General features: G+C 40.6%; 6 protein-coding genes across 6 annotated transcripts; 2 read left to right on the forward strand and 4 right to left on the reverse strand.

The window, feature by feature from the left end:
* Nucleotides 1-3,849: 3,849 nt before the first annotated feature.
* gpr18 (G protein-coupled receptor 18) lies at nt 3,850-6,964 on the reverse strand. The gene is made up of 2 exons (XM_037239766.1): nt 6,866-6,964; nt 3,850-5,316 (listed from the first exon to the last, which is right to left on the reverse strand). The coding sequence occupies exon 2, from the start codon at nt 5,299-5,301 to the stop codon at nt 4,318-4,320; it is 984 nt and encodes a 327-aa protein (XP_037095661.1). The 5' UTR covers nt 5,302-5,316; nt 6,866-6,964; the 3' UTR covers nt 3,850-4,317.
* A 3,300-nt stretch (nt 6,965-10,264) lies between these two features.
* gpr183a (G protein-coupled receptor 183a) lies at nt 10,265-14,091 on the reverse strand. The gene is made up of 2 exons (XM_037239765.1): nt 13,921-14,091; nt 10,265-12,203 (listed from the first exon to the last, which is right to left on the reverse strand). Exon 2 carries the CDS (start codon nt 12,186-12,188, stop codon nt 11,073-11,075), a length of 1,116 nt encoding a protein of 371 aa, XP_037095660.1. The 5' UTR covers nt 12,189-12,203; nt 13,921-14,091; the 3' UTR covers nt 10,265-11,072.
* A 4,609-nt stretch (nt 14,092-18,700) lies between these two features.
* si:ch211-184m13.4 (uncharacterized protein LOC798560 homolog) lies at nt 18,701-20,935 on the reverse strand. The gene is made up of 3 exons (XM_037239428.1): nt 20,514-20,935; nt 19,082-19,587; nt 18,701-18,975 (listed from the first exon to the last, which is right to left on the reverse strand). The coding sequence occupies exons 1-3, from the start codon at nt 20,842-20,844 to the stop codon at nt 18,811-18,813; spliced, it is 1,002 nt and encodes a 333-aa protein (XP_037095323.1). The 5' UTR covers nt 20,845-20,935; the 3' UTR covers nt 18,701-18,810.
* A 15,551-nt stretch (nt 20,936-36,486) lies between these two features.
* clybl (citrate lyase beta like) lies at nt 36,487-81,148 on the forward strand. Its single transcript, XM_037239700.1, has 8 exons — nt 36,487-36,560; nt 59,575-59,773; nt 66,516-66,704; nt 71,123-71,224; nt 72,116-72,209; nt 73,814-73,981; nt 78,725-78,849; nt 80,570-81,148. Exons 1-8 carry the CDS (start codon nt 36,517-36,519, stop codon nt 80,663-80,665), a joined length of 1,017 nt encoding a protein of 338 aa, XP_037095595.1. The 5' UTR covers nt 36,487-36,516; the 3' UTR covers nt 80,666-81,148.
* Nucleotides 81,149-93,465: 12,317 nt separating this feature from the next.
* Nucleotides 93,466-96,940, reverse strand: zic5 (zic family member 5 (odd-paired homolog, Drosophila)). Its single transcript, XM_037239808.1, has 2 exons — nt 95,754-96,940; nt 93,466-95,081 (listed from the first exon to the last, which is right to left on the reverse strand). Exons 1-2 carry the CDS (start codon nt 96,823-96,825, stop codon nt 94,609-94,611), a joined length of 1,545 nt encoding a protein of 514 aa, XP_037095703.1. The 5' UTR covers nt 96,826-96,940; the 3' UTR covers nt 93,466-94,608.
* Nucleotides 96,941-99,170: 2,230 nt separating this feature from the next.
* Nucleotides 99,171-106,077, forward strand: zic2a (zic family member 2 (odd-paired homolog, Drosophila), a). The gene is made up of 3 exons (XM_037239771.1): nt 99,171-102,886; nt 104,080-104,243; nt 105,021-106,077. Exons 1-3 carry the CDS (start codon nt 101,899-101,901, stop codon nt 105,213-105,215), a joined length of 1,347 nt encoding a protein of 448 aa, XP_037095666.1. The 5' UTR covers nt 99,171-101,898; the 3' UTR covers nt 105,216-106,077.
* Nucleotides 106,078-123,763: the final 17,686 nt, after the last annotated feature.

Here is a 123,763-nt window from a genome sequence, read left to right on the forward strand (position 1 = left end):
TGTTAAAAGAAAAAAACACATTTAATGACTATACACATAAGCTTGCCGACATTTGGGAAACAAATGCTCCGTCTGCGATCATCACGGTAAACTCTATTAAGCGTCTTCACATGCGTACGCACACACACAAAAACAACAACGATATGATTTGACAATGATTACAAATCCACTTCCCCAGCTGGCAGCCTGGAGCGTCTCCATTTGTCATCGACTATTGTCTCCAATTATATGATTAGCTTTGAACACTCCGCCACGTCGAGAGAGCTCTCGTGCGCTGATTCGCAAACAAAGTCATTACAACGCGTATTCACACATATCAAATAACAAAACAGATGGCCGAGCGCGCTCGTCGCCTGATTTGTTTTCTCCACACGAGTGGTAGGAAAGAAGAAAAAAATACAAGTATTCTGCCTGTGTGTTTTTTTCTTCATCTTAACGTTGAGTGTTTTTAGGCATGTATGAGAAAGCAGCTGGCTGTCGTGTTTGTCAGATCAGCTCTCATGAAAGACAATCTTGTTTCCATTAATTTCTTGACAACTAAGGGACTTGTTGAGGAAGATTTAGAATTACAGTGGCTAAAGCTTCCGGATAATTTATCACAACCATTTGACAGGAAAATTAATTGTTTTAAAATGCCAGTTGCTGCAAGCTGCAAGGCCATTTTAGGGCCCCGGGACATATGGTAAAGACCTTCTGAAATTGCTTTGATATTATTTTTGATATTTTTCTTGGGCTCAATACTCCAAAAGTCACCAAATTCTGGAGATGCATTCATTCTGGTGAAAATGTTGGTTGATGGCTCATAATTATCTTGAAATTGCAGGCCTGGAAACCTGTTTCACTTTCAAACATGTTCTGTTAGTCATGTTTGACCCACAAAACAGATTCAAAAGCCATGCCCCGAAACAGAGTCGGTGTCCTATTTAAATCGATAATGCTCACTAAGCAAAACTTATCTTTGAGATTTTGTACAATTGCTTCTAAATGTTAACCACCTTATAGTATAGTATATACTGGACAGATTAACTAGGCTAAATTGTGAAGGATTTGAGTTTTGGGTCGGGCGTTACGGAAAGTTTGATAACTGACAATAATTCTTATTCAGCGCCACAAGATGAGAGCTCAGGCTTTTTTTTTTCCCCTTCAATTCAACCCTCAAGGTCAGTTTTACTGGGCAACAAAAACTTTAAGAAACTATGCTTGAAAATTGCCAGGAGGTCTGCTATTTTTATTCAGAGAAAATACTGTATTTTAGTGTTATTTTTACCATTTCTTTAAAGAAAAGCTTATCTTAGAGAGTTTGTCTGACTGATACCAAACTTGAGCAACGCACAATCTATTATGGGGTTGATGCTTTATGATCCTCTCTGGCATCATCTTTTAATATCGATACACAATTACAAACCTTTTTATGGGGGGGGGCATCGATTATTTGTGAATTTGACTCAATCCCTATCCCCTGTGAATGTACATATGTCACCGTGAGCATTCGAAACAGGTTGGTGAGGCTAAATTGGTAAGATTTTGAGTTTTGGTCATTACTTGCAGCCGGGGCATAGTAGTGAAGATTTAAGACTTGCCATAAAATGCCACAAGGTCAGCTTGATTAAGTGTGACAAAAACATTTTAGGTGCACCTTACTCGCAGAAACGTATAAATGCAATAACTCTGCTCTTGACGTGCCCTTTCCCCTTCTTCGCGGAAGGTGTTGTGTTCATTATTATTATTCCGACGATTGAATTGAACCTCAACGTTTGCACACCTTAGAAAGATAGAAAAGTTGACTCCCAATATTAATCACATGACTTGACATGAAATTTGGTAGACACGTCCACCATAAGTGGAACTCAAATTAATTGTCAACCTTTGTTGCATCTGCATGGTGTCAAAGTTTGATAATCATTTTGAGGATTTGCCATGGAAAAAGAAAGAGTGCTTGGGCTCATTCATCACAGCTTTCAGGGTTGATGCCGAACAGGTGGGACAGATAGACGATCCTCAGATGTTTCATGTTACCTTTGACCACTTGGTAATAAATCTGCATGTCATTCATCAGGCAGTAAACCTATCATCACATGTTGTGATTGGCCGCACTTCCCTGAATTCTTTGTGTTAAAGATGAATGGCTTGTAGGCTTCCTTTTTATTAAACAATGTAAATCTACCAGAGTGGACATTTTGGAAACCCACTTGAAGTGACTTCACAGTGGTTGTCTTATTAGTTTGCTATTGTATGTTTGTTTTGGAAATGTATCACAAATGATCACGAAAATTAAAATACACGTTTATAGATCTCGTGTGTCCTCACTTAACAAGTGAAGGAATTCTTTCTCTGATTTAAGATAACAGCAACCTCTTTGAAGCTGAGAGTTTTTTTGAGTATTGATTACTTCTCAAGTAATAAATTTGCTCAAAGAATTTATGATAACTTTAATGTTATTATTTTTATTATTACTTTATGTTATTGAGAATGACAAATAGTCACTGATCATGTGATTTCTCAATAATGAGGACATAGATCAACATGTAACACTTTATTTCTATAAATCTCTGTCAATGTTGACATTTTGAAATCATTACCACATTCCTAGGAAATCACACTGTCCCATTTCTGGTGAGCTATTTTTATAATAGGCCCATGGGTTACTCATGTGGTCCTTGTCAGCCCCAAGATCCCCACTGGCACCACTTTGGTGATCCCTGATTGAAAACAATATTCCAATCTTTGACACTTGCTCAGAAATTATGAGTGTGATGTCTTTTTAAACCAACGTGGAGCTATAAGATAAGGCCACTCCTTTGACAGAAACTGGCCAGCTTGTTTTGAAATATTGCATGTCGTAACCGGCATGCGATTGTCGACCAGTCCAGGTAGTAGCCCATGCTTGCCAAAAGTCAACTGGGAAAGGCTCCAGCTCACCCGTGACCCATTTAGTTTGTGAAAGCATTCTAAACCAATAGTCCACTTACCTCCAAATCAGGTTTAAAAAAAAGACATTTGAATCAGAATGGGTGCTTTTTTGGTACACTCACAATATTCAAAATTGATTGGATGAATATTACTCAACAAAACCTGAAAATTGGTCGATAGAGATTTTTTTTTCATTTTATTTTTTTTACCTGATGCAACCACTTCTTCCATTCACCTACAAGGAGTACAATGATTGCATTCCCACATGAAAAGCATCCAATCCAGTTGGCAGTTCTCATGTCGTTGTCTCTTAGCCTCACTGACCTCTCCTGATGATGTTACTGTAAATGCACTTTGAGTGTCTGAATCATTTAACATGCAATCAATAACATGCTTGCTGCAGCATTGTTGTGATGGCCGCGGAGGTTAACAACCTCCATTTGGCGTAGTAAAATAAATACATACATCCACCCTTCCACTTTTTCCAATTGGATATGAAGAAAGTTTTCTTTGTCTTGATGTACAATCCGGTAGATGACAACTATCTGTGCTGTGCTGCCATCACCTGGCTATTATATTTACTACATAAGTCTTGCTGTGACGATGACCAATTTCATATCACTTAATTATTGTCAAATTTAAATCAATTGTCAAAAATGTAAGATCAAAGTTTTTATGAGGTAGTTCGTTAAGTTAATTTTTAAAAAAAAGGGAACCTAAAAGGGAACCTTTTTTTTTTTACAAAAAAAAATGTTTACATTACAAAACAATTTAATACCCATAGTATTCAAAGATGTGCACAGTTTGGGAAGTTTTTGCACTGTTGGTGGTTGTTGTAACAAAAAAGTTGAACCTGTGTCAACAAAGATTATTTATGTTGAACATGCACCCCGGGTGCAGGTGTGAGAAATGGTACACTTTCCAGAGCCTACCCACAGATAAGAAACCAGAAAAATGAATTTATTTATTTTGAAAAGGTCACCTTTCATTTTGTGGACTGAAAGCCCACAGAGCGTATTGAACTTTGTGCTTGCATCACAACAACCATTAGAGTGTCACAAAAAAAATCAGGTATCATTTCATGTATGACGGACACAAGCTTTTAGTCAGGTAATGTTTCTGAACACTTCCTATATTGTTTCAGTCTGTAACTGTTAAAGAAACAACCAGTTATTATGTAAATACAGTAAAATGTCAATTCAGGTTCAAACTGGAAATTGTGCCCATAATTCACTGATTTAAATTGGGGAAACCCAATAAAATGATGTGGCGGGCCGTATCTGGCCCCTGGGCCTTGAGTTTGACACCTGTGATTTAGAGTCTTCATTGAAACTCAGATCTGTGCAGCAGATGTGTTGAATCTTGCTGACTTGTTTGAAAATTCACATTTGGTATTTCATTGTTATTTCAAAGCATGGCGCTCGTCACGTTGCTCATAGATTGCATGCTGCCTGTGCGCATGCTCTTTCTGCGGACGCTTCGCAGGTAGTTACGGTACAGGATCACACTAAAAACCCTATCCTGGAACTGCTTGGAGACAATATAGTAGAGAATGATGTCCCAAACAGTGCTCGTGTTCATGAGGAACGTAGAAACCACGGCCCACGTCCTGAATGCCTCATCTTTGTCCAGCCCTACTAAATGGAGCAACAAGCATACGTGAAACGGCACAAAACACACCAGAATCTGCACGATTAGCGTGATAATGATGCGGATGGACTTCCGTTTCACTTTGGGTTTGAGTTTGGAAGCGTTCCCGCAGAGCAGTTTGTACACGATGACTACGTAGCAACCTATCATAACGCAGATAGGCAAAAGAAAGAAAAATGCCATTCGCGTGAAATTGACCGGATCGTTGTGGTGCAGGTAGACAAAATCTACCGTTTTGAGGCAGGTGGTGAAGTTGCCAATGACATCGGGATCGTCATCTAAGAAGAGCAAGGATGCGGTGCCGGCCAAGGTCATGAGCCAGACCCCGAGGCAGGCCACTACTGTCTTGGTGACGTTCCTCAGCTCCTTACTGTGCTTGGGGTGCACGATGGCTGTGTAGCGATCGGCGCTGATCAGAGCAAAAAGCCACAGAGCGATACATGGGTAGAAGATATTGAAAGTGGCGCAGACACGGCAGAAGAAGTCGGCGAAGGGCCAGAAGTCCCATTGGAGGTAGACCATGCGAAAGGGGAGCATCAGGATGAAAGTGAGGTCCACTAGTGCCACGTTTATCATGTAGATGTTTACGGAGCTTCGCCTCTTGGTGGTCAAGACAAACACCCACAAAGCTGTCGTGTTGACGACCAGTCCAATGATGAAAATGAAGCTGTAGATGACCAGGCCTAATGTACGGTGCTCAACCAAAAGCCACGCCTGGGAAGAGTTTGGAAGCAGTGTCATACTGAAGAGTGTATTCTACAGTGAAAAATAAACACAAAACAATCAGTGAACAATCAGTCAATACTCCCTATATTCAATTGACTAATTAAAAAGTGACTCATAACGTTTTTGTTTGTAATCTCATTCAAATAAGAATAAAAAAGAAAATGCAGTTTCTTTTTTGGTCAGATCAAAACTACATAATGGATAAAAAGTCCAAAGGGTTCAAACTTGATTTTAATATTTGATAGGGAAATAACATGTAAAATATAAAAGGAAAAAGGTTCCTGTTTTAATAAGGACAAAATGCATTTGTTAATATAAAAACATCTTTTGGTTATAAAATGAGTCATTGATTTCATCCCCAAAAAATGAATCGAAATAGCAAACTGAAAATCAAAAACCGAATTGATTTCAGGCTTGAGTGAATTGTAACATCCCTAATATGTAATGTATTGAGTTTACCTAGCTTAAAATATTTGCAATGAGTTTTGGTAAAGCTCAACCAGTTGGCCACGACGTCCGGATCATGTCAACCTGACCCCAAAAAATATTGAGAAAAAACAAATGGACATGTTGTCACGCCGTCCGTGCCAGAGCACGCTCGGCCGGCAACGTCCCTCAGCCACACCCCTCCATTACCGTAATATCTGTCACCTGTTCCCTCATGTATTTAAACCCTGCATGTGTGTTCCTCCTTGTTGGTGTCTACTGTTGTCTCCGATCTGTGTCTGGGCCTAGTGTTCCTGTCCTGCTCGTCCATTTTCCCTCTGGTCTTGTGTGGAGGCTCACGGTCAGATTCTGTTCCGTGTCCGAGTGGACTTCTGTTTGCCTGTCTGCTGTCCGTAAGTCTCTGTCTCTTTGCTTGCCCACTTCCCTTCCCTCCAATAGACCCTGGTCCAAGCTGCATTTGGTCGCCCTGCCCCACTTATTCATGACACGTGTAAATGATCAAATATATATATATATATATATATATATATATATATATATATATATATATATATATATATATATTTGATCATTTACACGTATATATATACGCACACGTATAAAGAGTTACTTCTCTATGTCGATGTATAATGAAGTGGGGGTTTCTGCCCACAAAATACAGGAAGATGTCTTGCTGTGGAACTCCACATGAAACTGAAAGTTATTTAAATGGAAAAAAAAAAATCTTCCACCTCACATCGAAACAGTGCATCATTCACGCTTAAATATAGAACAAAGTAATGACAGTGAGAAGACGTGTATATTTGTATGATAAATTTACAAAAATATTTTCTTGTCTGCATACTGTACAAGTTAAAAAGAATAAATAACTAAAATAAAAGTAGTGTGGTGGCGCAAAATGTGGAAGTGACATTATTTCTCCGGGCCTTCATAAGAAATCATGTGATGGCATCACTGCTACTATCTTCTGTACTGTGCGCTGACAGATATATGAGGTAACACACCATTGCAAAGCCCAAAAGATATTATAATTGTGGGTCAAAAATTCAATTCAATTAATACAAAAAAACACTAAGTAGATCTTATAAAGAATAATAAATGGCACAAATGATCACAAAAAGCTGCAGCTTACCACAACAATCACCCAAATGCTCTGTTGCACCACTGAGCATCCAGCAGCCAATATAAGGAAGCGCAAGTTTAGTGATGTCACATCCTCTGCGTGTACTTTCTCCCTCTGCGGTGTCTGTTGTCACCATCCGCAATTGCCCCCCTTTAAAGAAAATGATGCGCCATAAGAAGCAGGGGCGCTGTGTTTGGCAGGCAGAGCGTTGGCAGATTTAGGGCGAGTTATTGATTGGAAAAGTGGGGTCTGTCACAGCCTATTAGCTCTCGGGGGAGTCATCCGCAGCAGGTTGCCGGCGAGAAGCATCTGCTGCAGCAGAGAAGTAATTAAAAACAGGATGTTCAGGCAGTTGCCATATAAACAAGAAATAAGACGGCTGTAATAGACACTTCAAGCCGGTGCTACAAAATGTTGTTGCTTTGTTTTTTTCTTTTAGCACAGTGGCAACTTAATGAATGCACAGAGTCTACCTGAGGTGAAACTTCAAGGTCAGCCCGTTTAATGCACATTTTAATTGAGAGTAGAGATGGGCAATGGAGGCCTAATAAAGACTGGAGTATCAATAAGCTCCACCTGTTAACGGTCTTGGACAATTTACTCCAATAGATTTTTTTTATTTCTTTAGAATATGAACGGTTTACCTCTCCAGTCGTGTTTCTAACTTGCAATAAAATTGAGATATTCATCTAAGAAGCATGGGCAGCATGGTGGTCGACTGGTTAGCACGTCCACGCGCAGAGGTTGTTGGTTCGAATCCGGCACTGACCTTTCACCGGAATTTGCATGTACTTGTGTGGGTTTTCTCCGGGTACTCCAGTTTCCTCCCACATTCCAAAAACATTAACGTTAGGCTGAATGAGCACTCCAAATTGCCCATAGGCAATTGCCCAAAGCTGTTTGCATAATGGATGGATGGCTATAAGAAACATTTTCACAATCGTGGATAATCGTGCCCACTTGGAAGGCTTCAACCAGTAAGGTTTTACTAAAGCACAGTACACTCGTGCAACAAAAACTGGAAAATGTTTTCTTTTCCACTAAATATTTTTTATTATCTTTAATACTATAACAAATGCTAAATCAGATACTCAATCATGTCTTTTGATTTGCTTATATGCCGTTCATCAGAATATGACAAAGTGACTTTCCCGGTGTGCCGCGCAAGAAAAAACGGGGACCCCTGATCTATAAAACTGTAGGCATATCCTACTTTTTATTGCATAACCCCAGTACTCTGAATAAAATACTGTAGTCTTACTGAAAACAAAAACAAGCTCTCCAAATTGATAGTGTGTTTAGCCAGAGTGGCGCGCCCGACCCAACAAACCACTCATCTGATACCTACGATCATTTTCTTCATTAAAGTGTGCAAAAGTGTTCCGGCGTTGTGAATGAGTATAATGTCTAGACCCCGAATGTAAGATGACCCCCACTTTTTCAGTCTTATTTAGACCAGTAGGGCTTCATACAACAAATTAAAGACAATTTTTGAGGTTACTTCCGCTTTAAGATGCTCACTGATCTGAAGTCTCAAGAGATGCTATAGTGTTATGTTTGTGCTTTTCCCTAAAATGTGAGTTAAATTCGAAACGGTTCAACCTCCGGGGCCACGCAGATGTTCTGCACACAGCTTGTTTTGATGCTGCAGCTTCATTTAAATGCCTACGTACTTTCAATATCCTTGTTATTTATATGGGAGCTCCTCAATCTCATTCCTAATTATCTATCGACTTGTCCCCTCAATGAGTTTTAAAAAGGTCCCAAGCAGATGGTGCTTTGTGTTCACAGCAATATGTTGTTATGACAACAACCTGTCAGCTCTGTTTTTTTTTGTTTTTTTTTTTCTTTTTAAATCCCTTTGATACTTGTCATGTTGTCTTCTTTTACTAAATATTCCACTCCACAAATAAATTGCTGTAGCGGTTTATCATTCTAATACTATTTCCATTATTCCACTATTTCTTTTATTTTAAAAGATGATTGCTTTGACTAACAAGCCACAACAATCACCCAAATGACATGCATGGGTGAAATTTCCTTCATCCTCTGGTATATACTGCTCTCTAGAGGCTCAGTGTAATTACTGCAACGCAACCAGCAAAAACCTGGTTGAATTTTAAAATATATATTACTGTAGCGTCTACAAGGAAGACAAATTTTATTTTTAAAAGTGCATAAATGTATGTATTCATAGAGGTCTAATACATAGTAAATATCATAATTGGGATACTTTGCATCTAATGATGAGATGAGACAAAATGTAAAAAGGAAATCAAACAATTAAGTGAACTATTGTTGAAATATAATGTTTACATTTCAAAATATATGTATCTTAACTTTATCAATTTATATAATTAAATTAATATGTAACTATACAGTAAATCAAATTATATAAATGTAGGTATTTTATTTGTTTAAAGTTAAATATATGTACACGCACACACATATATATATATCAGCTATTCAGGAAAAAAAATAGTATCCAAATGTTTGGACCTTCACCTGCATCTTTAAGTAAGGTTAAGGTTGTCAGTCGTCATTGTAGTGCATACAAACACTCCTTATTTAAATTAATGATTCGAGCTAGCCTTGGCCCCAAAGCGGGTGGAGAGAAGCGGGGTTGCTGATGAAAGAGTAGATCCTGTGCAGACCAACAGGAACAACATTGGGACATCCCTCAGCACTCATCATGGCTGATGTGACCTTGACCGAGGCACGCAACTTTTAAAACTGCCCCTGGAGGGCCCAGCTGTGGCTTCCCAACTCTTGTTTATTGCTCATGACTGACTTAAATTATCACACAATTATGAGTGAGAGACAGCCACAAATATTCATATCAAATCATTTGTGTGTGCGCTTTATACCCTCTTGTAATCCCCAAGGACATCAAAGATGATGCCCAATATACAATTTAGTCACACTTAAGATCAGGGGATGCTTTGAGAATAATTGTCAATTTTTGTCTATGTGAAGCCCTTTGAGACTGCTTGTGATTTAGGGCTATACAAATAAACTTGACTTGACTTGACTTGACACTTGAATGATGTAACATGTTGGGTAATTCAACATCATCATGTGACTCATGCCTTTCTGTCACACATTGTGGATACTTTTAGATCACTTTCAAAACCAGAACAATGTGACAACATTTTGTAATTCTTTGCAGGATAACCAATTACAATTTTGATTTGTACCCAAGTAGAGTGCAAGTAAATAATAATAAAAAAAGAGCTATAGCTACCAAGATCATTTTCTGATTAAAAGAAACCAAGGAGGTTTCTGATTGCAAAAATTACAATTATAAGAGCTTGTAAAGAAAATGTTGATACTGATGTAAATCCCAGATAATGAAAAACACCAAGATCTTGGTCATATTATAAATTGCTCAAAAATCTTTAACTGACACAGGATTGTCATAACTTTATTTCCAAAGTTGTTGAACAGGCTTTTTTCAATTCACAATAGCAAATATACATGAAGAGAGTGTTTTGGCTCTAGCTGCGTGCTAACACCTACAGTAAAATTATGTCATGATAACCACATCCACTCAATTAGAAAGCAACATCTCACTAAATTCACTTCGAAACTATCGAAAGCTGATAGTAATCCCGCATACTCAAAACATTTGTCGTGTCACCCCCCCCCCCAAGCAACTTTCTCTTTAAATCTTCAATATTAGATAATATCTTGGCTTCATATTCCATCTAGTCATATATAGAGCGTGAAATATGTCCAAAGGTTTTCCCCGGTCCGCTTTGTCAATGAAAACATATCACCATCACCAAGATTGTCAATCCTCCGATTTTTACGTCTGTAATGCATCTGATCTCTTCTTCACCATTTTTCTCCAGTCTGTTGCTATGGAATGTACGACATGGACAGCTAATACTGTGTGACGGTGAATAGGATCATATTACGTAAAAATTGCTAATTACAGTTTTAAATGTTCATACTTCTGGAAGTTGCAGCTAAAAATTCAAAAATTAAGTAATACAGGCAAAGAGTTCACAGCCTGAAGTTGGTCGATGCTCGTACAATGTTTACTCGTTGCTGTCATTGCACAATGTTTTCACAGGGATGTTCTTGAGAGGTAAACCATCAAAGTTCTAAGCTGTTCAGAAAACATCTGTTGCCCATGATGACACCTTAAAAACACTCTATCGGACGACTATGGCCTGAAAAGTCTTTGCTTGGATCCCGCCGTTATTCTTGTTTACACGTACAGCTGCGATCTCCTCTCCATCAGACGCTCGTTGGTTGAGCCCAAAGCGGAACCGCTGAGCGGGATCTTGTTGCCTTCAATAATGTCCTTGGAAGAGATTTCGGGTGAAGTTCTGGCAACGCTAGAGATAGATATGCTGACATCCAGCTTCAGCAGCTTCAGGAGTTTCCTCTTGTAACCTTTGCAGGCGAAGAAGTAAACAAAGGGGTCCAAGCAGGCGTTGAGGTTCATCAGACACACCGTGATGTGCAGCGACACCTGAAAAGCGGTGAGGTCGGCGCAGTCCGGGCTGGACACGAGTTTTCGGACCATGTACTGCAGGATGTTGATGTGATAGGGACTGTAGCAGACTACGAAGACCAGGGACACGCAACAGATGACACCAATGGCCTTACGGCTGCGCCCTGACTTTTCGGTCAAGTGGTTGGCCTTCGCCGTGGAGTGGAGTTTGGAGCAAAGGATGGAATAGCACATCAGGATGGTGATTACGGGGATGACGTAACCGAGGAAGACGCCGCCGATTAGGATGGTGGCAATGTGGTCTACCTTCTCAAAATTCGGGTATTCCATACAGGTGATGAAGCCGTCCGGTTCGTCGTTGGTCATTGGCATGCCGAGAAGCGGGAGGGTCTGGGCCAGGACCAACAGCCACACGGCGACACAGATGTAGCGCACGTTGCGAACATTGCGCAGCCGGGAAAAGCGCAGGGGCAGAACGACGGCGATGAAGCGGTCAACGCTCAGGCAGGTCATGAAGTTGACACCCGCATAGGTGTTTATGTAGAAGATGAGGCCTGAGATTTTGCACAGAGCCTCACTCATGGGCCAGTGGAAGCCCAGTGCGTAATATGTGATCCTCACAGGAAGGGACAGCGTGAAGAGGATGTCCGAAATCACCAGGTTGAGCGAATACAAGGTGGTGGAGTTCATCTTTTTCAAGTTGGAGCGGATGACGTGCAGTGCTAAGGCGTTGCCTAGCAGGCCCACCAGGAAGACCACACAGTAGACGAGTGGCATGAAAACACGCGCGTAGCTCCTGTGGGCGTACAGGGTATCGCAAGTGGAGCCGTTGTGGTCATCCATCACAGGAGAAGCGGTGGATCCCATCTTGGGGTTGTGATTCTTTGAAAGTGAAACAGAATAAAACAGTGTTTGTTAAAGGTCAAAAAAAGTCATGTGTTTTACCCTTTGTCTTGGAAAACAAAATGGACCCACATGATCTAAAGATTTTTTTCAAAGAGGAAGTATGCATAATTATTGCTCCTTTCCGTGACTACAGCTGCTTCCGTTAAAGTTTATTTTTGTGACATAACAGTAGACATTGGACTGTAACAATTCGACAAATATGAAGAGGCAACACATCCGTTCTTCCTTTCTCGTAGACTGCTTAGAGTTGCTGGGGATTACTTTGAGCAAGACGTAGAGCACACCCTGAACTGGTTGCCAGTCAAGCAAAGGGAACAAATACACAACCTGTCGCGCTCCCAATCACACCTATGGACCAATCCGAATCTTCAGTAAATCTACCAAGCATTTTTTGGGAATGTGGAGGAGAGCTGGGGTATCTGATAAAAAATGGAACAACAACTCCACACATGAATGCCAAAGTAGAGATTCAAAGCCCATACTTCAGAACACAGAGGCAGATATTAGTGCTTTTCTAGGTTTTGGTGGTAGACATTCTAGTGAAATGTTGTACTTGGTGAAAATAGCTAATCTAATAGTGGCCTTGGAATTCAGCACTCTTGTATTCAAACATTGATTCCTCACTTTCAAAATCCACTGGTGCTCACCGGGTTGATTGCAGATTATTTTATGGAATGTACAGTAACTACTTGTCCATTGTGAAAATCCCCTCTATCGTGGCAATCTGTTTTGTTTTGTTTTGTTTTGTTTTAGGGGAGTTTACAGTATACTCGCATACTGCAATTCCCTTGCGTGTAATAAAGTGAGCCACAGCCACCTCAGCTATTTTTGCACACAAAAGAACAGTAAAACACATAAACAAAATGTCCATACATCTGTGGTGGACCACAGCTTACACCCAGACACTCAAAAACCCACCGATGTCACGTCCCACTCCACCAGGCCTTTTAAAGACACATACAAGATGCAGACAATACATTTATTTTTTTTCTCCTGCATTTTATGCTTTCATTTTTTGTGTTCCAATACATTTGTGTTAAAATGTTAAAGTGTGTTAAAAATGGTAAAAGTTAAAAATGATATTGCGTTAATCACAGATATTCACCTAGGTGAGTCCAGAGCATATTTAATGACCGTTAAATGTATATCCAAATTGAATGCAGTTATAATTTATCATAAAACCAACAATAGATTTTGTATCCATTTCTCATTTTATGTATTTATATAAGAAATACATTCGGTTTTGTTACTTTTTCTTCATTCAATTGGGAAAAAAAAAAAATATATATATATAATTGAATCCAATTATAGCCAAACTAGGTCAGAATATTGAGCAAACTTCGACGTAGCAGCAGAACAAAAAAGATTGCCTTGCACTCGAGGAAGTGAGCTTGCATTCTTGCTGTTTCTTTGTGCTGGCTGGCACATTCAGAGCATTGTAGCATATTTTAAGAGTTCAACTTAACATCTTAACTTTCCAATTGTGAAAGACACCTTTCATGTTTTTTGACAAATCACATTTATTTCCCAAACTTTTAAATTTCTGGCCAAAGTGATGTGAAACTGCCATCAAGTTAATCTGTTCTTTTTTCACAAAACGTATTAAAGTTTGGTCATACCACTAATGTCATTATAGTACCTTCCATAACTGACTATGTAGAATTTAATATCTAAGCAGGAGAAGTGAGCTTACCTCAAAGTTGAGCGGTTTCTTCTTTGGCTCCACCGCACATGGCACCAAACGTAAGACCCAACGAGAGGGCTTCCCTTTCACTTGGCCCTCCTGCGCGCCACATGCATAAAACAAGACGTTTTGATTTGCTGCCAGTGACCATGGTGACAAAATATCCTGTTGTTGCACCCACCCACCCAGCACCACCCCATCCACTACTTCACTACCACCCTCCAACTCCATCCTTACTTGTGCTTACCATAATTAGAACTAATCCTGAAAGTTAGTGAAGAACTAGTGGTTCATTACAATTTGTTTGTGCACTTTGCTTACAGCTGGTTACAGCTGCATCAAATCTGTGCCACGCTACTCAAATCACTACTCAACAATCAAATTCTCTGTGATTTTCAGTTTCAAATCCACTTTAATGATGTGCAAACACTGCAAAGGAAAGATTGAATATTTTGATTGACCAAGATCCATTTTCTCCCCACATATTTAATGCCTCTCTCACAAAAATGTGAGGTTAAATGTTGTGTATTTATCACAAATGAAGACAAAACAAATCTATTCATTTTATGAGTTATCTTTGAAAAAGTAAACTGATTTCAGGTTTTTCCTTTAAAAAGTCACCCATTATGGTACAGTACTTGAGTTTACAGGTTATAGATTAGAAAAAAAAAAAACTATGACTTTGCACAGTATGTATCGAATGATGTAGCCCAGTCAAAATATTTTATTCCACATTGCCAGTTCCACGTTTCCTTTAAAAAAAAGTGTCAGACGGAGCAGTGTGTATGTTTGCCTGTCGACAAGGCATCTGTTACTTAAGCTATTTTCATTTTAAAATTGTGCTAATAATTTTCAAATCTAAAGTTCCAATACTGTTAAGTGTCAAGAATGTCCAAGCAACAAAACACATTGAGACACTTTATTTGGAAACAAAACCAGATTTCACCAAAACACAATATATGGACAAGTTTCAACTGCTTTTAAGCATTAATTTGTATTTTTGATCGAGTATGGACCTGTTGTTTAATAGCTGTGGTTTTCACATCTGTGAATCACTTCCCTTGCAACTGATATTCACCACGCACAAAGGATGTCATTTGTGATGTCCAACTTTAACAGTATACATGCTTGTTGTACTAGGTTCATCTTGTTTTTTCTTTTTCAATTACTTCACTGGTTCTTCTATATCAAACAATTTTCTTAGGTTCATTTACCTGACATGTTTCGGCGGGTGACTCTGATGAAGGCGAAAGAACCCGCCGAAACATGTCAGGTAAATGAACCTAAGAAAATTGTTTGATATAGAAGAACCAGTGAAGTAAGTATACATGCTTTTTGCTGAGAATTACAAATGCTCCCTCAACATCACTCGAGATGATTGAAGTGATAATCAAAGTCAAAGTTTGCTTTATTGTCAATTTCTTCACATGCCAAGACACACAAAGAAATCGAAATTACGTTCCCACTATCCCACGGTGACAAGACATAGTACACAATATACATACAAGTAAACAACACAAAAAAAAGAAAAACAAGAAGGCACAAACAATGAATAAATAAGAGTGATGAATAAATAATAAATAAACAAATAACATAATAAATAAGAGGAGCAAAAATGTGTTAATGTGTCTGTCAAGTCTTGACTTTTTTTGGTACACTTTTTGCAGTGATTTTATTTTTTTTGTACATTGTGTAAGTGCACCAAATATACTTAGTGTGAGTGGGTGTTGTTCTTAAAAACTCTGGATACCATGATGCCATCCGGCCCAAAATCAAGATAATTTGACATGGTACAGTTTGGGAAGTGGGAGGGACTGTTTTGTTAAGTGCTTACAATTGTCGCGGTTGTATTTTCTGTGTTAATGAGCGCAACCGTCGTTTGTTCAAAACAAGTCCGGCGGAGAGGCAGAGGAAGCGCTCTGACTTCCTCATGGCCGAGACGTGTGCTTGTGACTCACTGGGGGCCTCTCCGACGGTCCTACCCCTCGCTGACAGGCCGCGCATGGCCCCGCTGTGCCGCCTGATCTATTTTTACACAACAATGCCCTAGGAAAAGTATGTTCTCACACCGCTTTTCGGATTTTCAACATGCAACAAGTTATGATGCTAGTGATGACAAAGTGAATGGGAGGTCATGCGTCCGAGCATCTCCATCCCATCGTTACGGCGCACATCCTGTTGTGAAAGAGACACATGTCAAAGGAAATGCTCTGTTGAAATATCTCCATTTTAATGCGTCTTTTGTGGTATACATGCGTGTATGTATGTATGTATGTGTATGTGTGTGTATATACTATATATATATATATATATATATATACACTACCGTTCAAAAGTTTGGGGTCACAAAATTGTTTGGGTGACCCCAAACGTTTGAACGGTAGCGTATATATTTATTTAGATAATTATTTATAGATTATATATATAATCTTCTGTGTAAAAAATCTTATAATATATATGTATACTTATATTCATAGATTATATATAATCTTATACAAATATAAGATATAATTTATAATATTTAATTCATAATATTTTATTATAATAATATTTACACTACCGTTCAAAAGTTTGGGGTCACCCAAACAATTTTGTGACCCCAAACTTTTGAACGGTAGTGTATATATATATATATATAGTATGTCATGTTTATCCTGACTGAATGCAGTTAGAGCAAATGTTCATCACAATCTCATCTCATTGTGACAGTTCTTAGTATTAACGACATATGACTGACGTTAGTGAGTGCAATGCACAGATAAACAAGCGTGCCACTGAGCTGATTAGTTCAAGATGCGGTTGATTGCAGTATTTGCACAGGAAGCGACTGTGGCTTGCTCCTTGTTTCGAACAAAACAGCACCTCAAAACTCTCAGATGACAGGTGGGAATTTATCTTAAATCCTTCCAGATTAAATCAAATTGAAGAAACTTTTATTCTATTTGTAGTAGGTTATTATAATAAAAGTAAAGCAGCTAGGGAAATACGCTTCCTTCTTGATCATTGTGCCTTGTTTGTGGTTCAATAAAATGATCATACATGGCATCATCAATTGTACGCTGGTGTGAACACCGGGAGTTTTTCATTTGCAGCTAGCTGGTATGTGTGTGTGACCGTCAATCAACAGCTCCTGCCCAGTGTGTGGCAGGTGCTACTGCTTTGAATGTGAGGATGCTTTTTCATCTAATGAAAAACGGAATCCTCTCCTTAATTGTTTTAAATGTTTTCTTGAGGTATGATGAAGTTTTCTGCGATGTCACTCCTGATGGTAGTTTGAACTTTTGTGCAATTTGTCATAGGAACTATTGGTTGGTTGGTAACAAAGTCGATTGGACGCTATTTTCTGTCCTTTGAATATGGGGGGTCCTGGTTCCGTGTCCGTTAAATCGGGGTTAGTATTATTATAGTATGGTGAGGCAAATGTTCTTCCAATATAGTGGTAGGACATGTCACAGGCATTTGGTTAGTATGATCGTGTGATGCAAGTATATTGTAGTTGAGAAATTTGCTTCACAAATTTGAGTTTTGGGGTTTGAATCTTTCCTGTGTCGACTGTGCATGCTCTCCCAGTGCTTGCGAGAGTATTCCTCTGGCTCTTTGGCTTCCTCTTTTTTTTTCCAAAAACCATCACTCATTGAAGGCTCGTGAATTGTTCCTCGGTGTGAATCGTAGTGCGAATGTTTGTTGTCTGTTAATACAGTATGTGCCCAACAATTAGCTGGCGACCAGTTCAAAATCGCCTGGGATAGATTCCGGCTCACCCACAACCCTATGAAGACAATTGGTACAGAGAATGGATGAATCTGCATGATTGTGCAGTTCCTGTTGGACTTTGAGGCAGTATTTGGGGAAACAATGCCATGCTCTGGCAGTAGAGAGGCGTTACCGCTTTGGTGGATGTTAACGGGCTCAGTGAGCAAGAAGCTTGCACTTACTGCAAGAAGACACAGGAGGACAGCAAAATATCAAATGGCAGGGACTAAAATGTCTGTTGAGAAATAATAGAGGGCATTATCTACATATGCATGTGCAGTCATATGCAAAAGTTTGGGCACCCCTGATCATTTTCAAGATTTTCCTTTATAAATCATTGGTTGTTCGGATCAGCAATTTCAGTTAAATATATTAAGCAGACAAAAACAGTGATATTTGAGAAGCGAAATGAATATGATTTACAGAAAGTGTGCAATCATTACCTAAACAAAAGTAGGCAGGTGCATTGTGCCAACATGTACTCCACACACACGCACTTGTGTGTGAGGGGTGTAGAGGAACGTTAAATAAGGATGTGGCATTGGCATTCTCGTCAAATCCTCCCACGCTCACTTCCAGGAAAGTGTTTCTGTTTTGTGCTTGTGATGTGTTTTAAACAGGTAAAGAAGGTGACTGATGTTGTCAAGTTGAATTTAATTGGCTCAATTTTGTCACAAATGTACTAAAAGCGTCTTTGACAAGTGTTCTGCCAAATATACAGGGAAGGTATTAAAAATATTTAGCAAATATTAGGTTGCACCAAAACAACAGTAGTGATAAAAGCTTGATGGATTACGCCACAGGTGTCAAACTCAAGGCACAGGGGCCGGATACGGCCCGCCACATCATTTTATGTGGCCCGCGAAGACAAATTGTGCATCAAATTTGTGTGTCATTACTAGAATTGCAAATTGTCTTCACTATTATTAAAATCATTTTTTTAAATATTTGACCAGTTTTCACTTGTCAGATTTGAAAATGAGTTATTTGTCAGTTTATTTTGTAGCTTTTACTGTATATAATATGAGGTGCTCATACATTTATTTGGGTTGACAGTCATAATGGCCCTCCGAAAGAAGCTATGACTACAATGCGGCCCGCCAAAAAAATGAGTTTGACACCCCTGGATTACGCTGTGTTGATTTCTCAGCTGTTGCTGCTGGTGTTTTTGGCTCTTTCGGATGAGGTGGCGTTGGAGGAAGGGCACAGGCGGTCCTTAAAGAGGCTCAACATTTCCTTGTGGGTCTTCATGGCGAAGAAGTAGATGATCGGGTCCAAGCAGCAGTTGAAGTTCATGAGCAAGACAGTAATCTGTAACAAGATGATCATTATTTCTATTATTACTAGTGGTGAGTATGTATCGGAAAAACTGATCTTATATCCGTGAAAAAAGATGGCCAATCGGTCGATGTCTTACTTGGGAAGACAACTTAAAGCCCCTCAGCTCCTCACACGAGACCTCATGGTGAATACTTCGGCACATGAACTGCATCACGTTGAGGTGGTACGGGCTGAAGCACACAATGAAGGTGAGCAGGATGAGGAGGATGATGACGTTGGTTCGTTGGTTCTTTCTCGAGGCGGGGTTCTGCTCGGCTGCCGCCCGCAGCTTCAGGTGGACGCTGACGTAGGAGGCCAGGATGGCAGCAAGCGGGCAGCAGAAGGAGATGACACATCCCAAGATCAGGAAATACGGCATCCAAAGGGAGCTATTGTGGTTGAAGTACTCCATGCAGGTCCGTCTGCCCTCGTGATGCTGCAGCATGTCGCGGAACAGCAGAGGAGCAACCTGAGCGGACACTAGAGCCCAAACCAAGCAACAGATCCAGCGGACCATCTTGACCCGACGCAGGCAGTGCAGCCGCTGAGGGTGTACCACAGCCAGATAGCGATCCAGACTGATGCAGGTCATGAAGCCAATACCTGAGGGAAGTAATACTCCATTGTAAACTTTACCAGAAGCAAATTACAAAACTAACCACTTGAGAAAATGAATAATGGAAGATGCAGATTTTATGACGTTTTTTTTTTTTTTCTTTCTCTCTCTGGTAACATATAGTTGCATTTTAAAGTCATAGCTATTCGAGCATAGGTGTCAAACTCAAGGCTCGGGGGCCAGATAGGGCTAGCCATATCATTTTATGTGGCCTTCAAAGTGTCAAGATCTGTCACATTTTGTTTCCTTGTTTTAATGTCATAGTTTTGGTTTGCGTGTCTGTGTGCTCGCCCCTCCCCTCCTGTGCTCACGATCCATGTATTCGCCGTCATCTGCCTCTTGTTACCTGTCATGTATTTAAGTCCTGTCTGCGTGTCACTCCCTGTGGGATTGTTCTCCTCTCTCGTCTGTCGTCGTCTTTCTTGTCTTTATCTTGTCTTTATCTTGTCTTTATCTTGTCTTTATCTTGTCTTTATCTTGTCTTTATCTTGTCTTTCTGTTCAGTTATTCACGTCCCTAGCATCTATAGTTTTGTCTTTTGAGTTCCTTCAATAAACCCTGGTCCAAGCTGCATTTGGTCGCCCAGCTCCATTCCTTCCATGACACAAAGACAAATTGTACATCAACTTCACGTGGCAATACTAAAGTTACAAATTGTCTTCGCTTTTCAAAAATAGATATTGCTAGTAATTTTTGTTACCGATGATCTTTTAAAAATATTTAAACAGTTTTTACTAGTCTCCCGTTTCAAACTTAATTCATCAATTTGTTGATGGTCATAATGGCCCTCCGAAGGAAACTATGCGGCTCGCGACAAAAATTAGTTTGACACCCCTGCATTAGAAGATGTTTTGAATGTTCCGATTCCATATTTATGTTAGAAGCATTTTTTAGCATTGGCCGTCCTGTTTACCTGCATATGTGTTGGTGAAAAAGAGGAGTGTGCTAATCCTGCAGAGTAGGTCACCAAAGGGCCAGTCAAAGCAGCGGATGTAGTAAACGATCCTGCCCGGTAGTGTCAGCGTGAACAGGCAGTCCGACAAGGCCAGGTTGAGCAGATATACAGCGGTAGAGTTTAACTTCTGCCGTCCCTGGCAGATCACCGCCAGGACCAAAACATTGCCGAACAAGCTGAAAATGAAAACCAGAGAGTAGAAAACTGGGACGAGAACCATGGCGGCTTGCTGGTGGACGAGCACATCACAGCTGCTCTGATCACCGATGGTGCCGTTGCCAGCAGCCATGGAGATATAGTGGGAAAAATAGTTTACAATGCGTCAAGCACCACAATTAATTAACATCAACGGACTTCCCCTCATGACATATAGAGTTGTGATACCCGGAAACCCATCTGTGGAGCTCTCGGTTTCCATCGCTGCTTTTTCATGTCACGCATACAACCAACCAGGCTTTTTGATATACCGCAGACTGCAAAAAGACTACACTACATTGCAAGTTTCAATATGTTAGCTAATAAGATATGTGTATTTTATTTTTTCAACTTCACTTCAAGCGGTACAGAAAATGGATGGAAGGACTTTCTAATCTTTATTCTGTCTTTTTAATATGTAGATTTAGTCTGGGAATGATATGATTTTGATACTATTCTACTTTTGTAGGTCACAGCACGAATGTAGGGTCAGACAACCATGATCTAAACTCAAACTGACTAACAATTTGACTGACAACATAAATTCAAAAAACAGGTCAACAAAATCAAATGAGGCTAACAAACTAAATGGAATAAATATTTAAAACAAGTCCAACAAACAACCTAATAAGTCCTTCAAACAAACAAGGTATAACTAGCTAATTTAAAAATTGGAAACATGACTCCAACAAACTAACCGCCATCAAACTAATTGGAACAAAATTGCTATTCGAAACTACACTACACTACACTCCACTGTCAAGCAACTTACCAAAACAAATGAACACCAACTTAAATGAGCCGACAGACAAACTAATAACTTAAAAAGAACAGACAAATAAAAATCTCAGAAACATATGAAGGATTTCAAACTCAACTCATTACTAATCATCACACAAAATGTGACCCAACAAACTTCAACAACCTAAAAAAATATTTCAAAACTAACTAGACACTTAACTCCAATTACAACAAGCTAAATAGACAAGCAAGTAAAAAAAAAAACCCTCAAATGAACAAACTACCACAGTATAAATGCAATGTAGTAGTGGTAGTTGCAGTGTGTGGCTCACACTGTGCCAACCAGTGCATGCACACAGTGTGGCACATGTGCTTGCGAGAGGTTAACTTGAGGTTTCATGTTCACTCAGAAGTGGTGCATAGAACATAAAGGTTTGCTTTTTTTTTAAGAATTTCCATCCAGAGCCGAACATCCTGTGGTGTACCATAGTTTACTAGCGAGTGGAGACATGAACATAGAGCTCAGACTTCTGAGAAAGATTCAAAAGATGTACACTAGATTCATAAAGTGATAACTTTGCGGCGCTGTAGCCTGGTTCAGCTCTCCGAGCTGCATTTCAGCAAGATTTTAATTAGCTGTGGTTGTTGTACAAGAAGTTCAATTGTCCTCCAGGAACTAAACCCTCTCCAGTTGTTTTGAATTTCCATAAGATCCTATTTGATGCAGAACGAAAGAAGAACAAATAGAACTATCTTTCAACCTGGAAAAAATCGTAACTAACCGGAACAAATGAACTTGCCAGCTTAATCCAACAAACTAAATAACCAATCAAACAAATAAATGCTCTCAAACAACATCCTGGTTTCGGACAGAGAAACGTGTCGTCAGGCACTTTAGAGTGCGGACTTCCACTAAGACCAACCGAGTTCAATCCGAATTTGCCCCTCTGTACTCCCCCCCCTAAGCCTCCTGACAAACAAACAAACACAACTTCCCTGAGTTAGCCAATTTGATTACTGTACTACAGCTTGGATGAGTTAAGAAGCCATAAATAGGTGTGATGTAGTATCACGCCCAGCGTTGTCACGGCTAGTGTAATCGAAATAGATGGCCTCTGGACCGGCAAAAGGTCACACACATTGTCAGCAGTCAGGTGTGGTTATCGCTCGACCTTTTGAGGTCACATTCAGGGCAAGATGTCATGGACAAAGATGCATTTAGTCTCATTCATGTTAAGAACAGTGTTAGAGAGAGTTGTGTGCGTGTGTGGTTGTCTTTCTAGGTTGATGAGTGCGTGACGTGAAAGGTCTCAGGAAATTGAAAGTGACGACTCAGCGTGGAACTAGTATGGAAGTCACATCTCAGAAATGTGACCTTTCTCTGCTGGCTAAGGCAGGGGTGGACTTCCAGGGTGGGGGGTGAGGTCAGAAGGGTGATTTGAAGAGAATTATACAATAATAGTCAATGGTGCAACTGTGGCCCTAGACAGGACACCTCCCCAGAGGGTGTATCGTTTTAAGGACACCCTCGTGGTGGAGGTGGACCAGTCTGCTGTGTTGCTGACCCAAACTGGAATTGACTTGTGGTGACCACAACATGTGTGCAGACACCAGCATGGTTCCACAAACGCTGCCTTGGCAAATTTAGACTGTTGTTTTTTTTTTGTTACTAAAGTAGATCGCGTGCGAAGCAATCCTCCCTGTTGCCATATTAAAACAATGTCACTTTGTTTGTGTTGGGGGCAAGGCCATTAAAGTTTGTTAGGAAAACGGATTTTGAATAAGTTACACTAGATTACGCGTATGTAGATCTAGAGACTGTGAATTTAAGATCTCATTTATATTTCTGCCAACAGTGGCTACTGCTGTTATTGTGTGTCATCCACTTAAATAACCAGGCTAAGCAAAGAACTCAAAGCAACTAATTTAAACAAAGCTTCTAACGCAAACAAACAATTGAGGAAACCAGAAAATTTGAAGTAACCCATTTGAGCAAATAGGCTAACTCTACATTTCTCAGTTCTCGCTTTAATGTACACAGATTAATTTATTGGCTAAAATTTATTTTATTCATGTGTATTCAAATATTAAACTGAAGTTTAAAACAAATGGTATGGTGAGACCATAAAAGTGCAATTAAACATGATACCACTAGAGGGTAGGCAAACCCAAGGAATTGCACATAATAAATGGACAGACAGACAGACAGACAGACAGACAGACAGACAGACAGACAGACAGACAGACAGACAGACAGATAGATAGATAGATAGATAGATAGATAGATAGATAGATAGATAGATAGATAGATAGATAGATAGATAGAAGCAAAGTGTAAAAATAAACATAAATAATATTGCTGCATTCAAATTTGGAATATTACTATTCATCCTTTCACTATTCTTTTTTTTTTTAAGTTCAGACTAAAAACAATTTTAAAAAGCGTCAAATAGTGTGTGTGTGTGTGTGTGTGTGTGTGTGTGTGTGTGTGTGTGTGTGTGTGTGTGTGTGTGTGTGTGTGTGTGTGTGTGTGTGTGTGCGCGCGCAGATGCACAAAAGCAGACTGCTGGACATACTGCAGGGCACATTGTCAGGGTGGCCTCATGTGGCTCGTGTCTGGTCTCATCATCACCACACCAGCAGCCCCCCTCCCCTATGGGCAACACTCTCCGACATCTGTACCACCACACTCCCATGTAGACACTGTTCACACTTTGCTTGTCAGCTTCACTGCTAAGCAGCTTTGTGTTATTTTGGGGAAAGACTTCTCCATTCATAATGACTTGTGTCATAGTCTGGACATACAGTAAAGCGTTTGTATTGTGCAGGCAGGTATACGTAATGAAGCTTTTGCCCAGTATTTTTATTTTGCACTCCAAATTTAGGTTGGAAGCCTCGTTTTCAGCTTTGTACATCGGATTTGCGACTTAGCTCGTCACGTTAGGTGATCTACAGTCATTTCACTTGCCTCTGTCTTTCACCGGTTCACGGGTCGGCTACAAGACAGCACCTATCAGGCTTGAGGGGATTAAGTCAAGATCTTTTCAGCAACAACATACCGAAGAAATGGGAAGGAATCTCATTAGGGACAATTTTGAATGTTACCTCGACTTTTGGAGCGTAACACTTCTGATGATCTGTAAATAAAAATCTGTTGATTTTCTCCCAACAGTTTTGTCTTTATCAGAGATCCTGGGAAATATTTTGCTTCAGCGCCATAACAAGAGCGCCTTTTACTCAAAATATAGTGCAGGTAGGATCGTGCCATAACAGTGTGTGCATTTACAAAGCAATTTGGCCTCCTGCAATAATTAGATGACATTAGCGGCAGAATTTGGTGGGATGTAAAAAAATACCCATTAGACAGCGACAGCTGCCTCCAACTGCAACATGGTGAGAAAAGTGTTAAATGTTATATCCCTTGTCCTGGCCTTGCAGACTTCACTCTCACAGGGATCATCCCACCTCTATTACAGCTCTGAGTTTCCCTCTGAAGATGGTCGCTTTGCCCGTATTCTGTATCCGTGCCATTTTTCACACACCAGTGAAATGGAAAAATGAGGACTTTTTTTTTTTCATTCAGTTTTGGCTTACAAAAACAAAAACATGCTCGTCTTTACTAAGGTAATTACGCTGATAACTTGTTATTTTTTGGCTTTTTGTTCCCAAGATTTAGCCAAACAATGGTGGCCCTCGCTTGTATCGTGCATCAATAAACAATCCAGTGAGTTACAATAACTAATATGAATTGCAGGACGCATAGCTCACTGACATTTCAAAAGCAACTTGCGGGCCGGGCTAACTTCTCTAGGGCTGGAGCTCTCTTCATGGTGCTCAGTGCTCGACTAAAGTTGTACCAGTGTCTGGGTGAGCGGATTACTTCAGGAATCCACTAGATCACAGGTGTCAAACTCAAGGCCCGGGGACCAGATACGGCCCGCCACATCATTTTATGTGGCCCCGCAAAGACAAATTGTCCATCAAATTCGTGTGTCATTACTAGAATTGCAAATTGTCTTCACTTTTAATATCTGTTTTTTTTTATATTTGACCAGTTTTTACTCGTCTGATTAGAAAACGAGTTATTTGTCAGTTTGTTTTGTAGCTTTTACTGTATATAATATGAGGTGCTCATACATTTATTTGGGTTGACAGTCATAATGGCCCTCCGAAAGAAGCTATGACCATAATGCGGCCCGCAAAAAAAATGAGTTTGACACCCTGGCACTAGATTATTTCCTTAAAGACCCGTCCCTGATACACCATTATCGGTAGCAATTATTTTGACAACACTATGAGGCCAAACTAATTTGCTTTCAACTTAACGACTGAGCTTGATCAATATTGATTTGTGACTGCCAAATATCCCGCTTGTTCCGTAGGCCGAGCTGCGGCAACTTTTCGGGTCATCTGAAGGCGACGTGCATATTTTGGATGTCATCTAGGCTGTTGTATTATTGTTATATTCACAGGGCATGGACTAATTATTCCAACAGCTTCTTCTCTTTGGTGGGAGGCAGACTGACAGTTGCTGTCATTGAAGTGATCAACGTGTTTCTCGGACTGGGCTGAAGCCGTTTGATTTGATTAAGAATAATTGGTGCCACCGCCACAATGATGTTTGGTAAACCTTTGTGCTATTTTCCACGAGGATGCCCACGAGGAATTTTTCAGCTCCATCTGAAACAGATTGGTGGACCCGCCGCCGTCGTCGTGCCGTTCGCGTCACATCACAGACGTGACTAGCGGATTGTTGTTATCACCTTACTGGGCGTACAGTCTCGCTTATTGTCTTGTTGTCACGTCGCATCAGTGTGAGACTAGCATCATGATGCTAACCTTTCATTAACTAAACTGTGGGCTCTTGTTAGCCATCAAGTCAATGGAGGATGGTCAATTTACCTGTAAGGTTAATTTACCATGTAAGCAAGTTGGGCTCCTTAGGGCATGCTGACAATGATTTCACCATTCTGTTGCAGCTTTATCGCACCCCCTTTGGTTTTAACGTGAATGTTAGTTGCTTTACGATTAGAGTTGTTAGTTCCAGTTAAATGGAACATTTAGCCATACTGGAAATAAAGAAAAATTATATGACAATAGCTCTATTCTTATGAGGAATACAATAAATATTTTGATAGTATCAGAATCTTGTATTTGTTGCTTAACACGGCTTGGTTGTCAAATGACATGTATGGTTAATGAGATGTTGTAAAACAGTTCCCAACATCATGTCTGCTTCACGTATTTAAGCAGACTTACAAAATAGATTGTATATTTGCAACAAAGTTGCAATGTCATTAAAGCATACATTTTCATTGAAGTCACCAAAAATTTAAGTTGGAACTAATTTAGCCACCCAGTTCTCACCTGTCACAGTTATTGCGGTTCAATCTCTGAGGTTGATGGTACTTGGTCTATTGAAATGAAGTACTTTTGCTTCATCTTCCAAGTAAAGTCAATGAGCAGTGAGGTATTTGAGGTTTGCTAAGGGAAACTGGTCATTCTGATGCTGAGGCATGACCAAAGCTTATTTGTATGTGTTTTATCTTGAATTTCCAGTTTAAGTAGGCTTATCGGACGTTTTCTAGCAAACTGCTCAGCGAGGTGTTGGTCGCCTTGAGTTCCAGCATTTAGCAGCAGGTTTTTTTGGACTCCGCCAAATTCTACAAGTGAGTGCGAGGCAGATGTGCGGTGACAGCTCAACGCTCATTAGGCTGAATCAGTGTCACACTATGACAAGCGGCCAACTTGAGGCTTCTCCTGTCACTCGCCGTGCTTATCCATCCAGCCGAGACCAACTCGGACTCGGCCGGACCCAATTTGACACCTTTGGCTTCTGTTCTTTTTCTTGCATAAATATTTGGGATTAAATGCCACTAAACTCCTTCCCTGAAGAGTTTAGCAGTAATGCCACTTTAGAAACAAACAATGTCAATTCTGGCCTTCCTCCAAGCACTGCCTCATAATTCCAGCTGTGGGGTCAGCACCGACCCCTCGGGACACACCATCCTTTGGGCTGAAGTTGTGATATCTATTTCAGTCCGCTGGAGAGCAGACACCCGTCAACATAGCTCCAGAGAATTCACTGTCCTGCGATTACAGACGCTAACACTCCGCTCATATGCTTCAGCATCAGCCATGTCCAAACCGCTCAGTGTCCGACGGCTCGCTCGGAGCCATTAAGGTGCAGTTTGCAATTAGAGATGCGTGGCTGCTGGATAGCCAAGCAGATGTGCTTTGATCTATTTACGGTAGGCTGCCTGGATTTTGAGGGGGGTCGGGAGTTGTGGCAACAGCTTATTTTCATGCGTCAGATCATACACCTCTGACATTGCTCGTCTTACAGTTCACTTGACATTCAATGGTGTTTTTCATTCCACCAAATGTTAAGTCATGAATGGGCTTTAGGGTCGGCAGCTGCTCTGTGCTGTATTTGTACGAGTGTCCAATCTGAACATCCCATTTGTTAATGTTTCAGACTTCACCAAAGGGTGAAATAGTTGTTTTAACACCTTGTCTCTAGCAAACAATCCCTGTCACCCTTCGGCTTTAAGTGCGCTGGGTGGTGAAAAATGGAAAACAAACGTTCCGTTGACAGCTTTCTTATGCCCAAGGTGGATAGGTATTAATATCGAAAAGTGCCAACACATTTAGTTCCTACAGACCAACTGTCTCAGGGGTACAGGAGTTGAATTAAGTGGGAGGGGCACACCTTTATCTATTGAGATCTACAGCCCAGGTTAAAATGTCCTTTTGAGGAAAATATTTAGTTGAGAAGACTGCTATAAATTTTAAGTGATACGAACTGAATGAGTTTTTATTTGTTTCAAACATGTAAACAATAAATCAAAGTGAAAGTCCTGTAAATTATGACTTTGTATGAGACAAAATACAATATACAGCACATAAGGAGCAGAGGTGCAAATTTACACGTTTGATAAGGAGTGGGAAGAAGTATTGATTTTCAGTATTGAGTCGAGTATTGAGTCTCAGAGACATTGCTGTGCAATAACATCCTGCTCTCGATGCTTTATCTTTGAATTGTCTATATTATGTGTACTATGTGTCCACTCTGCATCCATTGCAGCCTGGTCATCCTGGAAGAGGGATCCTCCCATCTGTGGTCACTTCTCAAGGTTTCTCATTTCCCCTAGTAGGAGTTTTGAGTTTTTCCTTGCCCTCCTGGGAGTTTAAGATCAGGGGATGTTTGAGAATATTTGTCAATTTTCATGTCCTGAGCGTTGTTAGTCACCTAAATGTTGAACAGAGGCTGTGATGTACCGAAGTCAAATTCCTTGTTTGGCATGTTCAAACATGGGCAATAAAAATTCTTGAATCTCGAATCTTCAGTACCCTTAATTTCAGTTGGGTGGTTAGTATGTCTGCATCACTGTTCTAGTGTTCGGCCAACGCAGTGTTTTCTCTACAATAATATTTGTGTAAACACAGAATTCTGATTAATTCTGATTCATCCATTTATTTAACTATTCATATTACAGTCATTGTCGTTTCAAGTTAATTCATAAGTACCAATAAGAATAAGAAGATTGATAAGCAATATATGTTAAGAGTAGTAGTGTCATTCCGTAGCGCTGGGGCCTTTTGCACCTTCTAGACGTGGGAGAAAGATGCACCATTTAATCAGCTGTGAACAGATATAACAAATAAATAGACCCTGCTACAGTGTACTCAAGTGTCAGAAGCGTTTAGTTCACTGGCCACATTTCTTATTCATCGCATTTGCTTGTATTAAAAATTCACGGGTCACTTGAACGGCATTTAGCGCTCATGTCCCGCGTGCTGCAGCACCGCCGCTAACTAGTCACTTGTGACCACTTTTCACAGCGGCGGCAATGTGTTAGGCAAACTGGGATTTCATCGCATTTATGGTGTCGGTGGCACGCCTCAAGGGAGAAAGGCTAATAACTCCAGTGCTGCGATTATGAATTATGAATGAACTTGTGTCGTTTGGTGAAACAGCTGGATTAAAAAAGAGAAGCAGCAGCACACTCGTATTAAATAATTAAATAACAGCTACACATTTTAAACTCCATTTAACACAATAATTCTGCATCCGTTATGAGGTAGCCTGAAGCATTCGTGAGAAGGCTGCACCGTCAATAAGGTGCAGTCTGAGCTCGCAGAGGGGGTCCGTGAGTGGTCTTGCACATTTGTCATGAAGTGAACCTTGGCTACACAGCTCAAAGGTGTTGAAATAGTGATTCCACCACCAAAATGGGACTATTAAATGTATACTTCCCTAGCTGATATTTAAAAATAATAATCCTCATACTTCCAAGAAATATCGGTACGATAAAGCGTTAATATTCTAGAGTCTGGTTGGACCTGCTCATTAATTCAGTGAAATGAAGTGAGAGGGTGAACCGAACAGGAAAAAAATCAACTTTAAAAGCGTTTCCTGTGATTGGGGGTTGAAGGGGGGGCATCAGTATTCTCCCAAAAGGAATATCCACATACGCGTTTTGTTTTTCTACCCAAATCTGTCACTCTCCTTCTCATCTCTCTCTGTTTTGGTCATGATTGCTGGGTCAGTAGCTTTGTGGTGGGCTGGGTCAGGGGGTGCAGACTGGTTCTGTCCACCATCTTTGGGCCATGGGGGCTAATGCCTCCTGACACTCTCAGCCCCATCAGTCCTGGCCGCATCATTCCAGTAATGTAGAAGTCATCAAGGGCCGGGATTGCATGAAGTCTCTCATCTGGAAGACCTCAACAGCCCTTGACAAATTCCTGTGGAAGAATGAAACAAGAGGGAAATCGCCTATTTTTGGCTTTCAATTATTTTTTGTTATTTATTGGGAATTCTGGATAAAAATCTTTGTCTACTGAGTGATGGTAAACATGCTGGTCCAACCAGCCAGCCGGCTGACCAATAGAGTTTCAGAAAGAGTCTACATGGAACTCAAAAGCAAAGATTTATAGAAGTAGACTATAAAAAGTTGGTAGACCAAGATTGCTTTGGAATTAGGCTACTAGTAGCCAATGAACCGCAATTTCTTGGGAAGGAGACTGTGAAAAGGCAGAAACCCAAGATTTCTTTCAGATGTATACTGTGTAGAAACTAAATTACGATTGATTTGGAAGAAGCCAAGACTGATTCAGAAAATGATGACGAGAAGCCAGTAGACCACTATTCATTCAAAAGTGAACTACAAAAAATTGGAAGACCAAGAATAGTTCAAAAGTAGACTACACAAAACTGGTAGAAGAAAAAGGACCCATTTGGAAGTAGACGACATGAAACTTTATACATATATGGATATTGTGAATGATAAGATGGCAGACAAAGTTTAATCTGTATTGTCCGCTCTCTTGCTGGTGTGCTGGTCTTTTCCAAGTGCATTGGACTTGCTTTACACTCAACTGAATCGTTGCTTAACCTGCGCAGTGACCCTGCCACTTGTCATCTTTATCCTTGTACCCCAGATCTTCCTCCATGCCACCTACTCCCCCTCCGGCGCATGCGGTTACGCCTGGCATCGAGCGGCATCGCCGACTCGTGAAGGCGATCAGTAAACCTTATATGGGAAAGTATAAGTCAAGAGTGCTGCTTAGTCGTCTGTAAAAAGCAGAGTGATCTCCTAAGTTTCTACGAGAGGCTTTTTGACGGTGCCCTGCTGCTTTGTCAGTGCAGCACATGCTGCAGGCGCTGGCATCCCCTATTGCCTTCCAGGTCATTGGCCAGGCCCAGCAGGAGGCGAATTTCCAGCCCATGACACGTCACTGGTTCACAGCTGGATCCGTAACAAGGTATCATAGCAAATGAGTCGGTAAAACATCACTCGGCCGAAGAGCGTGAAAAAGCGTCATGATATCATTTCTAGTTTCGTGTTCGGGAAGGAGAACGAGATCTAGTGATGGAGCGCTGTTATTCCTCAACTGACCATTCCGTGCCCCCTTCACTTGTCCACTGCCTCCTGTTCCCCCCCACCCTAAACCGGCGCCCGAGGCTGCGGTCGAGATAAGTCAAGCTAATGTAAGGAGGCAATAATTAAACATCTCGTGACGCTGGGCCAAGTGGCTCATAGGTGTTGCACTAGTTACATGAGGCCGCTGTGACATACTGTCCCATCCTTAAATGTAGACGTCCTCATCACACGAGACTGGCGAGCGGTCGGGTCGCGTCACATCGGGCTTGTTTCGCTACATTGCGCTAATCGCCATGATCGGAAACGATGTACTACAGCTGCTGTGTGTGTGGTGTTTGGAGTGTGTATGGGAATGGCTACTCGGCTGAATTTAAACTGAAGGTTGAAGTGAACAATTCTGGTTTAATCCTCTATTTAAGTGTTTTTTTTTTTTTTTAAATGTGTTACAGTTTACATTGAACAAAATTGGCGCAATTGGCAAGTCTGGTAACTATCAAATAGTAAAAGTATAGACACCAAATAATGGAAAGTCATTTTAAGTATTTTCATCTGAAGCTCAAACACAATAATTAGAAGTTTGGCTCAAATATCAAATGAAACTTCAAACCATCTTCATGTGTGCCATTATGCTAAAGAAATGTACAGTTCTCAAGGATTTTGCGTGCGTGTGTGTGTGTTAGTGATTCCACCACTGATAGCAAATAAGAAAAAATGCGCTGACAAGCTCAGAAAAGCAAACAAAACAGTTCAGTGCAATATGCATGGACAACAAATTCTCAGGGCATTGAAGTGATCGCAATCTCCGGCCTTCCTGAGTGGAGTTTGCATGTACTCCCCGTGCCTGTTTGGGTTTTCGCCAGGTACGCCAATTTCCACCCACATTTCAAAAACATGGGAGGTGAATCAACCACTTCAAATAGTCCGTAAGTGTGAGTGTGAATCGTTGTTTGTCAATGTGCCCTGTGGTTGGCTGGTGACCAGTTCAGGGTGTACCCCGCCTACTGCCCGAAGTGAATGAATGAATACTATTCCGGTTGTCTTGAAAGACGTCTCAACTTTTATCCCACCAAGCTTCATCAGTTCATGCAAAAAGACTTAGAACAGTCCTAGTCTGAGTTGGTGTGGAAATCGACTAAATTATTCATTTGATTTTAGCACTAGGATTGGATCGAAATATACTAAAATATTTGACTGCATTCATTGTATTCCACATGGAACTACTGGCTTTACATAATATCGAGATGAAAAAAGTCTTTATTTCTGACGTAAATAAACTACTCCATGTATTTCACAGTAAAATGCATTGCACTCTGGTGTTGAACCTTTGAGTTGTGTGACGGATGCAAAGCAGAATGGACAAACACCATCTCGCCTGCTTAAAAAGAACCACAATGGAGACCTTGGATCTAAATGTCACGGTTTCATAACGGATACACTGACATTTGTGTGATGGGATTTAGCCATGGGTTAATACAGCCATCATTGATGTCCATCTTACACTCTCGGTCTGTGAAGTCTATCGCACCGTTTTTCTTTTTAGGGCCCTCACAGAAGTTTCTTTCAAAGGAGCGAATTGAAAGCCAATTATTTCATCATTGGGGAAGGAGGGAGAAAAATAGGTTTGATATATTGCTTTGTTTTATATGATGCTAATAATGTGCCTCAGGAGCTCCTTTTTAACTAACTGGCTAAAAAGCACATTCAAATCAGAAGAATGTAAATCTAATCAATTATACTCTTTCTTTTATTTATTTATTTATTTTTCAATGAAAACGCATTTGGAAAAAGTCACGGTATAATGAGGAATTTAAATTGGAAAACGAAAAGCTTTTTTTATGATCATAAATGCCAGGGTGAGGTGGCGATTCGCCATCCGTGAATTATCCTTTCATATCCCCTTTTTTTTTATTTTTTTAATCGTCAACTACAGCTTTGGCACGTCTTTTAATGAAGGCAGACTTCTGAGAATTGTCAAAAGACAAAGAAATGACGCTTCCCTTTGACATTATTGTTTTATATTTTACTGCCTTTACAGGGGGTCATTAGGTGAATGCATCATTTAAAAACAAAGGTCTTCAATCAGCTTCCATACTGCTCTCCTGTGGGTGTGTGTGTGCGTGTTTGTATGTGTGTGTATGCAGGTAGCAAAGGCTATTTACTTGACTCAAAAGAAGAAGACTTTCTTCCCTTTTTTTATTATTATTTTTTGGACAACACAAGAGAAAACCTCCACCCCCGCCCTCCAAGTTGCCGTGGCGCGACCCAGTGTCTGCTGCTTTCTTGGGCTCAGGAGGTTTCTTGAGGGAGAGCAGAATGGAAGTTGAGCATCTTGCTGTGATCCAAAGAAAGTGTGCCAAATTCTATCAACACTGGATTAGCACACGACATTTGTGTTTGATCAGCGGAAGAAAAAGAAGAAAACGGTGAGGGGTGGAGGGAATAAAGCTGTTTCCTAGGAGCATAAAAATGGAATTTTATCAAAGCATTGCTGTTCAGTCCCATGTCAACGGATGGTATGAGCCCCCTTTTTGTTTGGCAGGAAAATTGTATGTTCATGAAAATCAACTTGTTTTATTCTATAAATCCGACAAAAAGCTATTTTTCTAATTGTAAACTACACACAAAAGCTATGGTGGTCCATTTTTCACTAACAACCTCAGTTGAGGTATTTTGTGATCAGGAAAATTAAAAAAAGTTACCATTTTCTATTTTATCCATTCATTTTGGTGGAATAATTAAATAACTAATGCCTTCAGAGACACCCACTTTTAATGAGGAATATGGCCACTCCCCTTCTTCTCCCTTCATGCCTTGATGGAAGTCACTTCAGGGAGCGATCACAGTTTGGCCATTAGAAATCTTTATACAGACATCGCTTATAATGTAAAAATTACAGGGACCATCAGACTCAAATGTATGTATGTGGATATCTCGACATAGGCCCACTTGAACCTCTAAAAATCTCTTAAAACTATGAGCCTTTCCATTGCTGACTTAAAAAGCAAAAAATGAACAGCAAACCAAAGTGTCATTTCTGTCACGTCTATTTGCTTTCAGAAGTCAACATACGCAAACAATGCATCCCGAGAGGCTTTTTGGATGCTCACGGCGTCAGCAAACATGGTCGGTGGTGAATTTTGGTGGCAATGAATCACCATTTCAGACACAAGGTGACAACAGAATGTGACAAACCAAGCCAGGAACCAATGTGAATTAGAAAGCTTGCCTGTCTGCCTCCGGTGACGTAGACTGGCTGAGATGAAAAAAAAAAAGGAAGCAAGCTCAAATAGTGGCTGGAAAAGTTTGTCGTACATCTGATCTCTAAAGAAAAAAGCTCTTAAATCACTTCAAATTATTTTGGTGGTGAAATTTGAGATAATTTTTACACTTAGACCTATTAGTGACAACATTCAACCCAGTTTAGTATACCTTTCACCATTGTAAAACCTTAAACAGTTTAAACGTGAACACACTTATATTAAATCAAAAAGTGCAACGGGAGCTCTACCTTTCTTAACTCCTTCTCTCGGAATAACTGTCACCAAAAAGACGGTAAATGCACAGAATTATTTCTCGGATGGATTTCCGAACTGTGAAGGACTAAGAAAGAAGCAGCAGTGCAAATGCTTTCTACGCAATTGTTTAATTGGCGAGTTATTGTATTTCATACACGTGGCAGCATGTTCACTTTTAAAATCAACCAATGGCTGTTGGGCCAATGTTGACATTTGGAGCAAACTCCCTGCTGACTTAATCACGACAGATATTGCGTGTCATTTTGTGCGCCGCGCTCAGACCCGGGCTGATGGCAGGGCTCATAATTCACCACCGCTGTGAGGTGGGACTCGTGGGAGGTCACACGTCTCCCCGTTCTCTCTCGAGGTCACAAGCTTCATTCTGTCTCCGTGCCTTCCCATCCCGCTGAGCCAGCCAGTGTAAACACAAACAGCAGTGACGCAAAGAGGTCTTGAATGCACCAGAGATTCTGAGCAAAGCGACAAACAAGCCATCTGCTTAATCATAAAGGCGATCATTAGGTCAGACAAGTGTGTTATTGTGAAACCCCCAAACTCTGTTTCATGATGCTGGTTGACTTCCAAGCTGTAATTTGCAAACAATTTCCTAATGAGAAATAACGTACAGTGATTATACCATAGTCGCGATATTATTCAGTGGCTGGTAGAATTTAATTACTCAACCACTCAAGAGCAGTACCTTGACTTTCATGGTTAATACACAAGCTCACAAGTTAGTTTTCATGTATATCAACCAAATGTTTCCCTTTGAGATGAATTAACATTTTATTAATTCATTCCAGCTGCTCAAACATCACAACTTTAATATGTTCTTGATTAAAAGAAAGCACAATATTATATAAACACTTAATAAAAGAAAACATAATGAAATACTGATAACCTGCAAGTTTGATCCTCAATAATGCCAGTTTAGATTGGCTCCAGCTCCATTTTGACATTCAAGGTTTTATTTCGATTGGGAAAAGAATATATTTGTTTTCTAGCCACCCTAAAAAATCTTCAGAAAACATTTTCCAAGAAAAACAGGCCAAGGGAGGGACAAAACAAACAAAGAAAACAAATCAGAAAACAACAAAAATACACAGTATATCATTTTTAAAATATTTTAAAATATTGCTTATTTTTCAAATCAGCGGACATGCATGGGTTTAGCATCATCCTATTTTGCAGACTTAGTCGTACTGTACTAAAGTGGGGCTATACCCGTAAAAGAGAAAAAATAATATATTTTAGAATTAAAAAAAAAGCTGGAAGGTGAAGGAAAATAAATTAAGTAACTAATCAAATAAATAAAGAAAAATGCTAAATAAACAATCTGACATATTTGTTTGACTATTTATTTTCATTTAATAATTGGCTTGTAAATTTGGTTTGATCTAAAAGAGGGATTAACTTGTTTGTTCGTTTGTTTGTTTTTAAAAGTATTAATATAACATACACACACTTCAAGCTCCAAAATTGGTCACACGTCCCGCCCCCCGGAACCTCAGGTCCAATGAGCTGGTCCCCTGTCAGTCCCAGCCCCTTTTGCCGCCTTGACCAATCAGAGGCCAAGACTTCACTTACTTAGCCAATCGAGGTCTTCCATTCGCATGAGGAAAAATGGCGGCGCCCGTCAGAAGGACTGTCAAACGACTTTTGCAACAGTAAGTCCGATTTTCTGCTTTAAGATGCTTTTGCTTTCATTACCACTTGCAGAATGTGCCCCTGTGACCTTGTTCAACCAACTATGGGGCATATTTTGCATGTTTTGTAGCCGATCAGCTGTATAGCACCTAGGAGTACATCAGAGTTTGAATTGCTTCATTTGTTTACTTACCCTGTTGTATAAAATACCAGAAAGGTGCATTCTGTGCAAATTGACATTTGATGCAATCTATTTGGTTATCTGTCTCATATGTGATGATTTGGCTTTTGCTTTTGTTATACCTATAGTCACTGTTATATTAAATAACCAATTTTCCATTTGCATCAGATGTCAGTCAGGCTATGGTCCTCAAAGGTAGCCTCGTTAGATTTAAAATGTACCTCACGTGAAATTAAAAAGCTTTGCAGTCCATTGCCTCCACATTGTAGAGTGCACTTCCTTTTAATCTTACATACATCTGCACAGTAAATCCCTTTGGAAAACTTTAAACAAAATGAAGAAACCATGCAGTTCATAATGTTTTTAAGATGATTCAAGAATGCAAGACCTACTGTTTGCTGTCATGCATGCATAAATGTACAATTATATGTGATAGTATACACTACCGTTCAAAAGTTTGGGGTCACAAAATTGTTTGGGTGACCCCAAACTTTTGAACGGTAGTGTATATATTTATTTAGATAATTATTTATAGATTATATATATAATCTTCTGTGTAAAAAAAATCTTATAATATATATGTATACTTATATTCATAGATTATATATAATCTTATACAAATATAAGATATAATTTATAATATTTAATTCATAATATTTTATTATAATAATATTTACACTACCGTTCAAAAGTTTGGGGTCACCCAAACAATTTTGTGACCCCAAACTTTTGAACGGTAGTGTATGTAAAAATGGGCGGCATGGTGGGGCACTGCTTAACACGTTGCCTCACAGTTTAGGGGTGCAGGGTTCGATTCTGGCTCCGGCCTTCTTGTGTGGAGTTTGCATGTTCTCCCTGTGCTTGCGTGGCTTTCCTCTAGTTTCCTCCTACAACCCCAAAACATTCATGGTAGGCTGATTGAGCACTCCAAATTGCCCTTAGGTGTGAGTGTGAATGGTTGTTTGTGTGCCCTGCGATTGGCTGGCAACCAGTTCAGGGTGCCTCCTGACTCTGTATTTCACATTAGCGATTAGCATTAGCTCTCCATATTCTTATGTTCTCTTTTGCTGCTCAGTGTTGCACGCTTTACGACTTCCCGTCTGCCTTAACTTTTTGTGCTAATTCAGAAGTGTTACTTATTCGCTGCCACAGAGACGAGCAGCGCACATCTGACTCGTTTGATAGAGAAATCACGGTGAGGGACCATCCTGTTCCACTTTAGTCCTGAAGATGGGTTATCAGTTGGCCCCAATGCAAGTGGACTGTAATTGTGAAAAAGGTAAAAATATATATTTTTTTTCTGGGAAGGATGGGCATTTATCAAGACTTTGATTGCCTAATGATTGAATTTACAAGTGCTTTTTTTAGAGTCCTGAAAATACTTAGAAAAGTTTTTTTTTTTTTTTTCCTCCCTCTGATCGTTTTTTGGCAAATGAAATGCTCTTTAGAAAAATGTTCAAAATGCTATTGCAACACCAATTAACAAAACATTGAATGTTCAGAACTCCTGTTTCCAAGTTAGTGCTGTATTGAACAGAGTAATGACGTCCGCTCAAGTTATGCACCTTTTTCCAACTAGTGCTTTCCATTTCATTTGAATTGCAAATGATCGACAATTAATTCCACACAATCGAAATAATTTCACGAATCTCTTTTTGTGTAGCCGCACTGTTATTCGGGTTCTCACCAAATTTCAATGGCTTGTGTGGCTTTTGCATGATTCGTCTTACTAAAAACCCAACAAAATGTCTCTCGCCTTTGCTTTTAACACTTGGCGGAGGTAATGAATGTAATAGGTACAGTTTACAGCCTCAACAAAGGGTCACGTCTTTCTAATTGGATCCGTTGTGACTTGAGGGAATCGGCGTCTACGAGGGTAAATGCTCAGACGGCCGAGACCCGAAGAGGAATGTGCGCGATTGTTGTTTTGTTTTATGAACAGCCCAGATCCGCCCTCGCTTTGCCTCGACACTGGCGGCCGACTGCTCTTTGTCACCAACACCCTCGCGTCAAAGATGCAACGGCATCCTGGGAGGAAAAGCGTTGGCTGCCGCTATGAAGTCGACAAGTGATGAAAGTAGCCTGGAGCTTGTCAATTAAGAGAGCCAAGGCCTGGACCTTATAAGTTAATGGGCAGTTTCCCCTCTAGGGGCCTGCTAGGGCTTTATAGCAATGCTTATAAAAAGCTAATGCGTAATGCATCCCTATAACATTTTCAATTAAGTGACGTGAAGCGGTGCCCGCGCTTGCTCGAATACTTTTCATTGCATTGATCAGGATGGGACGCTTTCCAATCACCACAGTCGTTTTTAAAGTGGCAACTACTGTACAGAACTGTATTTTGATGCTACCTATAAGTGGGTGTTGCAGAGTTACTGGTGATAAAATATTACAGTATTTTGTAATCAATATTGGGATACAGTGATTATGGCCGGGCGATAGATCAATATAATGTATATCATAATATAGACCTGATCAATATCAATATTTTTACAATACAAGGTTTTTTTTAACCACTTATTTAAAGTTAAATATTAGATTTTAAAACAGAATTACTTCAACTTTTTTTCCCGCAGGTCCTTATTTTGAGGGGTGAAAAAATACATTAATATATTATGATATCGACTAGTCTAAAATAATCGTGATACACTTTTTAACCGTATTGTCGTGACATAGCAGGGATTATCAAGCCGAAATCAACAGGTGCTAGTTCAACAAATTAGAATTTTGTTCAAACATTTATTTCCGTACTGCAGTTTAATTTAAAAATTAATGAAATCATATACTGACTTATTAAAAAAAAAAGAAACATACTTTTCAGAAGGCCATTTCTTATCTTGTTTTTAATCAAAAATATATTTTATTGTTCATGTACAATACTGCTGTAATTTCTCACAATGTTGAATTCAGGGTTTGTTAACCAAATAATATTATTTAATTTCACAATAACATTCGGAAGACCTAATGTAACAGTGTACATCTTTACACAGTGTCACTTGTCAAACATCACAAAAATTGTCTTCTGGTTTAACTTTTGAGTTGGCATATGTCACAGTAAATACCATTGTACAGTTTTTCTTCTTCCTCTTCTTCCTACTCTAAAACATTAATGCTTTGATGATGGCTGACATGTAGGAAGAGATAAACTGGCAGTCACTTGTGATCTGTACCATGAAAGACGTTTCACAATATCAATATTTTGTTCCAGCCCTCGGACTTCCCGAGTATATTCGTATATCCTTGAATACTTTTAACACTAGAATCACATATATTTGCGCGAGATTTATTTGTATAGCAGAGGGGGAAATCCTCGATGAAAATCCCCTCACTCATCTGGTGTCGTCTGCGCTCGAGCCGGGTTTGGCTTCCGGTAAAAAAATAAATGAGTGTTTGAATAAACACCCGTGTGTTGACACCTCATTTCCTCATTGATTGGCGCTGGAAGCCGAGAGCTCGAAGTGTGTTTGTGGGTGTGTGGCCATAATCCAATCAGGTGGGAAAACAACCAGTGGGAATGTTTAAGCAACTTCTTCAGCCGCTTCATCCTTTGCTTAATCTTTAGTTTTGAATGTATCGATACGTTTCTTGACTCTTAGAGATTTTTCACTGCCTTTAGTCTCATTCCAAGTTGTGCTGCAACATGTCAGGCAGCATGCAAGTTTGCTCAGTAGGTTCCAATAATCGTGATTAGTCAGTTTGTACTGTTCATATGTGTTAGAGGTCCATGTATGTTCACATAACTGTTGTTTGAAGACTTAAAACATATATGCTAATTTCTGTTAGCTCCTTCCTCTATGATGTTTTGCATTAGGTGTTAGTATTAAGCTAGTGGGTTTGTTTTTATTTGTGTGTTGGAAGAGTATATATTTGGCTACCATTGTTTAAATATACATTGTTAAATTGTCTTTGGTTGTATGTATCAGTTACAGTAAACTTCAAATGGGACAAATAATATTGAAGCAAGCACACTTGGCCTCTTGGAAAATTGTGCAAGAAAGAGGCGCTAATACTTTCAGCAGCATGCTTAAAGCGTGTGTGAGTAGTAAAACTAAATTTTAGAAAAAATCTTTTAAATCACAGATTCCCAGCTATTGTGGATGGGTTTGGAATGTATTCCCTGTAATAAACAGTGATTCACTGTTTTAGGCATTACATCATAATCAAATGTAACCCTTTTTTATTGACTCATGAATGGCTCACCCACCAAGCGTTTTTTTTTTTGTTAACGCCTCCATTTTCAAGGCAATGCATCAATAAATGGCTCTATTACCTGCTGTTGACGCAGCTAAGCTTGCCTTTGAAATGTGTTACAGAGCATTAAGTTAACACATGTTGCTATGCAAAAACAAACTCTGGCAACTGGTGTGGGGGGCCAGCTGAGTAAACGTGCTGGATGGAGGCAAGGGGTGGGTGGGCAGTGAGAGGGAAGAGGCCCCACACTACACTTGTCCCGACGAAAGGTGGATCCATGCGGCCAACAGATGGATCTGTTAGCCTGTATCCCCCGGAGGCAAGAAAACAACCCAAGCAAGTGTCTCAGCTCCAGCACAGAAGCCTTTGATCAAAAGCACATCTTCAGCCGCCGACGGGTTGGAAAGAAAAAAAAGTAGAGAGAGAGACTTTTCGGACCCTCGGAGTGCACATCTGTATAAACAGAATCAGGGAGGAATGTGTGAACAATGGAACAAAAGAATTTTGTTCTTGGCTAATAGGTCATATACATTTGGGAACTTAGTATTTAATGAAGAGACATGGAATTTTCTTTGCTTTTAAAGATAGCAAGCTGAGAACGTGTGTTTTTGCTCTTTACAGATGTGAAGTAAAAGTCTGTTGGAATTTTCATCTTAAGTTTTAGTAGATGGAATTACATACAGCTGAACTTCTATCAAGTTTTTTAAGACAAGACCATTTTTTTCCTGTTCTAGATAAGGATAAAAAAACAACAAGCAATATTACGTATAACAACAAAACACTGTCTTTACTGAGGAAGTTATTTGAATGTGTTTTGTCAACCGTTAATCATCGTGAAATAGAAAAGCATGTATATTAACCTTTTTGAAAAGTGATGAATTATCTTTGAGGAGTAATCCAAGTCTGCTCACAAAATGAAGCTAATTTAAAACACTTAGAAAAATGGAGTTCCCTGATTTTGCCTCACCTGTCCCAATGTTTTAACGTTTACCACAACTGTATAAACAATCGACAAGTGACTAATAAACAATGGTGACGCTCAGTGCTTTAAGTGGGCTGGTACGCAACGGTACGGAGAATATTAGTTTCTAGTCTACCGGGAATGTTTACGGTGTATTGGAATTTCACATGGGCCCACAGTACCCTCTACTCATACGACTCAGTAATAGTCCGATTTATACGATTCAGTTATCTGGGTACCTCAAATTCAAAAAGATGATAGAGGAAATCTATCGATTTTATTCCCGAGGTCTGTTATGAAGCAACAAATTTGGACGGAACTTCCGTTAAGAGACTTCTGGCCAAATGCTCCCATTGGTTACAATGAGTTTCACTTTACGGAGCAGTGTTTTTGAACGTTTTTCGACACCCCTGTTTTGAAGCGATCATTCGCCCTAAGTGCATTGAAAAATGTCTTGCACGCCTTGGGAGATTGTTGCGCTGCTGGTGCTTCTACTAACAAGCGGAAGAAGTTGAATCTGTTACTACAAGAGCATTGTTTTTGACTGGCTTTCCCAGGCGAAGAAAAAGTGCTGTTTTGAGCCTCCAAAGATTCTACCTTTGACCTGAGCATGAGGAACACGAGAACAGACCAAGCTCAAGTAGCTCAAGAGAAACCCATTCTGAAGGTGTAGCCGAGGATCCTAAAAGAATCGTTTTAGGAGTGCATGAAGCCATTGCAGAGAAGGTGTTATACTTCAACAAGATTACCTCAAAGGAGAAAACTTGTAGTTTAGATTTGAAATGTATCCGAGTCTTGGAACTTTTCTGACACACGTACAACATCAACGGCAATCAAGAGGTTTTACATTTCAATGTATTTATGGTGTGCTGCCATCAAATATAAAAGTTCTTATTAGGTGCTGATAGCCGAGTTGCTCTAAGTATGAGTAATCATTCCTAATTGCTTCCTTAAGAATATGTTGATGTTATAGCTCTGTATCCCATGTCGTATTAATTTGCTAGCAGTTTGTTTCGTGTATACGTGCACCAGGATATTACTTCCAGGATTGCAGTAAGACTGATTTATTTATTTTTTTAAACAATTAAATAGGCCCATAATTTTGTTTCTTTTTTGGGGGCAGTTAACCCCTCCTCCCCCTTCTGTTGCCGGGTATTGTGGGTGGTGTTTTGGGTGTTCTCACCCCTCTGAAGTTGGCTCATTGCCATGGTGACGATCAGTCAGTTTGAGAACGATGAGGTGTAATTTAGCAGCATTTCCTGTCTGATACGCAACACCATAATGTGTAATGGGTTTTACTTTTTTATAGAGGGGTGTTTGTTAAGCAGGCACAGCAGGGGGGGGAGGCTGTACATGGTTCTCTGAGCCTTTCCACCTTTGTTTGTTTCAAGTTTCCAGTGTATGCACCGATAGCAGAGATGCTGAGGTCTTGTAGATGCCCTTCTTAGTGTGGCCCATTAGGGTCAATATGAACAGTAGTCTTCATGTCATGGTTATTGTCCATTAAATTTTACCGAACTAATAATAACTACTGCACATTTGTATGTACTGTTGCCCCAAGTACTGGTACCAGCATGGTATCCTAAATTTCGGGGGAAAAATAACCCAGGGGGGATTCTACCCTTCATTCCAGTGATTGAGATGTCAAACAGAGGAAATGATGACTTTATTATTAGCGTAGCTTTTTGCACTAGCGTTCAAACAACACAGATGGCAGTAACAAACAACTCCTATGGCACTTAAGTGGAATAGCCATGGCCCATGTTTCCCTTGGACTGTCCATCATATGTGATTAAAAAAACAACAACCTCAATTTATAATTGTATTCTGATTTCTAAATGAGCTAACCAAAACAAGTTTATAAATCCAACAAATTGGCTACAAACAGTTTGGTACTGTGTCGCACATCCCAGCACATCATTGGCACGAGTCTGAGACAGACGGCGTCCTGCGAGCGCTATACTTCATTAGAAACACGTTGCACCTCCATCACACACATTCGAAACAGCAGGGTCATCCTCTTAGCACCGGTCTTTTTTTTATCGTCAACAAAGCCGTGCCTCTACATCTCTTCCCATCAGTGTCCGCTAATGATGCGCATCTCTTTACACTGTCCTCTCTTTGTCACTCATTTGTATACTCATCTCTGCATCGCTCTCTCGCTTCCACGATGTTTGTTTGGCTGCTGAGTTTTTGTTTGTTTATTGTTTCCAGATGGCAGACGCAGACTTAATTTGTGTGGCTTTCAAGTTTCCCAGAGCGCTTTTTACTGCCTTGGCTCAAGCGCTTATCCTGTTTCCTCTAGCTGGGCTTTATGGTGGGCCTTTTAATACTGGAAACAACTGTCACTACCACACACTAGCAGTGTACGTCAATGAAGATCATGTTGAGAATCTTCACTTCAGTCGAGCTCCGAATGAGGGAATACTTTTCCTTCACCAGAGGGCTCTGTAAATCAGTATATTTATGTTCATCATGCAGTACTTGGAGATTATGTGACAAACTCGTACTGTTGACTGTTTCGCTCTCATCTCCAGACCCCGCTGAGTCTCGTCTGGGCATCATTAAGCACCGCTACGTCACTTATTTACAGGAACCCAGGAGGCAGACTCACCCAGTAAACGCGGGGGAGGACCAAGCGCTTGTCCTTACTCATCGGATGCGGTTTTAAGAAGATGCAGTAATAATCAAAGCTCTCGGCTATACAAAATACTTCGCCTTAAAGGGGGCTTCTCTCCTGGCCAGTGCTGAGTGATTACCCTAGCATTTGGAATCGCCTAATCCCATTTTTAGCTGCAATTTACCTCTGACTGGTCCATGGGGTGGACTTCCCTGACCCACTCCCAAAAATCTCATGCAACCTAGATTATCCTTTGATTTGTCCTTTTTGTACAATCATTGAGACGTCACCTCCCTATGCCCATTGAGTGTACTCAGTCGTGGTTTCGATCCATTCAAACCGAAGGCACAGCCAAGAGAATCCGAGCCGAAGTGCGAGGGGTTCCGACAGTAACGTTCGTGTAATCAGTGGTGTTTTTTTGCTGAGCCTCCTGGCTGGCCAAGCTAATCTCATCAGGGTTTGGGCTCGACTGCCGGGGTGAGCGAGAGGACAGCCTAGCATGACCCATATCTCCGTGCCAAGACGGCTACACAACTCTGTCGCAACTGTGCAGTCACATCAGTTTACTACGAGGACGAGGCCCTCTGCCAGGGTGTTTACTACGGAACTGTCTGGCACAACAAGATAATGCCCGTGCTAATGCCCTCCAAGGACACAGCCACTCGCATTAATGATGGCCTGAAATTTCTCATCATACACAGACTCTTATCATTTGTAGAAATACAGAATTGGCTATGTTACAGTAATCAGCTTTCCTCGTCTTGGTTTACTATGTTTCTTTTTATTGAAACAAACATAATTCAAAGGGGCCCTTTGCACGCAAATTAAACAGATTTATACCCAAATAAACTTTTATTTCTTTTCCGACCATTAAATTGAATACCAATTGATAAGTTGACCATCAAGATTTATGTTATGTGGAATTATTTTTGAATAAATCAAATCTCTAGATAATTAAGGATAAATTGAGTGAAATATATGACAAGTGCAAACAAGTTGGCGGTCTAAAGAACATGATCTGAGCTTTGGGAAGGTGACGTAGATCCAAACCTTGTTGATCTGAGGAAGTTTTGTCAACTAATACGTACATAAGCGGTTCAGATAATGGATGGACGGATATTTGATTGTGCTACTTATTTATTCATTATTTGATCAGCTAGTTTTTGACAATGTTTTTTTTTTTTTTTTTACCTGACAGATTATTGGTCCATTAGTACTGCAACGGACCAATTTCACCTTCCAAAACAAGATTTGAATGCACCCATAGTACAGTAGTAATGTAGTAAGTGTCGTAAATGATGATGAATAATTGGTTTTAGTGATCTTTAGATTTATCTTTTCAAAACTTTTTAAACAACTACATTGGATCCAACATGAAACTTTTTATCATCCCAATTTTGATAACCACAATGATATTAGCCAATTCCAAACCTTAAAAGGGACAAAAAGCCCATTCTAATTGTAAGATTCGACCAAAATATGAATATTTTCGCTTTTACGCCTTTATACCTTCAGCCTGATCAAGCAAGAACTGATCCATGTTGTAATACTTTGATATTCCTCTAGAGGTGGTAGTTAGTTAAGAATGGTGCTACCAAAGGGCCGCATCACTAGCAATGGAATTACCCGGCTGTTTCACTTGCAGCTGTGGACAAAATGGAACAATAAATACACAAGTGAAGCTGTAAAAATATACACGCACACACCAGAAAACGCCACACGCATTGACAGGATAACAAATCAGCAGCTGTCTGTTTGATGCTCTCGTACTGAACAGGTTGATATTTTTAAAACCAAGTTCAGTCGTCTGGCGGATGTGTTGACACTGGCTTGTTTGGTCAGTTTGAGGGGATTTGAGTTCTAGGTTTAGGCTCATTGGAATGGTTAGAACTTGAGGGGGTATCACGTTCAGGCGGTATTATAATCTTGAGCAACAAATATGGATTTACTGTCTTTGGATATTGCGAAAACTTAATAACGTTTAGACACTTTTTGCATATTCGTCCTATACCAAGGTCGAGCAATCGTTGATGTCAATTTCGTGGGACGAAAATGAACGGATTAAACTATTAGTATGGTGGAGGGGCATAAACAAACTGTAATATTGATTAGGAATTAAAAGTAGCTGAATTAAGTAAAGACATATTCTTCTTAATAAATATAACAGTCCAAAACTCCATAGACATGCAATCATTTTTTTTACTTAACAGTTTTGAACTCTGCAACCACCGCGTCGGCTGTCCCCAATGGCCTACCCGACATTTGGATGGCAGTCGTGATTAAAATTGTGACGTGACCATTCTGAGAGTGATAGATTACACCCCGACAAGCCTGTTAGGACTGATATGCGCGACCAGTCAACCGGCCCACGTGCATCTTTTGTGCTTTGTATTTTCAACCTTCCACACATTATTGCTTCTTCATGACCGTATTTATTTTGCCAAAGCTCGGCTTTCAAATAACCATTTCACACCATGAAAAGCAGACTAACCTCCGAATCAGTCGCCAACATAAACAACTGACCACAAACAAATCACCATAGCTTTTTACTCAAATCTTCGATGATGCGGTACTTCCTTTCGGCTTTTGTCTGCAGTTCGGGCCACAGCTGTCGGGGTTCTTAGCTCACCCCTCCCAAAAAAGAAAAAAACCTCAGGCCACGCGCCACTGAACCCCCAAACATTAAATAGGAGCATTAGACACACCTTGTTAAGGGCTGCTGATGTTTGAGCTGTGGCTGTGGGTGCGTGTCTCATCCTTTGATGAGACCAGATACACACACATGCTCACAACTGCACAAGTCCTCCACATTTGCCCTTTCATAAGCCAGCAGATGTATTCTCTTATTGTCCTCCACTGACGCCTCACTCGGATTTCAGTGTCTGGGCCAAAATACCCGCAAGACTAAAGCTTACCTTTTTCTTCTGTAACGTTTCTGTAATTATGCACTTCTAGCGTCACACCTCAGCAGGGTTGATCCAAACATAAAACTGAATTCACAGCTAAATGATGCTCTGTGTGGCCTGAAAAGGGGAAGGAGAAATCAAACGTTTGGTTTAAAGTGCCAGAGCCTAAAGGCAGGCAGTGTTCATTAATGCGGTGGTCATTTCAATGAAGGCAAGAGCCCCCGAGTTCATTGAGGGGAATATCAATAGGCATAAGAAATGGCCTTAAATGAAGCAGATGTAAAATATTCACTGCTTAAAAATCATGTTATTGGGCAGGAAGAATAAATCAGCATAATAAGATGAAACTGTAAACACTGGAGAGCTGTCACAGGAGAGTCCCACTCATCAGGCTTTCAGCAGAGAAAGTTTTTGCTATAATACACAGTGCTTATCAAATCTATAGACCACCACCAAATTTCAGCTTTAGGCCACAGATGCCCAAATTTACACATAATTGATGATTACCAAAAAACATTTTTTTCCGTAATTGGTAAAACATCAAAATTTAGAAGTGCTTGAAAAAAACGTATTTAATGTTTCATCCATTAATCTTCAAATGTACTCTTTCAAAGCAATTAATGTCACTTGCATTCTTAAACATAAAAACATCACCAGTGCAAATGCTGAAGCCAATTAATGTAAAATCCCATTGACATGGTAACGGTAAAATTAGCATCGGCTTCTGGGTGTTCTTTCAAATAATGAACATTCACACACAAATGCTATAGGAACACTTACAGACTAGTAATATACCAATACTCAAAAGGAAATATTCTTCAGAATCAGTGAAAAATAAGTTGTGAATAGCTGAGTTTTGGTATTTACAATAAATCATTGTTTTAAATAATAGTGATTTCAATATTCATCCAAAATAATCACGTTGATTCTTCTTATAATCTTCTTATTTTCTTATCTTATTATTTTCGTGCCCTTGTTGTCCAGCCCTTGTTCTTCCCCAACGTTCAAACTTTCACTCTTCCACTGCCCCCGCCACTGTTGACGACAGTCTCAGATAGACTACAGTACCTAAAACCAGCTAAAGTCTAAAAAAGGCTACATTTCCAGATATTTTCGTGCCTATTGCAATTTTCCTCCGATCATTTTTGAAAACATTGTCATGTTCCAATCCAAACAGTCGGCGGTATGTCCACGTCAAATGTGACCCGTGTCAATCAGCAGACATTTCCAGCTGCACTATACTAACACCCATAATACACCCTTGGTCAGGAAATCTATTACTGACTTCAAATGGAATCTTCTTGATGACTTCCTGAGCCTGCTTTACACTATCTAATGCACCCCCCCCCACCCCTCGGGCTCTGGAGTTTTTGCGTCAGCAGTGCCTTCCTGATTTGTTTTTTGAACACTGCTTGCAATAAACGTTGTTGTCAACTTTAATAATTTTTTGGACTTTCTTGTACTTTAACAAAAACAATCCTTAATCACAGACCAATTTTTAATACTTAAGACAATGACAATGATCTGACCTCAGATTTCAATCGGGCTCTTTTTCTATTTCTGCTCTGTGCAGCTTGTGGTTTATTTCATTATAATTTTTTCCCCATAATGAGTATCACGTGAAAAACTTCTCTATCAAATATGGGTGGTTATGTTTTTACTAGCAGAATAAAACAGTCCCTATATTGGTAATTCATGTTCTGTGAACACAGAATCTGGCATGATACAAGATTGACCACATTTCAGATATACCGTGTTTTCCGCACTATAAGGCGCACCAGATTATAAGGCGCACCTTCAATGAATGGCCCATTTTAAAATGTTGTTCATATATAAGGCGCACCGGATTATAAGGCACACAGAATAAATAACTCAACGTTGCTCAAACGTTAATGCAATCACAATATAGTAACACTCAGAATAGTGAGAACAATAACAATATATCAATAACTCAACGTTGCTGAAACGTTAGTACGTCTTTGTCAAAGAACCATGATGATACCCCTCTTGAAGATGTGGATTTCTGTAGTCTTAGTTTATTGAGGTATGCTTATTTTTTGTTTGACCCTGAGATACGTATGTTGGTGTCAAGTTGAAAATGAGATCATGTGTTTCCATGGTCCACCCAGTAGGAAGGAAGAGGGGCACTTGATTCATTGCCACTCCTGCCCATTCCACTCCCTTAATAGAGTGATGGATCCTGCTTGCTGACACTTTCCACTTTGTGTTTTTTGTTCCTGAAGGTTTCAAATACTAACATGAGAGCAGTCTCCTGTAGGAGCCTACTTTGTGTTGTAAAGACAACATTATGTGTCAGGTTTTTTATTCAACTTGTAAACAGTTGAGAATGTTAATTATTTAAAATGTGTTCAGTGGTAAAGGTTTCCAGATGGCAACAAGATGACGTTCTTTTTTTTTTTTCCCCATTGAAACTGTAGTTTCAAGATCACTCGTAACTACGTGAATATTTTTTGGGAAGATGTGGGGGGGTTATGCTGTGTGATATTGTTAGCTGAGTTTGATTGTCTTGGTAATAATATTACAATGTATTTTTGTAAACTTACTCTCATGGTAATTTTCTGAAAATCAAATACTTATATGATTCTTTACGTAAAAATAGGCAAAAAATGATTATCAACCTCTTCCATTTCCCAAGTCACTATCAAACCCACCATGACACATTTTGGCTTCTTTAATTGTGTTGTATTCAAACAGAACAGTTTAATTGTTATTTGAGTATTATTTTCCAATATTGTTTTCACTGAGATTTGGTCTTTTTAAGCTCGATTTTGCGCATGGAGTTATTACCTGAAATTGTTTTTTGGTTGTTGTTTTTTTTTCTTCATTTATTTATTCCCCCCCCCCCCCCCCCCCCCTTTTGTTTTACTTTTCAAATATTCACTTGCAAACGTTGGATTCAGTTATCCGGTGGGATATGTGAGGAATTTCAAATGAAGCAGACCTTGCTACCGCTGCTTGAGTCTCTGGCTTTGTTGTGGTGAAAACAGGTACGCAGGTTCCCCCCCCATGCGGTGCCTGTAAACATGCACAACAGGAGTGACGCACAGAGCTCGGACAAACCTGACAAATCCTGTTTCCGATTTGTGTTACTTTTGTTGAGGGGGAATCTGATTTTTGATTTATTCATTATGGTAGATTTTGGCCTGTTGAAGCCTTAATTTATGCGGGTTCCAGTGTCGAAAATGTTCCACGGAGCAAATTCTCTATGATTAATTTGGGCAAGTGATGGAAGTTAGGTAGCTAAGGGTTAATTTTAACAGCGTACCACAAAAATGTCGAAGCTTTCAGCTTGGAATCTTTTTATGTGGGGTGCCAGGAGGGGCTATGAGGGGTCTTTTGGCTTGTATAATGCTTTCATGGTTTTGGCAGTCAGATTTTCAAGAAACTTCCTGGTGTGTCAGGATCAATCAGGCCTAAGCCAGTCTTAATTAAAGGCTCTGGGCCGGGCAGAAGTCGAGGGCAAGCGGCATCCCTGTTGGTCAAAAGAATGAAGTGTCTGTCATTACAACACTATAGGGAGCATCATCTTTATGACTTAAATTCCTTTTAAAAAAATTCTTCCTGGGCAGTAGTGACATGCCCAAATTGACTATCTCTTAGGGGATTGACGTACATTTAGGAATTCATTAAAAATAGAATATAGTCCCCTAACTTGGATTACAGGTGTCATTTTTATATGTGGCCACTTGGGGGCACAGGCAACTTAAGAAGAGAGAGCTGCAATGAGCTGGGGGGGGTGTCAGTCAGTGTTTGCGTGACGGTGGTCCATTTAATTAAACGGACCATGATCCAAAAAAACCTCAGTCATGACACTACATGGCCCACAGGAGAAAAAAATAAGAGCACAAAAAATGACAGATGTCACTCTTTTTCCCTTTTCCGCTTTTCTCTTGTTATAATTCCAAATCATCCGATGCACTGTGAATCTAGTCAATTTCACTCTCCCAAGTGGATCTTTATGCACACCCATCTGCCTAACTTTTTCCGTGTTCCGAGTCGAGAGTATGAGGATATATTTTGGGTGGGAGAGGAGGTAAAGCAATCTGCAGGATACATCAGATGGTAGGCCAAATATCCTGGCGGTCTGATCGACCATCTGACCTACCGCCTCAGCTGCAGCCACGTCCGAGGCTCGTCACTGCGACCCAGGGCGGCTAAGCTTCTGTTCTGACATTGTTCCTTTCACCACCTTAAATGTTGTTCATTTTCTCTTCAGGTAGCAGCTTTTGTTGGTTGAATCAAGCAGACCTCCCGCTCACTTTTTCTGGTTTTCTCTTCAGTACTCGTACGGCTGGTAACCCAAATTCACAATCAGGTCTGATGATTTGATGTATCTATTATTTATTTTTTTGAGGTGGTGTGATTAATTTGATTTATTTCAACGTTTTCAAGTGCAGAAAACAAGATCGCCAAAATTATACCAATGAAAGTGAATAAAAGCGCAATAAAGTGTTTTTTCTTTTTTTTTTTTTCTGGGTTCGGATTGTTCTCAAAGTAAGTGTGAGGTGTAAGATTATTTGTCTTTAAAAATAAACCTGAGTTGTTCTCTATAAACTTGATATTGGTAGCAAGAGCCACATAAGATTGCAGTATTTGTAGTCTATTTATTTATTTATTTTTAAATCTTTTTATACACCATCTTTTCCACACCATGACGTATTTCCACTCATGTCCAGATCCACATTTGAAATGTATTGAATCACCAGGATTTACTGTATTTTCGACTGAGTAATTAACATTAAAATGACACGAGACAACATCCATCAATCTTTTCCTTGTGTATGTCTCGCTTTTCCTAAGTATCTTAGTCTTAAGAACCTGATAGCACTTAGTCCCACCGTTTGGTTTAGCGGTTCTTTAAAAGTAAGCGCTGATCAGTCTGGCCTGTCTGTCTCCCTCCGTCATTACAGATTATCGTAGTGACATGAGTGGTGGAGAAAGCACTCCACCCTCTCCTCTGCTTCCGTTCTATCCATACTCTGTAATCTTGACGCTGGACACCGACCCCCAGTCCAGTGCCAGCTTCACGTGCAGCATGTGCAGTCGTTGCTACCACTCCCCCTTTAACTGGTTTAGCACCTTTTGAAACGTCTTGTGACGATGGGGGTGATTAAAAGTGCACTGACCGCAGTGATGCCACTAAGCACGACTTCTTGACTGTCCTGCTGACGAGAGCAGTGATCTCACTGGGACTGGATGTTCTAAAGGGTTTGAAAAGAACATTTTAGAAATATACTTGAAAAGTGTAGTATTGTGTAGTAAGTGACAGTTGCAAATCAGTTACACATTTTTTTTTTTTTTTTTTAAAAAGATCTTGTCCCTTTCATTCAAAAGTGGAGTATTAAGTCGTGTTTGCTGATTGGTTCAAAAAACCCTGAGAAGTGATGCTTTATGCCCAACAACAACATCATATTTTCGCAACAAGAAAATATCCAGACAAGGTTTTCTGTGGCTGTGATGATCAGCTAGTGTTTCAGCGGTCGCTGTCATCTCAGGGATGTGGCGCTGTTAATACAGCAGAGTGCACTGTCTGATCTGTACAGCAAACAGTTTGGAACGAAGGCTAGGGCCGTCCTTTCCGAGCCATCCTCATAGGTTCAGAAGCTCCTTCATCCATACAACTTGTGGTTTAGGTTTTGGTGCAGAATATTTGACCCTCCAGACGGAGAATTGAACATGAAAATGACCTATGTTATTAAGTTAATTTTATCGTGGAATGTATCCTCCGGTTTTTTTTTTGCTGCTGCTTCTGTCTGGGTCAGAATGATAGTCAATTCCTGAAGACTCAATCAATAATATCGACCCACTATCACACTAAATTTTGCCTGAATAAAAATGACATGATTCAAAATAAATAATTTTGATCCTTCTCATTACAAATACAAATGTTCTGCAAAACAGAACGGAATACAATGATTTTCACATTTTAATCTAAATCTAATTAAATATGGTGCAAAGATAAAATATATCTTGTTCAAACTGATAACTTAAAACAATAACATTCACTCGTTTTGAATTTGACGCCTGCAAAACGATCAAAAAAGCTAGGTTGGGGCTGTGTTTCATCACCTTTCCTTTTAATAATACAAATTAAAAAACGGGGACTGAAGATGCTAATTTTAAAGCTTTGTTAATCTGCTCACCTGTAGAATTTTCCAAACAGGTGCCTTTTTTTTTTTTAACAAACTCCCAATTTTTGCTGTCCCTGTCCCAACGTATTCTTGAATATTAAACATCTCATCTTTATCATGTCTTCTAATGAATATAGGTTAAAAAGTACTTGCAAGTCACAATATTGTTTTAATGTGCATTTATTGAAATTAAAATTTGTAAGTCGCCTGACTCACGGCGTCACTTTCAGTCTTGGAGTGAGCCGTGCCACTTTGTTTGTCTTGCCTGAGATTTAAGGCAGTACGGGGATAAAGGGAGGGTCAAGTAGTCTTCTTGAGCAAACACGGACATGGTGACAGCGTTTGGGACAACAAGCGTTCCACGAGAACCAGTCTGTCCTTCCTGCCGACAGTCAACCCCGCCTTTGCGCAACCGCGGCGAACCCCCTCACCCCTTCAGCCCAGGGGCTGTGAACCTGCAAAGGCAGCATAATGAAGCCATATAAGCCTGTTATTTGCTGCTTTACGGCTCGTTTTATGAAGGTGAGTGGACAAGCAGCTCCCAGAATGGTTCCTGTCACTTTACAGATAGCATTACCAAGAGAAAAGGAGAGTCGAGGAGGGAGGACAGGGCAGGCTGCAGAATGGGCCAGGGCCTTTATGTCACTTGTGCCGTGGCTTTGATGGGGAGCGGCCTGGCTGCAGGCTATCACTGCGACATTTTATTTTACGTCGTCCCCCTTTTGTTTTGGGGGTTTGGAGTGGGGGGTATGACCTATGTACTTATTCCCACCTCCTCTTCACTAATCAATTACCACATTGATCCATTAATCAGACAGGGGGTAGCCAGTGAAAGGCCCCATGGGTATGTCTGAAGAACTGTGGGATAGGCCTTGGGCTATCATGGAGGAGTTTCTTCTCCTGCGGTTCCACTGTTCAACAATTGGCTTCGTCAATGCATCACTGCACTAACCAACATGTTTATGACCATACAAGGCATTACAATTGTTGCTAAATATCTGGGAGTGCAAGTTCCTTCTAATATTTATGCGGGAAAAAGGTACGTGTAATTGAGAATTGTGTAATTAAATTGGTAATATTTTCCTCATTTTACAAACTTTTTCTCCAAATACTCCCCTGTTCATGAATACCTGCAAATACAATTGAACCAATAACACGATTATTTGACCTATTTTGAGCGCTGAGACATGTTTTCAGAAGATTGCATTTTTGGGTTCCCAAAATGGAGTTAACAGTTTTAACGACTGAATTTAAGCACAGTCCAGTGTAAACAGCTGATTTTTTTTTCTTTTTTTTTTGTCCATGGAAGGGAATTTTCACAGGCCTGTGTTCCTGTGGTTTAGCTGGAAATGATAACATGACTACTTGCAAGATTCAAGATGCCAAACAAGGAATTTGACTTCGGTACGCCAACTATTGAACTTTTTTTTTCCTGCCTTAAATGCTTCATAGATTGGTTGACATTTTTCACAGAAATGTTAGTTTCTTGAATTAGCCAGAGACACAATTTTAAACCTTTTAAAACATTGAATCAAAATTTGCCCATTTCTTTCTCATGTGCTGTTGTCACGTAAACAAGTGATTATTGTCCCCCACCCCCACGTCAAAGGCCTCTTGGCTATCGAGCCCATGGGAAAATAAAAAGTCCAAATTTTCTTTTGCAAAAAGCCAACAGGGTTCATCAGAAAACATGGAAGCATTTTCAGTTCGAGCAAACATGTTTTTTGTTTGTCTGACAGTTACCATGGCGTTTGGGCAGTGGCATAATTATTTCTGGGGCACAAACAGAAACGGATCCGACGGTCAACAGATTAAAAAAGAAGGGGAAGCTGCGGGAGCGGAAGTCACCACACTCTGATTTGGTTTTGGTGTATCCTTACTAAAGCCATCCCCCCGGTGTGCCTCCGCCATCGCCAAGTGAGTTGACAGAAGCAGGGAATATTTTGGAAGACGCTGAAAGAAGAAAAAGCTGTTCTGCTTGTTGTAGTCCACCCCCTTTCAGTCTGACCAGGGTCCAGCCGCCACTCCGCCAGCGCTTGTGGGTTTAGTGAACTGAAAAGACACTTCTTGTGTGGATTTTTCAATTCTTCAACATGTCATCGGCCAGGAGTGCTATTGTCCCGCCGCCCTTTCTTTAGACTCCTTCTGCTGAGACAAGTCGTGTCATCCCCTCATGATCAGCACTTTTGTTGCCTTTGTTTTTGCTGCTACCTCAGAAGTCCATCTTGTCTTTTATATGGCTGCCTTTCATGCATAAGGGAACAGTTGTGGCCTGTTGTGGGGCTGTTCCACTGCATTTCCACCAGTGGGGTTTCTTTTCAATGCCTTCAAAGTAGTACAATGGGCCTCAGAAGGCCTGAATGGCCAATGCAGAGAGCACAATCCTACAGAGGCCGCTTATTTTGTTTTGCCAGAGTCAATAAAAATGCTAAGTTAAAAGCTAACCCCCTTATGTCCTCCTCAAATGGAACGACTTATTTGACCTCTTTTAAGCCTCCCTCTCAATTGACTTTTAATGATAAATTCATTTAAACTGTCAACAAAAGTGTTTTACTCTGCACTTTGCCAATGAATGTTTTATTTGCTGTCCAATGAAAAGCATGTGTGAGCAAATTTGGGGCATTTTATTGCAGTAAATATAAACTGGAAATTGTCACTTAAAGAAGGGATGTTTTTCTCTTTTTTTTTTTTCACGGGATGGTGGCAAATGTATATATATAACCTTGTTGAAAATAATCCATTGTGAATGGCCCCTTAGAGTTGTCGCCCATGAGAAGTCCCTTTTCGTAGAATTTAGACGAAAACGATAACATGACTGTCCATGCCGATGGCAGATCTTCATTTCCAACCTACAAAACCGTTATCATAAAAATTGAACAACTAAAAATGAATTTTCTAATTTTGTAGGGTTTCCATTTCATTCGCCCGTACTTGACAAATTTGATTTTGCGTAAAAACAAAACAACTGATTTTGTCCCCTTATATAAACTAAATAAATATACTGTAATCCTCAACAATTTGATATGCATGCCCTTTGTCGGTTTGCAGCCACAAATTTACATTGTGAATGATATTTCATGGAATATTGACATGCCGGATTGCTACTGTTGTCATAGTGCTCATGTCCTTTCTATTCGAACATTTGCCTTTCCGGAGTCCTCGATAAAGATGTCTCCCTCCTTCAAAGGAGGTGCGGGATTAAACTCGTTTTATATAGCACGGATGACAAAAGTACACAGTCGTTCCCCCGGCGAAGACCTTGCATAAAAAGCATTGTGTGCTGATTTGTGAGCTTTGAAGAAAGCCGGGGGTCTTTGAGAAGGATTACAGGTAGAACAGGCATTGGCTGCCCAAGATAACTGCCATGACTTCATCCTCATTGTGTAGATTAAGGCATAAAACCCAAACTAATGAGACCCGAAAGAGGGGAGGAAATGGTGGGTGGGTGGGGTGTGGGGTTTGAGGATTGTTCATGATGAGGGACGATCAGTATTTTTTAAATCTAAATTAGTGCTGCAATGCTAACTGTGAGGCGGAAGTGCTAACCAGTGCGTCACCATATTATCTTTTGTATTTATTAGTTTGTTTTAACTGTTTTGGTTGTTGTATGACTTGCATTGTTTGATGTACAACACTTGCAGTGGTAGTTGTTTTAAATTGCTCTATAAATAGTTGAGTAATGTAGTTTGCATATCCATCACTCAGTGATTATTGTGTGTGTTGGGGCTGGGGGGGATATCTTTAATTTTGTACATTTACCACACGGCATCTACCTGCACTTCCATGCTGGAGGTAATTGTGTAAATCTACATATTGAGTGCATGGCTGTTGTCATTCTCTGTTTTGGAGTGTGGCCTCTTGTTATCTGCCATCATTCATGTGGTACAATGAATATTACCACCTGAATTAGGCCATTATGATGCCAGTTGGAGGCCTGTAGAGTTACAGGAAATGCATTACATTGTGATAATGAAACAGCTCCTGCAGGCTAATTAATTCAACACAACGATGACGCATAAAAATCGAAAAGCAACGTAAAACCATAAGTTATTGGAGCGTATTCAACACGGCATGGGATATTATTTCTCTCTTAGTGTCATTATTCTAGTTCGGTCTGTGTGTGGCTGTTGTTTTGCTTTGTTCCCCTTAACCACTTAAGAGGAAGGATGAACACAATGTTTCCAAAAGATATAGACTAATTTCACCCTCGTAACAAAAAAATGGGCCCACATTTCTGTCTGTCCTTGCCTTGTTTTGAGTGCCATTTGGCCCATGTCTGCTGCCCTGGCCACCGCCGCTGTTCTTGCTAATGAGAACCAGCACCATATAAACCCACAAACACACACTCACTTCTGATCTTGGACCAGTAAACGCAGCTGCTGTGGCCATGTCCCACCACTTTACAGACGCTTGTATACCCACAAAGCCCCGTGTTATCATAACCTTCCATGTAAAAACCGAAAAAATGACGGTAAGGGAAATACATTGTTAGTATAATCCCATATGGCATGTTGGAAGGCTGGTTTTAATAGGCAAGACAGAGCAGTTTGTCAACCACATGTAGGCTACTGTAACTAAAAGTAATCCAGATTCTTAAAAAAATTAAAGATAATCTTTATGCATTGCAAATTCCTAGAAAAAATAATCTAATACCTGATTATAAGGCGAACTGTCGGCTTTTGAGAAAATTGGAGGTTTTTAGGTGCGCCTTATAGTGCGAAAAACACGGTAACCTATTGGGGCAGTCAACATTAGAGGTTCCCCTGCAAATATTTGATCTACGTATTATTACTATCTACCCATCAGCCCTCTGACACGTTTTCTGTTTTCCTTGATTGAACACTTTTCACAGTCCAAATGCTTATGTCATGTATGCAAGAATCAACCTAATTTACAGAAGTTGCTATGACAACTCACAAACAGATTAGAGCCAAGAATGACTGGAGGGCACGTGGAAGCATTGTTGACAGGATTAAGCGGCAGTTGACGTGCTTTTACCTCCTCTTTTTTTTTTTTTATATAAAGCCAAAGACAAGTGAAATGTAGAATAATTCTTCTCTTTTTGTAAAACCACAAAAGAAAAGCTCTTCATCCTCTTTTTGTAGCCATCGCACAAAAGGTCACTGACACAATCAACCAACTATATGATCCTTCTTAGTGAGATTTTGTTGTGAAAGATAAGGTTCCTCGTTGTAATTAAATGAATCGCTTGCTCTAAGGGTGGCCACATATGTCAAATAGAGCATTTGCAAGGTAGCAAAGACAATAATTAACACTCAAAAAATGTTGCTTCAACATTTGATGTTTTTTTTTCCTCAAAACTAGACACAATGTGGTGGTCAACACATCTGATTGTTCTGAAACGAATAGGTTTTTATTTTTCCCAGCATACTTCTATCCTTGCCATATACAATTCTGTTTTCTCCTTGTCAATATTGTTTTTTTTCCCACTACCCCTATTTCTGCGGCATTGATTTGTATTTGAAATCATAGTTAAAACATATGTTTATGAACACTTGGGGCGTGGCTGTGTGGTCGGGGCATAGAATGACAAATGTTTACACTCATCACATCTCATTGCTGCTGCTTTTATCAAAACTGGCCTTGCCGGAGGTCTGTGCTCCACTCCATGACTCTGCTATACAACCACAACAACCACCCCCGCCAACTCCCCGAGACACTGAGCAGTGTGGCTGCATTAGCATATGAGTGGCTGAGTGTTTGGGTGAGTTTGTCTTCAACAAAAGAAAACTAAAGCCTAGGTCATCGCATATATCCCCTCCACTTCAATGAGCAGCTGAAGGGCAAACGGAACCAAACCCCTCCAAACATTTATAGACTTTCACTGTTGTCAACATGTTTACCATTAAAGTTGTTTATATTATGAAAATGAATGCAACAACAACCTTTAATTATTCAGTGACCTCAACCCTGCATTCATACTGTATAAGGTCTTCTAATGTATGCCACAAATACGTGAATTAATGTGTGCTTATGTTGTGCATATCTATTTTTGTTAACAGCGATGGTGTCGGGCTCAGGTTGTTCACCAAGGGATGGCGTCACCGCCATGACACTGCAGGTGCTTCGCTGCCCTATGTACCCCGCAGAGCCGTGCTCTACTGCCCCGGCAATGATGAGCGAAAGCTGAGGAAACTGGCCACACTGGACCTTGATTGCGCCGTCCTAGACTGCGAGGATGGCGTAGCCCTCAGCAAAAAGGTAGTAATCCCAAATTGTTTTTTTTTCATGGTAGGATTACATTCAAAACTACTGCATGTTGGCACCCTCTTACTCCAGCCTGTTTTATTCAAAGATCCAATGCAACAAAGGTATAAGGCGATCTGCCTGTGTTTTACCGTGTAAAATCATCAGCATTTGGTGTGCTGCTTTAAAAACTTGCTTCCAAGTTAAAAGGTTGGGAGAAGTGTCAGCTAGTGAACGTTATATGCCGGTGCCAGCACAGCAGATTCTGAAGGTGGTTGAGTTTGTTTAGCAAAACAGGAAGAGGGCAGGAAAAGTAGCTAAAAGTGCGGATTTGGGACATTTTTGTTATTCTTAATATCTATATGCATTGATCAAAAAAAAAAAAAAGAAAATCATCCATATGCACAATTGCGTTTCAGTAATGGTCTTACTTTTGACCTAAATTACAACTCTCCGGCCGACAGGTGCTTTCACACTTCATCCCATAAAGGCAAACACCTAAGTAAGATGTTTCAAGCAAGCACATTTCTCCCTATTATAGTGGTATAAAGGCAGCAATGCCCCCCTCCCAAGCTTTCTTTAAAACAAGGTGACCACGTCCCACTGGGCAAGCAGTGGGAAAGCAGCAGATGCAGCAGGTTAAAAGCATTCTCCTCCCGCTCACCATTGGCCCTTCTGAACTGTCCATGAAATTGTGATTGGAGATCAGGATAAAGAGTTGGCCCAGGTGCAACAAAGAAAAAAAAGTGAGCTAACAAAGGTTTTTAAGTCATGATAATAAAGATGATTGATATGGCTGCAGGCCGTTCCTGTAGTTAGACAAAGGCAATAAGATGACGGCCCGCGTGACTGACAGCTCAGAGCTGTGACCCCGTGATGATGTCACAGCTTTGGTCCACAGGAATGCAGCCATTCAGACTCAAGAGGAATTCCCAGGTTCTGACCCTGTATGTAAGTGCATCCAAAATAGTTTACTTTCAACCTACTTTTTTTAAATAAAAGAAGACAAAATATTAGGTTCAACTAATGCTCCAGGTATCAAAAATTCATCCTATTAGAACAAATCGTGTCAATAATGGTAAGGTATACAATCATTTATCATAGTTTCATCTGTTTCCAAGATTGCACCACAAGAAAAGCTATTTTATTAAATGTTCTATCCTCTATTTCACATTTATATATTACGGATCTGAAATGAAAAAAATGAATCATTGCATAAAAAAAATAACATTTAAATATAATGAATATATGAATATGTATACATATGTGTTTCTATCTGTGTACTGTTCATGTGAATATATTTATATTAGGGCTGCCAGTTTTGCTATGTTGCTAGTGGACTAGCCCCCCCAATCGTAGTCGCGAGTATTGGACTGGTCATATGTAAATCACAGCATAGGCGATTGCCCATTTTTGATTTCTTTCAGTTTTTACCAAATTATTGTCTGGTAAACTTTAAAACCCATGCGTATAGTTATTCTTTACAATGTGACTCTTGGCCTGGCATGCATATCAAAACAGTTCTGGTTGATTCTTCACAATTACTTTTCTGTACGCAAAACCTTCAAGTTTTTACGAGTTTCTTTTCTCGCCAGTGTACCTTTTAATGTTTGCTTTTTACGATCTGCCACCTTCACCTTTAAAACTTGCTGAGGACCTACTTTAATTACTTGCCACTTTGACTCCCAAAATGTCCGCCCTCCATTTTGGCAGTAGCGCCGGCTGCTTAGGAAGCGGGGATGAGAGATGGACCAAAGGGTCAAAGCCACAGAGAGCTTGCTAACTGTCAGCATGGACCCGTAGGGGAGTGGAGGGAGGGAAGATAAGGCTGACTGCTCTAACACTCTTACACATATCATCATATCTGTATGATCAGTGGGCTGGAGGAAGAGGGGGAGTTGAAACCCTGGAGCGGAACTGACGGCTACACCTGTCCTCTGTCCTCATCTTTTCCTCGCCATCTTTTTTGCCCTCCTCTTGTAGTCGTCCCTCCGCTGCAGGTTCCTCTGGGTTAAGATGGTTCCCTCCTGGTCTCTTGGTTGCCCTATGGTCCACTTTTCCCCTCCCTGGCGTGTGTCTCTCTGTCTCCTTTCCCCACATGGGTCCCTCCATTCTCCACCCCCTGCCCTCCTCTGCCTTCCCTGCCTTAGAGATTCTCTACTAATCCTTGGAAATTTGGAACTAATGAACTAACTGCTGAGCCGCTGCTACGGAGCTTGCTCCCAAACTATACTGTACTTCACACTCGATTTCCTCTCCAGATGGCACGGTGGCTTGGCAGACCCGGTGGGAGGGAGGGAGGGAGGGAGGGGTAGGCGCCTCACTCACTCTCATGAGCCTGCGGAGGCAGACACACACACACACACATACACACGCACACACACACACACACACACAGAGACATGTTTACCAGACAAGTACACAAACACTGTTGACCTGAACTACTTGTATGCAAGGATACTTTCCTGTTTCCCTCTTTTTCAACATTTTGTGGATTTCTTATGTTCTGAAGGCTTAGGAATCCCACCACCATCTTGCAACCAACAGGATTACTGCATAAACAGCTTTTGCAAAGGCTATGCAGAAATAACTTAACGATGATTTGTAGTTTTGAAATGCTACGGCACGTCAAGCCTAGAGCTTCAATAATTTAGTTGACACAAAGTGACAGTAAACATGCTAAAATATAATGCACACCAATTTGTCAATCATTTACTTGAGCATTCTTTTTTAAAAGCAAAATGCTTCTAAACCCCAAAAACGAACAAAGGAAACAGTTACTACTACATTCTGAGATTCCACTGATTGGGTAGTTAATTTACTGAAATTTATTTGAACAAGTTTACAAATTTACTTGATTATTATGGCAAGAACATTTTCAATTGTTAAAACTGTTAACCAATGTCTGGCCAACGTTTGTTCAACCTTTTGCAACCTTGTACAAACCCTGACCATACAAATAACATTCAGCTCTTGAAAACAAAGATCATGCAGTCACATCGTAATAATTGCGTTCATGGTCAATTTTGTATCAGTCATTGATGGGCCAGATTAAAAATAGCAAGTGGTTGGATTTCGCTCACGGGCCAGGGTATTGTTCAACTCTATTGGTCTGACTACAAAATTGGATTTGCCGGTAAGTAGAGCCTATCCCGACCCTGGGCGGGTCGCCAGTTAGTCACGGTGCACAAAAACCATTCACACCTACAGTATGGTCAATCTAAAGCACAGGTGTCAAACTCAAGGCCCGGGGGCCAGATACGACCCGCCACATCATTTTTTGTGGTCCGTAAAAACAAATTGTGCATCTAATTTGTGTCATTTCTAAAATTGCCAATTGTCTTCACTTTAAAAAAATATCTTTTTAAAATATTTAAAAAGTTTCCACTCGTCTGATTTGAATTATTTTCTAGTTTGTTTTGTAGTTTATACAATATATAATATGAGGCGTTTATTTGGGTTGACAGTCATAATGGCCCTCCGAAGGAAACTGTGACTACGATGCGGCCCGCGACAAAAATGTGCTTGACACCGCTGATGTAGAGTGGGCTGAGGGAGAACTATATACGTGCATCCACTCATGGACATTTGAGGCCAAATCCCAATTGCGGGGTAAACAAACCAACCACATTTCCAAACAACTAACCACAATTTCAATATGATGCTATTTGGAACCTTAAACTTAAAAAAATGTGTATCAAACTGTACTGCCCTACTCCAATCCTGCACCAGTGGACAAAGTTACACTCTACACTGTCATCCTTATATATGCCTAATTCTCTATTCTTTACTATCCCACTCTGTTTCACACCCTCAACGGAGCAGTGCTCCCAATTTTGTTGTATACCTGCTGTACAATGACAATAAAGGCATTCTATTCTATTCTATTCTTGTGCTCACAGGATTTAACATCGTTACTTTTCAATATGAATCAGCAAACTGATAGTTTTTATTCCGCTGATCTTCCTGTGAGTCACTGAAGCAGAGAAAAACCTGCCTCGTTGTGGTGTGAGCATCTGAGCGGAGATTAGATGTTCAGTGCATGACATTATTACGCGCTATTACCTTTTTGCTGTCGGCGGTGCAGTCACGATATGAGCTATGGCCTATGCATGAACTGGTGTCCGACACCAGAGATTTTCAATTTTACATAAATTATGCAGTCAACTGTCAACTGCTGCATGACCTCGGTTGAGGGTTGGTACTTATTCCTGCAGACACTCGAAGATCTGCTCTGCCTTGAAGTGGTCTCAAATGACTAAACTCTTGACAAGCTCCTGGGAAATATTGATTTAGTCTCTTGGCCCATGAATACTGAATATTTTGTATTTAGAGTTTTAAGTATGTGGGTATGTTTACCTCCAACTTTAAATGTGTGCTTGACATCAAAACAGGCCCAGAAGATTTGATGCAAATTTTCAATGTGGCTGCCAAGACTCACAAATGGGGATTGAGCCTAGCATCAAGTAATAGAGCCATACAAATACAAATATAGCATCTGAAAATATATATACGTATAGATAGATAGATAGATAGATAGATAGATAGATAGATAGATAGATAGATAGATAGATAGATAGAGCTGATTCAAATTATTTGTAGTTCTGCAATCATCAAAAGTAGAGAAAATGACAAATAATTCAGGGATAGTGGTATTGTCTGTATTCCAACACGACGACGAGGCTTTGAACCCGACAATCCCATTTTTAAGAGTCTCTGCTTTGGGAAATCTTGGAATTGGCCATTTCATTTCCGATGTAGTTTTGCTGGAATTGTGACAGTGGGAAAGCGGAAACACTGCAGTCCAGGAATAACCTGGTGGAAATAGATCCTCCTTATTGAACTTTAACTCCATGTTCATTTTCTTGTCGAATGTGATGTCAACAAGGCGGTAGCCATGCTGAGTCAAGTGTACACTGGACTCGACGGGATCCCGAACTCCAGGATGCGCGTTAAGGAGCTGCTTGTTCGCTCACGTTCAGCGGCCCTGCCTTTCCTGGCTGACTAGTTACCCACCTGCCTTCTCTGCATGTCAGCTTCTAATGATGAAGATGATGGAGAGAATCAAAGAGGAAATGGAGCTGATGTTGGGGAGAGCGCTCCATGGGGCACCAGGTGGTAGGGAGAAGGAGCTTTGAAGGAACCTGTTGGACGGCTGTCCATTAATCTTGTTCAAAGGTTTTTATTCAAGCCTAGAGTATCACAACCCATAGGGGTCAAGGTGTCTTGTAGAATAATATTCCTTACTTTATTTTGCTTTGTGAGCTGACCATCTCCCCTGACATTCTTGGCATCTTGGCCTTAAGAATAGCATCCAGGTTTCTGGTACACCATTACAAGAGAAGTACAGCATTTTTATTCAGTTTCTAGTTACACTGCAACCGTTCATCTCTTGATCCAACAATATTCAAGGCTTGCTTGATTTGTAGATGGCAGTTGATTTGGTCCGGTGCTCAATGTCAGACAGTAGTTCACATGAATCAGTTTTCCACGGTCACCACCACCAACAGATGTCCTGGCAGGTTTATGAAACATAAATGATGGCCTTGTAAATAACCCTTTGCGTTTTAAATTACAAAAGATGAAGCTTGCAGTCGTTGATGGCTCATGAGCGTGACGGTAAAATGGTGCAATGAGAGGTTCCAAGATGACCAACATTGACCCTTTTAAAATACTGTTTGATACTTTTCTATGCGTATATTCAGATATATGCACTTTAATACTATATTTGATTCATTCAAAGGTGTTCATAACAGTACAGTTCTGCATTCTCGTAGCTCCGAATTCGGACTGTTGTCTCGGTAGCTGTCCCGTTAATCGAGGGGGTCACATGACTGAATCTAATTAAAGTCAACCTAAATCTACATATATTTTTATGCGTCTCTCCCCATCTCCATTATATTTGTTGACAATATCTCTTTGAATCATACTTCTGTATTTTACAAGGTCTCCTTTTACCTGCAGGATAGTCTTTAAAATTAAATCCTGTTGATTAATTATGAAAATGAAAACATTTGAAAGACAAATTAGCGTAATTTAATTGTGAAATATTACTGCCTTTTTTTATCCAAAAGCAGGCGAGTGTAACAGAATGATGACAGAATGTAAACTTATTGCCTGTAACCTTGCTCCATTCTCTTTTGTCGCTTTTTTATTGGTATACAGTAAGTTGGTAATGTTTACAATTGCTAGTTAAGTAGTAGCAGATGATTTCATTGTTTTAAGAAGTTGCTATTTCAACCTTAACTGATCAAGCAAACTTCTCAATGATCACCCAAACTCAGTTGCCCATTCTATTTCATTTTAGCTTAATTTCCCCTCACACTAAATAGCATTATTGAAAACCCAAAATGGTCCATCAGCAGCTTCAGTCGCTGATCAAACCTGACAACTTCTAAGCTTCCGTTTCCGTATGTTGTTTAACTCGGACCACATTTCTCCCAGCGAGAGAACGCCTTTTCCTCTCAGTAACAGGACGTCATTCCCATCATTCCAACACCCCTTTTTTTTTTTCCATTCCCTGGCATCTGTTTTAAATATAGTGGCATATGTTTTGTTACTGGTAGAATTTGGAACTTCGAGCCCTCACTTTTTCACCCTCCATCTATCGTCCTCACCTCCCTTCCTGCACTATTTTTGCACAATGTTGACTTTAAAAGAACAAAGTATAATGTGTTTTATTTTGTGCCTAAATGTGCAGTTGTTACTACTCGACCTGACAACGCCACTAGTCCTAATGTCAACTTTTTTTTTCCAGGCCGAGGCCAGGGAAAACATTCCCAGGATGTTGGCTGAACTGAACCTGGGCCGGACGGAGAAGTGTGTGAGGGTTAACTCGGTGTCCAGTGGTTTAGCTGAGGCTGACCTACAAGTTGTCCTACAAGCTGAGGTTCTCCCACCTGCCCTTATGTTGCCCAAAGTGGAAGACACTCAAGAAGTCCAGTGGGTAAGTTCTTAAATTGTTGGAGGTTATTGTTTCTTCAGGCAAGGAAATCATGGTTGCAGTATTTCTTTTGCCGTTCAGTAGAAATACACAAAACTATTTTACAAGTTTACAATGAACTTATGTACAGTGGCTGTTATGGAAGCTAATTTTTTTATAACCATTATGTTGCCAATCCTGATTTTATTGGTTACTGGGCTACACACTTTTAACATGTCAACTTACTACCCTTTTGGTTAAATGTGTATTTTACATTTTGTAAGCCGCCTCAGTTCTTTTACTTCAATAAATGTATAATTTACAGTGATTTCACAATTCTAATATCACTCATGGATAATCGGAATCTGCATCATCAAACCCTAATTTAATGGTAATTGAGTCTCTTTTGAAGAATCATTAAAAATATGTGGAAGTTATCATTGGGAAATCGCTTTTCCAATAAATAAAGGCCAAATAGAGTTTAATACTTGGCTGCAACCAATAGAGCAGAACAAGTTCGCTGTCCAAACAAGTCCACAAGACTTCAACTACGAGAAAGTTGAGCTACATCCATTTTTTTTCCAATGTAGAAACAAGAGTTGAGGACATTCAGAGAGCGATCATCCCATCTCCACAAAGTAACAACAACATAAAATTCAACATTTATCTTTCCACCATCAATCATTGCAATTTGGTCAAATAATAAAAAAGGGTTTACAATCTGAGACAACCACATGTGACCCATTTCAGCAAAACAAAATGGTGCATGCAAAGAACATAACTTAAAAACCCCTGTGATATTTCTTCCCATGTCCTCTGGGTCCATGAAACGTAGTAATATCCAAACTCAAGAAGTAAGATGAAACCACGGGAATCTTCAAAGCAATCATAACATGCTTTTCCATTTCACAGTAAAAGTGGGAATTGATCCCTGTGGCAGGATCGTGGATGGACAGCGGTGTTTTTCTTGGCTGCTGCTCAAGACATTTGTACGGATTTGCTTCATAAGTGTAATGGAGCTCACAACTGCGCCTTTGCCATAGCTCACTCAAGACCTACTTTTTAGCCGGAACATGTCACGGCTAAAAGTGTATTTAATCAAACTTGAAGTACGCCCATTCACAATAGAGTTGCAGTGTAAACTTAAAGGTGAAACACAATCCATTCCGCTGCACCAGTCAAACTAGGACACATTTTCCTTTTGGGAATTGAATTGATTTGTGACAAAGTGTCACCATCAAATTTTTATTATACAATACACTTGGGTTTCTTCGAATTATAAGTAAGATGAAAAAATCAATAGATGTCTTCTATATGGTAGAAGTAAACTTCTGATTGTTTCATACAAGAGTAAATCAACTTTCAAGGTGAATATTCACATTTCCATTCATTTATTATTTATTACAGATAAATATTTCAACAATAAATGCAGAAATGAGTCTTTTAAGTCCAAAGTGCAAATTTTGATACGACATAACAATAGTTCTAACTTGCATTTCAGAATTTTGATTACAGTGAATTTGTCTCTTTTCAGCCAGATGAACATGTGCATCCATTCTTCCAAAAAACAGAATTTGTTGCCATTTTTAGGGGGGTTGTTTGTACCATAATCGCTTCCTCATAAAATGAGTCGGAGTCATTATCAGCATTTGTCTCCTTTTGGCAAACTCGGTTTATTGGAGAGAAGAGAAAAAAAGTCACTCAATATTGATTTATATTTCTATAAGCCGGGTGGCTCATTTTAGAATCCTTTTATATTCAATCTTGTTCATCTTTGATTTCTTCTTTTATAGAACAACAGCCATCGAATTTTTGGTTAGTGCGTTTAATTAAAGGAGAAGAAAAGTGACCGGTTTATTTACATGACTTGTGTTGAATGTGTTAATACAGCAGCAGGTGGACACGTGTTGTTGGGGATGCTTCCTCTATTCTATCACCTAAACTCTTCTTTCTTCCATTGTAGTCTTCTTGGCCTTTTCAGCAGCTTTTGCATGCGCATTGTAGCGTCTTGTGTTGCAAGCATGTGTCTGATTCTCTCCACTCTTGTAAGGCAGACGCAGTAAATCCCCTCCCTCCCTCCCCATGTTGCCCCTCCCTCACTTGTTTATTTTTCTCCTCTTTTTTTTTTTTTTTATTGATATTAGCCCAGGAGCCTCTAGACTGATTTGTCACTAAAAGATGGACTCGCTTGTTTCCTTTTGTGTGGAAAATCTTTAGCAGGGGCCTTCCTCCTCTCAACTGCACCCCCACAGCCGCTTTTGTGACTGACGGGCCTTATTGGGCTGTAACAGGCGTAACCCCCCCCCCTACTCTCAAAGCAACCCTTTTTTTTTGTCTGCGGGACAATTCTCACACAGATTCGGAGCCGTGCGGCATTCTTTGCCCCGCCACACTATTTGGTGTAGCCAAAAGAATGGCGCCCCCGTCCCACTCCTCCTCCTCCTACCGTAACCTCCCCTTATCCCTTTCTCCGCTTCCCCTCTGTGAAATGAACACTTCAGCAGGCAGGAAACATTTAATCTGGCCTCCTTTTGAAGCAAAATTAATTGAAACTTGTCCCGCTATCGCTTCCTTTCTCTTGCTCTTTGCTGAATTGTTCGAGGGCTTGCTTGGAAGAGGCGTTATGCCCCCACTTTTCTTTTCGTTTTTCTTTTTCTTTTTTTTTTAAAGAAATTATTCTTTTTTTTTTTTACCCACCCCAATTGAGTCCCAATTAAAGAGCCTTAGTTGTGAGAGCCATTGACATCTAATGGCTGCTGTACATAAGAGAAGCACAATGAAAGAACCTCTTATGGCGTGTAAATCAGCCTCCCCAAGTGCATAATAGCCAAAGACGAGAATACGGGGACGGAAACATGTAATCAGAGACGCTTAGAGGCTCTTAAAAGAAGGTTTTTTTTTTTTCCTTCTCTTCAACAATGTCTGTTGTGTGTGATATCAGCGCCATCGCCCCACAATGGCCCGCCATCTATCTATCTTGTTTCTTCTGTCACAAAAATAGATTTATCTTACACCCTCTTTTCACACTCTCAGACGAACCCCCCCGCCCCACTTCCCCTCCGCCTGCCTCATGCCCGACTAAGCCCCCAGCGTTCACGTTGCTATGGCAGCCAGGCTCCCACCGGGTTGTGACCTCAGATGATTACAGTACAAAGCCTGTTGGGGTCTTGGAAAGGAAAAAAAAGACCCTTTTGAAGATGAAAAGTCTTTGATGGGTTTGTATTTATGCAAATCTCTTCAGATATGATTTATCCCGACTGTGATTGAATGGAGAGATGATTAAAATTGGCCCTATTTTGGAAATCCTTCAATGGAGGCCTCGTTCTTTCGGACAAGCGGCTATGGGGCTACGTTTTGGGTCGCCTACCTGAGATTATCATGGAAAAAGGCAAAGGGACAAGAAGTTTTCTCCTCTGGTTTGCCGAGTTAGGCGGGGGTAGTGGCTTTGAAAAGAAATATCTGATGAGGGAGGGGGGCTTTTGTGTGTTTCCAGATGATAGATTTTGGAATTTGGGCTATCCCACCGGCAGTCCCAAGGCTCGCTGTGAACTGGTCTGTTGGAAAAAAATTGGAACGCTTTGGTCTTTAAAATAATTAAACTCCAGTTTTAAGATCTGCCGAGGTGAGCTCGCATATTAAAAAAAAAGAGCTCGGCACAAGTGTCACATTGTTGTGGCGACGCCGTCACTGATAGATGTGTGTGCACGTGTGTGTGTTTCAAAAGACTTTTCAAATCTTGTTTCTTCTCACCTTGATGTGTATGCAAACACTGTGTATTTACACGAGCATGCAAAATCTCTGTCGTTGTGCAGTTTCCTTCCAAAGACTTCACACGAAACGAAGAAATATTCCCTGGTGCTCATGTAAAATATGTCATTCCCTCTGCTTCTTTGGCGTTTGAACCCTCGGCCATGTTTTTTTCGTATAATGACTACTTAGTGAGGAGCGCAGGTGGTGGGGGTATCCAGATGCATATCAAAATGATGCGCCGTCCTTCGGCTCTTTTTTTACTCAATGACGGATGTTGAAAGCTGTCATATCGCTTACCGGTATTCGAACATTTCTATTCCTTTTTTTTTTTTTTTTTACCCCTGAATTAATTCTCCCACAATAGCGCAGTGTGAGCTCTTTGGAGTGGGCTAATAATGCAGTGGTAAGTGCACTTAGGGTGGCAGCTGCACGGTGAGGAGCAGCAACTTTACAGTTCCTCAGAGCACGACGCATCTTTTAATATATTCATTCAAGCTATTACAAATGGATTTGAAAATCATCAAAAGGCGGCAATGGGTTGTTGTTATTACCACTAAAATCTGCCGAGGATACAAAATGTCTGATGTATGTCTGCTGTCCAAACAAAATTAATTTATTGTAATTGCGCCGTGCCGTGTTGTGTTGTTCGCGCAAACAGCGAGCTAATGAGTCGCAACGCCTGTGTTCTTCAGTTCGTTGACAGGTTTCAGCGGAGCTTGAAAGGACGGTCGTTGACGGGACCCGTTCGCCTGGTGACCTTTGTGGAAACGGCTGTGGGCCTGCTCAACTTTAAGGTAAATTAAAAATGACTACCAGCCTATCCCCCACTCCCCTCCCAAATTTCCATGACATATTTTGTATCAGTTAAATGCCACATTATACTAACTTAAAATTCAAATCAAATATTCTTTAACTGCACCTTTTTGATGTTTTTTTCTACATCATAAAAGTTTTCCGGTAAACATCAAACAACTTGGAAAAATTTGCAGTACACTGGTAGATACTTAATCGGCCAGCAGCGCAATGCATTTTAGTCCTTCAAAGTGTAGTTCACATTCTTTGAGCTCACTTTCTATCATCAAACTGTCTCATTAGGTTTCCCTGAGTAATTGATGGAATTATCATTTGGACAATCGATCCCAAAAACATTTATTTGTGACAACCCTACTCGCATATAAACAGAAGTTACGAAATTTCAGACATTGTCACATCCTTATAAATGTACATTTTAATAAATATATATTTTCATGTTTATATTAATCGTTAATTTTGCCCATAGTGAATGAAAGACATTTGTACCCTCCTCTAGGTCTGCTGTTGATTAAAAAGAAGCAGCATTTTATGCAATTCTGAGATTTTTCAAAACTTAAAAAGGAGACATCCTACCACTGTCCCTTCATGTTTATATGCCACTGGCGGCTTACTGAGTTTTCTAGTATTCTAATTTTCACCCTTGATATAGAGTAAAGGCGAGGGAAAGGCTTTGCCTTCATTAGCATATTTGATAAGAAGGAATGTACTTTTGTAATCAGTGCTTTTTTTTTTGTTGTGTTCCTTGTGAAGAAAAATCACAAAGCCAGACTGTTTGAAGTGGGAACACTGGGGTATAATTAGATTTAAGATTTTTGCCGCTGTTTCACCCACTAACTGCCAACCTGTAATGCACCTGCTTACCTTCTCTTCAGGCGGTATGCCAGGAAATCCGTCGACTCGCACCCGAGGCGGGCCTTCATCACGATGGCGTGGTGTTCGGTTCCGATGACTTCTGTGCCAGTATAGGTACCTATTACTGTGTTAATCACGGTTTTATATTTGTGCATTGGTTGTGGAGGACACCTGGTGAAATGATGATGAAATGTGACACATGTAAATAAATGCCTTGCTTTTCTAGCATAAAGATGAACGCAAGAATTGGCCTCATGCTTCCGTTGTCATCATGCTAGTGTGACCTACTAATGATAGTATTTCACATGGAAAGGTAAAATACCACCTCCCGCTGGTATAAGGAGAGGGTATTTAAAAAAAAAAAAAAGACAAATAGTATATTGTTCTGCATTATTTTTAGGAAGCACTTATGAGCCACATCCTTAGATACACAGTCACGGCGAGAAGACTTGCAGGGTGCCATGAAAAGTCCTAGAAGAGTGCAAACAACATCAGGAATGATTTCATGTGTACAACCTACATACACATTCTTTTTCAAGCTACGTCACTTGGTGTTTCCACATGGCTTAAATTTCTAAGTGGACTAGCCGAAACAGATTCCTTGTAAACAAAACACTGGTTCCAGTGACGTCACATCATCTGATCCGAGCCTACAAATTATAATTGGATTATTAATTTGCCATGCTCAATCAAAGGAGTGAACGAATTACCACCCATTTGTGCACAGCTGTAATAGAAAGTCTTTACCTGCCTTACCCAACTGTATAATTGTTTTACATGGTGTTAAGTCGTGAAATGTCATGTAGCAATTTCTAAGTTAGCGCCCTAATAAAAAAAATAATTACAAGTAGTAAAATAAATTGAAAATATGCTGTCACATGATGCCCCTTAACATTTCTGCATGCTCTCTCAAGTACCTATGACTAGAACCGGTCCTGCACATGGGCATGACTACATTTGTGTTAAAGTTAACACAATGATGTCAGGCTAAATTGGGACCAAACACTAAATATCGTGTTGCCCCACATGTATTGCATGCTTCTCTTTGCTGTGTAAATGCATGGAGGTTCCTTCTTATCGTTCAACAGAAAAAAAGAAAAACGTTGGGACATTCTTAGTCAATCTGGTGACCGGCGATTGTGTTTTTAGTTGGGCTGCTAAATACTATCTTGGTTTGTTAGCTCAACGGCTGTAAACAATATCACAAATCACTAGGTCATAAGATTGGTATGATTTACATTAAGTACTATTTAAACATTTGATGTAGTAATGTAGTACTTTGTCTCTCGTTGACTTTTAAGATTGGACCCGCGTGGCACCAATAACAATTTAATAAAATGCGTTTATATAAAATTCAGCCGTCAAAGTTATTCATTTAGCTTTGCATTTGTCATTGTGCTTGTAGGTTAGAATGGTGTACAACTGCACTGCATCAAATTCAAGAAATACATCCCATGTTATTTGTTGTGGAGTGCAAGATAAACTCGATTAATGCCTGGATTCCCTAAAAGCAAAATGGATCTATTTACTTTCCTGCCATGCACCCCTGCGTGAGAGCAGCATTTGTTCCCGGCGATACCGTATATGTTCCAGACTTCCTCACTCATTGCCCCTTGCTATCCTCACTTCCTGTGCACCCCTTGGCTTCCTTTTGCATTAGCTCGGCTCCCTTTCACACCTTGACACGTGACCGGCATGCTGTGTGTGTTTACCCAAAGGCGCCACACGGACCAAGGATGCCAAGGAGCTGCTGTACGCTAGGCAGAAAGTGGTCACCACCGCCAAGGCTTTCGGGCTGCAGGCTATCGACCTGGTGTACATCGACTACAAAGACGTGGAGGGGCTGAGGCGGCAGGCCCGAGAAGGAGCTCTCATGGGCTTCACAGGTAACGCTCAAGCAGTTCATTCATTTTTGATAGTGATATTAGATTTCACAAAATACACCCCAAAAATGTAATGGCAACGTTGGATATCCCCAAGGCTCAAACAGCTTTGCCTTAAAACAAGCCAACAAACAAATATTGAATGTAACCGACTTGCTGATGTGTTCATTATCTACCTTAATTTGCTATTATCTTTTTTCCCCTATCATCATGAGCGTCAGTCAATTTCTAACTCAGTCAGTTGAGGTAGCAAACTTCGGGAACGATGGTTGCATGCAGTTAGGTAGACCCGGCCTGAATAACCTGTTTTGAACAACAGTTTCTTAAAATGGAACATAAATTTAGCTCCTAGAAACACTCATAGCGGGGGCGATGTACGTATATCGTACAATCAACTTGTAGAATTCTGTAGTGCAAAGGCAAATAAACAGCCTTTGTGTTTCTTTTCTTTTTTTTTTTTTTTTTTTTTTTTTTGTGTGAATTATGAACAACAAAGCCGCACGGTTGTTAAATGCTCTGACATTTCTATGCAAGTGTTTGTGGAAAATGCAGGTGTGATTAAAGTGAGCTATCAGCCGAAAGCGGAGGCGATTTTAACTGGGCACTCTGCGTGTCTGTAGCCAGGCAACCGACTTGAGTGTGCGCGTGCTCATGCAGCACATCCCGGCAGGACAGTCTACTCCAGGGATATTCCAATCATTCCCTCCAGCCCTCCTGCAGTACATAGTTATTGCGATGCTTTGTCTCCTTAAGGACAGAGGAAGCGATATAAACTCACAGCCACTTTATTAGGCATGCACAATTTATTAAGATCCTATACAAATACTGACTTTAATAATGCTTAGTTTTAATGCGGACAGAAAGATAAATTACCTTACAGTATATCACAGTTGTTTCTAGAATTATTTATTAGCTAATTCACATTATCAACAACTGTAAAATAAACTACAGCCATGATAATGATTAGATTACCTCTCTGGCAGTGTTAATTAAAATGAAACCGTATTTATATTTATGAGAGCAGAGTATTTGATATAGTTTTTATCTACCAACTCTTTATATTCCAAAATTCAAGTTTATTGCATATCCAGGAATTGTTTGTTGAGGTTTTTGTTTATTCAGATTTAAATTTTCAAGTAATTTTTTTTTTTTAAATATGTTGGATTATTTTACTTATTTTTTGGATCGTTTTCTTCTCATTATGTGGGTACATGAAATTCCAGTCTCAGTTGGGTGAGTAAGTGAAAGCTCACAAAAATGCAGCAAGACTCTTGCTTTGACAGCTATTACTAGTCCGTAAAGCATTGCTGCCAAAGGTTTGTACCTGAACAGTAATTGATCTTGGCACAATCCAAGTCACCATTAACACAAAGCACAGAAAATACTCCCACCAAAAATCCTGTAATTGGTGAGGAATTGGATTTTATAGAGTTGCCTTAATATTACAGTTTATTTACTGTTAAGTGCCGTTTCACATCTCTGTGAGCTCTATTCAAAACAATTTTTTGCCTGTTTGAGTTGACAAAATTCTCAGCTTTTAAAAGAAGAATGTTCCACTTCCATGCCCTGCCCATCACTCGCCTGAGAGCATTTTTGCCAAATAGCCGTCGCCCAAGGAAGTGACAGCTCCACACGGCAGCCCGCGATTGGCCGCTGGGCATGCATGATGCATTTTGGGAGGAGGGTGGGTTGTTGGCAGTGGGTTGGAGTGGCTGGCAATCGGTTTCAAACCGAGGGTACCTGAGACCCCCCCCCCCCCCCCCCCCCCCCCGGCCATGCCGTAACTCCCATAGCTGCATGTACAGTCTCAAATGTAAAACTGTCGACCAAAGTGGCACATTCTTAAAACACACATTAATTCAACAATTCACACTGTGGTCACTGCATACATGCATTCCAAATTTTACACTCTTCTGATTTGCAAAAGCATATTCATACTTTGATATATTCATACTTATTGCATATATTTGTACACACACACGCACACACACACGAATCAACACTCATAGAAACTGAATTTCATAATATTCCAAACATCAAACATTATTTTGAGAATATAAATTCCTTTTACTGGGGGTCCCCACTTTGATGGTGATGTAATCCGAATTTGTACATAGCAATCTAATTACAGTAAATATTTATCCCCCAAAAAATTAGGCCATAAATATAAGATAATCAAATGAAAAACAATAAGTTTGATGCTAACTGAGCGTGCTTTCTTGTGCTGCGCATTATGACGCCACACACCAGTTGTAACCTTGAAATTTCGAGACAATTGCAAGCCCAGGACCTGCCTCTATATGAAATGAGTTAAGTTACAGGTTAAGAAAACAATTTGTGAAATTATCGAGAGTATAATTGACATCTTCTGAGAGCAAAGTCCTAGTATTATACCCCAAGAAAAGTTACAACTCATTTTTGAAACAAACACTTCCTCAGATTTATTTATTTTTTAATCACTCATTGGCTGTTTTTAAGACTGGCACTGATAGCCTCAATAAATGACTCCTCAGCTAGCCAACAAGTGTTTGCATGTGGTAAGTCCCTCAACTAAGCACACAGGCACTCACACACATAGCAGTGTTAACGCACTTGTCCTCACGTCCACGCAAACGTGAAATGAGTGTTTTTAAAATAAATGTCTAGTAGCGCACAAAGGCGTTGACGGCTTGCAGCCTAATTAATGATGTCAGGAGACGTTCAACAGCCTGTAACCGCAGTGTGTGTTCATGTGTGTGTGTGTATACAGTATGAGTGTGTATTAGTGGGGGTTAACTGGGGTGAGATCAGCTTGAATGGCGGGAGTGGGCCCCTCTCCTCCACCCCTTCGCGCCATTCGCTCCCATTTAGTTTGCTTCCTTCGGCTTGGCCCACCTTCTTTTTTTTTTTTTTTTTTTTTGAAGGATTAGATGTCCGCCGCCAGACGTTTCATAACCAGCGTAACTTATCAAGACAAGTCTGATCTGCAAATGTACATAGGATTATGTCTGTGGCCATATTTAACCGGGAGGGTTTTTTTTTTTTTTTGGTGGGCAGGGTGAGGGTATAGTAAATTCTGATTGAGGATTGTGTTTGAGTTTGGCATCTGTTTCAGCCCGATTTTTAATTTATGAGCTTATGAAAGATTTACATGTGGCAGTGACTTTTGTGTTAATCAGTCTGACAAATGGTGGTCGTTAATTATTATTGTTATAATAAACTATTGAAGGTTTGAAAGAGTGTTTACGACTGAAATTGTAGTTGTAAGAGAAAAGGTGTAAGTTAACCATATTGGTTTTAGTATCTTATAAAGTTGTCTAACATGAGCAGTTGCAATTGTACAAGGAAAATAAATTCATTCTTTTACAGTCGCTTGTCATTTTGTAGGATTCCGTATTTTGTTTATACTAAAACAAATTGTATTTTTGTGAGAAAAATTCCATGAAGATAGTTTTATAAGGGGGGTGAGTCTGAAATATATAACAAAGCTGGACGATTATGAGGAAAACGACATACTCTTATTTTCACAACAATCAAGTTGTAGTGTAGGGGATAAAGTGTTGCATTTTACAAAATGGAGTCATATTTTTATGAAAACGTTCTATGAGGATATTTCTGGTGCTGCGTTTTATTAGAATGGAGTCATAATTTCACAAGAAAAGTCCGTGTTTGTAAGAAAATTAATTTCACAAAAATAGTAAGTTTTAGTTACATTATACGACCCCCCCATATCACAGTTCAGTTTCCTCTGACCCACTTTAGCAGATTTTTTGTTATTGTTCTTGCAGTTGTCACTTTGTTTTTATACTTTCATATTTTTTTGTTATCCATTGCTCTTGCTCTCCCTCAGTATATTGTGTAGTGTAGTGAGAATTGTAATAACAGCAAAGAATAAGGTACAATTTATTATTCTATTGTGCAGGCGTGCCGAGTGCGAGTATAATTTCCATTTCATCACTATCATCTAAATCTGAGAAGCGTGCACATTTAAAAATTCAGATTCAGTTCTCCTATTTCTCCTCCCTCATTGCTGTAACACACCATTATTTCCCTTTGCTCTGCTTTCTATTGTATTGAAAAACAAATGATTTCAAATGACAGTAAATTAATGGGTATCTGTATGCGATAAGTGGAGTAAGTGTAATATTTATCTTCATGCCGCAGTTTTGTGAGAGGAAAATGATGGGTGAATCAATGTGACACCTCGTTGCACACAGTTTTTCTGCATAAACATGTGCAAATATATTACGATAAAGGTTATTTAACAGTGGGAAAAAAAAACACTCTCCAGCTCCCGGTGTCAATATTTTCTGCTGCCTCGGTTGTTTTAAATGCAAGCGTTGTGCTTCTGTGAAGTGTTTTGGGGCGGTGGGGTGCTCTCGTTAATGATGCGCACAGTCCTCCGGGGTCTGGTGCCGGCCCTCCTCAGACGCCTCAAATATAAACACACACAATTAACTTTTCCTCTGCCGGCCAAATTATTCTCTCCGTGTGTTGTCGCCATTCTGTTTTTTTTTTTGTTTTTTTTTTTACCCCTGTGACTAAGCTGCCTTGTCTTTTTTCCTCCCTCACCTGGAATTGTACTTTTTTTTCCAGATTTCTTTCCATTTGTTTTAAAGATAAAAGTAAAATAAGCATGTTGGCCTTTTGGTTTTCAGACTGTAACACAAATTAAGCTTCCATGTATTTATACAAAAAAAATCAACAAATGGGTTTGAAATTATGTGGAATTGTTTGAAAATATTGGTGTTATTTCTGTGCGTTTAGGTAAACAGGTCATCCACCCTGGGCAGGTCCAGGCCGTGCAGGAAGAATTCTCTCCCAGTCAGCAGAGGGTCCAGTGGGCGAAAGAGCTCATTGCAGCATTTGAGCAACACCAGAAAGAAGGAAAGGTAACCTTTTTTAATGTTTCCCAATTTTACTTACTCTTCATCTATGGCATCTTCGTCTACTTTTACAATGGTTTAGCCAAAAAGAAGCCACTGTGCTTGCCTTGCACTTTTTTTTTTTCTTTTTCGGGACAACACGTCGATTAAGTCACTGAAGCTGCAACCTCATTTAAAGCTCAGTTGAACTCCTAAATGCAGCAATTTAAATGCTCTCTGCAAAGCCATAACAAGCAAATTAAGCATTCTTAAATTAACGACATACAAACACAAAAAGTACGACACAAGTGTACTCTTGTATGTCCCTCTCGCACACCTCTGGAGCTGGCCACAATGCAAAGTGTACACCCTTGGGTGACTCTCAGAGACAACATAAGAAGAGGGGGAGGTATAGGGGGTGGGGGGAGTCCTCAGGCCAATTAAGTGTACAATATTATTGTTCCTAATTTAGTGCATGGTTGGATCCTATGTGTCCAGCTCGGTAGGCTATCTCCTGTGGTAATACACAATCTGCCCACATCTCTCTCTTTCTCTCTCTCTCTCTCGTTCTCACTCTCTCCCTCCCCCTCTCTCTCTTACTTTCTTTCTCTCGCTTTCTCTCTCCCCCTCTTTCTTTCTCTCTCTCCCCCTCTCTCTTTCTTTCTCTCTCGCTCTATTTCTCTCTCTCGCTCGCTGTCTCCCCCTTTCTCGCACTCTCGTTGTCTCCCCCTTTCTCGCTCTCTCGCCGCCCACCCCACGAGGACGCCTCTTAGCCTGCCTGGTACCAGGGATCCTATAGGCTCCCTTTTTGTGTGTGTTAAGTGGTTGAAAAACTTTGTTGCTTTTGTGTTACAGCATGGCGGGTGCTTCCAGCATTGCTTTATTATTTTTTGGTGTTGTTTTGTTTTCTTAACCAAGACACACTCCCACCAGAGTACATGATATCGCCATTTCTAGCAACTTGCTGGTTGTAATGAGAATTTCATTGGAACTAACAAAAAGTGAAGTATTAATTTGCTTCTTCTGTCAACCCCCCAAAATATTTAGTGCAATGTATGATTTTCTTATGGAATCCTGCCTAATTCACTTACGTGCTCATAAAGAAGCTGCTACAGGTATATTTTGCCCTCTGCGTCATTCACATCTCAGTTTCAACAATGTTGTGTTGCGGAAGCATTACATCCTGACATATTTTAACTCAATTATCATAAAAAAAAAATCTGTTACTTGCAGCATGCTTTGGTAATAGTAAGTGTCCAGATATGCAGTTTACAAGCGACTTCATACATAGTCTTCTTGTGAAAATTTAAAACAAATCCAGAGAAAAAAAAAATCATCTGCTTCATGTACGTATTACATTTTCCACAAATACGACCAATGCGCTCCCAAAAATATCTCATTTTCCTGCAAATAAATATATTTGCAGGGGGACTCCCCCATCCCCCAAAAAGTTTTATAACACCCTCCCTAAATATGGCTAACAAATTCATAGTTTGCCCATAGTTTCAAAGCACTCGTGTATTATTTCTCTTAGGTTTTATAGTAACCTCCAAAATATGACTTTCCTACAAATTAAATTGCATTACATTTTGAATGGAATTCTACTAAATTATCCTGTGTTAGCCGTACTACAAATGAATGTATGAAATAATTCACAAACAAACTTCTTTACCCCAACACTAACTATATCTTCACAACATGAAAGTTTAACTTGCATTTTTCTGGCCTTTTTTTTCAATCTTCCCAGGGTGCGTTCACGTTCCACGGTAGCATGATTGACATGCCCTCCCTGAAGCAAGCGCAGAACATCGTCACGCTCTCTGCTGCCGTGCCACAGAAATAATGTGGGCCGCCAGGGACCAAGAACTGCTGGTGGAGGGGGGCCGCGGGCCAGGCAGGCACTGGACTTTGCCTGACACCAAGTTTGCTTTCAATTTAGGGATGTTGGACTTTTTGGGAGCGAAAATTCTACATTTGGACAAGCTCTTCCCTGGGGGCTTCTGGTGGAGGGGCGCCATCATTCCATCATCCCGAGCCCACACCTGCATTCTCCTCGAGGTCACCATCAAAGCATCTTGATGGTCTGAGCCACTGGGCGAAAAGGGTAAACAAACACTATTTTGATTTGCGGGAGAGCCATTCACCCCCATTCACACCCGCTCCCGCCCTCTTCAGGGGCCGGCTCATAAACGCAGAACAACGTGAACTCACCATTTAGCGTCTTTGTGTGGCTCCCTTGAGCAAAAGTCATGCGGCTCCTTGCGCGGGCAGCCTGCGGGTCTAACTGTGGGCAAATATAATAAAAGCTGCCTGATCTCTCATTTAAGGTGAAGCCACTTTATTCCAAGCGGGCCGCCTCTTGCAGTACTCGGAACCCCAGCGGTGGTGCGTGTCCTACTATCATGCTACAATATGTCGGCGTGGAATTGCACGCAGGCAAACCATAGTGTTTGAAAAACGCTGTTGCCCCAGCACAGCCCATCCTAGCTTTTGTCTTCTCCTGAGGATAATTGAGGGGGGGTGTCGCAAGTGCTTCATAGTGCCATTGGTGACCATGGCAATGAAAAGCTCCCTTTACACCCCACCTCATCCACTCATCTTCCCCTCGCTTTCTTGCCACTGTATGATGTATTGTGTCTGCAGACAGGCCCGGGTCTGCGCCAGGACCCGACCGGACAAAAAAAAAAAAAAAACTGTGCCCAAGCCAAAGGCCCCAATAGTAAGCTGTCTGTCTGGCGTTTGGCCACATTATTCCTCCCTCTCCTGCTCCACTTTTTGCTGTCTACTATTGACCAGCGTTTGTGTTTGTTTGTTTTCACAACTGATGCAGAGGTCGGCGAACAAAACTGCTCCTTCTATTTACGGCTTTCATTAAGTGAATCCGCACACACAGTACAAACAAGGAAAATGTGGCGCCACAAATTGTCAATGTGATTTTAGTAGGATTTTATACAAAATAAGGTATTTTAGTTATTTATTTCATCATTTTAAGATACACTAGCACTAATTGGTTAAAATAATTGTTAAAGTGGATTTTGCTTGCCAAATGTGTTGTATTTTTGTTGAAAAGTCCACGTCCATGTTTTTCTACAAAATTCTCCAGGGCTCATGTTTACTTTTCGGAATGTTTTAGAGCCTGACATTGCAAAAATTAAGTAGGATTTTATTTTATACAAGGGGTTTTATGAGGAAAAGTAAGCATTCATTTTTCAGGGGTTTGAGCATCCCCCAAACCCTTCTTCACCGTACCCAACCCCCCTTGAGTTCATTATTGTGGAGTTGTTGCTTGGAAGTGACCTGTGGACAAAGGCACGGGAAAATACTTTTTCTGTAACGTGCGACAAAATTCTTGTCTAATCTTAATTTGGCTTGAAAAGTGGCATTTAGCAGGGTGACCTCAATTGTTAATTTTACTCAAATTGGCAAATAACGTTTTTTAAATGTTTTAATCAAAGATTGATTTTTAAAAAAATTAGAGCACAGCATGTCTGCCCTGGAGTGGTTTATTAATTAAGTTAGTTTTTACCCTCTATGGCGTTAGTGATGCACATGTTGCTGAAAATTCATCCGCCATGAGCACCACATGGGACCCATGCTATTACTGAACTTCACAAAGTTTGCCAGTTGTCAACAGGTGTCCCCTGCTGAGAGGAAGAAGTTGTATGCAGGAATAGTGGAAATAATGACTTCAGTATTTCTTTTTCCCCCTCTTTTAACATGTGTTCATGTCACTCACGCCCTTTTTATTCAGGTTTTTGCTCTCTCTACAAAAACACGACTCCAATGACATTTCTGCAGATTAGATGGATCCCCGCGTGTGTCTCCGCACTGTGTAATGCTACATGACGTGTCTATTATGCGTGGAACTGATATGATCTTCCATCCCGCTCGGCTGCTTTATTTAAACGCGTGTCTTCAGCGTTTCCCCGAGAGACAGACAGAGAGAGTAAATTACAATTAACACGATTAGAAGCTCGCTCAAATTGCGGCGGGAATCAATTAGTCTGCGAGCAGTGTTTGGTGATGTGTTGCCTGAGATTGCTTTCATAAATGACGAGAGGGCGGCGTGAGTGAGTGCGTGCGTGCATGTATGCAAAACACCGTCGGAGGAGAATTAAAATGTCGCGTTTTACATATTTCCCCATTAATCCTAATGGGGCCCGTGTGGCAGGCAAATGTGTGTGCTTTTATTCTAATTCCTCCTCCCCACCCGGGGAAGCTCCCGAATAATGACTTGATGTTTTAATAGACTTCTAATGACAATATATGAGCAGCTAATTGCAGCAGAAAATCATTATGAGGGGCAAAATAGATGTGACTGATTAATCAGGATTAACTTTGGCATATTGTCTCAATTAGCTATTTTGACAGTCAACATTATTTTTCACAGGAAAATTATCAATTTAAAATGGAACAAGGATTAACGTTTTCTATCATTTTAGACAAAATTCTCAAAAGGATGATATTGACTTTCCTGAATGTTTCTGAGCCCGACCTTGCAAAGGATTTTGTGCAAAGAAAATAATTTCAGGAGAACATAAATGTTTTTGGGGATGCTTTAGATAACAAATTGGATTTGAAATAAAACTGCATGGATCGTGTTGTTAGGGGGGAATCTGTTGCAAAACCTAGTCACAGAAGACCATTTATCTGTCCTTTTATTATATTTATTTTATTTTTATTTTATATTTCAAAATACAAGCGGTAAGGTGCTTGCCATACATGACACATTTATCTAATTCATTTAATCCAAATTAGTGACATAATCTATCAGGAAAATCATTTGAAGGCACAAAGATTATATATTTTCAAAATTTTACGGAGTCTGCCATGCCTTACTTTTTTTGTTTACACGGGTGTGCTCTATTTATAGATTAAAGTAAGACCATTACTAATTTAATTAACTAAATTATGTAAAATTCTGATGGCACAAAGCACGTCATTTTTTAATAGTCAAATTGAAATCGATGTGAAATGCAAATAAGCTTCGCTTTCAAGGCAGGTGTACAGCCCACCTGCTGATGAGGCTGAATGGGGCTCTGCAGAAGGTCTTCTAAAGAGGCTGTGAAGTTGCTTGTATAGCAATACGAAATCAAGGTGTAGTAAAAAGAACAATAATCCGTTTTAGCGTTACATTTTATACAAGTCTCACATTTTATACAAATTGTTTCAATTCAGTTGGAGCCCCACCTTTTCCAAAACCCAATTCTTTCCACGTAGACTTATTCCCGGCCCACATCAAAGTCTAAACAGGGACTAGCGTAATCCACTAGAATCTCGAAGGTGGAGTGTTGACCTATAAATGGGACATACTGAGTGTCCTTAATTTTTTTTTTCTATGGTGTCTATTTGTCATGTGACAATTGTAGGCCAAAATTATTTATTATAATATTAGTTTTCTCTATTTTATTGAACATTAAAACCGATTTTGACATTTAAAATAACTTCTTACATTAGCGTTTGCCATTTTAGCAAAAACATATTAGTCATCCTTTGTTTAATACCGCGCATACCTTAACGGGAGACTTGATGAAAACGTTCTAAAATTAAAAAAAAGTTCCTCACGCTTGATTCTTGCTATATTATTAGGTACACCGCCACACTCTAATGATAGCCAATGTAACAATTCTGCTTTGAATTATTCTGTCCATTGATTAAAGGTGTAAATTCATGAGTTGTCTGAAATTGTGGGCATAGCTTTTTCGCTGTCCCAAACAAAGTAGATGTTTTTATAAAAGGCCAAAAGAGGAAATAAACAACAGATCCCCTTGCATGCATTATGAGCATCTTGCTGTTTTTGTTTTGATGTACGTGGCAGACCAGATCAGACGCTTTAGCGAACTGCAGATGGCCCACGAGCCTTACTTTGCACAACTTTGCTTTATTGTAGTTTTTTGAACGGTTTTATTTGTTGTATCAGAGGAGGACAGAGTGGATGGCAACGTATCGGTCACGCTCGAGACTCAAACACAACATAATCCAATTAAAAAGACGATAACCCTGCACTTGGGTATTCTTTTTCTCTTTCTTCGCTGACAAGCACTCTTGTGCTCCCACGTGAAAGGAAGGAGTCAAGAGCCCTCTCTCTTAATCCCAGCCACGAACCACCAGTGAAAGAAAAGCCCTCATTGGTCCTCAAGCTTTGTATGGATCATGCCCCTGACACCCCCTCCTCTTCTTTTTTTTCAGGGGGCTCATCACAGTGCAAGGCAGCCTGTTAATTTGGCTCTTCAACCAAATAGGAGGAGGGGGAAGGTTTATTCAAAGGTGGTGACAGTTGTTAGTTTGTTTGAATGAGGAACACTAAATAATCACTTTGTATTCAGTGTCCTCTTAAGTGGATCAAACGTTGCTTTATAGGACAAGTCACAGTTTCAAACAAAAGTATTAGGTCGGGGACTCTTTTATGATGGAATTTTACTTTATAAAACAGTCAAGGTGTGATTCAAGTATACTATAGACTTCTAGTTTTAATTCAAGAATTTAAAAAAAATATTAAGCAGCCCAAAACTAAATAAAACAATTAAGTATCAGGCATTTGGTAGTAGGAAGAAGTCAGTACAATATGAGCAATAAAATTAATCACACAAACCAAGTTACAAAGCGGATTTGTGGCCCGTTTTACGGCACTGCTTATACTATCAACAAACCAAAAACACATCTGCACTCAGAACATTATTTTTTATGGGAAATAAAATTACTCAAAAGTCAACCAACAAACATTGTGTTCCTCTGTAGGCAACAATAGTCCAAGTGCATCCAGCTAAACATAAGAGCTTCTTCGTATTTTAGGTGTTGCAAAGTGACAGGTAATAGGCATTAATCCTCTCTATATGAGAAAGAGGGCTGGGGTAGGGGTTAAGAACATCTTCAGTAAATGGGTGGGGGCGGTTGGGGTTAATGAAGTGCCACTTGCCCTTTGGGGTCGCAGTCACAGTGTGCAGCATGGCAAGTTTCAATGTCTATTTGTTTTGAATACTTTCGCAGCGGGCATATGATGTGAGTTTTGGTTATAGACTACCATAATGTGCAATCTAATGAGATCCAATAGTTCCACCTTCTGAGCTATTGTCACGACTGTAAGAGAAGCCGGTCGTACACAGCCTGTTAAAGATGGCGTTTCGACACCTTTTTTCAGTGTTGCTGTTTTGTGAATAAAAATGAACATAATGGGGCTTTTCAGATGGCAAATGATGCTCCTCTACTGATTGTCATGTTTAGGAGATAAATCATCAAAGTTGTGAGTCATTTGTTATGTTTGTGTATAATTTGAGAAAGGAAGCAGGTTGACATTGAATAGCAGTGGGCCAAGAATCGACCCTTGTGGTTGGGTGGCAAATCGCCAATAGTATATTGATTACAAGTAGAGGTACAAGTAGTACCTGTCATGTAGGGTGGGATTGAAACCAGTTTAGAGTTGTCTCAATCAATCTGTACCAGAAGCTCCTTATTATTTAGTCGGTATTTCCCCTGTTGTTGTTCTGTGAAACTCCACCATTACAGAATTTGGAAGTGTTTTAGGGCAAAGTTGACATATCATTTTCACTGCTCTTTCCCAACGTTACAGTTTGTATTCAACTCAGACGCTGAATTTTGGGGGAAGGCCAAGTCAACCTCGTAATTCTCTGAGTTGTGAGGTTGTGTCAGATCCATAAGTGGTCATTTTCTAACAGCTTTTAAACTGATTTATTCTGTGTGGGGAAGGGGCAGTCAGCACCAAGTAAACCTGTCAGTTTTCTGTCTTTTGAGGTAGACCAGAGCCAAAACGACTCATCAGATTTTCACACAACATTTCTGGGCTTGCTTTGAACAGAATGAGATGATGAAGTTGACAAAGCAAAGTTTCTGGCCTGTAATTCAGAGGGCTTCTGCAATGCTGGAGCAGGAATGTTAAGTTGAACTTCCGACAGTCACTTCTCCTGCCCTGTTGTCATGAAAGCATTTGTCGCTATCGGACTAGCAATCAGCAGCTGCGAGGTGGCAATTTTTCAGCATCTCTGCGTGAAAAAGGGCTTGGGACAGTGTCGATTTTGGTGCTAATCCAAACTGGGGAGTAGTTGGGCCTTGAGTGCCATTCTGCTTGTCACTAAGATGGATCTGACATGATGTCTTGTGCGAGGGCTGCTGTCATTTACTCGCAAATATGTCTGCAGAAGGCCAAAAGGTGGCTGTCCCCTGCTCGCGTCCTCTTAATGACATAATTAGTCTTATGATTGGGACCGTCCGGAACAAAGTGTCCTGTGGGATACATTAGAGATGTCATCGAAGAGCTCTCCATAGACTTGAAGGTTTGTTTAGTTTTTTTTTTTTTTTTTTTTTTTTTTTTTTATCATCAAAGAAGACCAATCAAAACAAGCAATTGGAGTACAGAAGCTATTCTGCGGACACCATAGGTCATCTTGGCATTCAATCATTTCTGTCCTAAGCCTCTTCCGGGGCCTCACTGGGTCTCTTTGAAGCCATGGGTCAAATGGAGACCCCCATATCTCAATCTCATTGCCTATCCAGCCATTTGTGCTTCCTTTCTGGCTTATCCCAGGCAGGCTGCAAACATCAAGGCAGCACATTTTCTTCTGACCAACTCAGGCCCATATCAGTCATTGCCAAAGCCAAGCCATTTGGATGTGTGCCGCCTGTCATGTTTCTGGATCCACCAAAGTCCGAGGGAGGTCCCTGTCACTGCATGGTTGGAGGGGTCATGAGATGCTTTTTTTTTTTTTTTTTTAAACTGGTGCACTGGTTTATCACCATGGATTAGAGCTCCAACAGTGAGGCTGAAGTTGGTCCGTGGTGGACTTCCATTGAGATGATAATAGGCAGAGCAGTTTTATGTGAAGTTCTTTTTTTCTATGATCATGGACATTACCTTCCTCCATTCGTCCTATCATGTCCGAATACTGACCTTTTCCCGCAGGCAAACGGGATGCATCCAAGGCCTCCCTCCCTCTGTCGATAGCTCTGCTTCTGGGATACCAATCTGCGCCTGCAGTATAATGGATAGAGTAATGGATAGAGTAAAAAATGTTCACGATATAATGTTATTCTGTCATTGCGGGAAACTTCATTATTGATAAAGGAGCTGTACCATGCTATTTGCAAGCTGTCCAGTTAATTATATAGACATATATGATTATTATTACCTTTGGCATAATGGTGATCAAATGTTTTTAAAAAATAAGATTTACTTTCGTTTTCTCTGATCGGGTGGGGCTGCTGTTTAGAGAAGAGGAATGAGCAGTTCTCCAAGTAAACACCACATTGGTGCAAGAGGGGGTACAGGATTAGCAATTTAACATGGCTAAAAGCACAACATTTTGATGTAATATTTGGCTCATTTATTCAATGAATAAATCCCTACAATGAGGTTGAGTCATTCAGGATAGATATCTATGGAATGGACTTTAAAAGTGCACCACTGCATCAATTTTCTACTAGATGGAGTCTTGACATTTTCATTGAATCTTCTTGGATGTTTTTAAGACTCCCTCTTGTATAAATTTTGAAATCAATACAGTATGGAGTGAAGTGCAATGCATTAGGCTTCATGGAAAGAGGCTTATTTTGAAAGGACCACCACAGGATAGTGTTCACACTCCAGCGATTAAGCTGCTCCTTATACTGTCCACTCTCATCCCTGGGCACAAATCAAGAGTGTCCATCCCATAAGAAGTCCATCTGCTTCTCTTTCCTTCTGTCCTTCCCCCCTCCATCTCCCTCCACCTGGCCATGTTCTGTTTCTTTCCAAGTATGCTGAAGCCTACATCCTGCATTTAGAGGCTTTTAGGGGAAGCTGGTCATTCAGCGAGAGGCCACTGGGCTTAGCTTGCTCACGCCTATCTGCACTTTCCTATCGACTTTGTGGCCGGCGGCGGACTGCAGAAGGAGCGGCTAGCAGGAAGTGACTCGTCCGTGGACGACCTTGCTCTCCGCTCACCTACTGGCTTGGAGTGGCTCCCAGTCCTCGGGATGGGGCCTGTTGGACCAGCACCAAGTCCTCTACCCCCGCAGATGTTATGTTAGCCAGCCACCAGATATGATATATTGTCTGTTGTGCAGATAATGGTCGGCGACTGCCAAAGCAGGCTTTAGGATATAATTTGTACTAATTTATTGCACAGTTTAAGATTTATGGATAGATGCTTGTTGCCAACAAACAGCTAATCCAGACGTAAAATTAACTAAACTTTTTTTTTTTTTAAATGATTATGACAATGAATTCCTCCTCTTATTGTCACAATGCATCTTAACTCCCTCTGGAAAAGATGCAAAACTAGACTTTATCATGTTGTGTTATGATTATAGTTGTTAAAAATGTTATATTTTTGTGATGCACTGATATAGTTCTTGTCAGATTACCATAGAAGTAAATAGTTTAGGTTTGTTATTGGATGTTCGATGCCATTTTTTGTCGGACTAATACCAGTACGATCACTCAACTCTTGAGTAGTTACTGATACCACGAATACTTTGAATACTCCAAATTTCCAAAAGAACAATGACAGAAAACCATACATCCCAAAATAGCATATTTCTTTGGAATTTGTATAAAATTAATGGCAATTCTTGTTTGTATTTCTCAATTTCAATAGTTAAACACATTAGATTTGGATCGTAAAACAGCCACAAAAGGGCAGCCCAATACCGGTATCGACTGCTGTCATGATACCGATACCTTGAAATTAATCCGGGTATCAGACCCAGAGCTAGAATCTGTACTTGTCCATCGGTGCTGACTCCCATTTAACATGAGTTTGAATGTGATTGGTTAATTCTGAACACAGCCACATACCTGCTTTCAGGAATGGGGTTTTTTTTTTCAGAAGGACATTATCTCAATTGTCAATCAATATTTTTATGTATTTCACTATTAGTACAAGGAATAGATGACATTAATGGTGATCAATTGAGGTCATTTATCTCACTTTTTCATATCTTTTCAGGAGTGGAGCTTTGAATGTCTTACTATTGTGAACCCTGTTGCTTCATTGTCAACCTAACATGTCTCAAGTGAAAACTTATTTTCTTCCTTCCTCGATATGAAAACCTCTCACCCACAAAAAAAAAAATCCTGATGTGTTCACTGAGTAATTGATTTAATGAAGTTCCCTAGAAGGGTCCAGGTCAGTCCAGTGACCCCCCCTGAGAGTTCACATTGTCACGTGTTTTGCCTCCCTTGCTTCTCTTGGCCTCTGAGGTAAATGCACAGCTGCTTTGAGCTGGCCCAAACGTGGATGACAAGACCACCATACACATCTTTCATGTACCCAATTGGACCCCTAAAAGCAACACCAATCACTAAATAAATGCAATTCATTTAGTATGTGTAGAGAAAACGCCCAGGAGTGCAATATAGTGTCAACAACACTCTTAAGAGATGTAATCTTAAAAAAAAGTTAAGCTAATGTGACTTCCTCATATAAATTTGAAGTAAATGTTTTGTTCCTAACATTTCATCTCCACCTCAGATAGGTACCTCGACGATAGACATCGGATTTTTTTCTTTTTCCAAGATAACATTTTGAGGGGGTGTAATGTGACTCTTGCATTAAACTGGATTTTATTTCCCCCCTTCCTGGCTTTCTTCCCCAATTTTTCATGGCACACACAAAACATGAGGCCTGCCACTTGCAGGGTGGCTCTGCATGCGCACAAGACGAGTGGCTTTTTATTTAAACACACGCAAGGACATCTGATTTCATGACTCTCAGGTGAAATAAAGTGCTTCCACTTCTCACCTCACCCCCACAAAAAGGAGCCCACCCCTCCCAAAATAGTCCACATGAGAAATATGTAGTCTTTCAAATTCTATTTTTAAAACGATGTACAAAAATTACCAACAACAAAAATGTTTTCAGCATGTACCATCTTGAACCCCCCTCCCCAACTAAAAAAGATCTTTATCAAGGGTGCATGCACATGAGAAATTGGACCTCGAAAAGATAATCCATCCAAAGTGAGACCCCCTTTTCCCCTCCCCCCAAAATAGATGGGCCCCCATTTGACTGCTTAAAAAAAATATTGTGGATTCAACATGTGACAAACAAGTGTGTGCAGAGAAGTGTGTGTGTTATACACACTAAAATGTGATGTGGCCGTCTAACACAAATATTTAAAAAAGGCTTTGATTGTGCATGTTTCCTTTAAGCCCCCCCAACCAAAAAGTGGCCACCCCTAACAATGTACCCCTAATGCACACGAGATGTGTTTAAATCGAATTTTTACAGGTAATGTCTCATGTGTCTTTCAATTGTAAAAAAATAAAAGTCCGTGCGTTTTTTCCAAACCCCGTAAAAACCAGGCCACCCATTGTAAGATGCGCCTCCTTACGCCCGCCCCTGGCAGAAGGGTTGCACCTTTTGGAAGAAGAAAAAAAAAATTAAGAGTGCTGAACCAAACGTAGGAAAATTAAGTTTGTTACTGCATGTCAGCCCCCCGGGTAAAAAAAAAAAAAAAACTGAGAAGGGAGCTCTGTAAGGTGCGCCTGCAAAATGCGCAGGTGCGCCCCCCCTAATCCACACACACTTTTTTTTTTTTTAAAGTGGGATCAAATTGACACCTTCAGATAAAAAATCTGCCGCAGTTAAATTTGTTTGGTGTGTGCACCTACGTATCCAGCCCCTTTTCTCTCTTTTTTATTTTTATTTTTTTTTGTAAGGGCGTCGTTTTTTCTTCTTCTTGCTTTGTCCTATCGTTCAAATAGTGGCGTCTGCATGTCTGACTCGGCCGGTTACTGATTTGCAGGCGGCGTGTTAAGGTGGCCCGTGTAAGTACATTTCCACGGGCGTCCCACTAAAGGAGAACAAATCGCTGACAAAGGAGCGCCTTCTCCCATTCAGTTGCGTCGTTAGGACAACCCCAAAAGTATTCCCGGGATAATAAGTTCCACTTCAAAGCCTTTCCCACTCGCGGATGACCGCCGCCTCGCTTCTTCGCCTTCTTGTTCTTTTTTTTCTTCTTCTTCATTTTGTGTTTTGAGCTCTCCTCCTCTTCATGCCATATAAGAGCAACTATTTATATTATTAATTTCTTGATTGAGAAAGATGAGTAAACGGCTTTTAAGAAGGCACCTTGCACCCACCTTATTAAAAGAAGGGGGGGGGGGCAATTAAAACTATGAAAGAACAAGTGTACTGTGAAATGGCTTGTGTAATTTGCAGTTCATAAATGTATATTTTGCATCTATTTATTTATTCTGCTAAATTGTATTATTATTCTATGGTAAATAGTAATTTTGACTTAATGCAGGCAAGTATGGGTTTTTTTTTTCATTCTGTTTTTCTTTTTTGTGCACACAACATGGGACTGCAATTGTCTTGGGACAATCGTAACACCACTGCAACATGCAAATAGTGTATGAAATCCTTCCCCCCCCCCCCCCTATCAAATTTCTTTTTCACTGCAGCTTTAATTACAGATGATGGTTATGGTTTGATTGGTTTGCTAATTGGCTATCACTATCAAATATGCTCTATTTTCCTTCTATTTTAACCAAGGATCATGGCGATCCATTTATTAAAGGGAAACAACTGTATGTTATAGATGCAGAGTGACTTTTTAATATATCTAGTGTTCTTGGACTAGCCTAGCGTTAAGATTCTAATGCTGTATTATTATGAATATAAAAAATGCAGCAGAGGTCAGTATACACCACAATGCGTATTATTTTTTGGACTAACATTTCAGTATGTATTATTTGATATAGTTTTAATGATCACATTGTAGAAAAACAGCAGAGGATGAGCATAAAGATATAATGGCAGTATATATTCTTTTCTTGAACACTTTTGTTTTTTTACACCATGTAAAACTATTATTTTTTCCCCAATGTGCATTAGAAGACCCAATATAATACAATTTGCTGCACATCTGCTGTAGCCGAGCTAATGTTTTCCCACTATAAACATACATATTTTCCTATAGGCCTTTGCTTATAGGCCTACGTGTGTTGACATACATCCTTGAAACTGCTGGATTAAAAATTGGACCGACCCAGGACGTTGGGTCAATTCGACCCAACTTTGGGTTGTTTTGCTAAAAAAAAAAAAAAAAAGCCAACCCAATTTGTTGTATTGTTTTGTATAAATAAATGAGTTATGTGCAAAATGGTCCAATTTTTAACCCACATTGAGTTGTTTTCAAGCCAGCATTTTTATGGGTGTAGAAAAAAAACATTGGGAATGTCAATCATCATTCATTTGATTTTTGCTGTTATTTGTATATGTTGACTATTAATTGTCCTAGATATTCCAGGTGTTTCATCTAAATAACGTGCAAGTGAGGATGCTACTTCTGCTTAGCTCAAACACCGTTTAAATTACGTAAAATGTTAGCATTCAAACACATATCCTTCCTTTGAGTGGCTTTTAAGCTGTGTGTGGGCCCCACACATGCATAGGCCGCTCCATAGAGGGCCACATTGGGCCTTTTCAATTTTCAATGCAAGGAATATAGAATAAGCGCTTTGATTGATGATGTACAGTTTGGATGTTTCTCCACCAGGTTCTGCTGCACAATCACGCAACTGCTTTGTCCTCAAGTGGATAAGAATTAAAGGTGAGAATCACTTTGAATGAATGTCAGTTGGAAAATACATCGAGACAATCATGGGTTTTCAGTGTCGTAGTAATGTGACAGATGCAAGTATTGCCTTCCGTACTGATATTTATTAATGCTTTTTGTATTATTTTTTTTATATCGTAAATTGAATTTTAAACATCAAGGTTCAAGACAGTCATTACCCCCCATTTTCATATCTTTTAAATACATGTACAAATGGCACCATGCACCTCAACAAAAGAGACACATCACTAATATTTTAAAAAAGTAATAATAATTTTTTTAAAAAAGACATGCGAGGGATTTTTTTTTTCTCAAAAAAACTGAACATTTCACATTACACAGCCTATTCAAGTCAGTCTTTTTACAGGACAAAAAATTCTCTTAATAAAAAAAAAAAATTAAGCAAATTAAATTTGAAAAAATATATAACAAAAGTTACAAAAATATCAGCAGGGTACTACCACAAAAACTGGTATTATTATCATCATTATTTCTTTGGTGCTTCTGTAATTTCAGTACAACATTGAAACCAGCAAATAAATTACAATGTACAAAAAAAAGACATATTCTTCTAGAGTAGCAATAAAAACTACAACATTCACAAACATGAGTACACTCACATATGTACAATTCCAACCAAGTCTGTCAGTGTATTTTTTAGGGTCCCCGGGGACTTTTGTTGTTGCATAAAATATAGACTTAAATACCTCTTAAATAATACAAAAAAAACATCCAAAACACAGCAAGAACCCTTGAGACGTATTTTGTTATCAAAATAATAATAAAATATATATATTTTTTGTTTTGTTTTGTAGGCAGATGATAGCTCATAAAATTAAAAAAAAGCAAATTATGTTTCCACGCTAAATCTGGGGTGAGAAATCAGCGGCTAATGGGCTGTTTTTGATACGTGAGATCATTTCCAAGCAATTTATAAAATGTCAGGACAATAATGAATAATGAACATTAGTTTGATCATATTTTTCCATAAATTTTGAATGGCCCTTGAGGAGTTCAATTATAAAAGGGCAATGATGAATGAAATTGTTGACCCAACCCTGCACTAAATGGACGGCAGGACACTTGTTGATGGAATCGGAATTATTAGCTCTAATTTGCATATTAAAACCCAAAAGTGTTACTTTGAAGGAAGCTGGTTTTGGAACTGCATCCGCTTTGATTGAGTGTTTTTTTTTCTATTTTGTGTCCCATCCCCAGGGATGGTAATTATAGCATCGTCCTGGGGTCTGAGTCTCTAAACGAGTCCTCATCTTCAGACTCTGAGGTGGGCACATCACTGGAGGGGGAGTGCAGGCTGTGTTGCTGCTGGTGTTGCTGGTGTTGGTGGTGCACCCCCCCTCCGCTGCCTTGACACACGTACCACTCGTTCAGGTTGGTCACCTGCGGGGAGAGGCTTGCGGAGCGGTTCCGCTGCGGGGAGAGGGGCTCCCCGAGCGGATTGCTGGTGGCGGAGGAGGGGATGTATGTGGTCGTGTTGTTGGGAGGTGGCGGGGAGCTCTTGCAATGCACCTTCATGTGTTTGCGCAGGGAGCTTGGGTGCGTGTAGGACTTGTCGCACCCGCGGACCTTGCAGTAGTAGGGCTTATCGGACGTGTGCACGTGCGAGTGCTTCTTCCGGTCGCTGCTGTTGGCGAACTTCCGGTCGCAGCCTTCAAACTCGCACTTGAAGGGCTTCTCACCTTAATGACAACAGACACAGTCAGAGAACTTTTGAAGGCAACATCTTGAACGCACAAATGCACCCACCCCTTAACCCCCTCCTCACATGTGCAATGTATGTTTTAGAGCGTGAACACGTGTAACATGCCTTAAGGCCTCGTGGTTACATGTGTGAGGAGGAGGAGGAGTTGAGTTGTTTTATGAAGCTTGGAGTGCTGCATGCATACTTAGAAACACATGCGCTGCATACTACATCTTGCACATGCGCATTGCCACTAAAAATTTTTTTTTAGATTTTTAACATGGATAATTAACCCCCCAAAAACTTTTTACGGGGTCTAAAGCGTTTCAGGCAGATTTTTTCTTTTTTTTTTTTAAACTTAAAAGCATACTCTCAGGTTCTGTTTATTATTCAACAGACCTTCAAAGTCACCTGCGGCAAAACTATATCGACCCACACGTCGAGCAGTGCGAAAAATTGCATTAAAACAAATGATGCGCAAATGTTTTAGTTTAATGTTTAGGGCTAATGATTCATTTTTCGTCCTGTTTGTCTTAAGTTTGAATCAATTTCCTAGTTCCGATTCGAATAGAGCGTACTTTTCGCTTCTGGTGCGCGTAATTACGCGCGTCGACACCGTAATTTCACATACTGATCATGTTTTTCCCGATTTAAGAGTGGATTCACTGACCTGTGTGTGTCCTCTTGTGGATCTTCAAGTTCTCCGAGCGGGCAAACACTTTCCCGCAGCCCGGGAATGGGCACGGGAAGGGCTTCTCTCCGGTGTGCACTCGGATGTGGTTGATGAGTTTGTACTTGGCCTTGAACGCCTTCCCCTCCCGCGGGCACTCCTCCCAGAAGCAGACGTGCGAGCTCTGCTCCGGCCCGCCGACGTGCTCCACCGTGACGTGGTTGACCAGCTCGTGCATGGTGCTGTAGGTCTTGGAGCAGGGCTTCTTAGCACTCTGCAGCTCCGGCTCGACCCACTTGCAGATGAGCTCCTGCTTGATGGGCTGTCGCATGTAGCGCAGGAAGGCCCCCGCGGGCCCGTGGGCTGCGTTCACGTTGTTGTAGCCGTGCAGGGCGGAGGCTCCGTAGTGATCCTGCCGGGCCCCGAAGTGATCCGACCTACCGTAGAGGTCCCCCGGTAGACCCAGGCGCATCTGCCCATTGAGTGCGTGGTGGTGTGGGTGCGAGCCCGGGGACGCTTGCTCGTGGAGCCCCGAGAAGAGCGAGTGGGCCCCGCTGTCCGCGTGGCCGTACGCACCTGTTGGGGAGATGAACACGCCGTGGTGGTGATGGGGGGAGGCGGAGGACTGGTCGCCGAGAGCGTGCATGGCGGAGGCTGAGAGTTCTCTCCTGAGGATCAAGTCCCTGCTGCTTGAGTATCCCGGGTGGTGGTGGTGGTGGTGGTGGGCCACAGGGAAGCCCACGGTAGTCTGAGCCGGAGCGAAGGAGGCTGCGGTCGCCGCCGCAGCAGCAGCAGCCGCCGCCGCGGTCTGGGCTTCGTGGTGGCTCTGGATGTGCTGCGAGGGGCTGAGCTTGAGAGCACTGGTTTGTGCCATGTGCTCCGGTCCGAATGGAGTGAGTGCCACGCCGGGGTCGTTGGCCAGCTCCCCAGGGTGGAGGTGGGCATGGTGGGAGAGAGGGTGATGCCCCCCTAGCCCCGGGAAGCCTGTCATGTTCTGGTGAGGAAGGACTTGAGTGGCTGCCAAATCCGCTAATCTTAACGCGGGGTTCCTCTTGCTCAAAGGGGCTTCCATGACTACTCCATGCGCGCGCCCTCATGCACCACGCATGGAAATATGGATATAAGGGGCTCTAGAAGTTCTTTTGTCCGGCGTCTAACTCTGCTTCCCCCCCCCCCCCCCCCCCCCCCCCCTTACTCTGTCCTCGAGCGATGGGCAGAACACACAACAGTTGGAGCACGCAGTGGGGGGACCCGCTTTAGAAATGCCACCGCGGGTATTGGACGGATTTGGGTGAGTGGCAGCCCGGCGGACGAGGCGATTGGCTGAAGTTCAGCCGAGGGGCCCAGCGGGGGTCCGCCCCCCCACCCCACTCCTCCTCCACACGCCGTCCACGCCGCACTACTAAAAGTTGGGTCTCGCAAAGTTGCAGGTTGCACTCGGGTTTGGTTGCGATCACGTCCGAAAGCCTCTTGAACGCTTCTCCTCTCGGCTACGAGGTCGCTTTCATATGCTGGATAATAAACCGCTGGTGCAGGACGCAAAGCGAAATCATGTATTTTTTGGGGGGGTAATTTACAGTGTATCAATACGGTTTACACACTTTAGACATAGTTTATATGAACATTACACTAATTAACTGCCTAATTAAATGTTGAACATGTTCTTCCATTGTATGCGAATTTAGGCTTGTCCCATCAGGGGTCGCCACAGCAAGTCTCTCGCGTGAATTGTTTGGCACAGTTTTTACGTCCGGCGTCCTTCCTGACACAACCCACTTATTTTGTTGAATGCATGTTTTTATCCGCACTTGAATCGGCAGTGCAGGTAATGGGCATTGGCCGGGAATCGAACCCACACCGCTTAAGAACGGAAGCACCCTCCTGTTTACGCGAAGCACAGAACTGTAGATTGTAGGCTTCCACGTCATCCTTATGGGTCTATTTTTATTTTTCCATTAATCCTTTTATTTTTAAGAGCATAATGCATAGCAATTATAACCTTTAGTCTCTTTATTGGTGCACTGTCCAAGACATCAATATCATTTCAATTCCAATTCCGTGCGCGCGCGCGTGCGTGTGTTTCGCCCTGTCAACTGCTATTTACCATCAACTTGGAGTATAACCAGCACACGCATATAGTCCTTGCGTTGCACCAGCCAACTGAGCTGAAGTTCACAGACGGATCACACACGCACGCACTTTGATTTGTTCCCCGTTTGACAGCCGGCAGAGGATCTGTCACTCAAATGTCTTCATTGGCATCTATGACATGTTTGTTGCGCTGAATTAAACAGGAGCTATTGTCCAAAGTAACCACTATGTGTATTTTATGAAAAGATGTGCGTGTCGAGGAGTACACAATTCACTTGGAATAAGTAAATAATAATAATAAGTATTAATAATAATAATATTATTATTATAATGAAATACTTTGCTGTGAAGTCAACATTCCTTTAAAAGAGCCCCACACGCACACATACAAAAACACGAATTTCTCATCACAAATTGTTTTTTTTCCATATGCATGGAATTATAGTTCATTTGCGAACAGAAAGTGTGAGTGTGTCTGCAAAACATTTTTATCGTATTTGTCATTTATAGTTCAAAGCAATCTTTTTGTGGGGCTGCAACATTTGGTCATAATGGTACCTATATGCATAATCAATATTTGCATGCAATTAATGTCAGTAAAATTTGGAGTCACCTAGATTTGGTATAAATTCATTTTTAATGCTCAAATTTGGTACGAGTTTGTCAATGAGAAATTTTAGAAGCGTTGTGTCGGGGTTGCAAGGCATACTAAAAATCGGGAAGCAACTGGAAGGCAAAGCATTATCAGCCGCCCTCATCCCCCATGAAATATTAATCGTGAAAATACATTAACAATTTAAATTAAGTTGCCTGTATTAAAATCTATGATTCCTCATTTATTCACAAGACTAATTTATATTGCCATATACATATCGTGTGAGCAACAAACATGATGGCTCATAAGGGGTACTATCGGAGTGTGGTGGGGATATCTTGCACCCCCCCAAAAAAAACAAAAGTCTCTTTGTGACAAACAGGCTCATTTTACAGCAAGGAGTCAAGAGGGCAGCATATGTGGTCTTAAGGGGGTCAGAGTTCAAACATCCATGAAACCACAAGGTCACGTCAAACCCACCAGTCACCTTCCTGGCGAGGCAACATATTGATATTGTCACATAGTATTAGAAGACCCTTGGGGCCGAAAGTGGGAGGAGGGGGTTGCCTCCTTCATAATGTGTGATTTATCATTTTCAAACCTGTTGGAATGAGACATTCCAAACTAACCCTTGCAATTCTCTCCCGCATTTTTTTTTTATTCATTCCCCCCCCCCCAACACACACACTTTATCCCATCCATGCAGATCAAGCCAGGCAAGGGAAAGAAAGAAGTTCTTCTATAAGAGATCGGCGGACCTGACTTTGAACTTGGATCAGCTCCTCCGTTTCCCGCCGTGCTGCCTGAAATGGACTCAAGAAGGAGGAGAAGAGGAAGAATGCCCCAAATGCTGAGGCGGCACACTGGAGGCCGTGCGATGGGGAGGTACGGCATAACAAATGCCTAAAGTTCATTTTCGACGAGTGAACGGAGCAGCCGGAGGCACGAAAACGTAAGTTAACTTCCTTACTGAGCTTTCCAAGTGACAAGAAAAAAGGTCTGTTTGTATGCTAGAGGTGGAATGATGCCAAATAGTGATCCCCAAGCCCCGTTTTGAATATTCTTGCTTTGTGGATTTTACTGGCAACTGACATAGTATGCTTAAATGCTCGAATCGCTTTTATTAGCTTTACATGCCATTTCTGCTTTATAAAATACTTTGATATCCACTCTAATTGTATAAAAGCATATGTTACACTCTGAGACTATGCGAGTTAAATGTTCTGAGGGCTTTTAGAGGTTTTATTTGCTTTCGGAATTGAATTGAAGGCCGAATCTAATTCTCATGCAGCTTGTAAAAAAGACCCACGAGCCATACTTTGCCCACCCCTCTGTGATTTTTTTTTTTGGTTCCCAGATATGGTGCTTGACCTCACTGGTGGTTTGTTTTTAAGGGTTGTTCAAAGCATCCAACACGACATGTCACCTCCATTATAGTGTGTGTGTGTGTGTGTGTTGTGTGGGGGGTGTCAATGTGAGAAATAGTGGAACATGTGGGGCAAAAAAAAAAAAAGAGCAAACAAACAAGCAGTAAGAGGCTGTGTTGTGTGGTTCGGTGGTTGCGGTCACTCACAACCACTGGAGTCCTTAAACGGTATTTAGATTTTATTGATTTTTTTTAAGCAAACTGGATGTCAATTGATTTTGCACATAAATTATCGGCATGCATATAAACCCAACATAGCTAATTAGGCACTAGTTGCTTATATGATGGGAAGGGGAGGTATTTAATCCTTTATTTAAAAAAAAGTTTAGAATCAGAAGTTCAGAAGTCATCCGTTGTTTTAATTTTTCCTGATTTTTTTCCAAATATACTTGTTGCATGCCTTTAAACTTGACTGCATCATTGCAACATAATACGAAGAAATACAATCCTTTATTGTGACCTTTATTTTCTTTACAACACAGTCCCATTGCATCTTTATTCCTGATATTGTCGTGACATATATTGACAGATTGGTAAATTAATTAATAAGCAACATCAGGTTAAGGTTTTATTTACAATATAGTCAAAATGCATCAGAAGCCATTGTTGAGAGATGGATAAAAGATCTAATCCCTTATTTTCATTGTTAACATTATTTCCATACAATGGCCCGGTGTCGCACTTAATATTTAATCCTTATATTGTAATAGAGTAAATGCAGTCATACAAAAAATAAACACTCATATTTTTAGTATGACTGTAGATGCAATGCATGCAGTAATTATGATTATATTTACAGTGTTGCCTAGCAGTCAAAATGCATCTTTTCTTTGAGCTAGTTTATTGTGTGCATTCAAAAAAATCCTGCACACCCAACTTTATACTAAAACTAATTGCATTGTATTTAATAGCAGTGTAATAAATAAATAAATAAATACACTTTTTAGTGTTATCGTAACATGGACACGTAATCGGCATTTGCCTATTGCTCACCATTCTATTCATTGACTAGGGACGCAGCCAATGAGATGCAGTAGGTGTAATATACATGTATTAGATGTGTAATACATGTGTAACAGTCATTTGCTGCATATAACTACTCCCTTGTCAGTATATAATATGCATTAACAACTTAAAACGAGCAATTTGTAGTTATTATTTATTTTCAATATGCTGTAGTCACCGTGCATTCCAACATTTGAGTCACAGTGATGGGAGAAAAAAGGGTACATGAATTAGACTTTTTTTCCCCATTCATTTGCTCCTGTTTTCTCTTTGCAATTCTTTTACCGTTTTAAAGACTTTTTTTTTTACTGTATCTCGCATGCGTAAAACATGGACTCGTCCCACTTTTCGTTTTATGTTCATAATAAGAAACAGCAACAGTTTCCACTAAAGATGCCGATGCAATGTATAAAAACACGCACCTCCTTTCTCTCTTTTACCCTACTGCCTTTCGCGAGCCCTCTTCTAAAAAAAAAAAAAAAAAAAAGTAGGCGGTAATTATTAGCGAAACAACGCCGCGTTACCTGCCATTGGAGGGCCACCTGGGATTGATGAGGCGCGGCGGCCAATGAGGCTGCGAGGAGCCCGTCAAGTGGCCCCAGTTAAAGGGGGCGTTAGAGGAGGAAGGGCCAGTACGCGGAGGAGCTTTTGGGACCCTCGGCGTGAGAAGAGACCCCGAGAGCGAACGAGACGCAGCGCACACCAAGCGAGTCGAGCGTGCGAGCAAGAAAGAGAGAGTAAGAGAGAGAGAGAAACAATTTTGTTGACGTTTGTACTACTTTGATGACAAGGAAGAATTTGGACGCCCGAGAAGAGGCCGTTCCATTTGGATTTTTTTGCATCTTCATTAAACTTAAGCAGAAGTGAGTGTTTTGTTTGTTTTGTTGTTTGTTTTTGCGTGGAGCGCACCAGTCAGCTATGTGGTTTCCCACGCCGAGTGCGTGACAGTATCAGCTCTCTGTCGCTTCCTTCCGAACAATTCCGTGCGTAATTTGGCGAGAGTGAGTTTAGCCCGTAGGCAAGGTGCCATGCTGCTGGACGCAGGCCACCAGTTCCCGGGTCTGGGCTCGTTCGCCCGCCACCACCCAGGGGCCGGAGACATGCAGGAGCGAGACCTGAGCCTGGCCCAGAACACGTTCGTGGACTCAGCCCATATGGGCGCCTTCAAACTCAACCACGAGCTCTCCCCGCCGGGCCAGAGCTCCGCTTTCAGCAGCCAAGCGCCCGGCTACCCGGCGGCGGCTTTGGGCGCGCACGCCGCCCACGTCACGTCGTACGCGGGCTCCCCGTTCAACTCCACCCGGGACTTTCTGTTTCGCAGCCGCGGCTTCGGTGAGAGTTCCCCGGCCGGAGGTCAGCATGCGCTCTTCGGCCCCGCGGCGGGCTCCCTGCACCCCACGCACCACCCTGCGGACACGCCGCAGGGCCACATCTTGTTCCCGGGCATCCACGAGCAACACGGGGCCCACGCGTCGGGCAACGTGCTCAATGGGCAGATGCGGCTCGGCTTAGCGGGGGAAGTGTTCGGCCGATCCGAGCAGTACCACCAGGTGTCCAGCCCCCGGGCCGACGCGTACTCGGCGGCGCAGCTGCACAACCAGTACGGTTCCATGAACGTGAACATGGCCGCGCATCACCACCACCATCACCACCACCACCCGGGCGCCTTCTTCCGCTACATGCGGCAGCAGTGCATCAAGCAGGAGCTCATCTGCAAGTGGATCGAACCAGAGCAATTGAGCAACCCCAAGAAGTGCTGCAACAAGACGTTCAGCACCATGCACGAGTTGGTCACGCACGTATCCGTGGAGCACGTCGGCGGGCCGGAGCAGACCAACCACATCTGCTTCTGGGAGGAGTGCCCGCGGGAGAGCAAGCCCTTCAAAGCCAAGTATAAGCTGGTCAACCACATCAGGGTGCACACGGGCGAGAAGCCCTTCCCGTGCCCCTTCCCCGGCTGCGGCAAAGTCTTTGCGCGCTCCGAGAACCTCAAGATCCACAAGCGCACGCACACAGGTAATGTGAAACACCTCGCCACCCTTTACTTACTCTTTTTTTGTATTCTTAAACGCCGTAGTGGGCGCATGCTTGCCGTAAATAGGCGTGCTATGTTGAATCCAGTCATTACAATAAAATAGGGTTCTCGGACAGAGAGGAAGTCATTCAGCCTCACTGATTTTACTTTCTTTACTTGGAGCGGGATCCTTAGTTGTATCTATTCAACTGTGGCTTCATGCATTTAATTAACACATCGAATAAATGATCGTGTACATAGCTAGGGGTCGATAAGAGAAAAGGTGAATTAGTCATATAGAGCGTGGGCCCGTTGGTTAGGCACAACTTCTATTTATTCCGTGTGTACATGTGGAATTATTGCCCACTCAGCAAGTTTTGTGTTGATAACTTGAAATAATTAAAATATAAAAAAAAAAAAAAAACGCCCCCCCCTTTAACCAATGGCTTGTAATTATTACTTCTACAGAATGAATTTTATACATCATTTGAGTAGAACGATCGAAACGATGGGTAAACTTTGGATTCATAACTTTAAAAAAAACATGTTTTAAATAACATGGGTGGTTTGAACATCGACTGATTTTTTTTAGGTATTTTCCACCCTGCCTAAATCAAAAATTTTTTTTAACATTTTGTAATTTAAACGCTTTGTTTATTAACCCATATGTTTTAATCTAGTAATTACTCATGTCTTGATTTTAGTTTTGCAGTACATAAAAAAGTATACATAATAACAAGGTACTTTTTCCCACTACTAGTTTGTAATGCGTTTGGATCACATTCTTTTTAACAGTTTGTGCGTGTGTGTTTGTGTCGTAATGTGCGAGACAGGCCGTTCGGAGCCTTTTCACAATGCCCACCTATCTTGGGAGATGCATGATGAGTGCCGTGAAAAAGGCCAGGTGCTAATTAGATTTTTATTGTCTCCCGAACAAATGGTGCGCCTTCTGTGGGCCTTCTGACTATGGCCCTGTGCGCCCCCCTCGACAACCCTCCCCTAAATCAATATGCGCATTATTTAGGCAAAGCAAGCTAACCCCCATTCAGCTTTGCATATGCTGGAAGAGCGCAGTTATTTTTGTTATTGATGCGCTACTTTTTCTCTTCACTTGATATGCATTTTCAGCCTGAGGCATTTTCTACATGCTCCTGGCTGCATTTATTTATTTGATTTTCAACGAATTCTTGTACAGGAGAGAAACCTTTCCAATGCGAGTTTGAAGGCTGCGACAGGAGGTTTGCCAACAGCAGCGACCGAAAGAAGCACATGCACGTGCACACGTCGGACAAGCCCTACCTGTGCAAGATGTGCGACAAATCCTACACGCACCCCAGCTCCCTACGAAAGCACATGAAGGTAAAAAGAAATCATGCAGTAACAATTTAATAAATGTGACCAAATAGCAACTTGTCTAACTTTTTAAAAATGTTTAAAACACCATTTTGCTCTAGAATCCCCTTTTCATGATATAAATATTTTGAATTAAATATGCCAAATTCTGAGTGTAAACATGAGGAAATTTCATAATCTTAGTGGACAATGCTCCTTACTGCACAGCATTTAATGAAATGCACTTTATGTAATACATGTGTAATAACCATGTAACAAAAGTCCAATACATAAGAAATGACACTTATGGCACAAAAATGAAATGCATGATCTATCCCCTTTTCAGTGTACAAGAAGCTATATATGCCAACTTAAAACATTTGAACTTCCTATTGTATCCACAAATGTATACACAAATAAATACATAATTAATTAAAAAAGTAAATACTGCATGGCGACAGTCTTGCTCACTCTACAGCATCTTGTGGATTGCGTTACATCTAATGTAATGGATGTTTAATAAGCAATAAACTGCAATAAATGTGAAATTACATTATAGCCACTTGACATTGTTTTGCAAATTAAATGCATGCTATTTTCTCCACTGTATAAGCATTTATATAAGAGATGCCACATTTCAAAGCAAAACTTTAGGAATTACCATTTTAGAAAAAAAATCTGAAACAAAATCATCGTGGTAGGGGTTCCTCACTGAAAAGCCTCGAATGAAAATGTTAGACACATAGATGTAATCAAGTATAACAATATGGTAACTTTAAAAATATATATATTTTCCTCTTGCAGGTGCACGAGTCATCCCCGCCCGCTTCTGACTCCTCGCCAGCAGCCAGCTCGGGCTACGAGTCCTCCACCCCGCCGGGCTTGGTGTCGCCCACCACCGAGACCCAAAGCAACACCACACTGTCTCCGTCCTCGGTCGTGCACAGCAACACCAACCACAGCGGCCTCTCGTCCAATTTCAGTGAATGGTATGTGTAGGAACCCCCACAAATCAACACACACACACACACTCAATTCACAGCACTGGACCCTCCCTAAAAGGAGATTGGGACACACATTATTTTATGATCTTTTTTGTCCTTCAACACAACAGAGGGAAATATGTATAATAAATTCATATTGTAAATAGTGGACACTTTGGTTGTGCTAGATTTGTCTTTTTCGGTGTCTAGATGTTTCTTCAATGGTAGCTATCGCTCTAACTGGACTCCTAGTGCACATAATCCAATAACAATTTTACTCCATATTATGATTCTAAACAGGCAAATTGATTGTACTATAATATAAACTTTTAAACGCCTATGAACTGAAAAGCGTGCCAAAGTTGAACACACGGTCACATCACGTTTATCATGCTTGTGAATGTACATCTTTCGTTGGTTTCTTTTTTAAAGAAAAAAGTTTGCCGGGCTTAACTTGTGCCGTTTTTTTGTGTGTCTGCGCTCTACAAATCGTGACAAGCAAACATGCTATATGTGGAAGGACTGTTGATGAAAAATGAAACTTTGTGTTGTTTTTCCTGTAACTCCTTCCTGTTTTGTGTGTGGGTGAATGTGTATGCGTGAGTGTAAATAGCCAACTGCCATATTTATCCATTTGTAATTAAATTATGGTATTTACTTGCTACAGATGAAACAGTATTTATAAAAAGAATGTTTCTTTTTGTTTTGGACTATAAATATGTAAAATTTAAGAGCTTAAAAACTCAAGAGGCAGTTGTTTTTCGTCGTGCTTTTTTTTTTTTCCTGAAAAAAGTTTTAAGAAGTGTTTTCATCCTGACTGTGATAAAACATTTGACTCCATATAAATATAATTAAAAAAAAATTGTTGCAAGTGCTAATATTTCTCCCTTGTGCGTCCTTCTTATGTGTTGTTACTAGCGTCATGCTATTTGCAATCGGGCCTCGATCAACATTTGACAGGGTATAAAACTTTTGAAACCATACAAGATGTCCTCACATGTTAGCAAGTCAAACAGCATATATAGCATATACAGCTTGTGTGATCAGACATACTGATAACATATGCTGTATGGTCTTTAGTAACGTAAACAAAAAGGTCATTTTTGCAGGTCAGAGAAGGCCACGTCGTACATAAACTATCGATGCTTGGTCTGAATCACAGCACGTGTATAATATTTCCTTTAATAACTTTGCATCAGCTTTTGCCTTGAACTTGACTCAAGGTCCAATTTGAGGCTAGACTGCTGTTGCGTAATTTCCGGTCACTGCTCAGTTTTTCTATCTGTACAAAATGTGTCCTTCAGCAATGAAATAACATGATAGAGATTTTGTAGCCTTGGACTTGACTTGTAAGGTTCAACTGTACTTTGAGTCTGGAGAAGCTCGTTGGACGCACACAGCATTCTGTTTTCAGTGTGTGATCGTGGCTGGTCTACGAGCTGACTGTTTTTAGACTTGAACTTGGATGTTGGTCTCTGCATGCCATTTGGCAGCACATGTGTAATATACTCATCGGGAATCTCATCAACTGACCAAATTTTCTGTGTAATTTTATATAGCCCCATAAAATATTAAAAATTCCCCGAATATTGCCTTAAACATCACAATTTAGACCACTTTTCAAGAAGTGAAATATTATTTTTTATATGAAGTGGAGGTAGGCTTGGGGTTTTGTGATGTCTTGTGGTTAGTTAGCTCTTGGGTTTCGAACTCATTTCTTCCTGGAGTTCCCAGATGCTGATTTGTCTGAGGTCCTGACTGGTCCATGAAGAAATGTTTGATGTTTGAGCTTGAACTAGAGGGCTATGGTCACTTGTTGCTCATATGCAACATGTGTAAGGACAGTACTGTCTCAACTATCTGTTTTTTTTTTTTCTCCTAATGCAAATTTCATTTAGATTGCAAAAGTGCGGAGAGTGGTGGGGCACATCTGAAAAGCGGATGTTGATGCAGACGTGAGTGGCATCACATTGGGTTTCTATATAATAAGCAAGTGGCCCACTGACCTCCGAGGAGGAAGGCGCCACAAGCAGTAGGGAGGGAAGTGGGGAAAGGTCACTTATGCTCAGTGGGTCCACATGCCGCTCGGTTCCTGTTTGGCTCCTGCTGGGCTCCTATCGATCCACATTTGAAGGGAAGAGCTGCTGCTTCTTCTCTTTTCTTCTCTCCATTAGAGCTACTTTCTTACACATACACTTGATTAAACAAGCATGTTTGGGTGTTTAGAAGTCATTTTATGTTCATGTGGCTTGAGTTTGAAACTGGTGTCATTGGGATTCCACATGCATGTTGACCTAACGGTAAAGCTGCTTTGAAAGACAACTGCGAGTGATCATCTTAAGACGTCCTGTTTAATGACGTCGCACGATTTGATTTTTTTTTTTAACTATTTTTTATTTGCAAAAGTAAGCAAAGTTTCAGTTTTTAATAGTCACTCTTGACTCAAGTTACAATGCTGCGACAATATATTGTGCGTGTGCACGTGCGTGTGCGCAATAGTTCGGGTCTCTCTCTCTCTCTCTCTCTCTCTCTCTCTCTCTCTCTCTCTCTCTCTCTCACTTTCTCTCTGGGCAATGGCCCGTGTGAACATGCGTGTCCACGTTTGCGTGGCGAGGAAAATCATCATTGGCTGCTGAGAGCTGCCACATTAAAATAAACTGTTCAGACTGCGTTTGACACTGAAAGTTATTTATTTATAGAGAGGAAATACGGTATATATATCAAAATGTGTTTTAGAATAATTTTGCATGCGCGTGTGTGCGGTTTTATACCTCCGGCGTTCATGCGTGAAATAGTGTCCGAGTTAAAGTGTAAAATAAAAACAGTTCGATCCCTGGAATTTCATTACTTTTTATTAAAATAACTAGAGTCCCCGAGTTAACTCGGACGCGATGCACTAATAGTGTTAATGACTTGATTAGTAATAATAATCCACGGGCAGTCATTACTGATGGCAAATTAATACACAACCAAGAAACTAAGAGATTTCCTGACCAACTTGTCTATAATATAGTTATTAATATATAGAATGATTTAAAAAAATGAATATAATCAGCCATTTTTGTTGACTGCCTTGATGTGCTGGTGCAGCTTTATTGTGAAAGAAACACTTCATAGCCAGCCAATCCGAGTTTAGACAATTATCACACAAACATGAATCATAACTCCGGCTGCATCTGCTTAGACAAATGTTTTTTAACAGAACTGTAGAGCCTTACAGTCACAATTCCCTTTTGGATGGTTATTTCAATTAAATTCTTATTTTTAATGCCTTAATATCCTGCCTTTTTTTGTATGGTTTTAACACAGATCTCAAATGCCAAGATATTATGATTTGAACCACAGATAAATATGGCATAAAAATGTAGCTTATACATTTAAATACAGTTAGGATGCGTTTATACAAGTGCAATGATCTTACAGTAATCTCCTGGGAGCCAAGCTCTTGTTTGGGCTGCGTTGATAAAGTCCCTCTGCTATTTGGGATTACCCCGTAATCTTCATCGTGGAAGTACCTATAAATAAATAAATAAATAAACAAAAACAATAAATGAATAAATAAATAAATAAACATTGGGAGATATCAAATCACATTATTTTCCATATGGCCCCAAAAATTCTTGTTTTGTGGAAATAGATTTTGCATTGTTATTGGCATACATGGCTCATTTGATTCTTAAAGTCAAAAGGGTTTCCCAAATGGTTGGTTGGGGTCACGAAATGGGTAAATTTTTATTGTAAGACTAAAATGCTGTAATGTATTTTAGTGATAATACACCAGGCTGTTGTCAATTGATGTCTTCTGTGTTAATTATCAATCAGTATGGCAACGTCATAGCAATTTAAGGTGTTTGGATATTTTTGTTCCTCTATTAGTGAGATTTATCATTTTGTGTCCCTTTTGTCCTGTCTTTTGTATGTAAGACACTTTGTTTTTATTTATAATTTTTGCATCGAGGCCCACGTACAACTTCACACGGGCTTCCTGTGCAAAAGCCGCCATCCCCCTTTCGCCGCCTTTCATCCTGAGATCTGCAGCCGCCTTTCTCACACACATGAATGCAACGCTGCGACACAACCGGAATGGCTGTCACTTCTCCTGGCACACAGCAGAAACAAACAAACCCACCCACCATGACACCTCCCCAAACCCAGACCCCCCCCCTCCATCCCTCCTCCTTTACTCCTTTAAGGAAGTCCCTCCCATTTGTCTAGCATAAACATTCACCTCCAAGCTTTCGCTGGACTACTCTAAAAAAGCAGAAAGGTGCAGAATAAATGACTCTGCTTGACGGAGGTGTCTTATTCCTCCACAATTCAGTCTCAAAAGCGTTTGAATCCATCCAGGTCTGCACAACTTTATTGATGCTGGACATTTACTTCACAATGGAACCACAATCACTTTCTTTATTTTTAAAAACAGTAAAAGAACACTATAGGTCACGTCAATCGTTTTCAACGGATCACTTTTATGGCATTCCTTGGAAATCACAATGTACCTTCACTTGTAAGCTATTCTAGAAGAGGCTGCTCATGTGTGGAAATCACACAAAGTGTTAGATTTTGGGGCTGGTGTTTGAGGTGTTCACAAAATGCCAGACTCGCACAAAATACCCACAGAAACTTCCTCCTCCATTCAGCGCCACAGTCCGCCGAGGAAATTTTCAATTTCCTCGACACCTGTAAACATGCTGCTTTTACCTCACCGCCTTTCATCTTCAAACACACCAGAGACGCGCCCTGAGGGACCCCGTGAAGGACGGTGACTGGGTGGTGTGGACTTTATTTTTCTTTTTTATAAGCAAGGCTGGCAGGTAATGGAATAAAGCTTGTGGCTATTTTGCATCCCTTTATTTTCAAGGAGGGGAGTAGAGTGGGTAGCGGGGCGGTGCTGGGAAAGTCTTGTTGTGAAAGGCCACCTCAGAGGAAACATGAGCAGTAATGCAAAAGCAAGCACTTGCTCCGTTTAGGACCAACTTCTAGGGTCACAGACAGAAATTTGTAGAACAATATTGGCGGCTTGGTGGAGCACTGGTTAGCACGTCCGCCTCACAGTTAGGAGGGTGCCGGTTTTATGCCACCTCCGACCCTCCCTGTGTGGAGTTTGCATGTTCTCCCCGTGCCCGCGTGGGTTTTCTCCGGGCACTCCGGGTTCCTCCCGCAAACATGCTTGGTAGGCCAATTGAGAGCGGATGGTTGTTCGTCTCTGTGTGCCCTGCGATTGGCTGGCAACCGGTTCAGGGTGTCCCCCGCCTACTGCCCGATGACTGCTGGGATAGGCTCCAGCACGCCCGCGACCCCCGTGGGGACAAGCGGTATTGAAAATGGATGGATAGAACAATATTCTTTTTTTTAATTTTGTTGACCAGTTTCTGATATGAAAGCTGCAGCACATACGTGTCTGTGATTTTATTTTATGTGGCTTTTATCTGTGAAGCAATAAAAATAAGGTCTTATTTTGCAATGCAAAAACTCACAACCTTTTTTTTTGAGGGGGGAGGAGCATATCAAATCAAATACTAGATAAGTAACCCGTTGTCTCATTAAAGATGAAATGACTTACTTCTTGCAAGTGCATTAAAATCAGTTTCTACAACAAAGACATAAACAGTTAAAAAATCTTTCCAATGACAAAAGCCCTGAATGTAAAAAGGAATTAATTATGGTCACAAACATACAAATAGATTGCTATTCCTGCAAAGCCTTGAATATGAACGCTCGTTTTAAACTATAACTATCAATAAAATCTAAGACACGTGCCTAACATAAAAGGCCAATGGTGCAAACAAGTTATGCGATTCCCCAATACATTGCTGTTGATTTCATTTGAGACATGTTGCGGCAAGTCTACATCGACCGTTTAACGTCTCCAAGACACGTCAGGTCTAAAAGGCTGTCAGGGTTTCCTAATGAGAGCCAAATAAAAGAGGAACAAGGATCAAACCAGCCGCAGTCCCCACCACGGTGGACTCTTGTTGGCCGTGTCATTATCACTGTGATCTAACAACATTTTGGCTGTCTGTTGCTCTCCGGAGGGTTCCCATCACCTCGGGAGACGAACAAATGTAATGCTTGCGTGGCCTTTGTCACATGCAAATGAGCAATGCATAACTTTCACTTTCTTCCCTCAACCATTTGCTTTTTTTTTTTTTTTGTCTTTGTATATTTTTAGTTGTTTTGTGAAAGTTATGCTGATTATTACAGAATAATCCGTGCCTAGCTCTCCACGGGCAACCGTTCAGATCGCACCCCCATGGACGCTGTCTGGCCTTTGAGTCATTTTGAGGTAGTGGCTTGGAAAGAACAAATTTGATTGACTTTCACCTGTATTTTTTTGTCCAGCCCTCGTCTTGTTGACATGGAGGGACCTTTCTGGTCAGTAAGCGTATTGACGGCTAGTCAGTTAGCACTCAACATGTCAATGTACTGTTCACTCTTGTCATGTTGGTTTGTGTTTATGTGTCATTGATTGAACCCAGGTGTTTGCCAGAAATCGAATTGATTCATGTCATATTTGCTTTCTCTAGCTTATATTTTGTTATTCTATGATGAGTTGCTAGAAAAGGTGCTTGAAAGGGATTTCCTGCCAGCAACCCAACCATTTTTTTTTCTTACTGTCAAACTAGTTAAACCTTGCGTGGGCACTGTCTAATTTCTCTGTTACATTTTATTCTTTTGTAGAGGTGCAAAGATGAATTAATTAATCAACAAGTAATTAAGTATCGAATTAATCAATAATTGTTTTTGATGACCGATTAATCGTTTCAACAACTTGTTTGGTTTAAAATGGCCCAAATCCTCAGAATTTCAACCCAATTAAATTACTTTTGTGTTTTCTGCACTGTTATGGTAAAGTTCTGTTTTTCTTTTAACCATGATAAATAAAACGCATTTCACAAACACAATTCATTGATTAATCACCAAAATAAGCACAGAATAATCTATTAGTCAAGTACAAGCAGTAATCATTCCCTGACTATTTAGCCTGCACAATTGCTTGCCAAAATCTATTTTTATGATTCCTATAATTTGTCATTTTGAGATATTCCACCAAGTTGAGTTAAGCTTTTTTTTATTGTCTCACCCATTTTATCTGTAAAGTGTATTCACACGTTGCCGTTTTCCACTGCGTCTGTTAATGAGCATCATATCACAACACTAATTAACACTAATGTGAAGTCTGTGCAACAGTGCAACTTCACCGACTGTGCTAGCTCACGTTCAGCAGAGCTGCAGTGTGACTTGTGAAGCTATTAAGTGGTGTTAATTTCATTAACAAGAACTAAACGAAAATATTTTCATCAAAGCACAATAACTGGTACTAAATCAGTGTGCGTTTTCGTGGAACGACGAAAACGAGACAAAAATGATATGATTTGTTGATGTCAATTACCACTCCCTTGACCAGGTTCTTGCCTGGATGATGGCAAAATAATGCTAGGTGGTGAGTTCTCACGCAATTTGTTGCAGAATGGTGCTAGGTCAGTTGGTGGTGAGTTGCTGGTCAAGGCAAAATAACCACTAAAGTAAACATTTGCACTTGGCCCGGGAGAAATAGAAGCCGTGGTATATGGGTAAATTTTCACTACCGTTAAACCGATGCTGGCTTGCTCACTAACTTGTCGCATTTTTCACTAGTAGCAACTTGTTGGTATAATTGTATTTGCGGTTCAATTTGTTCTAGTGTTGGACAGTCATTTAAGTTGGAACAACTTAAATATATAAATTATTGACAATTGTATATATTAAATGGCAGTTAATTATAATTATATGGCAACAATGAATTCCCCACAAAGAGCAGAGGTTCGGTGCATATCAAACTAGCATCACTTCTAGAAATGCAATGTTAGCAATGATTAGTGTACTTTTTTTCTCACTGCAATAAAGACTTGATAGCACAGTTAAGACTGTAGGACATGAACTTGACACAATATGATGGATAGTGATGTGTTTACACACGTGTAAACAATGTCAGAGTATCACGCGTGTAGCAGCTTGCTGTCAGCTTGATGAATATATTTTTGAAGGATTCGCATTCATTTTGCCACTTATGAATATAAACATGACTCCAGACAAAAAAAAAGGTTCTTTAAGCGCTTCAATCTGACATGCTATCCTGTCTCCTTTATTTTCTCTTCCGTTTTTGTGCAAAGGAGGCGTTGATGGGGTATGTGCATCACGGCACCCAGGATTTCCAGGGGTGTTGCTTCAGTTTACTTCCCACCTTCAGTCTCCTGAGCAGGGGAGGGGGCTGAGGCTTCGTTTGGCTTCCCCATGGGGGTCGAGCAACTCCTGTCCCACAGACGCTTGACAAATAAATCAGACACTTTGTTGAGAGCCGCTTACAGTGTATGAAAAGAAGGGCATTGATGGCCTATATTTTCACGTCTAGTAAGGCACTTTGAGCAGATTGAATGAGAAATTCCCTTCAGTGTTGCATGTTTGGAAGGTGTCACTGCAAGCTGTTGATGAAAGACAATCCGAGGAGGTCTTTTTGGTATGAGAGGGACGCACGGGCCCTGATACCGCAGCCACCCTTTAATGGACGAGGCGCCGAGAAGACGAAGGGTGGAATTAAGCGGCAGAGCCTTTGGGGAGCCCGGGTCCTAATCAGGTGGCTGAGGTGCCCCCGGCCGGGTAAGAGCAGAAGCGAAGAGCGTTTATGGCATGTTAGCACACGTCTGAGGGTGGAGTGGACATACAGACAGATGAGTTCATCAGTGGAAGGATTATGGAGCTCCCATGCTGATCGGTAACTACCACCCGGCCCTCGGCGTGTCCTCGTGCGCAGTGTCCGCTCATTAACACCAGAGTAATGGTTGATCCACAAACGGGTCTCGTTAAAGAAGCCTTTAAGCACCTATGAGTGAGACATAACGACCACGGCCGAGGAGCTCGTGTTTTCATAGGTGACCCTGTCAATCAATATGGATTTTTAATGATGACTATTCTTCCAAGGATGTCCCAATTCATTTATTTGCGAGAATACACAACATACATTGATTTCACATCCTGGTGTCGTCTCTTTTTAATACGAGGAAAAGATTTTTGGTAAAATCTTAAAGACGGTAATTGTCATTTTCTTTCGGCAAAAACAAGCACTGAGATGAGGAAAATAAAGTTTAATTTAAGCAAAATGATCTGAAAGCAGAACAGGATAATTTGATTTGGGAAGATTTCTTAAAACAAGTAAACATAGCTAGCCTAAATATATGTGTGTGGTGGGAAGCACAAACCATCCATTTAATTGTGTCTGGTCGATGAAAATCAATGCTACTGTGGCCAGTTGACATTGCAGCTTGACTTTGACGATATGACATTGTCAGTCCCCCAAAATGCCCCTTTAACGAAATAACCTGTCGGGCGGAGTTTGTTCAAAGCTCAGCCCCGCTTTCGTTGTAGTTTTGAAAGCATTTCATGCCTTCTTGGCCGAGTGTGACCCTGCTTTGTCAGAGAAAAATGCACTGTAAGCTGGTGGACATGTCAAGCCACAGTATGGGGTCCTTACATGTGCTGTAATCCCAGCGATGGCCTTTGAACCCTCTACGGCTCACCGGCCTGACATGGAACATAGAAAAACAAATGGGGACCTTGAAAACCATACGGCTCTTCTTGTTTGCCCTCTAACTTGTCTCAGTGTTTTTTTTCCCCCTCGAAACCACTGTTTGTTTGTTTTTAAACATTTAATTGCGGTATGCATATTTTGGTGGTGTTGTCTTCCTGAAATTCAAATATCTGGAGGAAGCTATATTGATTTTATATTGTTATTTTGTTATGGTGGATGTTTCTACACTGGTTAGATGTAATTGTATTTAGTTGCCTGTTTTTTTTCTTCAGTTTGTCGAATTGCTGTCACGTTTTGTTTCTGATGTTTTGTGAGTGGAGTTTTATTTTCTTCTGAACTTTGTTAGTGCTTTTGGTTTAGAGTTTTCCAAAGTACACCTGCCAATGACTTTGTTAGTAAAATTTGTTCTGTACACTCTACTTCTCCTGCTTCCTGGCATTTGGGTCCTAAATCCCACTATGCAACCTTGACATTGAACGAGGAACAGCATTTGATATTTGTTTCCCTCATATATTAAATCATTGTTGGTAATTATTCCGATAAATAATTTACTAGTTTCTTCACGACAATGCAAATAATTATCAATAATAGTAACATATAATTCAAGGTAATTTGAACAAATGTGTTATATATAAATATTACCCCGTAAGTACCTCACACTTTCAAAACATTTGGGGATCCTTAATCTAAAAATATCTTGCTGCATCATATATTTTGACAAGTAAACCTGAAACATGTCAGAAAAGATGTGATGTTCAAGAAATCAAAACTCTCCTTTAATAATCGTCTTGGGTTACATTTTAAATCTTGAGTACTTCAATAAGCGCCTTTAAAAGGATTAAGATCTTCCATCATCACTTTATGAACTTAATTTCACTCTTCTCCTGCATATAGCTCCCACCCCCCCTCTTACTTTTACTAATAAAGCCATGTTCCCTGCTGATGGAAAATTGTTGGTTTACCTCGAGCGGCAGGGGGGCCTGGCAATCAGTCCTCTGGAAAAGCAGTGCCAGGTTAACCTGCTGTGATAGTGGACCCTAGGGACAGTGCCCCACCTCTGCTTGACGTGCTCGCCAATATGAGGCATGCCCCGTGTGACAATGGCGTCGCTGCCAGCCTACTCAGTTTGCAAGCTTAAAAAATGGCCTTGATGTTTGTTTGAATTTGTGCTTCTGATTCAGGAAAGCAAATACTGCATTGTTGAATTGCAACAGGCAAACAATAGAGCATAAATGTACACGGTTGACCGTTCCTCACTTATTGTATACATGTCGCTTCAATGGAACAATGCCAGAAATTATATAATTCCTGATATCGACAGTTACACTATGACAATTTAACACTTAAAGGACTTGATTTAAACTCTGCCAAAAAATGTGATTGTAGAAAATTGAACTCGAGTTGCTGCATGTAAGATGATTCACCGTACAAAACATTTAAGGTAAATTACAGAACCCGCCGCTTTAAAAAAAAAAAAAAAGGCCTTATGACATTTAAATTGTTGATATAAGTAGTGCAAAATGCAATAAAAACATCACCTTTATAAATTTCAGTTTTGATTGAAACAATCCACGATAATAATTTATGATGATGGTTCCATGCAGAATATTCTAATGAGATTTGAACGCATTAATAAGTCTTCTAAAGGCTATACGTATTTTTATTGAAGCATCTTTCTCAGTATTACCACCCACCATCAGTAGTATTGGCTCCTGACATTTGACTTGCTCTAATACTTAAATATTTCTCATCTCGGGCTTGGATTTAAAAAAAGTTGGCTGCTTCAGGAAGGGCATGTGGTGTAAACATTTGTTGAAAAGATGACTTGATGTCACTGATTAAGTCCCAATAGCAACAAGCAGTGTCATCTGGTCATGGCAATTGGCACAAAATTCATTCTTCAGTGAAACACACATGGTTTTCTAATATTTAAAATGAATTTTCAAGTAAACATACTGTACCAGTTGTTTATGAGGATGTCTTGGTGCTCAGTGGGAAAACTCTAAAAACACAAAAGGACCTCTTAAGAGTCATTCTCCTGAATGAGTGGTTAGTGACCCACTTACACGATGGATGCGCTTGCATTTAAGATGCACAGCAACAACTTGCATTTTCTGCAACCTTTACCGTGAATTGTTTTTTTTTTTTTTAGCCTGACGAAAGCAATTGGATGTAATCCAGACGTGCCTTGAGTGTTTCCTAACGTGAGCACTCCTTGGCAATTTTAATGCTGATGCATTCTAAATCGATGGCACTGTAAGAGCGTTGGAATTGGACAATTTAGAGCTCGTTGGATTTAGATTCATGGCCCCGCGAGGGAGTATTTACATCACAATGTGCAGCCATCATTGGGCCCACCATGCAAATGTCTTTGTAGTTATAGTAGTGGTGGGCTGGGGGTTGCTTGTTGCAGCTATTGTTCACAGCTACACCACCGTTGTTGTTTCTTTACGATTCAGTGCGAGGAATTGCTTTTCCATGCAACATTTGTATGGGTTTTATTTCATTATGAGTGCAAGAAGCAAGAGTATTGCACCTATGTTTGTCTGCATTTCTTTTGAGAAGATGCCTTTGAAATCCTTTAAATAAGGAGATTGCAATATGCGCTTCTGGAATCTGGATTTCCAGCTAATGCTCATGTTGCGTCAATTCCAGATTTGCATTACAAACGCCAATATTTGCTGATGCAGAGTAACCAATGTAAACTAAAATGTTTATCGGGAAAAGGTTCCAACCTGCTCTGTGAACTCGTGCACTTTAATTGATAAATATGGCAAGTAAATGAAATGTTAACTTAGCCCAGTTTCTTCCACCTTGCTCCTTCAGATAAATTAATGCCCACCCTCCCATTTTGCCCACTTTGCTTTTGCACCTGATTCAACTACGTGTGTTGGATATTCAGTGCATCCCGTTAAGTCGATACATTTTATTATGCCATTCTGGCCGGGGTGCCAGCACAGAGGTGCTTGTGAATGTTGCTTCTTCAATCTGCATGAATAAACAATATCATGTGAAGAGGCTGCAATGACCAAGAGAAGCTTTCGGGTTCTTTCTGAAGCAATTTCATTGGAAGAACAGCAAAAACATCCATATGAAGATTAGTCAAAACAAAGTTTGTTAATTGGCAGTACGCGGCGTTTAAGTTTAGTTTCATTTATAGATCCCCCTTGTTTTCACACTAATCAAGGAAGAACATATTTTTTCTTCTTGAACCTTGCATCTTTTGTGACTTAACATTTGTGATGTTCAGTTCACGGGCGTTGCAAATTAAATAATGAAGCAGTTCTAATTATAAGATAATTTGTGACAGTAATTTCCCTACAGGGTGCTTGTTCAAACTGAGGTGAAAATTAAGTAGTGTGAGGTTTTGCGTTATGCAGACAATTTGTTTTCACTGCTCTAATTGAACTTTTTCAAGTATCAGTCTTTTATTGTTGCTTTTCATTCTTGGTTCAGAAAAAAAAGGAACGTTTTCAGTTTTGCATTTACTACCGCAACTTTGAGCCGTCACTTGGTCTTTTAATAAAAATTTTTTTTAACTATTTTGCTGTCTTGCGAGCACAATTTTTTTTATTCAAAGTGAGCGTCAGTCACTGATAAACCTTCGACTGTTTATTGAACAAGGCAAACTCTTGAGAACATTTCAACACTTCACACTCAAATTCTACAATGTATGCATGACACTCGACCAAAATACACTTTTGAAGCCATTTTTTTCCCCTGTTAGTGTTTTTAAATGATTTTATATTAGTATTTTACAATGGAGTGCTCTATTAGAAATATGCAACATAATGTAATGAATAGGTGTTTCATGAAGATGTCCAAATTCCATTAAGCTCTTAATTGACTCAGGTTTTGGATACTAAAAAGTTGTTTTTGTCGTTATCTCTATTAGACAGTAACTAATAATTGTCACACCTATTTGAGAATGCTTTGGTGAGACCATGTCATACTGTTCAACAGGACCAAAATGGCGGCGATGGTCGCCCGTATTGGCAATGCTCCAAAGGGTAGCGGCGGATGGAGAAGGGAGGCGAAGTGAGCGCTTGAGGCCGAGCGCAAGCTGTGCATCTGAAAAGAGGCCAGAGTCGGCGCTCACAGCCGGATGGCGGCGGCTTAAAGACATACCGCTGCATTCGAAACCTTGGAAACGGCCGCAATGGGGGTAGGAGGAGTGTTAAAGTCGAAGATAAGTCTGGGGTGAGCCCGACCAAATATTGGAAAGCGTAAAAAGGGTCAAAGTAGATCTTGATTACTCGAATGTAACATACATGCCTAATACGTCTGTTAAAAATGACTTGAAAGCTGTTTTCGGCTCACAGACAGTGTTTGTCATGGTTGTAGTGTTTTTAATGCATAAATGACGGACTGCATCCTCGACCGGTCGCCAATTAATCACAGGGCACAGATAGAAACGGACAACCATTCACACTCACTTTCACACCTGCACTGAGTGAGAAATGAAACAAAGTAAGGCACAACAATGTTAATGACTTCATTCCATGAAAAATAATGATCATAATGAAATTACTGGTAGAAAAAAAAAAGATGACGAATAAAGTGTAGCAAAACAATATAATAAATAGTGTCCAAAAAATTTGCTGTCAACAGAAAACAGTGGATAAAGTTAATTGACTTGTGTCTAATCTTGTGTGGACTATTATATGTCATACATATACGTCTATTTTTTTTAAATATGGGGAAATGGTTTTAATTGCACACTTTCGGGGTGGCTTGTATTTTAAGATGTGTTTAAATTTCCTAGATGTGTGCATTAACCTTTGCGATGATATTTAATTAAAGGTCCACACCTGTACCATCAGCACTCCCCATAGCCCCCCCTCCTCATTCTCTCCAGCACAGTCTAACTATAGAAACGCCGTATGTCCGCGACAATTAGTATGACCTTAAGAACGCCAACAGCTTGCCTCTTTCCTGTCCTCCTCTCTGACCGCAGTGGGCTGTGGCCATGGCCGCTCGCTCCCTCACTCACTCAGTGGGGTCTGAATGATTTTCTCGCACCCGAGGGGACCTGCATCAAGACACAAGTAGAGGTCATGGGTTCCTCGACGAGGTCTCCTCTGTCCAAACCCCAAAATCATCATTACACCACACACTTGCATGAGATGCTTTAAAATGGTCACCCTGCGGCACGTGTACAACTTTGAGACACATGCTGTTTCGAAAAAAGTAATTTGGACTTTTATCATGAAACTCTTGTTCTTCTCATTTTCCAATTTCTTTAATTAAACTCCAACATCTGCTTTGAATTGTTTTTTACACAAGCAATTTTATACAAGCAAGTGTGATTTTAGACTTATATACCTTCGAAGCTTACTGGAAGAGTTGCAGCTTAATTACTGCAAGAAGAAGAGGCAGAGAAGGTCCCCAACTGATCTCGAGTAATCATCACTGTTCCCACAGAGCAGAGAGAATATAAAGTGTTGTTGTATTTATGCTACTTAATATTGCTGCTCCGTGTGTGTTAACCTGTATTTTCACCTCTTGCAGTTTTTCGGGAACTTATTCCCAAAGATAAAAAAGGGGTTCACTGTATAATAATAATAGACCTTCCAGGACAAAATGGCAGCCGTTAAGTCAGAAGATCATTGTTGTCTTCAATGTGAGCGAATCCATATAGTATAATATCTCAATTGTTATTCCGGTGTGTAATAACGCTGATAGCTGTTATTGACCAGATAAATGTCTGCCATCGAGCCACAAGCCCACAGATGATTAGCCTCTCACATGTCCACCCATGCACGTAGCGGCCCACGCATGTGTCCGCAGCGCACATGCCAAATTCGACGCACAAAACCCCCACGGCGGCGCCAATACCCCTGCAGTTTCCTGCCATGAAATGTCCCGTTGCGTTGATATTGTGGTGTGCTCGGATGACTCTTGACGTGGTGTTTATTAGAACTGGCAACTTGTTTTCATTGGGATCGATAGTGAGTGCAAGGTTAGGGCCTCTCACCTCCATCCATAAACTGGTGACTACAAATGACAGGAAGACTCTCACGAGTGAATTACTAATTCAGTGTTGTACCTGAAAAAAACGTTCAATGAAGGAAAGTTCATGAACGCGTTCATATTTTGGACGAACGTAAACGGACGTAGGGCATTTTTGCTTTGTTAACGTTTTTGTGAACGCGCTCATTCTGGGGCCAATGAACGGCAGCCCCCACTTGCCCTTATTTGTCAAACGACAACCCGTGAGAGCATTCAGTAATTTTAGGAGAAGTCTTAAAGCGCTCAACGGCATTGAACCATAACTCTCATTACTCTTAATCAGATTGTTTCTGTTGTTTTAGTAATTTATTTAGGCTTTGCACCTTTTCCTTTGCACTTTTATCTCACAAATTCCAAATGTTTTCTGGTTCTTTGGGGAAACAAGTTAAGAAATAATATATTCACGAAAAAAATAAAAGTTAGTTAAAGCAAACCTAATGTTACTTGAAATGTTTTTGTTTGTTTGTTTGCACATTCTGGACCGCAGTCATGTTTTTCTTTCAATTCATTAAAGAAAAAGACAATTCAAAAAATTTTCTTGTATTTTAAGATTGTAACCTTAGAAAATGCAAGAAAATGCCAAAATGCCAGAAAGTAACAGCTCTTTTTTTTTGATTGGGGGAAGCAACACTGCTAATTTATACGGCCATATATTGACGATAGATAGCCCATAGGCTGTTTTGAATACTTTTGGAGCAAAGAGGAAACAGACGTTTTTATTCCTGTCAAGTGTTTGATTGATGGTACAAAGTAATAAGCGCAAATGACGACTATTTTTGAGACGACATCCTCTCGTCGCCGTTTAAATTGTGATTTTTCTATTGTCACTGATAAATACGAGTACCTGTGCTACCAGGACAACTTCTCATTTGTTCATTTTTGTCCTTGGGGTCCAAACAGATCCGGCAAGATGAAGAATATGCTCAGTGGCCAAGTGGTGAGCACTAATATAATGTCATGAGAGTTAAGCGGAGGGGAACAGGCTGAATATTCACACTCATTTGGCCGGCACCTGGGGGGAATCGCGCTCACTCATGGTGCCATTGATATGCATCGCATTATGTGCTCCTTCGGCCAACAGCTTTAACACCTTGCCTTTAATTTAATTAAAGCCTGCTTCTGTCACGATGAAAAACTTGATTTGCTCCCCCCCCCACACACACACACATGTACACACACATTGCTTGTTTCATGTTTATCATTGCGCTTCTTTGCCCTATACCTGCACCTTAATGTGGCGATGCCATAAAAAATCCAAATCAAAGCACAATTTTGTTACTCATCATGGAATATTTTTTTCCATCAAGTAAAACTGTAATCCAGCTGTAAAGCAGAATATATATGGGGTAGACACATGCAGTAGTATTTGAGAAAGGTATCAAAGATTGGAGGATAAACAAAACCAACGTTCATCTTTGCAGGCTGGTTTGGCTTGCATAGAATGAGTTCAGAAAAGTCAGGAAGGTGATGAAAGTGAGCGAGTGACTTCTTTCATTATGGATTCAACCTGCAGACCTTTTTGGCAGCTGTACAGTTTTAAGTCGACATGATCCTTTTAAAATGAGCTGTTGCCATCTATAGCGCAACCTTTTTAAATGAATCCTTTAAATCCGCAAAGACGAGGACGGAGGGGTGCCCAGATCATGGACGGAGGATGGACCGGCAAAATTTGGTGGTGTCCAACTCTGCCCCGAAACTAGTCCAAAATCAGCTGGGATGAGCTCCAGCTGATCCACAACCCTAATGGGAATAAGCGATATAAAAATTGAATGGGTGAACGGTTAAAAAATCTGATCATTAATGACGATTATCATTTTGAATTAATCATTCAAAAGCACATTTTTTCTATTACTTTTTTAAACAAATAAAATTAGAATTCGTTCAAACATGAGCATTCATTTTTTGAGTTTTGACCCCAGCAATATATTTAAAAAAATATATTACTGTTATATTTAAAAAGCAACAGAGTTCTTGCTTTTTTTTATTCCCCAAATTTCACACATTACTTTTTGTAGACATGGCTTGGAGTATACAGCTAGTTATCATGTCACTCTTGTTAGTCAAGATCATCTGGGTTCTTCCTTTGATTATAGGATTAAAAAGAAGAATCTTCGTTTGAAATTTGAATTGGTGTCACGATCATCTTGAGATAACCCGCAAGGATTCTCACAGACACACACACACACACACACACAGATTTATTCATACATAAACCAAAACACGCATTCCCTGTGGAGACCTCCCCTTCGCTTCCCAATTCGCACCTACTTCTCCCCTCTGACATGTGTGTCTCATTTTTTTCGGAACATTCTCATGTGACACTTGCAGTACAAGAGGCAGCCAACCACAAGCTCCTCCACCTTGCAAGCCCCCAACCGCCACCTTCTCAGAAAAAAAAAAAAGCCCAAATCCTTATAAACATCTTACCTCCCTTTCAAACACAATCAGCCCACAAGTTTCCTACTGGCAGAGTAATGATCACCTTTACAGAAGACCCACTCTTATTTCTTGTGGTGAGGGCCTGCCTTTTGCCACCATCTTTTCATAGTGTCCGTCCCCCCCTTTATTTATTTTTTCCCCCATCTTACAGAAGCACATTTCCTACAGATTTACAAAAGCAAGATGGTGTGCATGCAGTGAGGAACAATAGCTCCTCCTCCGTGGGTTTTTCTGTTGTCTATGAAGGAAGCCTTATCTTTGGGATTGTAATGTAACGAGTGGGCTCCAGAAACAAAAGGCCTGACAGCTCTCGCACCTTTGTGGCACCCTGGGACCCCAGCATTGTTATTAGAATCCCCAGGAGTGTTGGTGTAGAGGGAAAATCTACCTTCCCGGGTCTAAATATCAACAACAACCTGACCCCCAAAAATGAATGCAGCTAATACCTCCCACATTGACACAATGGCTGAAATCTCAACAATAATCTTGTGTAACTTAGTTTTTATGTGTGCTCAGTGGCAGAGCGAAAAGGTTTTAAATAGACATAG

This window comes from Syngnathus acus, chromosome 21, assembly GCF_901709675.1.
Source record: "Syngnathus acus chromosome 21, fSynAcu1.2, whole genome shotgun sequence".
Classification (NCBI taxonomy): Eukaryota; Metazoa; Chordata; class Actinopteri; order Syngnathiformes; family Syngnathidae; genus Syngnathus; species Syngnathus acus.

What these genes read in the sequence shown, in the direction of transcription:
- si:ch211-184m13.4 (XM_037239428.1), bottom strand. Translation starts at nt 20,844, where the DNA reads ATGGCTGCTGGCAACGGCACCATCGGTGATCAGAGCAGCTGTGATGTG. An exon ending in TTTCACCAACACATATGCAG is followed by an intron (nt 19,588 to 20,513) that starts GTAAACAGGACG and finishes TACTTCCCTCAG; the next exon opens with GTATTGGCTTCATGACCTGC. An exon ending in GCTTTAAGTTGTCTTCCCAA is followed by an intron (nt 18,976 to 19,081) that starts GTAAGACATCGA and finishes ATCTTGTTACAG; the next exon opens with ATTACTGTCTTGCTCATGAA.
- zic5 (XM_037239808.1), bottom strand. Translation starts at nt 96,825, where the DNA reads ATGGAAGCCCCTTTGAGCAAGAGGAACCCCGCGTTAAGATTAGCGGAT. An exon ending in CCACAAGAGGACACACACAG is followed by an intron (nt 95,082 to 95,753) that starts GTCAGTGAATCC and finishes GTTGTCATTAAG; the next exon opens with GTGAGAAGCCCTTCAAGTGC.
- zic2a (XM_037239771.1), top strand. Translation starts at nt 101,899, where the DNA reads ATGCTGCTGGACGCAGGCCACCAGTTCCCGGGTCTGGGCTCGTTCGCC. An exon ending in CCACAAGCGCACGCACACAG is followed by an intron (nt 102,887 to 104,079) that starts GTAATGTGAAAC and finishes ATTCTTGTACAG; the next exon opens with GAGAGAAACCTTTCCAATGC. An exon ending in CCCTACGAAAGCACATGAAG is followed by an intron (nt 104,244 to 105,020) that starts GTAAAAAGAAAT and finishes TTCCTCTTGCAG; the next exon opens with GTGCACGAGTCATCCCCGCC.
- gpr183a (XM_037239765.1), bottom strand. Translation starts at nt 12,188, where the DNA reads ATGGGATCCACCGCTTCTCCTGTGATGGATGACCACAACGGCTCCACT.
- gpr18 (XM_037239766.1), bottom strand. Translation starts at nt 5,301, where the DNA reads ATGACACTGCTTCCAAACTCTTCCCAGGCGTGGCTTTTGGTTGAGCAC.
- clybl (XM_037239700.1), top strand. Translation starts at nt 36,517, where the DNA reads ATGGCGGCGCCCGTCAGAAGGACTGTCAAACGACTTTTGCAACA. An exon ending in ACACTCAAGAAGTCCAGTGG is followed by an intron (nt 66,705 to 71,122) that starts GTAAGTTCTTAA and finishes TGTGTTCTTCAG; the next exon opens with TTCGTTGACAGGTTTCAGCG. An exon ending in TGGGCCTGCTCAACTTTAAG is followed by an intron (nt 71,225 to 72,115) that starts GTAAATTAAAAA and finishes CCTTCTCTTCAG; the next exon opens with GCGGTATGCCAGGAAATCCG.